The sequence below is a fragment of the Schistocerca serialis genome, chromosome 1, assembly GCF_023864345.2.
Source record: "Schistocerca serialis cubense isolate TAMUIC-IGC-003099 chromosome 1, iqSchSeri2.2, whole genome shotgun sequence".
NCBI lineage: Eukaryota > Metazoa > Arthropoda > Insecta > Orthoptera > Acrididae > Schistocerca > Schistocerca serialis.
Window position 1 is genome coordinate 1,052,725,098 of NC_064638.1, and position 121,896 is coordinate 1,052,846,993.

The window sequence follows — 121,896 nt, forward strand, 5'->3', positions numbered from 1 at the left end:
CAGGCAATGAAGCACCATCATTGGGCGTATTCTTCGTGGCGTTAAGTTTGTATCCCAGGTGATCGGCAGAGTTTTGGTGCAAGTATAACTCGGTATTTTGCGGCGCAGTTGAAAAGGACATAACAGGATCTCCACTGCAGATAGTGGGGAGCAGGCTTAGTAATTACGGTGATAAATAATCACTTGCACTCCTATCACTTACTATGAATAATTTTATTCTCGTAGCGTATACACAATGTGTGTAGCTTAGAGCGTGTACTACAGAGAACTAATCTGGCAAAGATACAGTTGTGCTTACTGTAGTAGGGCAGCGATATTATTATGGGGTAGAGCCAATGGTTCTACGTCCTCACATTTCATTTGTTAGTGATTTGGTGAATAAATTAACTCATATGTACTCTCGTATTGAGTTATACTTTGTTTAGGGATGATTGAAAAACACTGCACCCTGAAAATGCTGTGAACTTGTCCAACTGTGGGGGCAGTTCACATTAATCCGTCTCTGTTACTGATGGTTTCTGTTGGGCCCTTCCATGTCGGAACGATGTAGGTGGCACTAGTCTCGAAAGAGTTGTAACAATAGGTTTGTTTAAGCAGCTGCCTTCAACCTTTAAAAAACTGGCATTAGCCACGATAATGTAGAAACCCGCGTTTGGTCTCTGATCCGCTTGAACGTTTATCATCCAATTTCTGGATAGATTTCCACACGTAGCAGTGGATGAACATCCAATAGGCTTGCCTTAGTACTGACAATGAAGTGTACACATGAAATAGTGGAATGTGGGAACTACAATAGCTGCGAAACAATTGAAAAATGTGCCACACGTCATGTGAAGTGTAACCCTCACTCGAACTCAGTCAGCTGTGCTCATGTGCGAATCTGGCAGCACCTGAAAAATTTTCGGGGTAGAGTCTGGCTGGCTAGCGCTCACTGCTTGTACATCAAACAGCAATACTCTTAGTAGCAAGAATCGGGGGAAGGCACTGTGTATACAAGATTTCAGCTCTGCGCATGCGGTTTGCTGTCTGGCAGCATGTCCTGTTTAAAAAACTGCTGTTGAAAGAATAATTCAGAAGTGAAGAAACCCACCTTCCCTCTGAATTCGTATATTTTCAAGATTATGCTCATCTTTTTTTTACTGAAAATCAGCATGTTGAAAAATCGCTACCAAGACAACCCAAAATTGTGTTTACAATTAACACTGCCCATGTCAAATCATCCACAGGAATTATCAATCATTATTACTAACAAACCATCTAGGTTAGTACTTTTGGCAGATATTTGCAATTTTGTTTGTGCAATGTGTATCTGGAGTAAGTCCAAACAAATGCTGCTCATCATGTCTTTCGTGTGATGCCCAGTGCTGATGGAAAGCATTGGTCTACAAATAAAATTATTTTTAAAGCATAATTTTATGTACTCATTTGATAGAGTGGTTTCAGACCAATCTAGTGTGAGGTTTGTTTTACCGATATGTATTAACAGGGATCATAAAATGTGAAGAATAACCAGTATCCCAGAATGACTGTGCAGCACTGCTGTACGGCGGTAGCAGCCAGTGTGTACTAAGATGGTGCTGTCGCTGCTGGAGTACTGCTTATTCTTCAAGTTTTACCATACCTGCTTCTGGTAGCGCCATTTCAAAAGTAAGAACCAATTCGTAATGGAGTAAGAGAAACTTTATTTATGAACATAAATTGTATCACAAACAACAATATGCATATTTTTTTCACTTTTCAACATAGTCACCATGAACATTTACACATTTGTCAAGATGTGGCTCCAGCTTTTGCACACCAGAAGTCTGCCGCCTGACAGTTAAACCAGTTAGTAACAGTCGCTTTCAACAACTCATCATTTCCCAAGTGCTTTCCACCACGAAATTTCTTCAGTTTTGGAAACAGATGAAAGTCTGATGGTGCTAAGTCACAGCTGTATGGTGGATGATCCCAATGAAACTTGTCCAGTTGCATACTTGTTCTTGCTGCAATGTAAGACTGACAATTTTCGTGAAGCATAAGAGTGCCACTACAGAGAAGTCCCCTTGGGCGATTTTGCATAGCATGCTTAAGCTTTAACAATGTTTCACAGTACCTCTCAGCATTTGTTGTCATTCCTCTGGAGTATAGTGTGCAATCCACATTTCATCAGCGGTCAAAATGCGGCTCAAGAACTTGTACCCATCCTTGTGATAACAGTCCAAAATGGACCAAGAGCATGCCATTCAATTTGTTTTGTGTTCTTCTGTTAATATTTTCAGCACCCATCACACACACACACTTTTTGGAGTGAAGTTTGTCATAACAGTGTGACAAACTACTGAACTTGAAACTTGCGAAAATTTCTGATGCACCTCATCAACAGTGAAGTGCCTGTTTTGGCGAACTGCCTCATCAGCTTTTTGTGTCACATCTTCACTAATGACAATAGGCTGTCCAGATCATTCATCATCATGGACATTTGTCCTTCTTTCATTAAACAGCCAAATCCATTTACACACATTTCCATCATTCATTACACCTGCACCATAAACTTCAACAAGCTGCCGGTGAATTTCAGCAGGACAAACTTGTTTTGCATTTAAGAACCGAATAACCGAGAGCACTTCACAATCAGCAGGATTACTCATTGACATGGTGACAAATGAAGCAGTATAACCATACAACCAACACTGGCAGAGACGTGAAAGATAATGGTGGCGTACTGAGAAACTGGCCAGGAGTGGCACTGTGAACAGACGTCATGGGACAGGATGCACGGACATGATGCACTGTTGGTTCTTAGTTTAAAAATGAGCTTCATAATATCAGTTAAACAAATACCACAATAAACTAATCTGAGACCATTCTACTGAATGAGTACATAAAATTCTGCTTTGAAAATAATTTTGATTTTAACGGGAAGCAAACAGGCACTTTCCATTGACACTGCGTGTCACATGAAAGACGCGATGAGCAATATCTGTTTGGGCTGCTTCCAGCTATTCACAGCCAAAACATACAGAAAATGCATGTGATGACACATTCTTTCTGGGCAAAGCCCGACTGGAGCTTGCCCTCTTTTCGGATGTGTGTTTCCTGTCATTGCAATGTATGCAGTTAACTCACAAATACCTCTGTTCCCTGTACCACCAACAATGAAAACAAAACTGAAATAAAAATTCCAAGTTTTGGGAATTGAAGCACCAAAATTATATAAATAAGTAGTGATTTATTAATAAGCATACTATGATACTCATTATGAAAACAATTGTGACAATTGCATGAAAAATTACAACAATCACTGAGAATCACTTGATGAGCTGCTGCTCGAATCAGTAGACATCACTTCCACGTCTTCAGTCTCTTTATTATGATTTCGTGTGTCCATTGCTACACTTCCCTGACCAACAGACATATGAATTTCTCCAGATGGATGCCACGCAAACTGGCTTTGCTGTGATGCTGGAGGTTCTGGAACAGAAAATATATACTGTATTTTATATCAGAGCGGAATAAAAATGTTATGTTTTTTATTGACAGATCTTAGCAAGACAGATCATTTCATTTCATTATTACACCACTAACCCTAACGAAATGTTATGATTTCATTGCCACTACTGCCATTCATTTGAGAAATGTTTGGCTAGATATGATATTTTTATGCATTATTAAGGCCATTAGTGTTTCAATTTGTCAGATGGCATCCTCCATCCCTTTAGAACCTGTGGTAACCTCTAGAATACAGCTGCCTTTAACACCTAATTGCAAAAGTGCCATTTTTGATATTAGTGATAAGATGAGTTAGAGAACATGTCGTGCCCCGAGATATAAATTCGATATGGATGCAAGGCTTGTTATATATTAAAAGTTTGATAGTTATCTAACCAATATTTTTGGAAGGTAGGTCAATGTTATACCTTAAAGGTTAACATATTTCAATAGTATATCCAACGCTTATAATTTTATATTATCAATATGAATTTGGATAAGAATGAACCATGGACCTTGCCGTTGGTGGGGAGGCTTGTGCGCCTCAGTGATACAGGTGCAACCGCAACGGAGGGGTATCTGTTGAGAGGCCAGACAAACGTGTGGTTCCTGAAGAGGGGCAGCAGCCTTTTCAGTAGTTGCAGGGGCAACAATCTGGATGATTGACTGATCTGGCCTTGCAACACTAACCAAAACGGCCTTGCTGGGCTGGTACTGTGAACGGCTGAAAGCAAGGGGAAACTACAGCCGTAATTTTTCCTGAGGGCATGCAGCTTTACTGTATGGTTAAATAATGATGGCATCCTCTTGGGTAAAATATTCCGGAGGTAAAATAGTCCCCCATTCGGATCTCCGGGCGGGGACTACTCAAGAGGACATTGTTATCAGGAGAAAGAAAACTGGCATTCTACGGATCGAAGCATGGAATGTCAGATCCCTTAATTGGGCAGGTAGGTTAGAAAATCTAAAAAGGGAAATGGAAAGGTTGAAGTTAGATATAGTAGGAATTAGTGAAGTTCGGTGGCAGGAGGAACAAGACTTTTGGTCAGGTGAATACACGGTTATAAATACAAAATCAAATAGTGGTAATGCAGGAGTAGGTTTAATAATGAATAAAAAAATAGGAGTGTGGGTAAGCTACTACCAACAGCACAGTGAACGCATTATTGTGGCCAAGATAGACACGAAGCCCATGCCTACTACAGTAGTACAAGTTTATATGCCAACTAGCTCTGCAGATGATGAAGAAATTGATGAAATGTATGATGAGATAAAAGAAATTAGTCAGGTAGTGAAGGGAGACGAAAATTTAATAGTCATAGGTGACTGGAATTCGAGAGTAGGAAAAGGGAGAGAAGGAAACATAGTGGGTGAATATGGATTGGGGGAGAGAAATGAAAGAGGAAGCCATCTGGTAGAATTTTGCACAGAGCATAACTTAATCATAACTAACACTTGGTTCAAGAATCATAAAAGAAGGTTGTATACATGGAAGAATCCCGGAGACTAGAAGGTATCAGATAGATTATATAATGGTAAGACAGAGATTTAGGAACCAGGTTTTAAATTGTAAGACATTTCCAGGGGCAGATGTGGACTCTGACCACAATCTGTTGGTTATGAACTATAGATTAAAACTGAAGAAACTGCAAAAAAGTGGGAATTTAAGGAGATGGGACCTAGATAAACTGACTAAACCAGATGTTGTAGAGAGTTTCAGGGAGAGCATAAGGGAACAATTGACAGGAATGGGGGAAAGAAATACAACAGAAGAAGAATGGGTAGCTCTGAAGGATGAAGTAGTGAAGGCAGCAGAGGATCAAGTAGGTAAAAAGACGAGGGCTAATAGAAATCCTTGGGTAACAGAAGAAATATTGAATTTCATTGATGAAAGGACAAAATATAAAAACGCAGTAAATGAAGCAGGCAAAAGGGAATACAAACGTCTCAAAAACGATATCGACAGGAAGTGCAAAATGGCTAAGCAGGGATGGCTAGAGGACAAATGTAAGGATTTAGAGGCTTATCTCACTAGGGGTAAGATAGATACTGCCTACAGGAAAAATTAAAGAGACCTTTGGAGAAAAGAGAAGCACTTGTAAGAATATCAAGAGCTCAGATGGGAATCCAGTTCTAAGCAAAGAAGGGAAAGCAGAAAGGTAGAAGGAGTATATAGAGGGTCTATACAAGGGCGATGTACTTGTGGACAATATTATGGAAATGGAATAGGATGTAGATGAAGATGAAATGGAAGATATGATACTGCGTGAAGAGTTTGACAGAGCACTGAAACACCTAGTCGAAACAAGGCCCCGGGAGTAGACAACATTCCATTGGAACTACTGACGGCCTTGGGAGAACCAATCCTGACAAAACTCTACCATCTGGTGAGCAAGATGTAGGAGACAGGCGAAGTACCCTCAGGCTTCAAGAAGAATATAATAATTCCAATCCCAAGGAAAGCAGGTGTTGACAGATGTGGAAATTACCGAACTATCAGTTTAATAAGTCACAGCTGCAAAATACTAACACGAATTCTGTACAGACGAATGGAAAAACTGGTAGAAGCCGACCTCGGCGAAGATCAGTTTGGATTCCGCAGAAATGTTGGAACACGTGAGGCAATACTGACCCTACGACTTATCTTAGAAAATAGATTAAGGAATGGTAAACCTACATTTCTAGCATTTGTGGACGTAGAGAATGCTTTTGACAATGTTGACTGGAATACTCTCTTTCAAATTCTAAAGGTGGCAGGGGTAAAATACAGGGAGCGAAAGGCTATTTACAATTTGTACATAAACCAGATGGCAGTTATAAGAGTCGAGGGGCATGAAAGGGAAGCAGTGGTTGGGAAGGGAGTGATACAGGGTTGTAGCCTGTCCCCGATGTTATTCAATCTGTATATTGAGCAAACAGTAAAGGAAACAAAAGAAAAATTCGGAGTAGGTATTAAAGTCCATGGAGAAGAAATAAAAACATTGAGGGTCGCCGATGACATTGTAATTCTGTCAGAGACAGCAAAGGACTTGGAAGAGCAGTTGAACGGAATGGACAGTGTCTTGAAAGGAGGATATAAGATGAACATCAACAAAAGCAAAACGAGGATAATGGAATGTAGTCGAATTAAGTCGGGTGATGCTAAGGGAATTAGATTAGGAAATGAGACACTTAAAGTAGTAAAGGAGTTTTGCTATTTGGGGAGCAAAATAACTAATTATGGTCGAAGTAGAGAGGATATAAAATGTAGACTGGCAATGGCAAGGAAAGCGTTTCTGAAGAAGAGAAATTTGTTAACATCGAGTATTGATTTAAGTGTCAGGAAGCCGTTTCTGAAAGTATTTGTATGGAGTGTAGCCATGTATGGAAGTGAAACATGGACGATAAATAGTTTGGACAAGAAGAGAATAGAAGCTTTCGAAATGTGGTACTACAGAAGAATGCTGAAGATTAGATGGGTAGATCACATAACTAATGAGGAGGTGTTGAATAGAATTGTGGAGAAGAGGAGTTTGTGGCACAACTTGACAAGAAGAAGGGACCGGTTGGTAGGACATGTTCTGAGGCATCAAGGGATCACAAATTTAGCATTGGAGGGCAGCGTGGAGGGTAAAAATCGTAGAGGGAGACCAAGAGAGGAATACATTAAGCAGATTCAGAAGGATGTAGGTTGCAGTAAGTACTGGGCGATGAAGAAGCTTGCACAGTATAGAGTAGCATGGAGAGCTGCATCAAACCAGTCTCAGGACTGAAGACGACAACAACAACAACAACAACAACAACAACAGCATGAAGACAACCACCAAATTGTTCAGTACAACTGGCCCCTGAAAGCCTAGGGCTGAACCAAAATGGGTCTTGTATCTATTGTTTGGCACATTATTGTTTAGCCATGGTAGAGTACACAACTCATAACCCTTTGGCTGGATGTTGTGGCAGGTTGCATCTCATATACTTTCACAACAATAGAGTTTCAGCGGGTCCAAACACCTTTTCAGTTCTGATATTTCACAATTTATTTCATTCTTCCAGTTCAAAATTAATATTTCTTCTGCATTTTGGTCTACATCTACTGTTACTTATGGTCTGGCATGATCGTGTTCTTCATATTCTACTATAATTGCTATACTGTGTAAAACTGACTGGAAAGGGCAACAAGCCATAGCGGATCAAATGCAAACCTAATGTCGAGATTAGGGTGTGCAATGGGCAAAAGGGCAGTTCTTGGGGGAACTGGGAAAGAGAAAGAGAGAGAGAGAGAGAGAGAGAGAGAGAGAGAGAGTGCGTGTGTGTGTGGTGTGTGTGTGTGTGTGTGTGTTGGGCAGGTAGACTGCAGCATTGTTTGCACTGTGCAGGGTGTTGCAACTGTCCCTTTCTGTGGCTTGTTTGGGGTTTTAACAGGAAGCAGTGCAGTCTACATCAGGTACTCTATTTTGGCAATGTTCTGTAAAGGTTCACATCCCCCAAAGTTGCAAAACAATGGTGAAACCAGCTCCAAGGTAAGAAAGTACAATTTCTCGTGAAGAAGCCCCCTCCCTGCAGATACCTACGCACATGACTATAAAAGTTCACAAAAATATGCCTAAAATTTAATAAATTTTGTATCAAAACTACATTCCCAGAGGTTCCATTTCAATAATACTCATAAAATCAGTAGTAAAAACTCAAATTTACATTACAATAACTTAAATATATTTACTTTCACTGCCTGTGATCTCCTTGATAAGGCCACTACAAAAAAAGCCGCAAGTCAGTATCTCCCACAGTCACGTAGCATGATCTCCACGCTGACTGCTGCTTTGACTGCTACAATACATTACATTCGTAGAAGTACCAGTGAGCTTTATGTGTCTCACCTTGCAGGACATGTAAGGTTGGTAGCACATTCAAGTCTCACCTACATATGTTCCGTACACATGCTGTGGTAGGGGTGGGTTACAAAAGTGTTGTGTGTGTGCTGCAGCTGTTAGATGTGTTACTGTACTGTTATTGTGTAAGCTGATTTTTAGTGGAAGAGGTTTTCAGTGCAGGAGGAAACTTTACGGAGCATGTGAGGCGGCAATTTAGATTGCGTTTTCCTGCTTGGAGGTGTCCACATCATGACACTCTATGTGATTTAATATGCAAATTCCAGACAACATGTTCAGTTCATGATGCACCATGAAGTGGGAGGCCCACAATTTTCGCCAAAGGGTCATTCCATGTCAAAGAGTCCAATATTAAAAAGTGTCCCCACTCGACCATCTCAAAATCTAATGAAATTTGGTGTGAAGGTTCTATATTGTCTTTGATGCTTATATACCAAACTTCATTCCAGTATCGTCAGTGGTTGAATTTTTAGGGGCTTGTAAAGAGAATTTACTCCTCTTCGCCTCACATACAAAGATGCAAATGTGCCAAATTTACTAGGCTTTTTCAAAAGTTCTAGCACTCATTTGGTCATTTCCTTTAATATACATAGACAACTTTTTGTGTTGAATCACACTGTGGCAAAAATTTGGGATTTAGCCACACCTAAATATAGATACAAGCCTCTAAAGTAGCTAAAAAATTCGACGTGCTATTCTGAGAGCCAAGGTTTGACCGTCTACTGCTACTTTTCATATGAACTATCACAGCAAAACTTGAGAGAGGGTTATTCCTACCTATGATGTCTATATACAGATCAAATTTAACTAACATTGAATGCCTAGAAAAAAAGACATGCATCTGCAAAGTTGGCCAAAATTTTCTATGTGCAAATTTTAGGGTATTTTTGGGGGGCAATATCTCAAATGTGTCTTGTTTAATCCTCTTTTTCTTGCCACAGCTTGAAAGAGCATGCTTTAAGCTTTCAAAGCTATACTGTTTAATTTCTGGACCTTGCATATTGATGAGTAAGAATACCTATTCAAAAGTAGGGAAAATGGATTATTGGTTAATACAAAAAATTAATACAATTTGAAATTGTAAATCAAATATGTGTAATTATAGTGTCTTTTAATAGTTTAAGATTTGCCTGCTATTTAGGGAATGTAACTGTGCTAACCAGTATTTTTGCATTATTTTACAGTATAGAATATAAATATAATAAAACCTCTGAAAATGCTCTTAAGATCATAAAATCTAGATGATTATAATGGAATGCTATGTTGTTTAGAATGTTTTAACTTTAAAATGCATGGTGGTGCATCTATGCATCGTCACTCAGTTTCCATCGAAATTATAAAGCAGCAGTAGTATTTTAAGGCTCTAGCCTTGCAGCAGTGGGACATTGCTGAAACACCACTTTCTGCTGTTGCTTTCATTATTGCCAATTTTCACTGTGTCCATCTTCTGTGAGGTGTAATCTTTGGTGTTGACATTGTACCACCTTAGTGTTGAGTACTGAGTGTTTGAATAATCAATAATCATTGTTGTAACTGAAGGTAACCACTAAAATAATATGTTTTAATGGCCTAATACATACAAGACTGAATCTTCTATGCTTCAAACCTGGATATTCATAAGCTTTCAAAATTGATTGTTATAGATTAATAAACCATTGTATAAAATAACCAAGAGACCCCTTCACCCAGCTACTTTGGTGGATCAGATGGAGCTGATTGTCATAAGTCATCATCATCCTATTATGACAAAAGTCAACTACAATCAGTTAAGGAAATGTCACTGGTGGACAAGGAGCTTCTACAATGTAGATCTGGGCTTGATGTTACTGAAGGTGCCCAAATTTCTCCCTACCATAATGCCTTGTTGATGACAAAATTTCAGTTCCTGAAGAAGACTTGCTGCTACCCATTTGGTAAAGAAAAACATGTAATCAAGAAGGATTTAAGAGCAATGAACATTGCAATATCTGATAGGTTGAAGTTATTGACTAATGTTTTTAAATCTGGTCAGAAAATTTGTACCAAATGTAGACAAGAAGAGGCCTAAAAAGAATCATCCCACTAGATAAGCAAGAATCACCATCCACTGAAGACATGGGTGTCGTTTATGCTTGCTTTACTGCTAATACTTCATTATCATCACTTGTAATGCCACCATTACAGGTTCAGCAGATCAGCAAAAGGGATTTAATGGGATATGTAAAGCACAAAGTTCTGAAAGGCCAAGTTAGCATTACTAAGGTAATTGCCACAGATACTGGTGTGAGCCAAGTAGATATTGCTCAAATACTAATGGAAGAGTGCCAAAAGTTTAAAGATATGGATATCTTAATTGAAGAACTTAAGCTCAAGGCTTCAAGAAATTGCAGTAAAGTTCAAATTTTGGCACTGGCCCCAAATAGCTGGACTACTGAAAAAGTGGCTAAAGAATTTGCTGTTTCGAATAAAATGGAGAGAAAGTCTAGAAAATTAAAGATAGAAGATGGGATTTTGGCAACATGTGCAAACCGAAAAGGGAAAAAGCTCAACGATTAAGTAAAACAAAAGGTTCTCACTTTTCTTGGAGATGATGAGTTTTCTTGGTTATGCTCAGGCTAAAAGGATTGTGTTGCGATAAAAAGAAATGGGAAAAAGATTCACACGCAAAAACATCTGCTCCTTTGAAAAATTTGAAAGAAATGATATGGAAATCAACTGAGCTTCTCAAAATTTTGTAACTTCAGGCTGAAATGGTGTACTGAAGTTGTGCTTCTGGACCACATTCAATAAACGTCTGTACAATTCATCAAAATGTCAAATTAATGTTGGCTTCAAAACATTCATCCAAGATGACTACAAGGCTTTGATAAAAAAAAAAAAAATGTACGCAGTTTGGAATCAAAAGATTGTATGCTGCAATGTTGTGAGGAATGTCTAGGAAAAATACAACTAGTGGCTTTTCTCGAAGATGCTTTTAAAAACTATGACCCTGAAGAAACAATGTAATACCATCAATAGGTCCATACTGACACACACACACACACACACACACACACACACACACACACACACACACACACACATTGGAGACTTTGTCAGAGAACTGTTGAAGATTTCATGGAGACATTGATTTTGAAAATTACCGGTTTAAGAAGCCATCGCTTTGTGACAAAACACTAGAGTTTATACCTTAAGCAGCTACTAATAAATCTTGCAGAAAATGAATCAATTATACTGGCGTGTTTTACTCAGAATTATTCATTTGTTGTTGACGATGCTGCACAAGGATTTCATTGGAAGAACAGTCAGACCACACTACTTCCATTTGTCATCTATTTTGATGGCAAGGAATGTCACAGTATTAGCGTTTGTATGATCAGCGATTGTCTCCATGATGATACCATTGCTGTCCATGCCTTTCAAATAAAGTTAATAGCATATTTCACATGAACAAGAAGATGTCCTCATCAGCTTTATGTACCCACCTGGTTCTGCTCGTTCCTTCCACTGGCTAGCTGCTAAAGACACCTGCTGGATTCCTGAGCAACATATTTGCATAACTTTAGAAGCACCATCACCAGCATCATCAGGAAGACAATAGTTTTCCTCAATCTGTCCTTGACAAAATTGTAGAACTATTTAACCAAAAATGGAACTGACTTTTTAGAGTTTTTGTTTTGCAAGTTTGCTGTGTTGTGTGTTATACTTGTTTTATGACATATGTTAAATTAATGCTTGAAACTGATTTATATACTAAAAAAAATTAACTGTGGAGCTTAATCAGGGTGTATACGCGGACAAGGAAATAAATTTCCCGGATTTCTCGGTTAAAAATACGCTTTCTCCTGGGTGAAAACATACTTTTTCCCTGACATTATATTTTCTCTCGGAACTGTATAACTTATCAGTCCTTTGAATGACTATGGTTTTATACTCGGGTGTAGAATTTCCTGGCGCTTTAGAAAGCTAAACACAGGGAGAAAAACACGTTTTGGGAAGATCTTTGATGTGCAGCAACATGTACACTAGATATTTTCATATTACGAAAGTATAAATTCGAATTTCGCCAAACACCACATGTTACTTTCCGAAGCATTGAAATCGAGATTGCGATGCGCTTTTGCAAGCCAGTCATAGCTCATGTCATGTGATCTCATCAGCTGATGACAGCTGGTATTCAGAGCTTAGGACACGTGATGTAGTCAGCCAATAGCAACATCACTGTTAAGTAGTGCGAAGACACAAACAGAAAAAGTTAATGGTTTAAATTAATATACGTAGTATTGCTACACGAAACGCAAAGCTTTCACATATAATATTGGCCTATAAAATTAATACGCTGCAAGACAAGCTAAGCTTGTACACATAATGTTGGTCTTTTATGCGCGTATTACAATTTAAGATGTATCACACAAATGTGCCAGTAAAATTTTTAATAACGACATAAATATCTGATCTTCTGGGCTCGAAATTCATCTAAATGGCTCGTCATCAAAGATCTGATTTTTAAATGAGAGTCAAACGCTCTGTGATTTAAGAAATTCAGCGTACATTTTCGCACATAGTTCAAGATCCGTAAAAGGAAATTTACTTTGATGGTAACGCTTTTCAAACCACCATTCGGAATATTTTCCCGCGACCTGTTAGAAACAGGTTCATTTCTGCAGTTGCCAGAGAGCGTCAGATGACAGGCGCCACCGCGCTTGCACAGCTACGATGTCGCAGGGAGCCCGTATGTTCGTACGTGTAAAACATTAAAAGATCTTACATTATGTCATAAAAGAAACAAGACATCAGAGGATACTCAAGAGGATCGGAATTTCGTGACCCATACTAAAACGTGCGCATTTAAAATGCATATTTAAAGTGCACATTCATATGTCTAGATTCCCAGTGAAGTAGGCCACTACCTGATGATATACTTTTCAATGTGGTTTTTGGGATGTAAATTTTCTTGGAGTACCAGTACTGTGTTATCTCAAGTTTGGTTCTTTATTATGGCTTAATGCTATACGTGCTAGAAGTTGAAAACGAGCACTTGAAATGCAGCGAACAGTGTGTGGAATTAAACATTTCGTTTCAAATATACTGTCTGCCTCAGCGGGAAAGATTAATAAAAGGAAATTTCTTCAGCTAACCGACAAAAATAACTTCATTGTTCCGCAAGGCAATTAATGCTTGACTGTCAGAAAGGTGGAAATAAAATCTGCAACTAATAAAACATTTTAAAAAAATGGCTCTGAGGTCATCAGTCCCCTAGACTTAGAACTATTTAAACCTAACTAACCTAAGGACATCACACACATCTATGCCCGAGGCAGGATTCGAACCTGCGAGCATAGCAGCAGCGCGGTTCCGGACTGAAGCACCTAGAACGGCTCTGTCATCGCGGCCGGCAACACATTTCAGCCTTCCATAATTATGTGAATGTATTTTAATTCACTTGATAGCTCCCGACCACAGAAATCTGTTTTGTTCTTATTTGACATGAGAGCACTAAACGAAGAGGAAACAGCAAAATCACTAAATGTAAACACAGGTTACGTGGAGACTACCCACTCCCTCATTGTAACTCAGACTGCTCTGCCCATCAGCCTCCGGATCTACGTTATTTCCGAACATGGGCAATACACCGCCACTCCCTCGAGCATTTGAGATAGGACGTCAATAATTAGAAAAAAATCGAATTTCCAAAAATATGTTCATTTTGTAGCGCAGATCTTTCTGAAGAGTCTGATGCATAAAACATATGTGTTCGAGGAAATGTAAGACATGTTATTTGGCGGTAAGTGTGCCAAAGTGCAGTGCGTCGCCTCCTCTCACAGCATTCTTCTGTCGCACGTCACTGTATTTCGCTCTTTGGAATTGAAATGTGTATTTTGTAATGGATGCCATCACACCATATTCAGGACAGTGGAAATTAAAATGTCCTGTGGTGCCTCTCCTGCTTATAGTTGGCCGGTTTGACATCCTGTCCCTCTTTTTCTTTTTTTTTTTCCAAAAAAGAACGCTTCAGAAAATTTGTACTCTTTACTCCCTATCAGCTAAGTACTTGCTGCTTTGTGCGACATAATATTAAATACAGGTTACATAAACCCAATAAAGACATGAGACAAGCAAGACAATACACATTTCTTCAATCCTTAGCTGCTAGAATTTTTTCTCTCTAATCTTGCTACAGCTTTACATGGTGTGCTTTCCTTTCTACTAAAGAATCTATTACCTCATCAAAGTTCGTCAAACGTTTTGCTACATGAAAAATCGAAATATCGTTGTCTAACACTGAAAAAGCTGTTAATACAAAGACGACCCAAGACTGGTGTGGTTTCCCGATCTGATTACATCTATTTTGTCACTGTCTGTTACATAAAAAAAATAAGCCTTTCTAATACTGCAAAAATTGTAATACACACCAAATAAACAAGACTGTTTTGGCACAAACGGTCTTTTTTGTAACGACAAAATATAATTCACGAAGTACCAATATAAAATGCTTATTACGACTACTACAAGCAATAAGCTTTACCTTAGGAAATAGTTTCACACTTCATTCATACACTCCAGTTTCTCAAGCATTAGATAGAAAAGTAGTAGTACGAAATTTTTAAACTTCGAATCATCATATTGTTCCATAATTTGTGTGATCTCCCCGTTTCTTCTCCTTCCTCATTCTAACAAACAGTCTTATTATCACTAACGCTGTAACTATTCCTGCCAATGTTAAAGCTTAATCGCCGGTTAACTTCACTAACTCTGCCGCAATCACCAGTTTAGTCATCCTGCGACTATTCTCCGGTTAGGTGTTGTTACACATTCGTACAACGCGTTTTTCGCGCTTCTTCCAGAATAGAACTTAATCAGCTGCTAGCCAGGGAATGTACAACTGGCCCTTACTAGTATAGCGATCTGACCAAAAATTTTCGCTCAAAATTTCTTTTTCTTGGATACACCGAGAAGATAATACGTAATCTTTCTTACTTGTTATTCGTTGATTTCCACTCCAGTAGGCTGAATCTATGGATTTTGCTAGTAATTATAACAATGCTGATCATTTGCAAACCCTATCAACCACACAATCAGACAGTGGTTGGCATTCATCCGTTCGGCCTTACTACGCTCAGCTCGTATAGCTCCTTTTGTCTGAAGGAAAGTTTGTTTCTACATGCGACGAGGATTCCCCTGACAGAGACATCATGTAACTACGCACACATTCACAAATCAACTAACAATACATTCAGAAATCAACTTAGAATGTGTTCAAAAATGTTAAAAAACCAACAGGGATACGTTTCAAAGTCATATAAATAATCGACAGACTAACATGCGCTGGATGCTAGTGGCTTTGTGAAACAAGGTTTTTTCCCTCAAGAATACGAATACTATTAAAAAGACACTATAATTAAACATTTTTTGATTTACAATTTCAAATTGTATTAATTTTTTGTATTTACCAATAATCCATTTTCCCTACTTTTGAATAGGTATTCTTACTCATCAATATGCAAGGTCCAGAAATTAAACAGTATGGCTTTGAAAGCTTAAAGCGTGCTCTTTCATACTGTGGCAAGAAAAAGAGGATTAAACAAGACACATTTGAGATATTGCCCCCCAAAAATACCCTAAAATTTGCACATAGAAAATTTTGACCAACTTTGCAGATGCATGTCTTTTCTTCTAGGCATCCAATGTTAGTTAAATTTGATCTGTAGATAGACATCACATGTAGGAATAACCCTCTCACGTTTTGCTGTGATAGGTTCATATGAAAAGTAGCAGTGGACGGTCAAACCTTGGCTCTCAGAATAGCACGTCGAATTTTTTAGCTACTTTAGAGGCTTGTATCTATATTTAGGTGTGGCTAAATCCCAAATTTTTGCCACAGTGTGATTCAACACAAAAAGTTATCTATGTATATTAAAGGAAATGACCAAGTAAGTGCTGGAACTTTTAAAAAAGCCTAGTAAATCTGGCACATTTGCATCTTTGTATGTGATGCGAAGATGAGTAACTTCTCTTAACAAGCCCCTAAAAATTCAACCACTAACGATACTGGACTGAAATTTGGTATATAAGCATCAAAAACCGTATAGAACCTTCACACCAAATTTCATTAGATTTTGAGATGGGCGAGTGGGGACCCTTTGGTCCCCTTGACGTGGAATAACCCTGAACAGAAGCTTGACAAGACTCCAACAGAGGGCAAATTGTGGAGCCCAGCAAAATCAGTGAAGAAATAGTCACACATGGATAAAGTCTCTTGTACAACAGCAGCTAAAACAGTAACCAAAGAACTGTGGATGTTGTTGTTGTGGTCTTCAGTCCTGAGACTGGTTTGATGCAGCTCTCCATGCTACTCTATCCTGTGCAAGCTCCTTCATCTCCCAGTACCTACTGCAACCTACATCCTTCTGAATCTGCTTAGTGTATTCATCTCTTGGTCTCCCTCTACGATTTTTACCCTCCACGGCGCCCTCCAATGCTAAATTTGTGATCCCTTGATGCCTCAAAACATGTCCTGCCAACCGATCCCTTCTTCTAGTCAAGTTGTGCCACAAACTTCTCTTCTCCCCAATTCTATTCAATACCTCCTCATTAGTTACGTGATCTACCCACCTTATCTTCAGCATTCTTCTGTAGCAGCACATTTCAAAAGCTTCTATTCTCTTCTTGTCCAAACTAGTTATCGTCCATGTTTCACTTCCACACATGGCTACACTTCATACAAATACTTTCAGAAACGACTTCCCGACGCTTAAATCTATACTCGATGTTAACAAATTTCTCTTCTTCAGAAACGCTTTCCTTGCCATTGCCAGTCTACATTTTATATCCTCTCCACTTCGACCATCATCAGTTATTTTGCTCCCTAAATAGCAAAACTCCTTTACTACTTAAAGTGTCTCATTTCCTAATCTAATTCCCTCAGCATCACCTGATTTAATTTGACTACATTCCATTATCCTCGTTTTGCTTTTGTTGATGTTCATCTTATATCCTCCTTTCAAGACACTGTCCATTCCGTTCAACTGCTCTTCCAAGTCCTTTGCTGTCTCTGACAGAATTATAATGTCATCGGCGAACCTCAAAGTTTTTACTTCTTCTCCATGAATTTTAATACCTACTCCGAATTTTTCTTTTGTTTCCTTTACTGCTTGCTCAATATACAGATTGAATAACATCGGGGAGAGGCTACAACCCTGTCTCACTCCTTTCCCAACCACTGCTTCCCTTTCATGCCCCTTGACTCTTATAACTGCCATCTGGTTTCTGTACAAATTGTAAATAGCCTTTCGCTCCCTGTATTTTACCCCTGCCACCTTCAGAATTTAAAAGAGAGTATTCCAGTTAACATTGTCAAAAGCTTTCTCTAAGTCTACAAATGCTAGAAACGTCGGTTTGCCTTTTCTTAATCTTTCTTCTAAGATAAGTCTTAAGGTTAGTATTGCCTCACGTGTTCCAACATTTCTACAGAATCCAAACTGATCTTCCCCGAGGTCCGCTTCTACCAGTTTTTCCATTCGTCTGTAAAGAATTCGCGTTAGTATTTTGCAGCTGTGACTTATTAAACTGATAGTTCGGTAATTTTCACATCTGTCATCACCTGCTTTCTTTGGGACTGGAATTATTATATTCTTCTTGAAGTCTGAGGGTATTTCGCCTGTCTCATACATCTTCCTCACCAGATGGTAGAGTTTTGTCATGAATGGCTCTCCCAAGGCCATCAGTAGTTCTAATGGAATGTTGTCTACTCCCAGGGCCTTGTTTCGACTCAGGTCTTTCAGTGCTCTGTCAAACTCTTCACGCAGTATCTTATCTCCCATTTCGTCTTCATCTACATCCTCTTCCATTTCCATAATATTGTCCTCAAGTACATCGCCCTTGTATAAACCCTCTATATACTCCTTCCACCTTTCTGCCTTCCCTTCTTTGCTTAGAACTGGGTTGCCATCTGAGCTCTTCATATTCATACAAGTGGTTCTCTTCTCTCCAAAGGTCTCTTTAATTTTCCTGTAGGCAGTATCTATCTTACCCCTAGTGAGACAAGCCTCTACATCCTTACATTTGTCCTCTAGCCATCCCTGCTTAGCCATTTTGCACTTCCTGTCGATATCATTTTTGAGACGTTTGTATTCCTCTTTGCCTGCCTCATTTACTGCATTTTTATATTTCCTCTTTTCATCAATGAAATTCAATATTTCTTCTGTTACCCAAGGATTTCTATTAGCCGTCGTCTTTTTACCTACTTGATCGTCTGCTGCCTTCACTACTTCATCCCTCAGAGCTGCCCATTCTTCTTCTACTGTATTTCTTTCCCCCATTCCTGTCAATTGTTCCCTTATGCTCTCCCTGAAACCCTCTACAACCTCTGGTTCTTTCAGTTTATCCAGGTCCCATCTCCTTATATTCCCACCTTCTTGCAGTTTCTTCAGTTTCAATCTGCAGTTCATAACCAATAGATTGTGGTCAGAATCCACATCTGCCCCTGGAAATGTCTTACAGTTTAAAACCTGGTTCCTAAATCTCTGTCTTACCATTATATAATCTATCTGATACCTTTTAGTATATCCTGAATTCTTCCAGGTATACAACCTTCTTTTATGATTCTTGAACCAAGTGTTAGTTATGATTAAGTTATGCTCTGTGCAAAATTCTACAAGAGGGCTTCCTGTTTCATTTCTTCCCCCCAATCCATATTCACCTACTATGTTTCCTTCTCTCCCTTTTCCTACTGACGAATTCCAGTCACCCATGACTATTAAATTTTCGTCTCCCTTCACTACCTGAATAATTTCTTTTATCTCATCATACATTTCATCAATTTCTTCATCATCTGCAGAGCTAGTTGGCATTTAAATTTGTACTACTGTAGTAGGCATGGGCTTTGTGTCTATCTTGGCCACAATAATGCCTTCACTATGCTGTTTGTAGTAGCTAACCCGCACTCCCATTTTTTTTATTCATTATTAAACCTACTCCTGCATTACCCCTATTTGATTTTGTATTTATAACCATGTAATCACCTGACCAAAAGTCTTGTTCCTCCTGCCACCGAACTTCACTAATTCCCACTATATCTAACTTTAACCTATCCATTTCCCTTTTTAAATTTTCTAACCTACCTGCCCTATTAAGGGATCTGACATTCCACGCTCCGATCCGTAGAACGCCAGTTTTCTTTCTCCTGATAACGACGTCCTCTTGAGTAGTCCCTGCCCGGAGATCCGAATGGGGGACTATTTTACCTCCGGAATATTTTACCCAAGAGGACGCCATCATCATTTAACCATACAGTAAAGCTGCATGCTCTCGGGAAAAATTACGGCTGTAGTTTCCCCTTGCTGTCAGCCGTTCGCAGTACCAGAACAGCAAGGCCGTTTCAGTTATTGTTACAAGGCCAGATCAGTCAATCATCCAGACTGTTGCCCCTGCAACTACTGAAAAGGCTGCTGCCCCTCTTCAGGAACCACATGTTTGTCTGGCCTCTCAACAGATACCCCTCCGTTGTGGTTGCACCTACGGTACGGCCATCTGTATCGCTGAGGCACGCAAGCCTCCCCACCAACGGCAAGGTCCATGGTTCATGGGGGGAACTGTGGATATATCTGCATAATATTACTGCAGTGCAACAACTATATTGTATGGACCATGCGAAATGATTATTTCAGCAATTTGGTAACTGATGTGGAGTTGGTATTTTAGATAGGCCTTTTTCACTGATGGGACTTGGTTTCACCTACCTGGCTAGACCAACTACCAAAATTCACAAATTCGGTCATCAGAAAACCCCACTGCATGCAGAGGAAATCGTAGTGTGGGTTGCCATAACACGTGCGTGAATTATACGCTGATCTTTTTTGATACTACCATCACTTCCGATGTCTATGGTTGCCAGACAATTTATCCATTTATTGCCCTGTTGAATGAAAATGACATCAATCATTCTCTTTTCCAACAACACAACACTACTGCGCATACGGGGCACCAGTCCCTATGATTTTTAGATGAAATCTTTGGAGATAGAGTAATTACAAAAGGTCTCTGGCCCCTGCGCTCACCAGATCTGTCTTCGCCCGACTATTTCCTTTGGGGTGCATCTAAAATATTTGCATATCAAAATAACCCAACAGCAATAGATGAACTGAAGAGAGCAAAATCGATTATCTGCATATGATTATACGTGATACATTGATAAAAGGTGTTCACAAATAAATGTTAATGAGTTTGAACTATGCCTTCTAGAAAGAGGAAAACATTTCCAGCACCTTCTGTGATATTGGTAAGTACAGTGTATTTAACTATAATTAATATAATTGTTTAATTTCTCTGTTTTAATTGTACTAATGATGAATCTCATCTCCCAACATGCCTGCAACCACTACCAGTGAAGCCTATGTCCGAGCTTATACCATGACATGAATGTGTTGCCAACCTTACATAAAAGACTACAATCCATACAAATATCTTTGGTTATGCACAGTAACTGTGTACCTGACAAGTTCCCCTATGAGTATGGCTACTACGTGACTTACTAACAGCAAACATTGACTGAGGCATCTGCTTGATTAATTATCCTAATGCCAGGGAATTACCAAATGCACAGTACGCAACGCACAGTAATCTATTCCCATGTTTAAAAAACCCTGTCCGGACAGCAAAAGTAATAAGACACAAGAAAAAGGTGGCGATGGCTATGACTTGACGCACAAGATATCTTGGCAGGGTAACGAGCAAGACAAATCTTGTGGTCCACCAATTAACATGAAGAGTACGTACACAGCCGGAAAAAGAGAGAGAGAGAGAGAGAGAGAGAGAGAGAGAGAGAAAAGAAAAAAGAAAGCATCCAGAAGAAATAGTCAGGTATTTTTACCGTTGTTTCCAGGTCCTATAGGGGTTATAAGGGGTGCCAGCAGTGTAGTCACTGTGAAGGACATGGAGATGCCATGTACTCTCATGTGGGATAGTGTTATCATCTTGAAAGGAGCCTCATTGTGGGTCTCCATTTGGCTGACTGACTGAATCATGCAATATCCAGATTTATGGGGAATTTGGATGTGACAGTGACCAGACTGCATTATGGCAGGCATATTCGCTGTCAAGGTTTCTGTCAACCATGCCTGATCACAGCAAAGGTGGTTCACCCTATTGTGCACCAAGTAAATCTTAACCCCTTCACATTTGCACCTGTCATCCAAGAACAAATATTGGATTCCCTTCAACTTTCTGTCTCAACCCACACCATTAGTCGGTGTGTGGCAGCTGGATGAGGGAATTATTGTGCCATGCGTATGCTGCCATGAACAACGCAACACAAATGGCAGCGACCTGGGAGAGGTCCCATCTTTCTAATATTTTGGGGAGGCACAGCAGTGTGACTCCTGGCATCATGGTGTGGGGAACAATCGGGTATGACTTCAGGTAAAGCATGGTTGTGACTGATGGCACATCACGGACATCATCTGTTACCTCTCAAGTGGCAGTATACTGGTGCCCTTTTTCAATATGAAAATGCTCGTTCCCCATGACACGTGCCCTTATGAACTGTCTTTGTGATGTTGAGATATTCCTGTAGCCAGTAGGATCTCCAGATCTCTGCCTGATGGAGTATGTATGGGACCAACTAGGACATCAACTCCGTCCCAGTGCCAGTAGCCACGATAACAAGGATCAGTTACAACAGTTGTGAGCCAACTTCCCTCAGCTAGCATGCATCTGGACCAGAGGGGTGCAATGTCACACTAGTAAGTGGCCTCAAACTGCCAAATTCTTTGTAAATTTCACTTGATTTTTCAATCACTGAAATAATGTCATATATTCTTTCAATCCCTGAGTTTTATTTTGTTGCCTCCTGCCCCTCTGGGTGCTCACTTAAGGCAATGTTTGAAGGCACAGGTGCCTCGAAATGCTTGGCTTGTATTTTTTTTTTTAATCCCCTTCCCAACACCAGAACTTCCAAGCTCAACTGAGACCAACTATATTTCCTGTTTGGCATCTTCCCAACCCTATATACCTTAGTTGTTATTTCTTCTGATTTTACTTCAACATACATCCTTTCAATTCTTTTCAGAGTTACCTTTTCTACTTTACTCTTCTTCCTTCCTCTGTAATTCCCATTTCTCTTGTCTTGTGTTCTCTATCATTCAATTACGTCTGACCTGCAAGATTCTGCTAAGTTCAGTCCTCATTTTTGCCCTTACCAATTATGGCAGGTTAACTAGTCAACAAATTTAAACCTTATATCTGCATTTGGTTTGTAAATGGGTGGATTCAACTAATTTTGGGGTGCTGAATTCAATGGTATAATCATTTTTTCTGTATAATGTCACATTTCTCAGGTACATAGCGGAATCAAAGACAGTACTTGCGAACATTTACAGAATTAAAACAAACAAGAAACAAGTACTCAGAACTCAATGCTATTTTATCGGTATTTATGGACAGGACACCAATAGAAGATCTAAATTAATTCATAACACATTTTCAACTTTAATCTCCTTTAGTATTTAAAAAATGTGATGATGATACTTTTGTCTATCATTTCACCACTGCCCCTTACAAGACTCATCATCAGAGGGTACCACTTTTATAATGTTGTTCTATTGTACAGACATCTTGGTGAAAGTTCTCAAACCACTTTCTGCTTGCAGCTCCAAAACGTTCTGGAAAGAATTCAAGTGAGAATGTTAAAAGTGAATTTTAAGCAAAATTCTACACCCCATGTTCTTGTAGCTGCCTAACAGATAATTTACAATGGAAACATAGTGTTCACTGCTTCTGTTGTCCAAAATGACCTTCATAATTGCCCTTTGAAAAATGGCTAAACAGATAATTTGATATTTGTGAATTTGGTATCAAAAGTTGTATCTTTCATCAATTTTATTACCTGTGGTCCAACAAATATACCTTCTTTCAGCTTTGCTTCACTCAATTTTGAAAACTAGACTTTCAAATGATCGAAGACCTGGCCTCCTTTACCCACATCTTTTCCAAAGTTCTTCATAAGGTCCAACTTAAAGATGAATAAGAGGCAAAATGATGGACCGATTTTCACATTTTCCTTTCCAGATACTTAAGATGATCTTAAAGGCCGTTCCCTGACTGTAAAGCAGTCAAGTTACGGCTGTCCCCATAGGCACAAAAAGAAAAAAAGAAAACAAAAAACAACACCAGCAATATTTTTTGAATCCACTCTGTAAACCACCTGTAGCTTGAAATTTACAGATAGGAAAAGATAGCCTTTCATTTCGTACCACCAGCAAATTCACTGAGATACGTTTACATCCTTTATTTTATGTCTAATTTTGCTAGAATGCCCTGCAATATCTGTGAGGTGGAAGTAACAGCTTCAAAAATGATCTTTAGGCTCACATCACACCACTGGAAAGCTGAATGGCATGGCTTGGCGGCCCCTTGTTCCCCAATGATTTGGTTGAAGTGGTGGAACAGGTTAGGCAGGCTATATGAGGTGCAAAGTGATTATGCTGATCACCAACAGTACAGCCAAATACATCATTTATATGCCTTCTTAATAAACATTTTGTTTAGGCCCTAAACGGAAGTACAGTAAACAGCTAAATAAAGAAAATAAACAATAAAAAACAAGAACCCCTGAAAACTCAAAAATCTTACAAGCTAGAACATTTTGAAATGCAGATTCGGATACTACACACCAGAACGTATATTACTTGATTTATTTCATCTCCAGTGCAGTATGTAGTATTATTACTTATAGTCTACAGTTTTAATATCTTCTACTTTAGACTCCTTCCCTGCTACTTGTCTCTTTCTTGATTCAGTGTTTGCAAAAATGTTGTTTAACTAAATCTACATGTATACAGTATCATTTCTTTTTCCTGATTCCTCTCTTGGTTAAGGAACGACAAGTTAGAGAATCTTTAAAATCCACAAGTTACTGATATGACAACAGGAAAGTAAATCTTGCTTGCCTATATCAAGTGTAATTTAATTTTAAAATGTGAAATTTTCTGATGAAAAGAGACTCAAGTTTGCAGCTAAGCAAACAACATCGTTTCTTTTTAAATAACACAATGTCTTTCAACAACGATTTTCGACATATAAAGTAGAATACATCCAATATACAAATCATTGGATACCAATATTAAAAATGTCCTTCAGAGGTATTACGGATAAATATTTTTATTTACTTCAAAATTTTGGGCACTCTACTTTGCATGATCTCACAACTCATCTTTCTAGAACCTGTGAAGTTCCTTGTTTTCATAACAAAATTCTACAATGACATGAGGTAAGGAACATTTCCACTAGTATGTGCTACATATACATAATCATTGCTGAAGCAGGAAAATTTTTAGGAAAATGGGGAAGAGTGTGGTATAAATTACACAAATAGTATTCCAAGGATGCTGCAAGGAAGCAAGATTTTTTCACTGCCTTACCAAGGAAAAAAGAAAATAATACTAGAACCAGTCCAATGATGATAACCTCTTAAAGGAAAAAGGACAAAATTGCCTAATTCCTGACTTTCTAATACTGATTTTACTAAGTATTTAATCAGTAATTTACCATGTAGCTTTGTTTATTCTTATTTCTATTTTTATCTTGAGAGATTTAGAGGATATTTAATCAGTAGTTTATTAAGTAACTTTAATTATTCTTATTCCTATTCTTATCTTGAGAAATTTAGAGGATAAATTAAATAACAACTTTAACTACTATAATTACATACATTACTTATTGCGCTAAGCTTAGGATAAGCATGTATATTATAAAAAGCACTTACCGACACCAGCTGCATGCGTTCCCCTGTGGAGATCAGAGAGACTTCCTTGTTGTTGCATAAGATGACCATTCATGGGTAGATCACTCAGTCTTCCAAGGAAACCAAGACGCATTTCTATATCTTTTTTTTCCAATAAAAATGTAACGATATAAAATCATTAGGATTTATATTAACATTGAAAGAATTATTTTCAACCTTAACTAAGAAAAGTAATATTATGGTACAAACAAAATGGGAGTAAGAACCAAATGCTGGGAAGAATAAACTAGTAGACAATAACACTGATGCATCAACAGAAAGCAATTAATGCACAGTAATAAAATTTCGATAATACATTTGTCTAGGTAACATAATTAAGTAATTAAGATTGTAAGATCAAAGGTTAATGTGTGTGCATGATAAGCCATTGCAAAAGTGAAACACAGGTACATTAATAACTGGTGTAACTGCCAGAATGTTGAATGCAAGCATTTGTTGTGTTGTACAGGTGCTGGATGTCAGTTTGTGGGATGGAGTTCCACGCCTGTCACAGCTGATCAATACAGAGACAGTTAACGCTCTTTGTGGATGACGCTTAAGTTGTCGTCCAATGATGTTCCGTATGTGCTTGACTGGAGAAGATCTGGTGATCGAGCAGGCCAAGGCAACCTGTCAACACTGTGCAGAGCATGTTGTGTTACATCAGCAGTAGATGGGCGTGTGTTAACCTGTAGGAAAAAACCCTGGAATGCTGTTCCTGAATGACAGCACAGCAGGGTCAAATCACCAGACTTACATACAATATTGCAGTCATCGTGCGTGGGATAATGATGAGAGTGCTCCTGCTGTCATACGAAACTGTACCCTAGACCCTAACACCAAGTGTAGGTCCAGTGTGTCTAAGCACGCAGATTGGTTGGATGCAGGCTCCAAACTGGCCTCCTCCTAACCAATACATGGCCATCACAGGTAATGAGATAGTACCAACTTTCATCAGAGCACACAAGGGACCCCACCCTGCCAATGAGCTCTCACTTGACACCATTGAAGTCGCAAACAGCAGTTGTTTGGGGTCAGTAGAATGCATTCTACACGACATCTGGCTTGGAGGTGTCTTTGAAGTAACCAATTTGTAACAGTTCATTGTGTTACAGTGGTGCCAACTGCCGCTCAAACTGCTGCTGCAGATGCAATGGGAGCACCAGAGCCATCCATCAAACATGATAGTCTTCCCTTCTGGTTGTGCGCTGTGGCAATTCGGAGCCCAGCCTTTTTGTGACAGGATGTTCTCATGACCACTGTTGCCAGAAATCATGAACAGTGGCTTTATTCCTGCCAAGTATTTTTGCAGTATTGCAGAATGAACATACAGCTTTTCATAACCCTATCACATGACCTTGTTCAAACTCAGGGAGGTGTTGACAATAGCATCTTTGTCACCTTAAAAGCTTTCTTGATTAACAGCAACTCACCATGTCCAATCTCAAACGTAACTAATGCTCATGACCATTTCTGTAGCGAGTACTTAAAGCAAAACTGATTTGTTTCCTCATAGTGATGCTACTAGTGCCACTCTCATGTGACTAAGAGCGAAATTTGAATAGACATCATCTTTCAGAAGTAGAAATGCACCTACCACATTTCGTTTATGTTGTGCAACTCCTTCCTGGTGTTACTATTTCTTTTCCATCATTGTATAAATATTATGAGATCCACGAGCAATAATGGATTAAGACTTTAGTCTCCAGCTTGCATACACTACACTGACAGGTAGTATCTGGTACAAGCTTTGTTACATCACCACAAGTATTTGGTACAAACTTTGTTACATCACCAAATAATGAAAGCACTGAAAACATATTTCATAAACATAGACTGAATAGGGAGATACTAATATTTAGTAAAGACTGCAGTTAAATGTTGAATTTTTTAAATAACTTTCATTTCTAAGGGCATGGCACTGACGTAAGCATCTACTGCTAAACAGCATTTTGCTGGAAACTGGTCGATGTTATTTAGATCCTGAGTTATAAACATAGCAAATATGTTCATTAATGTAGTATTTAATGTGGCTAGTGAGTATTAAAATAATTGGCACACAACTGAAACACATTTTAAACATACTACTACTTCTTTGAGAAAGAAAGATGAACAACTGAAGACAAACAAGTCAATCATGTCTGTAACTGCAAGAGAATACAGACAAACAAGTCATCATGTCAACAGCTATGAGAGCACCTCAGCTGAAACTGCAGAATAAAACAGAGATCTCATACAATGTATACTTAATAAAGCAATAACGAAAACCTATAAAATCTGAAAATTAATCACAAACAGCTACACAGTTTTGCTTAAATTTTGTATGCAACAGTAAGGTTATTAATGCTCCTGCTAAAACAATTTGAGTTGAATATGGTCAAAATGGAGGCAAGTGAAAAATATTTAAAAATGCAAACTCAGCTAGAATCACAGTTACTCACTCTCATTTCCATTCATATCCACTGACCCATATGAATATCACACAGAATGTAAAACTATAGACAAAGTCCAAATTCTACAACCCACATAAAATATGGATAAAGCAGTGCAGCAACCTGGTCCGGCCATGGCTACAGGTCAAAGAGCCCGGGTGTCAGAGTGGTCAAATGCTACACCAGTTGCATTTGTAACACAGTGGTATCTGGAATAACATTTATTTGCCAAGATGGGTATCAGAGCATTAAAGCTGCCACAGTACATCATACTGCAGCTGAGACTCAGCACATGCTGTGAAGAGCTGCTTATATGCCTCATCAGCACGACGCGTCACTGCTGGTGCAGATCAGTTTGCCGCATTCCATTGTGTTGTCATGGGGGGGGGGGGGGCAGTGAGAGGACGGGGAAACAGTGGCCCCGATATTGGTTGTCGCGAAGGATTGGCCCTGGTCACCCACCATGGGTCTACCAAGAAGCAGATGTTCAAGAGTTAGCCAAGAGCTGGGCGATCGCACCACGCCTGAATAGCGTGTAGATAACAGCTTGCAGATCATTCATGAATGACCCCTCGGTGGGTGGGAGGCTGGCTGCACACCAGTCTTCTCCTCATCTGCGACATACCAGTAGGCAGCAATGGTAGACCACAACTATTGTAGATTGCATCAAGTTGACTGCATCTCGGCACTGAAGTCAGCAAGCAGATAGCAGGCAGCCCAGTATTTATCAGCTTGTCGTGGCTTGGTTGGTTGGTTTGGAGATTAAAGGGCTATCAAGATATCTGTCCCTTTTTCTTCAGATTATCTGTCCCTTTTTTTCAGTCACACAGGTCTCAGATTAAAACCATACCCCAAACGACTCCAGGCCCCTGAAATCCACGGAACGGACAAAATGCATAAAACTATGTATGTAACCACACTGAAGTAGAAAACAGAAGTATCAAAACAAAATTGAAAACATTATCTAAAAGGAAAAAAGCAGTAAAAGTTAGTAAAATAATACAGCAAATGCCTTGACTGGCTGATCGCAAGAATAAAAAAGGATGGGCCAGCCATTCTGCATCACACTAAAACCCCAGCGTAAAAAAACACACAGCAAGAGAAACACCGATGGTGAAAGAACGGCACCAAGGTGAACAGATAGCACCAGAGGGAGCAAGGAAGAGTTAAAATGCACAAAGGGTGAGGGCCTGGAAGATGAGGGTAAGGCACCCACCCTTCAATAGAATGATAAAGAAACCCTTCAGACGAAAAGTCCATTGCAGGGCACCTAAGTTAGGACAGTCCAACAAGATGTGGACCATTGTCAAGCGTAAACCACAGTGACACTGAAGTGGGTCCACGCAACGTCAGTGTGATTCAGGCATCAAAGAATGTGAAGGTGCTGTCAGTATTTTACTTAAGCTGACAAAGATGAGGAAGCCAAGTTAAGCGGGCATTGAAAACCAGTCCTGAAATTGAAGAGTCCACTACATTAATGAGGTGGTCATCAAGATAAAGTTGTAAGTGCAGATGGACTGTCAGCTAAGTATGGCCGATGCGGAGCTGGCAAAGGACAATAGAGTTCTTGCAAGAGGTTGGCATGGGGAACCTCCACACATTCATTGTCTCCTTTACTATACGTAAGCTATGCAGCAACACCAGGAAGCACCATTCTGTATTACAGAGGCCAAAAACCTTGCGGTGTGACACCAATCAAAGATCAGATTCCGGGATGCCAATCTCCAGACTCGGTTTACAAGTAGCCTCTTTGGCTAGCCTGTTGGCAATTTCATTTGCTGGGATTCCAATGTGTCCCAGGGTCCCTACACAGACCACTGACTATCCACATTGTTTGAGGACATGAACTGACTCTTGGATGGCCATTACCAAAGGATGGTGAGGATAGCACTGGTAAAGAGTTTGTAAGGTGCTCATGGAGTTGCTACAAAAGAGGAAGGACTCCCCGACACGGGAACGGATTTGCTCAAGAGCGTGAGGGACGGCTACAAGCTCTGCAGTGAAAACACTGCAGCCATCTGGCAAGGAGCGCTGTTTAGTATGTCCTCCATGAGCATAAGCGAATACAACGTGACCATCAACCATCGATCCATCCATGTAAATTACCTCTGAACCCCCATCAACCATCGATCCATCCATGTAAACTACCTCTGAACCCTGGAACGTGTCAAGAATAGAGAGAAACAGGCAGTAGAGGGCCGCAGGATGAACTGAGCCTTTTGGGACTTGTGATAGGTCCAGACAAAGCTGTGGTCGAGGTATACACCATGAAGGTATCCGAGTGAACCCAGAGGAGAGGCAGTAGGGGGAAAATCTTGAGTTCAGTGAGAAGGGATTGGACACAGACTGCAATAGTAATCCCCACCATTGCGGGGAATGGATTGCCATGTTAGGGAAAAGGAGACAGTAATTCGGATGTTTCGGCGAGCTATGAATGTGCACAGTATAATTGGTAAGCAGTCGCTGCCACCCAATCTGCAATGGAGGGACGCCAGCTTCCACAAGTAGGCTGTTCACAGGGCTTTGTCTGAAAGCTCCCACTGCAGGTTGAATTAAGTTGAACTCCACAGTGGTGTAAAGGTCCAGCATATGCAATGCTGTGGACAATGCTGATCCACACACTAGACTCCAATTGTCAAGAAGGGACTGTACAACGGTGTTGTACAGCTGCAGCAGTGTAGGACAATCTGCACTCCAGTCAGTGTGATTCAGGCATCGAAGACTGTTAAGGTGCTGTCAGCACTTTACTTAAGCTGACGAAGATGAGGAAGCCAAGTTAAGCGGGCATTGAAAACCAGTCCTAAAAACTGATAAGAGTCCACTACGTTAAGGAGATGGTCATCAAGATAAAGTTGTAAGTGCAGGCGAACTGTACGATGGCAACAGAAGTGTATGACACAAGAAAAGTGAAAACCATGGGTGAGGGCCCATGACTGCACCTTCAGTATGGCTCTTTGCAGTTGATGTTCAGCCACACAAATAGTAGATGAGAAAAGGAAATGCAAAAGTCATCAACAGATAAGAAGCGTTATACTGAGGACCCCACAGCTGGTGCCAGAACATTAATGGCCACTAAAAAGAAGGACGCTCAGGACCCCATTCTCCTGGATATGGGGGCAACTGTGTGAAGCACTGATTCAAACTCTGAAGGTGCGAATCGACAAAAAGTTCCACATAAAAATCAGGAGTGGGTCTCAGAGACCCCATTCATGTAATGCACTGAGGATGTGGTGTTGCCAAGTGATATCACAGACTTTTGTCAAGTCAAGAAAGATGGCAACAAGTTGATGATGGTGGGAGAAGGCCATTCGGATGGCAGACTCCAGGTATACTAAGTTGTCAACGGTGGAGAAACCTAGGCGAAAACTGCCCTGGGACGGAGCTGGAAGGCCCTGTGACTCAAGGAGTCAATATATCTAGCGAGTCCTTACCAGGTTTTAGCATTGGCATGATGATACTTTCTTGCCACTGCAACAGGAATTTGTCATCGCTCCAGATGCAGTTGAAGATGTCAAGGTGGTGGTGCTGGTAATCTGCTGATAAATGTTTAATCATTTGGCGATGAATGCCGTCTGGCCCAAGGGCTGTGTTGGGACAATGTGCAAGAGCACTGAGAAATTCCCACTCACTGAATGGAGCATTATATGGCTCAGGATGGCATGTAGTAAAAGACAGGTGTTGTCATTCCACCCACTGTTCTAGGGTATGAAAGGCAGGATGAAGAGGTTCGAAAACAATGATCTGCAAAACACTCTGTGATTGCGTCTGCATCACTATATACAGCTCCATGTGCGGAATCCCAGGTATACATGTAGAGGTCTGATGTCAAATAAAGGCGCCTGAGCTTAATCCAAATCTGGATAAGAGAGGATCGTGTTCCAATGGTGGAGACATACTGTTCCCAGCAGTCCTACTTCAATTACCTAACACACCCAGGCACAGAGCCGTTTGAAGGCAATGACATGCTCCATCGATGGGTGCTGCTTATGAGGTCGAACGACTTTCCTACGATCTCTGAAGGCCGCAGCTACTTCCAGCAACCACTGGGACACCATCTTTCCCATGGGCAACCTTAGGAACAGGGCACATTGTTGATTCAGCTGCAGAAATGATGGTTGTAGTAACAGTCTGAATCAACGCACTGAAGTTGGCATGCAATGGAGATCCAACGGTGGTGGAAAGAGGTGAAAGCGTCCCATTTAGCATTGGTAAGAGTCCAACAGGCAAGTGTACAGGTGAGAGATGCTGAAGGAGGGACAGGAAGAGAGGAAAGCGGTCATTACCACACAGGTCTTGCACACTCCAGTGTATAAATGGTAGAAGGCCAGGACTGAAAACTGAGAGATCAATAGCCAAGAATGTGCCATGTGCCACACTTTAAACAATTGGGGGCACATGTATTTAGGAGGCAAAGGTCAAGATTAGTTAGCAGATTCTCAACATCTTTACCATGGCCTGTGATCTTGGTTCCACCCCGCAAAGGGTTAAGGGCCTTGATATCACCCAAAATCAGAAAATGTGGGGAGTTCAGAAATTAGTGTAGCTTCTATGTATTTCAGCATCTGGAGGAAGGTAGCCTTTCAGATGGTAATTGCTTGCGTTGTCCTCACCCTGTCAGCCAAATCTTCTAAAGGTATATGAAGGAGCACAGGTTCACTACAGACAGAGGTAAGGACATAAATAAATACTCCACCTGAGACCCTGTTACAGTCATTACGATTTTTGTAATACACCTGATAGCCACAAAGAGCATGGTCTGCATTGCTGAAAACCAGGTTTCCTGAAGGGGAATGCAGAAAGCAGGTGCAATGCTCAAGAACTGTCGTAACTCAGTCAAGTGGGGGGAAAAAACTATCGCAATTCCACTGGAGGATGACACTTTCTGTAGTTTGGGAAGGCATGAAGGGACCAAGGAGACAGAGTTTACGCCTCATAGTCACCTACTACAACCTGTTGAGGGCTTGTAGTCTCTTTATTGATTGGTTCTGAGGTTCCGGTGAGATCTAGGTCCTCAGAGGACACTAGGATCTCCACCTCACCCTCAGAATTGGAACTTGCAGGAAGCAGTGGTATGGGGGCCCCATGATCTCTTTCTTCTTCATCCTTTTCTCATTTTCTTTTTCCTGCCCTCACGCTTCTATTTTGGTTTCTCTGGTGGGGAGGGCTGTTCTGAGTTTGTCTCAGGAACCAATGATCATTGTGAAGCCCTACATCCAGCAGCTTGTGGCTCCTTCAGCCAATGGCTGGTGTCCAGCTTCAAAGGAGCAGAATCTTTGGAAGGCAGCACCCCGAGGGACCACTTCCTTGTGAGAGGAGTTGTAGGAGAATGTTGCTTCTCCGTCTAAGGGATGGGGACCGATGTCCCCAATGGCTGGTGGGGTGTTGCTCCCAAAATAGATGTTTGACGATCAACAGGAGGAGAAGCACCCCTAACCATCAAAAGTGCAGGCGTAGACAGGCCGCCTGAGGACCCACTATATGAGGCACAGCTGGCAGGATGACCATCGCCAGAGTGGGTGACGTCCCTGTATTTTTGCCTCTGTGTAGATCAGTTTGTCCAGGGTCTTACACTCCATTCTTTTCTGCTCTTTCTGAGAAACAGTGCAGTCACAAGCAGAGGAAATGGTGCTCTCCGCAGCTGACACAAATGGAAGGAGTAAAAGGAATGTTTGTGTGTGATGGACGTCCACAGTCCCAACATGTGGGGCTGGTGTTACAAGAGGACATGTGTCCAAATTTCCAACGTGCCCCAGGGAAGTGTGTTGGGATCCTTGCTGTTCAAGTTGTATATTAATGGTGTTGCAGACAATATTAATAGTAAAACCAGTCTTTTTGCAGAAATGCAGTTGTCTATGATGAAGTACTATCTGGGAGAAGCTGCATAAATATTCAGTCAGACCCTGATGAGATTTCAACATGGCACATAGATTGGTAACTTGCTCTAAATGTTCAGAAATGTAAAATTTTGCACTTCACAAAACAAAACAAAAAGACTATGATCATAATATCAATGAGTCACTGTTGGAACTGGCGTACTCATAGAAATACCTGGGTGTAACACTTTGTAGGAATACGAAATGGAATGATCACACAGATTCAGTCATGGATAAAGCATGTGGTAGACTTCGGTTTATTGGTAGAATACTGGGGAAGTGCAATCAGTATACAAAAGAGATTGCTTACAAATGACTTGTGCGACCCATCCTAGAAATTGCTTATGTGTGTGGGACCCGTACCAGAGAGGACTGACAGAGGATACTGAACACATACAGAGAAGGGCAGCAGGAATGGTCACAGGTGTGTTTAATCCACGGGAAAGTGTAACAGAGATACTGAGGGAACTGAACTGTCATACTCTTGGAGACAGATATAACTATCCTGAAAAAGTTTATTAACAAAGTTTCAAGAACCAGCTTTAAACATTCACTCTAGTGATATACTACAACCCCAGTATATCGCTCACACAGGGATCGTGAGGATAAGATTAGAATAATTACTGTACACACACAGAGGCATTCAAACAATCATTCTTCCCATTCTCCCTACGTGAGTGGAACAGGAAGAACCCCTAATGACTTGAATAGTACACCTCTCTGCTGTATATTGGCGTACAACTCGTCACCAGGCTGCAAGAGGAGACCTCTATGGAATATAATGCCCTGGACCATGTTTAAGCTCTTATGGGGAGTGATGGAAACTGGCACATCACCCAGCTTGTCACAGGCGAGCAACGCCCGCAACTGGGTAGGGGATGCTGTTTTCATCAATAATGACCCATTCTGCATTTTGTACATCCCTGCCACTATTCCAAATTTTTCCTCTCAGTTCTCTATAAAAAAACAGAGGCTATGTTGTTAAAAAGGATTCCTCATCAGACCTGGCACAAACAAAATGAGGAGAACACACCTGTCCATGATCTTTAGCTCTCGTTCCTTCCATGGAGTAGCCAGGGAAGGGATCGGTATGCGATCTTATCTGTCATTATTGTACTGGCCTTTTTCTCACTTAGAGACTGCTGGGGCCATTCGACCACCAGCGGCAGACAACTTCATCCGCATCATAGCAGGTCATCCACCTACTCCAATCAGGGCTCTTGCCACAGGTGCCACCCAGCCACAGCAAAGGCCACCTGGCGTGATGGCTGTTGCTGAGAGTCCTGATGCCCCAAGAAGACGGGCATCTACTCCTTGGCATACGTGAGGAATTTGTAGCATAGGCATCAGCAGTGTAATCCCTGTGTTGTCAGAGGGCTACAACCAAGAGCGTGCATGACGATCCCTCCCCCAACCAACTGGCTACCACGTTAGACATAAGGTACAAAAAGATCCATTATTATCATGGGTGTAAAGTATGCACTCTCCAAGACATCCTTGCCTATAAGGCTGGATTACAGGTGCAGTTAGATTTCCATTACAATAATATGTGCAGAAGGTGTCAGCCAAGGGTGTATACACGATGCACCGCATAAGGCATCCTTCTCCAGAAGTCCCGCACTTCTTTAGAATTTGGAAAGGTGGAGGTCGAACCCTCAAAGGGGACCAGAACATTTTAGTCCAAAACGTAGGAGACTCCTTTTAGTCTCCTCTTACAACAGGCAGGAATACCTCGGGTCTATTCTAGGCCCCAAACCCGCAGGGGGAAGTTGTAGTTTCACTGATATTCAATAGATCGGTATTCTCTCTGCTTCTGGTGAGACGGACAGAATGATGGCACAACTAAATGTGTCCTTGAGCTCTGAAAGTCCCATTATTTAAAGAGCTGAGCCTGCACCTCAGGTGTGATGGCTTTAGGGTATGAGCAAATTTGCCCTTGTTTATTGGTCTCATCAGCGCTCCCTGCCTCACTGTGGTGGTTCACTAATTATACTTGGTCACCGAGCTTGGGTATTTTTGCAACTTTTGAGTACTGCAGTGGTGCTCTGATGCTTAGAGGTACAGAATGTTGCTTCATACGGCCTGTTATGGTGTACTGAGGTGTTTGCTCTTTGCTTCTCTTGCTTGGAGGTTGCATGGCAGTACTTACCTAGTGCCTTGCCTTATGCTACAATGGTGGTACGCCATGTTGACAATCCGACTGGGACCCCGGCTTCAAGCTACCCTTCTTGGCTCTGAACTTGCCAGGTAAAATTTCACAGCGTTTAGCCACGCACACCGAATTTATTCTGGGACACTCCCTTCTTCCAAAAAATTTCAAAAAATGCTTTCTGGTTTATGTAAGTCGGTCAATCAACAGGTATTTGATGTGTTGGTAGGTCCAGAAAATGGACACTTCTACACCTGAGACAGACACTTCTACACCTGAGACAAATGTAAAGTAAGAAAACTGGTATCAGAAACATGGCAAAAATGGTGGTCTTAACGCTTATGGTTACAACATTTCGATATTGGTTCTCCTCATACTGCAGAATGTCTTGAAACATTTGAACAATGGAAATTTTCCCTTGCTGAGATGCAACTAGTTTATCTGAAGAGTATGTGAGGTCAGGATTTAGGATGTTGTTAAGATAAAAGTAGATTTTGTGCTGGCAGTACTTCCACTGGTTTCTCTGGTAAATACAAGTGGATTAGTTTGTGCACTGTGATACCAATGAGTGTGGCTGGGAGATGGGAGTTCATCCATGCTATCTCAAATGTAGTACTGTTCAGCAAGATACTGTTGTCACCTAACTTGAACTTTACCATGTCCTTAGGTTTCCCATTCTCTTAGCACTTCATGAACATGGTGTCTGTTGCAAAAACTGAGTAGATCCAATGTGAACCTATCTTCTGAAAATGAGATTGCGGGGTGAATATTTCCTTCTGGCAATTCATTGCTTCTGCTTGCTCAAGGAACAGTTGTTGCATATCTGCACAACAGTCTGCACTCTTCTGGCTGGACAAACGATGATGTTTTCCCATTGACACTCTTGAAGGTCCCCTAGTGACATAAGAGCATGAGCATTTCCATGTTCAGAAATTATTAATACTTCTTGAGTCGTCACTTGTACCCAGTTACTCATCGGCCCCATCTTACAGGATAAGGGTAAACCATATGACACTGGTATCTCGTGTTCATTCCTACCACTGGTAGTTGGACCGATGTGTACAATCTCGCTCTGTCTTTACTCACTTCTATAGTTGCTATGTGGTAAAATAATACCAAGCTCTTTTCTGCCACTTGAGGAAAGAAACTTTTATCACACCCTACCTCCTTCACAAATGTGTATACAAAATAAAGCAACTGTGAGATAACCTGTACCCAAAAATGTAATGACCTATGGTAAAGTAATGTAAATATAAAATCACATACACTTGAAGAGGAACAGACAAATGCATTAAATAGCACTTAGGAATAACATAATGAAACCCAAACGTTATTATCTGTAACACAGTCTCAATGTGTATGGTACTTTATGCGCATCACCCTCCACTGGTGTGGCAGACTGTAGTCGAGCTCATGGCTGCTGATTATATGTACCATGTACACCAATGTCCAAGGGTATCTCTGTCATCATTACCGCAGTGGTTCTCCCATTGAAACCTGCAATGGTCACTCCCTGTAGCATGGGAATACAGGATACATTTACCTAGAGGCTAACATGGGTGTAGTGCCTTCATACCAGCAACATGAGAGAGGACATGTGTGCCCATTCTTCTTTCATTGTTGATCAAGGTGTCAGTACAATCTGTGAATCTCTTCCCAGCAGAAGCACAATACAAAATTGTCAATGCTTTTGTGGCCACTAGTTGACAAACTGCTTCTTGGCTTCTGTCTTGTAAATTTCAGCTGATGTTTGTTTAATGATTTTTCTGACATTTTGCCAGCATGGGTGACTGGAAGAAGAAAGTGCGATTGATCGCTGTGATGGGGTGAAGGGGCCACACTAAATTAGGCCTCAAGGTGAATGGAGCCTGGATTGCCATGCTGTGGCAAGAGACTGTTACAGGCAGCAATGGGCGAACCACAACAGTAAAGACAATGGGAAAGCCCTTGGATGTTGGTGGGCCTAGTATATAAAGTCTGCAGCCATGAGCTCATCTCCAGTCTGCCACCAGCAATGGAGGGTAAAGCTCTGACAATGCCAGCCACTCGTGCTGGTGGAATGTCAGAAAAAGAATCTGAGACAGGAGCCAACAGGCAATTTGTCATAATAACTCAACATTTTAGAGATGGTTCTATGCACTCACTCCATTCTACCACTGGTTTGTCAATGGAATAAGCTTGTTTGTAACTTCTGGATACGAAGTACACAATGTAACTGTTTCATCAAGTCAGATATAAAATTCGTACTGTGATTTGTAATTGAGGTATCAAGCACACCAAATTTAGGTATCCAGCTAACTAGAGCGTACACTACTGTACTAATCTGCTGATCAAGAATCACCACCATTGCCAGAACCTTGAAAAATGATCTATAATTGTTACACATTTTTTCGCGGCAGGCGTTCTACTGAATGGTCCCGAGATATCAAGTACAACAATCTGAAAGGGATCCAATGCCTCTAGTAGTCTTCGCAAAAGAATTGTTTGAAGACTAAGATCAGCTCTTTGGGCATAAGGTACACTGTCCTTTACATATGGCTCAACATCACATTTTCTTGTTTTCCAACAGAACCTTTCCGTGACTCATCTGTCCGTCATTCTGCATCCTTTATGATATTTTTAACATATGATCATGTGCATGTTGCAATACCTCACCGTCCACCAATGCCAGAACCAACAAGCATGGTCCACATTTCGTCGTTCTGCAGAGGAAGCCCTCATGCATCTCTTAATGTGGTTGTGACCTGAATGCCTGACAGTCTTTGTCAGACACCTGCACTTTCTGCCACTCCATTATACTTTTCCCTAGTGCATTCAATACTGCAGCCTCTCTACTCAATATATCTGTGTTTGTGTGTTTCTTACCCAGTTCATGAATCACCTCATAATAAAACTCTCAGAGTTTGAGTGCCCATGTTGTTATTTCTTTATTTACATGTCAAGTTCCGTACGACCAAACTGAGGAGCAAATCTCAAACGTCATGGAATTTGTCAGTACATGAAATTACAACATAAAAGTAATAACAGATAAAAATAAAATGTTTATGAACCCAAAAAAAGTCAATCATTAGTCTACGTAAACACAATCAACAATACAACAAGAATCAGCTTAACTTTTCAAGGAACTCTTCGACAGAATAGAAGGAGTGACCCACGTGGAAACTCTTCAGTTTCGATTTGAAAGCATGTGGATTACTGCTAAGATTTTTGAATTCGAGCAGTAGCTTATGGAAAATGGATGCAGCTGTAATACTGCACACCTTTCTGCACAAGAGTTAAGGAAGTCCGATCCAAATGCAGGTTAGATTTCTGCTGAGTATTAACTGAGTGAAAGCTGCTTAGTTTTGGGAATAAGCTAATACTGTTAACAAGAAATAACAGTAAGGAATATATATATACACTGAGAGGCTAATGTCAAAATACCCAGACTCGTGAACCGCGGTCGACAAGAGGTTCATGAACTTACGCCACTTATTGCTCGAACCACCCATTTCTGAGCCAAAAACATTCTTTTAGAATGGGAACAGTTACCCATAATATAATACCATATGACATAAGCGAATGAAAACAAGCAAAGAAGACTAATTTTCGTGTTGAATGATCACTCACTTCAGGTACCGTTCAAATAGTGAAAATGGCAGCATTAAGTCTTTGAACAAGATCCCAAACATGGACTTTCCACAAAAGTTTGCTACCTATATGAACACCTAGAAATTTAAACTGTTCAGTTTCACTAATCATATGCCCATTCTGTGAAATTAAAATGTCAGGTTTTGTTGAATTGCATGTTAGAAACTGTAAAAACTGAGTCTTACTGTGATTTAGCGTTAATTTATTTTCTACAAGCCACGAATGTAGGTCATATTTGAAACCGGCCAATGTTGCACACAACATCCTTTACTACCAAGCTAGTGTTGTCAGCAAACAGAAATATTTTAGAGTTACCCGTAATACTAGAGGGCATATCATTTATATAAATCAGGAACAGGAGTGGCCCCAACATTGATCTCTGGGGCACCCTTCACTTGACTGTACCCCACTCAGACCTCACATCACAGCCATTCTCAATATTGTGAATAATGACCTTTACTGTCTGTTGCTATAGTAAGAGGTGAACCAATTGTGAGCTACTCCCCATATTCCATAATGGTCCAACTTCTGGAGCAATATTTTGTGATCAGCACAAACAAACGCCTTAGTTAAATCAAAAAATGGGTCTAGCATTCGAAACATTTTGTTTAACCCATCCAGTACCTTGCAGAGAAAAGAGAATATAGCATTTTCAGTTGTTAAATGACTTCTAAAGCCGAACTGTAGATTTGAGAGCAAATCGTGTGATATAAAAGGATCAATTATCCTTAAGCACACACAGCATTTTCAATAACTTTAGCAAACACTGAAGGCATAGAAATAGGTCTAAAATTAACTACATTATCCTTTTCTCCCTTTTTAATGAAGCAACTTTACTGATGAGTACTTTAAATTGTTCAGGAAAGTAGACTGACCATTCCTAAAGGAAAAATTACAAATGTGGCTAAATACAGTACCTCAATATTCTGCTAGGCACTCGATCATATCCATGAGAGTCCTTAGTCTTCAGTGATTTAATTATTGACTCAATCTACTTGAATGGTCTTTCAGCACAGTCATTTTAATGATGTGTGATTGTCACAACCTTAAACTTTCAGCCATATGCTACTGGATGTTTCATTCCATCAATATTCTGGCTCACAGCCAAACCTCCAGGTGTCTGACACGCAGATTGGTACCAAATGTTGTATATCGACAGGGTATCAGCCAAAACTCCGATTTAGTTTGTACTAGGTGCTGTTGTCCTGCAGACTGTTAACAAGAAATAACAGTAAGGAATACATATATACACTGAGAGGCTAATGTCAAAATACCCAGACTCGTGAACCGCGGTCGACAAGAGGTTCATGAACTTACGCCACTTATTGCTCGAACCACCCATTTCTGAGCCAAAAACATTCTTTTAGAATGGGAACAGTTACCCCTAATATAATACCATATGACATAAGCGAATGAAAACCGCCGCCGTTGGATAAGCAGCTGCAGCAGCAAGTCGTATACTCTTAGCTCACTTATTTGTTACATAGCTTAATTCTTAATTTCTTTGCGTGTTTTTGTTATTTGCGTTGTTTAATTCATAAATTTCGGGTGTATTGTAGTATTTGAGAGTTGTAGCATCGCGTTTTAGTACCTGAATAGTGTAAAATCGTGTAGTCTCCTTCCGCCGCCGAGCAGTGTGTCAGCAGTGCGCAAGTAGCAGCGTTACTGCATTTACTAGGCAATCTTGTATTTTAATAACCGTTTAAATTTTGTGTCGAATTGTTTGTGCTCTCTGTAGATTAGTTCAGACGTTCTTTGCACAACAGTTTTTAGCATGGATAGGGACTGCAACTGCTGTGTTCGGATGCTGGCTGAGTTGGCATCCCTTCGCTCCCAGCTTCAGGCAGTGTTGGCTTCAGTCACACAGCTTGAGGCTGTTGCCAATGGGCATCACTGTGCGGGTCCGGATGGGGGTTTGTCGGGGACAGCCAGCTCGTCCCACGCATCCCCCGATCGGACTACGACTGTGGCTGCCCGGGATACTGCCCACATTGAGGCTGATCCCTCACCTGTGGTAGAGTGGGAGGTCGTCTCGAGGTGTGGCAGGGGGCGAAAGACATTCTGGAGGGCTGAATGGAAGGCCTCTCCAGTTTGTCTGACGAACCGGTTTCAGGCTCTGTCTCAGGCTGATACTGATCTTCGGCCAGACATGGCTGCTTGTCCTGTTCCAGAGGTTACCCCTCAGTCTGTAAGATCCGGGCGGTCGCAGAGGGTGGGCTTACTGGTAGTTGGGAGCTCCAACGTCAGGCGCGTAATGGGGCCCCTTAGGGATATGGCAGCAAGAGAGGGGAAGAAAACCAATGTGCACTCTGTGTGCATACTGGGGGGAGTCATTCCAGATGTGGAAAGGGTCCTTCCGGATGCCATGAAGGGTACAGGGTGCACCCATCTGCAGGTGGTCGCTCATGTCCGCACCAATGATGTGTGTCGCTATGGATCGGAGGAAATCCTCTCTGGCTTCCGGCGGCTATCTGATTTGGTGAAGACTGCCAGTCTCGCTAGCGGGATGAAAGCAGAGCTCACCATCTGCAGCATCGTCGACAGGACTGACTGCGGACCTTTGGTACAGAGCCGAGTGGAGGGTCTGAATCAGAGGCTGTGACGGTTCTGCGACCGTGTGGGCTGCAGATTCCTCGACTTGCGCCATAGGGTGGTGGGGTTTCGGGTTCCACTGTATAGGTCAGGAGTCCACTACACGCAGCAAGCGGCTACACGGGTAGCAGGGGTTGTGTGGCGTGGACTGGGCGGTTTTTTAGGTTAGATGGCCTCGGGCAAGTACAGAAAGGGCAGCAGCCTCAAAGGGTGCGGGGAAAAGTCAGGACATGCGGGGACCAAGCAGCAATCGGTATTGTAATTGTAAACTTTTGAAGCTGCATTGGTAAAGTACCGGAACTTCAAGCGCTGATAGAAAGCACCGAAGCTGAAATCGTTATCGGTACAGAAAGCTGGCTGAAGCCAGAGATAAATTCTGCCGAAATTTTTACAAAGGTACAGACGGTGTTTAGAAAGGATAGATTGCATGCAACTGGTGGTGGCGTGTTTGTCGCTGTTAGTAGTAATTTATCCTGTAGTGAAGTAGAAATGGATAGTTCCTGTGAATTATTATGGGTGGAGGTTACACTCAACAACCGAGGTAGGTTAATAGTTGGCTCCTTTTACCGACCTCACGACTCAGCAGCATTAGTGGCAGAACAACTGAGAGAAAATTTGGAATACATTTCACATAAATTTTCTCAGCATGTTATAGTCTTAGGTGGAGATTTCAATTTACCAGATATAGACTGGGAGACTCAAATGTTTAGGACAGGTGGTAGGGACAGAGCATCGAGTGACATTATACTGACAAGGGGACCTCCCCATCACACCCCCCTCAGATTTAGTTATAAGTTGCCACAGTGGATAGGCCTTGAAAAACTGAACACAGATCAATCGAGAAAACAGGAAGAAGTTGGGTGGAACTATGAAAAAATAAGCAAAATATGCAAACTGAGTAGTCCATCCGCAAGATAGGCAACATCAAGAGCAGACTGAACTCAGGAGTGCCGTGGTCCCGTGGTTAGCGTGAGCAGCTGCGGAACGAGAGGTCCTTGGTTCAAGTCTTTCTTCAAGCGCAGAGTTTAATTTTTATTTTCAGTCAATTATCAAAGTTCAGACACTCACACATAATCAACTTCGCTCTCCAAAATTCCAGGACATGTTCAGATTTGCTTGGACATATGCAGGATTTGACGATCTACACATGGAAAAATTTGAAAACGTTAGAAACATATGTATGACAGAGCACAGGGAAAAGTGTGCGACTGTGAAACTGTTGGATTCATTTGTTACAGTTTATGTGACAAACTCTTATGTTTTCATCTCTTTTTGGGAGTAATTATCACATCCACAAGAAAACCTAAATTGGGAAACGTAGAAGAATCTTTTTACCCATTCGCCAAGTGTACAAGTTAGGTGGATCGACGAGATATTCCTGTCATGTGACGCACATGCCGTCACCAGTGTCGTATAGAATATATCAGACGTGTTTTCCTGTGTAGGAATCGGTTGACCTATGACCTTGCGATCAAATGTTTTCGGTTCCCATTGGAGAGGCACGTCCTTTCGTCTACTAATCGCATGGTTTTGCGGTGCGGTCGCAAAACGCAGACACTAAACTTATTACAGTGAACAGAGACGTCAATGAATGAATGGACAGATCATAACTTTGCGAAAATAAAGAAATTAAAATTTTCACACGAGGGAGGACTTGAACCAAGGACCTCTCGCTCCGCAGTTGCTCACGCTAACCACGGGACCACGACGCTCCTGAGCTCAGAGTGTCCTTGATTTTGCCTATCTTCGCATGGACTACTCAGTTTGCATATTTTGCTTATTTTTTCATAGTTCCACTCAACTTCTTCCTGTTTTCTCGATTGATCTGTGTTCAGTTTTTCAAGGCCTATCCATTGTGCCAACTTATACCTAAATCTGAGAGGGGTGCGATGGGGAGGTTCCCTTGTGAGTGCACTATCCGAAAATTACCTCGAGCAATTAAACAGAGAACCGACTCGTGGAGATAACATCTTGGACCTACTGATAACAAACAGACCCGAACTTTTCGACTCTGTAAGTGCAGAACAGGGAATCAGTGATCACAGGGCTGTTGCAGCATACCTGAATATGGAAGTTAATAGGAATATAAAAAAGGGGAGGAAGGTTTATCTGTTTAGCAAGAGTGATAGAAGGCATATTTCAGACTACCTAACAGATCAAAACGAAAATTTCTGTTCCGACACTGACAATGTTGAGTGTTTATGGAAAAAGTTTAAGGCAATCGTAAAATGCGTTTTAGACAGGTACGTGCCGAGTAAAACTGTGAGGGATGGGAAAAACCCATCGTGGTACAACAACAAAGTTAGGAAACTACTACGAAAGGAAAGAGAGCTTCACTCCAAGTTTAAACGCAGCCAAAACCTCTCACAACAAACAGAAGCTAAACGATGTCAAAGTTAGCGTAAGGAGGGCTATGCGTGAAGCGTTCAGTGAATTCGAAAGTAAAATTCTATGTACCGACTTGACAGAAAATCCTAGTAAGTTCTGGTCTTACGTTAAATCAGTAAGTGGCTTGAAATAGCATATCCAGACACTCCGGGATGATGATGGCATTGAAACAGAGGATGACACGCGTAAAGCTGAAATACTAAACACCTTTTTCCAAAGCTGTTTCACAGAGGAAGACCGCACTGCAGTTCCTTCTCTAAATCCTCGCACAAAAGAAAAAATGGCTGACATCGAAATAAGTGTCCAAGGAATAGAAAAGCAACTGGAATCACTCAACAGAGGAAAGTCCATCGGACCTGACGGGATACCAATTCGATTCTACACAGAGTACGCGAACGAACTTGCCCCCCTTCTAACAGCCGTGTACCGCAAGTCTCTACAGGAACGGAAGGTTTCAAATGATTGGAAAAGAGCACAGGTAGTCCCAGTCTTCAAGAAGGGTCGTCGAGCAGATGCGCAAAACTATAGACCTATATCTCTGACGTCGATCTGTTGTAGAATTTTAGAACATGTTTTTTGCTCGCGTATCATGTCATTTTTGGAAACCCAGAATCTACTCTGTAGGAATCAACATGGATTCCAGAAACAGCGATCGAGTGAGACCCAACTCGCTTTATTTGTTCATGAGACCCAGAAAATATTAGATACAGGCTCCCAGGTAGATGCTATTTTCCTTGACTTCTGGAAAGCATTCGATGCAGTTCCGCACTGTCGCCTGATAAACAAAGTACGAGCCTACGGAATATCAGACCAGCTGTGTGGCTGGATTGAAGAGTTTTTAGCAAACAGAACACAGCATGTTGTTATCAATGGGGAGACGTCTACAGATGTTAAAGTAACCTCCGGCATGCCACAGGGAGTGTTATGGGACCATTGCTTTTCACAATATAGATAAATGACCTAGTAGATAGTGTCGGAAGTTCCATGCGGCTTTTCGCGGATGATGCTGTAGTATTCAGAGATGTTGCAGCATTAGAAAACTGTAGCGAAATGCAGGAAGATCTGCAGCGGGTAGGCACTTGGTGCAGGGAGTGGCAACTGACCCTTAACACAGACAAATGTAATGTATTGCGAATACATAGAAAGAAGGATCCTTTATTGTATGATTATATGATAGCGGAACAAACACTGGTAGCAGTTACTTCTGTAAAATATCTGGGAGTACGTGTACAGAACGATTGGAAGTGGAATGATAATATAAAATTAATTGTTGGTAAGGCGGGTGCCAGGTTGAGATTCATTGGGAGAGTCCTTAGAAAATGTAGTCCATCAACAAAGGAGGTGGCTTACAAAACACTCGTTCGACTTATACTTGAGTATTGCTCATCAGTGTGGGATTCGTACCAGATTGGGTTGACGGAGGAGATAGAGAAGATCCAAAGAAGATCAGCGCGTTTCGTCACAAGGTTATTTGGTAACCGTGATAGCGTTATGGAGATGTTTAGCAAACTCAAGTGGCAGACTCTGCAAGAGAGGCGCTCTGCATCGCGGTGTAGCTTGCTCGCCAGGTTTCGAGAGCGTGTGTTTCTGGATGAGGTATCGAATATATTGCTTCCCCCTACTTATACCTCCTGAGGAGATCACGAATGTAAAATTAGAGAGATTCGAGCGCGTACGGAGGCTTTCAGACAGTCGTTCTTCCCGCGAACCATACACGACTGGAACAGAAAAGGGAGGTAATGACTGTGGCACATAAAGTGGCCTCCGGCACACACCGTTGGGTGGCTTGCGGAGTATAAATGTAGATGTAGATAAATGGGTATAAGTGTTAATTAAAAGTAACACCAGAACTAACGAACACAGGAAAAGCATATCTGTGAGAAACTAATATTTATAGCTTCTGTACGGAAGTCGGTTGAGCGTCGTACCAAGGGTCCTGGGTTCAAATCCCAATGATGACAATTTGTTTTGCTGTGTTATGCATAAAGTGTTATATGGGACAACATGTTCATACCATGTAAAAGGGCTATTTGGAGCATATAGCAATGTTCTCCTGGCAGAGTGCTTTCACTTCATTTCTATGAAAGTAGAAAACCTATAGAGCACATTTGCAGTTTCACACAATACACAGTCACAACAGAAAAATAAAAAAGCAACTGCATCACATGTGCGGAAGTAGTAGTAGTAGTAGTAGTAGTAGTAGTAGTAGTAGTAATTATAATAATAAACTATTAGCAGTTATAATAAACAAAATAATACGAGCAGTAAATATGCACATAATGTTCAAAAATCAATGCAAATATGATGCCCCCCCCCCCCCCCCCCAAATCCAAACACACACACACACACAGTGTCATTCATTCATGAAAAAAGGCTTTGCAATAATGGTTGTAAATGAAGAAGTGTGTGAAGCAAATTACTTTTGAACACCAAGCACATTTGATGAATCCCACATTTGCACATTTATCCTGTAGATTGCAGAATGAAAGTTTGTGTCTGAAACAGAACTTTGTTGAAGTTTCAAGGGGTCTGGTTCATCAATGGGTTTACCCATTGTCCATTTGTGACAATGAGAATTATAGAAATGTGGAGAACACAACTGATTGTATGTGAGGGAGTGAATCTTAAGAAGATTAGTCTGTTGTTGCAGATCAATCTCTTCCAAAGAATCTCCAGCAGCATTGGAAATTTTACGAATTGTATGCCTGTACACACTGAAGAAATGAAGATCAAGCAATTGACAAATGTAGGTTGTGTTTAAAGGAATAATGGGAATTGTGATTTGGTGTTCTGGTAGGTTATTCTGAATGTGCAGGTCACGCAGAACACTAGCGTATTTGTGGGGGCTGTAAGGATCCAGTATTAGCAGGTTTCTCTCCACTGATTTGTTCCACTACCACTTCTTGTGGAAATGCCCTGAACAGTTCTTTGGTCATTTTGTCAGATGAGTGAGAGTGGACAATTAAATTTGGTGCTAGAAACACAGACTGAAGTGTGTGAGTACTCAAAGAACGAGGCTCCTGAAGGACAACAAACAGCCTTAAAGCAAGTTTGCCTGTCTGTGAAAGCAATGGAATAACTGTGTACATATGTGTTGTCGCATGAACAGACTGTACAACCCCTACAATATTTTTAGAACCTCTAGCTGCAAGAGTGTGGCCCACAATCATCTCCTTACTGAATCCCTTTCATCGATGCTGTAGATATTTGTCCTCGTGTAGGCCATCATGAGTGCGCGAGTTGCCTGTCGCCAGTCCTCTACCGTTTTCTGGATGTTGTTTCTGTTGTGGTACATTTTCACTGTAACAAAAGATTTGACTTTACAGCTTAAAAAGTTGTTTTTATGCTTCTGGCAAAAGACCCAACTGTCACTGGCATCAAATCTTTGGAAATTAAGTGTCTCGCTTTTGTTTCCACCCACAATTTGATGTCTACATCAAGAACACATCGACCTTCCTGGTGATGGTGTTTGAAGGTCTCCATCGCATGCATTGCAATCTGTTTGTACTTTTCCTTCACAGAAGTTAATTCTTCACTTTCCCACTACCTTTTCCATTCGTACAACATACACCATGCATGACATCTAGTGCGAAATCTGTTTTTCATTGCAGATATTGTATGACGTGCAAATGTTTGGGTTGGCTTTGGCTGCTTTTTGATGTTAAGCCAATATCAGAGCATTTCAATTTTCTTGTTTCTTCAATAAAACACTACCCTTTTCTCCTTCTGTGATGTTTCATCATTTCCATCGCTATAGGACCTTTCTGGCAATGATATCGAAAACGTTGACTCTAAGAAACTTCCTGGCAGATTAATCATATCAGTGCACACTCTGCTGCTCAGTGAAAATTTCATTCTGGAATCGTTTGCTCTAGCCTATTCACTTGGTCACAGATGAACGATTCCACTCCACTGGGTGTGCGCTCATTGATATCTATTGTTTCTTCTTCAGTGATAATCGACACATTCCACTGACCAATTACATTCAGAACGAATTCTGCACACTTTCTCTCGTCTTCAGTTACTTTTGTTGCTGTACGTACACAACAGTCACTGTGCAACAGTTTGACAAAGATGTCAATAATGCTTCATGGATTCATGTTGCACAACAGCAGTACCAGTAGTGTACAGACTAGATAGCAACTGCAGGCTCATTTGCCTGTATGCACAAACACAAGACTAGCCAATGACCTGCAGTCAAATATTATTATTGTTACCACCACCACCACCACCACTACTTCTGTGAAATTACAAACGCACTAGCTGCTTCATCACGAGTGATGACTGTTCTATTGCACATGTCTGACAAAACCCACACCTATCTATACAGATGTACTCTATATATTTGTTACTTTCAACTAATGAAGTGATAGCAAACTGCCAAAAGAACATTGCTACAAGCTCTGAAAAGTCCTTTTACATGTCATGCTCCCGAAGTTCTCACATATAACAGTTTCACATGCAAACACTTAAAAGAAATTGGAAATTGTCATCAGTGGGGTAGGTTTGAACGCAGGCCCTTTGGTACAACAGCCTCATACTCTACCAACTCACCCATGTGAGATATGCAAAACAATCAGTCACAGATATGCTTTTCCTGCGCTCCATAGTTCTGGTGTTACTTTTAATTATCACTTACACATGTTCTGCTGGATGACAGCATGAGTTAAATTGGTGTTTTGGTTGATGCTCTATCCACATACAGCGTTTGGTACTGATCTGAGTGCCTGACATCTGCAGGTTTGGGTGTCAGAATAAAACAAACTATCCCACTGCTGGAGTCAAATGAGAGGATCAATTCCTTTTCAAAATCAGGAAAGATCAGTACTGGATGCAATCTTCAATGTTTCAAACACCGCTTGACAATATGCTCATCATTGGAATTTTACAGCCTTCCTCAACAACTGATTCAAAGGTCCTGAGATCTGTGCAAAATTCCTTATGAATCTGCAATGATAACTGCAAAACCCAGGAACGATAGCAGATGTTTCGTGGTCTGTGGCGTTGCAAAGTTCCAGTTTACTTCTGTTAGGTGAGGATCGGTTTGAACACCTTTCTCACTAATTACATACCGAACATAGTTCATCTATGGCTGTGCAAAAACACTCTTTGCTACTAAGCATCAGATGTGCAGATTGTAGCCTGCTAAATACATCTTCCAAGCACTTCATGTGTCCTGGCATATCCTTCAAAAATACAATGATACTGTCCTTTCATCTAATAGCCTCTCGAATGTGGCTGGCATTTTTTTAAAGTCTAAACAGCATCCTTTGATGCTGTAATTTCCAGGTGGAACTGTGAAAGTGGTCTTTGACCTATCTTCTGGGACCATTTGTAGTCAATGATATCTGCTGTAAGGTACTGGCACTGTCCTAAATTGCCTAATGTTTAAATAATACTGGGAATGGGATTTGCATCAGTGACAGCTTTTGCACTCAAACAACAGTAATCTCAACAGAATCTGTACCTCTTAGTACCATCTGATGACTTTTTCAGAACAGGAAACATTGTCCCTCCCTTGTGCTCCATTATACGTAAAGCCAACTGTTGGTTTTTAAACTCCTCCATTATGGGTTGGAGATGGTTTGCTATGCAGTGGACTGGCGCAATACTACCTGTAGATATATGGTAAGGGACCATTAATATTGAACAAATCCATAAACAGTATTAGCAAAGCTTCCATTGTCTCACAGTCACTACTTGCAAGTGACCCTCTGTACACTGCTGCATCGATGCTTTGCTCGTGCTGGGTCATCAACATCCTCTTCATCTTATAGCTCTCCCTCTAGACAGGCAATCATTCAAATTCATCATTAATACTGCTTACACTTGGTATGCTTACACACACCAAACAATGCATTTTGTCTAACTCTTCATTATCCACCAGTGCCTCTACCACTCATAATGATTCATATGGTAAATCGGTATCAACAGAAATCCAACTAACTTACCATAGTATTTTCTCAAGGGAGCCAACCATTAGCACACAGTCTCGCTTGCAATTATATTCCCCAATGGACACAGAATCCTACTGAGTTCTACTGTATACAACAAAAATTGATTTTAGCACAATTCTTTGAAAAAATCCAACCCAAGAATCCATGAATATGCTTCACCTATATGCAGTAACTCTTCGATATGCTTACAAAAAATTTTAACTCAAATATTAAAATTAAGCAGCATCATACCTAGCGACACTACATTATTGTTGCCTATGGCTCTGAGCACTATGGGACTCAACTGCTGAGGTCATTAGTCCCCTTATTGTTGCCTACTCCATGTAATTAGTAACATGGAGAGACTGAAGCTTACTTCTGCATCCAATGTTCAGACTGACGACTGACACATATGCACCCATGTCTATCAGAAATTTATGTTCCTTGCTTTCTACAAAGCTTGCAAAGCTGCATTGCATTTGTGCATCTATTTGCACAGTGTTCTGTCCAACTGGAAATGCTTTCTCATGGTTGAAGCACTCCCATTTACATTTTACAGCTGCTTCTGCTGATGTCATTACCTCTGCCTTCAATTACCAAAGTCTTGGGCTCAGTGTCCAGTTTGTCCACACTTGTTGTATTCAGGTTGCCAACATTGCTTCTGTACATGACCTTTATATCCACATCTATAGCACTTCACCTCTTAAGCAGAAACATGGTGGTCTGTACATACTTTTGTGGCAATGTCAATTGCTCCAGTTGTGTAGGGGCCTTAAGAGCCTTTCCCCACGACATCTTGGCAGAGATATTGAGAAGTGGCTAGTCCCTTGGATTCGCCTCCCTTTCATCGAACTGATCACAATTATGGGCAGCATGCAGATTAGGGCACTAATGTCACATACAGGAGGCACAGTGATCAATTCAATTAATCGTATAAAGGATTGATCGTGATTAGGCACATGTTGGTGGCACTGTAATTTTTCACGCAGTATTTTGATGTGAAGGAATTGTGCTCATGCTGGAAATGTGTCTTCGTAATGGACTGCTAAGGCTGCTGCTGGGGGCAACAGCAGCCACCAGTATAGACAGCACAGCAGCCACTTTATTGCTGGCAATTTGAAGAATTAAAGAATGCAAAGCTCTGAGCCCAGGTATACTGGGGCGACGGGTGAGGAGTCTTGGTCATTGATTCTCCCTGCAGGGAGGGGGGAGGGGGGTAAGCGCGTGTTCAGCATGGATGTGCATTTAAGACAACACGGGCCTTTTCTGTGCAGAGGCCGGCGCCAGAGTTTTTATGGCTCCTTTGCCAGATCACGACGGAACAGGGAGCTAGTAAATTGATCCCTGCAGGGTAGAGAGTGCACCTCAGCTTTTCAGGCAGCCCTGACAATGTTTTTCCGTTAGCCTTCCCGAGAATGCCAGATCGACCTGTGAAATAAAACATTTCACTTCGGGCATCATAATGGGTCAGTATGGCATGATGTGCACTGCATAGGCATTCTAAGATCTGCTGAATCCTTTGAAGGACACATAGGCTCCCATGGTAGTGTTCCGATGTGAATTGTGAATCTATGTCTTGATTTGTGAGCTGACTGTGATGTCATGGCATGCACTGGAGGGCACCCATTTCGTGCCGAAATAGAGAAGACAGGTGGAAAAGGATCTCGCCATCTGTTGGAGGAAGGCAGCCTTGAGTATTAAAAAACACGCTACTTGTGAAACGTACTGCCCACACTCTGCCATTGCCGGAGTGTGCTTTTTGAAGGACCTACACATGGAGCACATAGTTTTTCGTAAAGTACTAATGAGGAGGGTGGCAGTAAGTAGCAGGAAGCCAGAGAGAGAGGACAGTCATGGTCAGACAACTGAAGTGAGACTTGTAATCAAACAGAAATGTAGCTGTTAAGCAGTAGCCACATGGCCCACCATACATTTGTTGATTTTTGGTTTTTTGCTGTGAGGCAATCTGAGTGAATTGTCTGACTGAGAGCCTTGGCTTGCATGGCATCACAATTTTGTGTCTGGTTTGGAGACACAGTTCTGTGACTTATATTGACGAATGGGCTACTTTGGTTGAGTCACAACTGTGGTGCACAGTTCACTGCACGGCAGACTCTACATGCTGCATGGTAAATGCTGGGCTGCTCCATCTTGATAGGAATTCTAGGTGAATTTCTCACTGCATACGGTGTTCGCCTCAGCAGTTGGAGTACCACATATATACAGAACATTAGCGCATAGTTTGTCGTTCACAATCTCTGTCAATCCACTGAATTTTCAGTCAGATAGTGTTATCCACATTTTAAGTGGGAACTGTGGTGTATTAACTTCACCTATTCCTGAACTTTGTCAGCTGCAATGCAGCTCAACTAATTTCATCTCTGTGTAATCACACTTGATATCCATAATTTCATTAGAAGTCAGACTATATTAACACTTTTTAAATTAATTTATGTGGGAGATACTTTCAGCACTTGAAAGTCTGTTACATTACATCCACTGCAATTTCAACATCAGGGCCAAAATATTGATTACAGTCAGATCTCCATTGTGCATAGTTTTATAGTGGTGCAGCTGAAGGTTGGTTCTGTCACATGATGTATTACTTAACAGACAGATGTAAGGAGTGGTATTCCATATTTAGTACTCACCCCTCAGACCTTTTGTAGTATCATGCAGAAAAACAACCAATGTACAATTTTCATCCTGCTGCATTAATATTCTATCAGCTTTTGCATTCTGTGTCATTTCATACGCCTGCACATTGATCATTGGCATCCTATCCGAGAAGGACATCTGCAACTGATAATTAATTTAAAGAGATCTGCTTCAGCTGCAGTATATTTATTCAAACTACGGCTGGTTTCGAGACTTTAACATCCCATCTCCAGGTGTATGAAATTATATTATTTAGTAATACAGGGCTATTCATTCAAAAAGAAGGAACAGATTTCAAACATTTATTGCTTCCAAATGACAAAAGATAGCAACACGTTCCTGGAAAGAGAAAAGTTCAAATTTTTATGCATTCAATGTGAGCACCAAAATGGTCGCTCATTTCCTGCCACACACAAAGCAACTAGTCTCTCGTTATCAAATTCACAGCTTCAACAATGTGAAGTCACAGACTTCTAAGAGCGTCAGGCATAGGGATAAAAACACGGTCTTTTACGTAACTCAACAGATAAAAGTCACAAGGCATGAGGTCTGGAGACCTGGGAGGCCAGTGGCGATGAAGTTCATCTTCTGCTCCTCCTCTTCCAATCCAATGTCCTGGAATGGTGTCATACAGGTAATGTCAGAGGTGCTTAGAGAATTTTCTAAGTATTTCCAATGTTACTGGAATGACACCATTTCAGGATGTTGGATTGGATTAGGAGGAGCATAAGACGAATTTCATCACTGGTTGCCTCTCAGGTCTCCACACCACACACCTTGTGACTTTTATCTGTGAGGTTATGTAAAAGACCGTGTTTTTATCCCCCCTGTGCCTGACACTCTTGGAAGTCTGTGACTTCACATTGTTGAAGCTGTGAATTTGATAACAAGAGACTAGTCTCTTTGTGTGTGGCAGGAAATGAGCCACCATTTTGGTGCTCACACTGAATGCATAAAATTTGAACTTTTCTCTTTCCAGGAACACTGGAATTGTGTTTCTACCTACCATAGTTTGGAAACAAAAAATATTTGAAATCAGTTCTTTCTTTTTGAATATCCCTGTACATAACTGTGGTCAGATCAATCAATGCAAAAGTTCCAACCACTGCATGTTGGCAGAAACTGTCTGCTTCTGGGCAGCCACATGGTACGAATGCCAACCGCTACTGTGTATACAGCCATGCCAGAGCTCTGGCACTGCACTTCCAGATCTTTAGAATTTAATTACTAAAACAAATTATATGATGTACTCATCGCTGAAGAGAAGATAAAAGTCACAACAACAATGAATTAGAATGAATACAAGATTTGGAAAAGAAATTTGAAAGTCGTAAGGAACTTATGAGTAAAATTTTGTATTATTGTGCAATTTTTACAATATTATGAGTCATCCAAAAGGCCTTCTTTTGAATCAGACAACACACACACACACACACACACACACACACACACACGACCACTGTCTCTGGCTGCCGAGGCCAGACTGCGAGCAACAGTGCATGGTGGGAGGAGCAATCTGGATAGTGGGGGTAAGTAGGAGACTAGGGGGGGGGGGGGGGGGGGGGGAGATAGGAGGTTAGGGGACGGTTAAGTGCTGCTTGTGGGAGCAAACAAGAATAACATGGGGAGAGGGTAGAGCAGCCAGGTGCAGTCTGGAGGTTAGACGGAGGGGTGAGATGGGTGTGGGGATGGGGTGGGTGAGCAGAAAGGGGAAGAAGTAAAAAGATTGTAAATGCGTTGATGGATTAGAAGGCTATGTAGTGCTGGAGTGGGAAAGGGAAGGCGATAGGTGGGTGAATGACAGCAACTAATGAAGGTTGAGGTCCAGAGGGTTACAGAAACATAGGATATATTGCAGGGAGAGTTCGCACCAGTGCTTTTCAGAAAAGCTGGTGTCGATAGGAAGGATCCAGATGGCACAGGCTGTGAAGCAATCATTGAAATGAATAAAGTTCTGCTGGTGCCATTTGGATCCCTCCTACCAACACTAGCTTTTCCGAATTGCACAGGTGGGAATTCTCCCTGCAATATATCCTACATTCTAGTAATCCTCCTGACCTCAACTTTCGTTAGTCACTGTCTTCACCCACCTGTCCCCTTACCTGTCCTCACTACACAGCCTTCTATTCCACGTATGCATCCATAGTTTTTTTAATTTCGCTCCTTTTCTGCTCCCCCCGTCTAACCTCCCAACTACATCCAGCTGCCCTACCCTCTCCCAACCTCATCCCTATATGCTCCCACAAGCAGCACTTCACTGTCCTCCAACCCTACCCTGCTATCGCTCCCCGTTCCTGCACCAGCCTCCTCCTTATCCCCACCACTAAGATTGCCTTTCCTAACATGCGCTGTTGCTGGCAGCCAGAGACAGTGGTCACAAGTGTGTGTTGTGTATGAGTGAACGTGTGTGTGTGTGTGTGTGTGTGTGTGTGTGTGTGTGTGTGTGTGTGCGTGTGTGGAAGGGGGCGCATGCATATGTTATCTAATTCAGAAGAAGGCCTCTTTGTCGATAGCTTTGTTGTTTATGTGTGTGCGTGTGTGGAAGGGGGCGCATGCATATGTTATCTAATTCAGAAGAAGGCCTCTTTGTCGATAGCTTTGTTGTTTATCTGTCTTTTATGTGCCTGTCTGCAACTCAACATCTCTACCATATTGTGAGTAGCAATCTATCATTTTCACAATATTGTAATTATTCTATCCTGTGTTATTTTTACTTTCTGTTTGACTGGATTCTGTTTAGTGCACAAAAAATATTTCATGACAGAGACTGTTTGAATTTCCATGGAAGCCATAATGATTCTACACTAATTTTGAGCCATGTTCATTGTCAAGAGATATGTGAATATAACTGAGTTGGCAAAAATACTTGAATTTGACACTAAAATTAAGTTGCTATAATACTCAGATCACTTCACTTACATTTGTATGTGTACTGCCTTACATGGTGGGAGCCTGGTCATGGGGTATAAGGGATGACCACCATGGCCCATCCATCCTCCGATCAGTCCACTGCTGTGCCACTCCAGTTACTGCCAGCATTGAGGTTGACCCTCACCTGTGATCATGTGGGAGGTCATCTGAATGTGCGGCAAGCACCAAAAGACTTTCTGAGGGGAAGGCACGATCGAAAAGCCTCCCCAGTTCATCTGAGAAACATGTTTCAGGCATTAGCTGGTAAAGATCCTGAACCAGATACAGGTGCTTGCCTGTTTCAGAAGAAGCCTTTCGACCTCCACGTTGTGGGCATTCACAGAAGGTGGGATTACTGGCAGCTGGAAACTTCAATGTTAGGTATATAATGGAGCTCAGCAGCGATGTGGCTGCCCTAGAGGGGACTGAGTCCATGGTGTACCCTGTGTGCATAACAGTGGGATGTCATCCCAGATGTGGAATGGGTGCTTCTGGATGCCACGAAGAGCACTGGGTCCAGTGGTAGCTCATGTCAGTGTTCATGATGCCAGTCGTTTTGGATTGTGATGATGATGATGTTTCAGATTGTGGAGCGCTCAACTGCACAGTTATCAGTGCCCGTACTAATTCCCAACTTTTACTCAGTACTCTTTGGTACAGAGACACATGGAGGGTTTGAAATGAGAGGCTCAGGCAGTTTTGAAGCCCTGTAGACTGCAGATTTCTAAGACTTGAGATGTAAGGCAGTGGGGTTTCACATTCCGCTTAATAGGAGTCCATTACACATAGGAGGCAACTATACCAGCATTGGGAGCTATGGGGAGAGGACTTGGCAGTTTTTCAGGTTAGAAAGTCTCGGGGAAACACTGCTGCTATCTAAACTTTATTTTCATAATGGAATGAGTCACAAATGATGCCTCTCTATACTTTTGAAAGAGTATGAGTCACTGATTGGTACCGCAATAAAAGGAATATTATTTTCCAGCACCCTTTAGCATGTCCGCTAACTGACAAGACTCATACTCCTTTAATGTCAGTTTGTACAGTTACAAATGTAATATCTGAAGCAATAGCACACTCAAACTCCTCAAATAATGGATTGATATCCTTTAACAATTCAACTAAGTTATTAGATGTACTAAGAGAATGTATGTTCGAGAATAGTAACTCCAGCAGTGATGCAATGTAGACACCAGTGCTGGAAAACTCACCTGTGGGATATGGTCTTCGGGGATCACCTTGCTGCCACGTTAATGGAGCGCAAACAGCATTTGAAGCACTAATTCGGTGAGCAAACTTTATTAAGTCCTCTGAAGGAACAGGCCTTTTGTTGGCTCTTGCAATTGACTGCAGTTTTTGTTTTGCTTGAAATATAGCAGTGGCCTGTTAGATAAAAAAAATAACACAATTTCAAATGAAAGGTATTATACTTACTTCTAAAAGATTGTATATCAGTAAGCTACATAAAAAGTGAAGAGATGAAACATTCTCAACTCCTGTAAAACCTAAATACATCTATACTTCAAAAGGCACCTAACAGTGCGTAATGGTAGGCACTTTTGGTAAAAAAAAAAAAAAAAGAGGCACTTAACTGGATCCAAGTTAATACACTATATCACAGCTATCAGACTGAAAACATTACATGGGAAGGGTGACTGTCAGTATGCCTGTGTATGAAATCTGACAATATTGTGAAAAATACAGATTTTTAGTCATGATTTACAGGAGATGTTGAGTCACAGACTTTCACAACGAAAAGACTGCTAAACAGGTGAGCTTTTGGAGAAATGGACTTCTTCTAAAGTAGGTAACACACACACACACACACACACACACACACACACACACACACACGACTCCTGTCTTTGGATACTGAGTTCAGAGGCAACGGCCATGTGTGTGCGAGTGTGCCTGCATGAATGTGTGTGTGTGTGTGTGTGTGTGTGTGTGTGTGTGTGTGTTTTGTCTACTTCAAAAGAAGACCTATTGGCCAAAAGCTCACGTGTTTAGCAGTCTTTCTGTCGTGCCTGTCAGTGACTCATCATCTCCTCCAACCTCAGCTGTCAGGCACAATGGTTGTGTGTGAGTTGGGCTTGCATGAATGTGTTTGTGATGTCTACTTTAGAAGGAAGCTCACACATTTAGCAGTCTTTTTGTTACGCATGCCTATGATTTAACATCTCCACATGGTGCGCAGAATCTACCCTTTTCATAATATTGTCATCATTCCATCCTGGATTTTTCATTGTTTGGTTATGTATGAGCTCTAATTACACTGATTTTCCACCATGATCATTTTGTGAGTTGTCTATGAGGGAGAAGTAATATGGTACCTGACTTCTTGGAATGCCTACGTCCGAAATTTTAGCAGTAGTTTTGAGTGATGTGGCTTTTTGGTAGTTTTCGCCACTCAGTTTGATGAGCATTTGTGTGACGCTTTTCAACATACTCAACAAAAGCAAAAATGGCAAAATGCACCACTCTTCTACATATTTTCTCTATATCCTCTATTAATATTATTTTGTAAGGGTCCCAGAATAAGAAGTGCTCAAGACTTGGTCGAATGAGTGTTTTGTGAATCACTTCTTTCTTAGCTGAATTATACTTTCTAGGCTTCTTCTCTTGAATCTGAAGTTGGTATCTGCTTTCAACTGTTTTTGTGTATCATTTCTCTGTTGGTCTCGAGACATTACTCCCAGCATTTTATGGAAGTAGTTGTTTTCACTGGTTAATAACCAATCATGCAATCAAACACTAATGAGTGTGTCTGCCTATTTATGCGCAATACATACATGAATAAATTTATGTTGATGCTTAACTGCCAATCCCCACAACAAGCATAAGGGTTCTGTTCAGTTATTGGCAATGCAATTATTTCAATATGCATCAGCACCATCTGCTAACAATTTCATCAGATTCCTGCACTGGCCTTTCAGAAGTCAAGGACTAGGCATCAACCTGGCCACAGTTATCTGGCCCTATGGATCTCACCAACCAATAAAGTGAGCAGAATTCCACATCATTGTTTGTGGAATCAATGTTGATTCCTATCAAAAAGATCATAACACATGAACATAAAATATTTTTCATGGACTATCTGATAAAAAGTATCCGGACACTAGTTCATGGACATTAATATGAGATATTTTCAGCCTTCATGATGGCTTGAACTCTACTGGAGACATTTTCAATGAGGTGGAGGAATGGCAGTCCAGTCTTCCTCAAGAGCTGAAACCAAGGAAGGCAGAGATATTGGATAATGGGATCTGAAGTGAAGTCGACGTTCTAATTCATCTCGAAGGTGTTCCATTCGGTTCAGGTCGGGGCTCTGGGCAGGCCACTCCATTTCAGAGATGTTAGTGTCTACAAACTATTCCTTTCCAAATGCTGCTTTATGACAGAATGCACAGTCATACTGATACAAACAGTCATCATCGCCAAACTGTTCCTCTACAGCACACTACACACAATCCTGTACAATGTATTCATATCATTCAACATTTACCATTTCTTAAATGCAATAAGAGGATCACAAACTAAATATGACCCCCCTCCCCCCAATACCATAACACAAGCTGCTCCATACTTAAACGTTGGTAAAACACACGATGGCAGTCAACTTTCTCCAGACATTTGTCAAACCCAAACACTTCCTTTTGATTGCCACAGGGTATATCCTGAATCATCACTCTTGCTTCCAGTCACTCATTGTCCAATGGTATCGCTCTACACACCACCTCAAGTCTTGTGTTACTCAGATGTGTGGTTTATAAGGAGCTGCTTGGCCACTACACCCCATCTGTATTATAACTCCCTATGTACAGACATTGTGCTAGCTGGACTGCTAGTAGCACTCTGGAACTTCTGGTGATTCCTTCTGCTGATTTCGAATGATTTTTTAACAACCTCCCTGACCACCAGTAAATGAGTTCTGCCTACAAATATAGGGGGTGGGGGGTGAGATGGTGGAAGGTGGTAGGAAGGAGAAAGGCAACTGGAAAGGAAAGAAAGGAGGGGTAAAGCAATGACGAGGACAGGGAGGGTGGGGTTGGAAAGAGGGGATGAGTGGATGAGAAGACAAAATATAGCGGATTATAAGAAACCATAAGCGGTATTACACAGTGAACCCATAATTAAAGTTAGTCAAAAGACCCTAAATAATCAAAATTCAATAGATGACTAGGATGTTTGGACAACATGGTTGTGGAGAAACAGCGATTGCTATAAATTAACTCAGTATTAAGGAAACAGTCTTAATCGGACTTTTTATTTATTTAGCGCCGACCAGTTTCAGCCCATCGCAGGGGCCTTCTTCAGGGCGAACATAAGGTCGACTGCTGCTGGCGTCACGTCTACCGAGGTGTGGCAGAAGACGACTAGGATGTTGAAGATATGTTTGATAATGGAGGTGTCTGCTTACTAACTCTCATAATCTGTGCATCTTTTAAGTCTTCCAGTCTTTCGAGTAACTTTAATTATAGGATTGCTGTATAATTCTGCTTATGGTTTCTTGTAACAAATTATACAGTTTCTGTTTTCTCCTCCACCAATCCCCTCCTTCCAATATAACCCTCCCCTCACCTCGTTATTTTCTTCCCCTCCTTCCCCGCTCTCTCACAAACCATCACCCCCTCTCTAGCTCCCTCACAAACCATCACCCCCATCCCGTTCCTCCCAACTCCCCCTCAAATCTTTCTCTTATGTACTATCAGTTTGCGTCCTGGTTCTTAGAGTTTGTATTTTATACATTTTGTGTATTAGTAAGTCTTTATACACAATGGCATATTAGTATCTTTTATATTTTTACCGTTATCTATGGCAACACAAATTTATAAATTTTTTTATCTACTCTGTAGTAAGTAAGTCCCTAGGTCCAATCAGCATACTACTTTCTCAGAATCCAACAGTGGTAGATTGCACTCACGCCTTGCACTCCTGTTGTTATCTGTGCACCATACTGGTTTACAGTGTTCAGTGGTCCACTGTTACCTGGACTCCACATTTCGTCACAGAGGCTACGCCGTCCTTTAACCCAGGAAGCCAATTCTGACAGCCTTACTACCATGCAGAATAAATGTTCATTCCTCACACACCAGTACCTTCTGATAAGCGTTCTCCTTAGGTCTTGTTTCCTTCATATTATTTATGATGGTGAGTCTCACAAAGACTTTCATTTTAGGAACACACCTACTATTTCTGATGACACATACATAGGTGTTGTCAAAATGGGAGCAGCAGACACTGGTGTATTCTTCGATGTCATCTCAATGTTCAGATGTTCAACATTCTAGACAGTTTCACGTAGCACACGAGTATAAGATTATTATTTTAATTATTCTTTCAGTTAGATCTACTTATAACTCCTAGTTGACCTCGCTCACCCTAACTTTTATAACATTTTTATATTAGGGGCATTGGCACTCTCTGAATGTAAATTATCACTGACAACTGGCTTTATTCAGGTGGACTTAAATTGGTGGTTGTGTCAGTACTGCTCACTGCACTTTGGAATATCCATGGAGATATTTAGATAACATGGGACATTAGATTTTATAAGTATTTTTATAGTATCTGAGTGACTACAATAAAACTGCTAATGTGGGGAAACTGGCACTCAATCAGTTTTACCAACGCAATTCAATGCCTCAGCATAATTTGATTTGTTTGAGTGTTCCTTTCAGTGTGTACAATTATTTTAGTTGTGGATGTCCTACTTATAAGACAGTCTGCATCAAATATAAAATTAAGAATAATCTTTACAGTTGACACCTTTAAAATTTAATTCCGTATATTTTAGAAATATGCTCAAGTACTAATGAAAGCCCTGTTTATTTCAAATAGTTTGGCCATCTTGTACAATGAGTGAGTGAGTAACCAGTCATGCACCTTAGCTTTGAAAATAGTATAGGGCAATGTCCAAGCAAATATTGAAAATTTACAAGAAGTTGTGGGCATGTTATTTTGTGTGAGTTTGCAGTCTTTGTGAGTTCGTGTCTCGGCATAATAAAGTTCAGTTTACCTCTGGTATTGTGAGGGTGTATAGTCTCCCTACTGTTGAACTCACTTATGAAATAAGGCAACACTGAGCAGATGTATAGACTAACAACAGTTAATGTCTTGATAAAGAGTGGACAGCACTTTTCATTAGATTTCACTTTGCTCATTACTCTGATTACTGCTACTGCTACTTCTCCTTCTCCTCTTTCTTCTTCTTTTTTTTGCTGACATGGTGATACGTTCCTCTCAGTTCAATTTCAAATCAATTTGAAAGCCTATCACCTGATTTACGTTCCACAGCTGTAGCTAAGCCCAGAATTGCTTCCTATGTTTTATTAAGATCATAGAGGAGTTCATTCGGAAAAAACACACTTCATTGCAAGTTCTAATTTTTCCTGTTTTGCCTATTGCAGTTCTGCCATGTCATAGCCTGTTTTGAGCAGTGTTGTGTCATCTGCATAACACACAATTGAAACTGCTCCCACATGGTAAGCTGGATCATTAATTGCAATGATGAACAGAAAGGGACCTAGGACAGAGTCCTGTGGCACTCCAGTCCAATCTTCCTTCATAAAGGAGCATCTATTTTTAACTGATTCAATGTGCCTCCTGTTGTTTGTATATAACTTGATTATAGTTAAAGTTGGCATGTATGCCATAAATGGTATACAGTCAAAGGCTTTGCTGAGACAACAAAGTGCAACTAATACCAGATCCTTATGTTTAAATGTAATTAACACCTGGTTAACAACTTCAATGACAGCAGCAGTGGTATTTTTTCCATGTTGGAACACAAACTGCAGGCTGGAAAGGAGATCATGCTTTCCAAAATAGTTATTTAGCCGGTTGTATATTAGATTCTCAAAAACTTTGGAGAAAACTGGGACAATAGAAATACTTTTGGGACAGGTGATTATGTCCCTTTTGAAGTATTGGTACCACTTTAGCAATTTTGAGTGCATCAGGGAAAACTCCAGATTCTAAACATACATAAAAGTGACGGAAAGAGGCTGACAGATATGATGTATTATTTTTTTAAATTACATTGTTAGAGAACCAATAACAGTCCTTACTTCTTGAGTTTGAGAACCTTGACACAGCTTTTATAATATCCAGGTGACAACATTCCAGTGGGAGGCATACATCTTACGAGGCTCGACACCCGGAAGATCTAAAGCCCAAGTGCTTTTTGCTTAATTTTGTATTTCTATTCGTCCACTGAGGTTTGAATGTAAGCATCTACTTCTTCTAGGTCCAGCAATGCATATTGTGTGTGAGTTTGGGATTTTTCTGAGCTGATGATGTTCCATGCTGGTTTCCATTTGTTGGGAGCACCTTCAATGTAACATAGACATTAAAGTTCTTTGGCCATGATCAGTTTGTCTTTACAGTTCTTTTTACACCATAAATAAACTCTATAAGAAAAGCCATACTGCTCAAGACTTTATTTACAATAATTTTCATATATTCTGTGTAAGTCTGAGCATCTCTTCCTGACAGTGAGCCAGCTCAACCGTACAACATTTTAATTGTTTCTTTTTCTATTTATTCTTAGGGCTGATTTTTATTAATGCAGAAGTAACATAATTGTGTGAGTTTCTGTGGGAAATTATCAAAAACTGCTTCTCAGACACCCTTCCCAGGTTGTGTGTTCTATACGAACTCCCAACTAACATCTGCTACTATGTCAATAAATAAATTAATATAATCAAAAAATAGAAAATTAAGGATCGAATGTACCAATATTATGAGAAGGAAAGTTGCTACTCACCATATAGTGGAGATGCTGAGTCACAGATAGGCACAACAAAAAGACTCTCACAATTATAGCTTTCGGCCATTAAGGCCTTAGTAAACAACAGACACACATACGCACACGCACAAACACTCATGAAAATGTAATTCACATACAAGAATCGTGTGTGTGAGTTGTGTTTGCATGAGTGTGTGCATGTGCACACACTCATGAAGGCTTAATGGCTGAAAGCTATAATTGTGAGTGTCTTTTTGTAGTGCCTATCTGCGACTCAGCATCTCCACTATATGGTGAGTAGTAACTTTCCTTCCCATAATATTGTTAATAAATTAATCTATTCATATTTCTGGCTTCTTATATGTGTAGCATTAGATTTGATGCTGGCTGATGTGTCTGACTTAGACAAACGATCACAGCAGAATGCTAAGAAATAGTGGGTCGTGATCTGCTAGTGCATCACTACCAAGCCTGACATCATCATGCATATCTATAGAAAAATTAACTAAAATATCATCCAAGCAGGCAATATTCCCTGCAAATCTGTAATTGTAAAATTTAAACTTTGTAACGTGGTTCCGAACTGTAAAGTCGATGTTCGCCCTGGAATCCGACCACAGCAGATTGTGAAACATTCCAACAACATTAGGAACACGGAAAAATCCAACCAAAACAACAAGGATTCCAACACAAATTTTAAAGGCGTGATAATTCACGTAGGGACAAACTCTATTAGAAGCAGCAGACAAGAAGAAATCATAAATAATATTCATAATGTAATTCGGTCAGCCAAAGGTTTGTTTACAAGCTCCAGAATTGTTATCAACGGAATTCTACAAAGAAGATCGGTGAGTAACGCGTATACAAACAAAATAAACACCGGCATTAGGGAACAGTGCGACGAACTTGGTGTTGTGTTTGTTGACCCAAATAAATTTCTCGACGACAAATGTCTGGGTAGGGATGGCCTGCACTTAAACAGACTAGGTGCAATGACTTTCAGTAAAATGCTCCTGGATTTATGTAAAATTATAAAAAATAAGGGAAACTAATACGGTCTGCAGGGGGTGACTATCCAAGAATAACATATGCAAACAAAAAACGTGAGTGTAATCGTAATAAGGAAGCAGTTGAACCAAAACAGAACGACATTAAAACGAAAAAAAGTGGGAATGCAAATAGCGGTGGAAAAAATTACTTAACAGTTGTTCACCAAAATATATGTTCCCTAGCAAATAAGACCCAACAGCTAGAAGTGGAGCTGGAGTCTACAGAGTGCTCAGTTGTTTGTCTCACTGAGCATTGGTGCAATGAGGCTGAAATTAATCAGTTAGTCTTGCAGTCTTATAATTTAGCGTGTGCATACTGTAGGACTTCTATGAAGTGTGGAGGGTGTTGTATTTATGTAAAACAAAATTATCAGTATAAGACCAGAAGCGATTTATGTGTAATCAGTGAAGAGCAACATTTTGAACTGGCAGCAGTTGAAATCAGGGACCAATACAGGTGTAGGAATTTGATTATCTTATGTATATACAGATCTCCTAGTGGAGACTTCAATATCTTTTTCTCCAAACTTAATCATGTTCTTGACAAGATATCCACTCCAAAGAACCACATTCTCATATGTGGAGACCTAAATGTGGATAAACTGAATCCTGATTCTACATGGGACTCATTACAAAGTCTTGCTCAAAGTTTCAATTTAGTTCCAATGGTTAACAGTGCAACCAGAATAACAAAATACTCAAAGACAGCTGTTGATCAGGTATTAACAGATTTAGGCAAAGAAAACTGTGAGGTGGTGGTAGCAGAGCTAGGATTATCTGATCACTCAGCTCAAATCATTAATATAAAAGTGGCTCCAGAAGAAACAAAGAAAATGCATATTTACAGACGAATTTTTTCTAAAAAAAATAGGCATGAGTTTGCCAAACAGATAGCAGGACAAACATGGGACTCAGTATATTCAGAGGTAGATGCAAATGAAAAATTCAAAAATTTCATGACATTGTTTAAATTAAATTTTGAAGAAACATTTCCTAAAGTATTATGTCCATTACCAACAGCAGGAAAAAGCAAGTGGGTCACAAAAGGAATCAAAAAATCATCTGAAACACTAAAGTACCTGAGCTCCATTAAACACAGCCAAACTAATCCTGCTTTCTCACTCTTTTATAAAAGATATAGGAAAACATATGGGAAAATATTGTTTGCAGCAAAGAGAGCTCATAACTCCAAAATAGTGCACTCTGCTGAAAACAAAAATAAGGCAGTATGGAAGATTGTGAAGCAGGAAACTGGTACCAGGAAAATGAATCTGTCAAACTTGAAAATCAAAGAGGAAGGGACTTTAATAAAAGACCCAATATATTTAGCAAACTATATAAATGATTATTTTAGTAGCATAGGAATAAAATTACAGGAAAATTTTCTAACAGCCCCTCAGGTCAAAAAGCCAAATAATGGTGTATCACACTCAATGGTGTTATTCCCTACAACACAGGAAGAAGTCTATAAAGCAGTCAGCAAACTGAAAAACAAAAACTCAGCTGGTCTGGATGAAGTCCACATTTTTATAATTAAGGACTGTATCAAGAGCCTACTTCCACTTTTAGTTGATATTATAAATCAATCTTTCAAGCAGGGCTACTTTCCCGACTATTTAAAATATGCGAAATTACTACCTCTCTTCAAAAAAGGTGATGCAGGAATAATTGAAAATTATAGGCCAATTTCTCTACTATCATGCTTTGCAAAAATATTAGAAACTATTATGAAAGATAGGCTAATCAATTATTTAAATAAATACAACTTACTGTCTGTTGACCAGTTTGGATTTCGATCAGGGAAAAGCACAGAATCAGCAACAGCACACCTCACAAAACACATTCTAGAAGCATTAGATAAAGGGAGCTACACAACAGGTATATTTCTTGATCTAACTAAAGCGTTTGATACAGTAGACCACAACATATTGTTAAATAAGTTAGATGAACTTGGAATTAGGGGACTTGTGAAAAAGTGGTTCCAGTCATATCTAAAAAATATAAGACAGATAACTGAAATCTCACATATTTCAAGTTGCTCAAACTATATTGTAAAGTATACTTCAGACCCAAATTATGTAAATATAGGTGTCCCACAGGGTAGTGTCCTTGGCCCAGTACTATTCCTCATTTACATAAACGACTTCCCACAGAGCATCAAGCATGGACAAACAATTTTGTTTGCAGATGACTCAAATGTTCTAATCAGTGACAAATCACCAGATGCACTAAAAGAAAAAGCCGAACAAACACTAAACAGTGTACGTGAGTGGGCATCCAATAATAAACTAACACTAAATCTTAAAAAAACAAATGCTGTTAACTTCTATGTCTGCAAAAAAACACACTTTAACAACTTTAAGTAAAACAATGAAACTATAGAATGTGTAGACTACACAAAATTTCTTGGTATGCATGTTGACAGTCAGTTAAAGTGGGAAGAACATATTAAAATACTTAGTAACAGAATCGCTACAGTATGCTATGCTCTGAGAATTCTGACTGCAGTTTGTGATACTACATGTGTCAGATCTGTATATTTTTCTTATATCCACTCTGTTATTACCTATGGAATAATATTTTGGGGAGTCAACAGTAAAAATATTCAAATAGTTTTCAAATTACAAAAAAGAGCAATTCGTATAATAACCAAGAGTGGCAGTAGGGCTCACTGCCTTGAACATTTCCAAAAGCTGGAAATCCTAACTGTCCCCTGTGAATACATTTTTCAAAGTGTTATGTATGTAAAAAAAAATATTGACTGCTATATGAAAAATTCATTAGTACACAGCTATGAAACTAGAAACCAATTCAATCTGCATCTAGAGAGGAAAAATAAAGTTAAAACTCAGCAGAGCTTGTTGTACAATGCTGTTAAATTATATAATAAATTACCCCAAAAAATAAGAGATATTGACACAATCGGACAGTTCAAAACAAAACTAAAATTTTTTTTATTAAATAAAAGTTATTACGCAGTAACGGACTATCTGAATTAAAACATGTAGTGTAATTAAAGTAGCCTGCATTGTAATACATGAGGAAATAATTATGATATGTAATCAAAAATTGTACAGTACTATAAGAAAATTACAAATTACACAAGGATATAAAACTAATTTAAGATACCTCAAAAATGTGTGTAAATACTAATTTTATGTGTATAAATGTAGGTATATTGTATTGTATATGATTTTGCTGACGAAATCCACACAATGTAAATTGTTACATGGATTAATAAAGAAATCAATCAATCAATCAATCAATCATCATTTCAGTGTTGAACAACCACAGATAATGACTTTTGTTTTAGATTTTAAAATTTTCCTCATAAGCAGCTCAAATCTTTCAAAAAATTTACATCTCCTACTGGAGATCTGTACAAGCTATCAACCTGCATTAAGTCGAATACAGTTAAATTCTGCATCTAGTTTATCACAGTAAGTGATAAAACCTAGTGTAAACCATTTTAGAACCTCTTAAGGCTGGAGCTTCATCTGTGGTAATGCTTACAAGCTTGTGGATATGCATTTTCACAGTTAGGATGAGTTGCTCCACGGGGAAAAAAACTTCTTCTCTTGTATGATCTTCCAAATAAATCACTTTCAAAGGTTATTCTTTGACAGTAAATGTATTAAAAATCATCCTTACAGAAAACAGCAACTGAGCAGTGCCTCTTGCATTAGTGGACCCAGCAATTGCATGAAAAACAGCAATACTCATCCAGGTCTCTTTTCACTTAGAAAAAACATCATTAGATATTGTTTAATCTCTTCTTATGACTGTTCTTAATGGAAGTTGAGGGGATTCAATGGCAGCCACTATTTCAGACTTGTTTTTGAAATTCAGAACAACTCACCAGCAGCTCAAAATGCTTCTTTTCAAGTGAATCACTTGATGTCTTTCTTCTGTTCAACTTTGCGCAACTATGTATGCACATTTGTGCATAGGCAATTTTCTCAAAATGGGAGGCTGTGTGTAAAAGCTTAGTGCTTCCTGGGTTTGGTGGGAATCTCTTGCACTATTTAGGGAGACGACGGGTGGCTGGGGACCATGTGTGTTTCATTTTGTAGTGTGTTTACGTTAAGTAGTGAGGTAATTTGTGTGCAATAATGACTGCTGACTCCAAAGGAAGCATGCTTAAATTTATAGATGACTACAGACATGGAGAAGTCATATGAAATGCCGCTTCTAAAGATTGTTTGAATAATAATTCGAGGAGTGATACCCTCAGCATCAAGTGTTAGATAAAGAGTCTCCAGTAACATATTGTAAATTTTGAAGAAGGAAAAGAGAGAAGAACAAGCCAGAAATTCATGAAAAGTGTATGTAAGAAGTGTGTGTGAATATTCATGTAATGACAACTTAATAGCACAAGAACTGGGCAACCTGACATCTGAACAAAATAAAGGCTAGGGCATGTATAACACTTCAAAAAAACTAGAAACTGAAAAGAAGGACACTGATAATGCAAAAAATACAAAATTGGAAAACACAACCTCTATTCTAAGGAATTCTGGCGTCAACGAAATTCCCAAATTTGTCGAGGCCAAGGGTGTTAATCTACACATAATCTTTCATTATTAAAGTTGTGTAAACAACTTTTTCATAGAATAAAATACACATGACACGGTGAAACTTAATTAACCATCACATAATGGATAAGAACCTCCCTCAATTATTTCTCAGTTTCAGGGATCACTGGAATGCTTTGTTTTGAAATGGATAGTAAAAAGATCAAAATAGTACATAATTCACCAGTTACTAGCTACTGAAATGTTACTGTTCAGGCTTATTGCTGCACTTTCTCAAGCAACAAATCTAAAATTTGCAAACAAAACATTGTTGTCACCTAGTATTTGTTGTACCTCTGTTATTTAGAAACTTTTTTACCCACAGTCACCTTTGAGTTTTCTTTTTCTGCTCTCTTTTCATCACAATGTGCATAACACAAACTCCCAAGCAAAAAAGGGGATCCATAGCAGACTCCCTGTGCAATAAGGCAGTATAGGACAAGAGAATGTCCTTGGGTAAATGCGTTCTTTCCACAAATTTTTATGCGTTCTCTTTTTTCTCGTGCGTCTGCGATTGAACGTGAAGAAAAAGGAATCATGTGGACATGCCTTTGCAAACGCACCATCTTCAAAGTACTTCCTCCTTTTCGCCAGTACATTCAGAATATGATTTTAGGGAACAGCTCATGGGATTAACACAGAAACACAGTAAGTCAGTAGAGGTGTTCTCTGACAAAAATCTTAAATTATACCCAGAGAGTTACGAATTGATGCACAATGCGGAGATGGACAAAGTCTTCTTGTGGGAAGCAGAGAATAGGCCTTAGATGCTTTCGCTAGGAGTACAGTGAATATGTCAAACAGGTGAAGACGGAAAATCCTAGCGATTTTTCCTCAGGTATCAGAACTGAAACACAGCTGGAGGAGATCAATATTGCAACTGAGAAATGGAGTGCCGGGGTGTCTTCTCCTCTGAGGTCAAATGCAACAGATTTGGATGAGCGGACCACATGAAGAAGCAATGCTATCAGCTACAATGCTTTGAATGTGATGAGATTGGGCATAGGGCATGTGACTGCAAATGTGGAAAGCAGGACAGCCGCAATAGAAAGAAGCACGCTTTAAAAGCAAACAGGGGTGCCCTGATCTGACCATCACAGGTCATTTAAAAAAGAGCACACAGCAAGGACTTGTGCAAAGACAGATTGTTGCTAGAGTGTTGCAGTTAATCATAAGAAACAAATTCTTGGTAAACACATATGCACATCTGTCAGTTTCAGTCTGGGCCTATTGGGTAGGAAGAGACTTCAGTCTCTACAGTACAGGTTAACACGGCGTATATGACAATGGCGTGAAATCAATCGGGACAAGATTGCTCACTTCTACCACTGGGTTTGAAACATTTAAGGAGCATACTGAGGTGTTGCCACACTTTGATGAGGTGTGCTGGACAATTCTTGGACTTGATTTTCTAAATAAGCATCATGCGTATGATTGAGCTTGGTGGAGCTTTGTTTCCACTATGGAAGAGAGCTGATAGTGACACAATGTCACAAGCTGCGCCTGTCATGAAGGTGTTACCAGCTAAACTTCATACATGTATATCAAAGGTTAATTCATTCGATATCATACCAGTAGGTACAGGGAAATTGATCTAGGTTAGTGTAGGTACCAACTCACCAAGGGAATTGTGCATGGAAGAGCCATCGGCCTGGAACGATGAGCTATATAAGTTGCACTGTGTGGTACGTAGGAGCATAGTGTGTGTTACAGATATAGATGGAGAATTTATGGTTCCTGCGAGCTTGGACAATTTTGACAAGGACAAGGTTAGTCTGCTAAAGGACCAAACGGTTGCCAGTTTGTCTTGGAATGGTTATTATATCATACAATGTATTACATACTCAAATCAAACAATGGGAAATCCAGGATGGAATGTAACAATACCAGAGAAGGAAAGTTGCCACTCACCATATAGCGGAGATGCTGAGTCGCGATAGGCACAATAAAAAGATTCACATAATTAAAACTTTCGGCCATTAAGGCCTTTGTCAGCAGTAGACACACATACACACACACTCACATAAATGCAACTTGCACACACATCTGCAGTCTCAGAGAGCTGAGACCACACTGCGAACAGCAACACCAGTGCATGATGGGAGTGGCGACCTCCTATATAAAAGATAACAACCATTTCCTCAACCGACTCTCCACAGTTCCTGTCCCTTTACCACATGGTGCCCTGCTCGTCACTATTGATGCCATCTCCCTGTACACTAACATTCCTAATGCCCATGGCCTTACTGCTGTCGAACACTACCTTTCCAGATGCCCTATGGATTCCAAACCAACAACCTCCTTCTAGTCTCCATGACCAACTATATCCTCACCCACAATTACTTCTCCTCTGAAGGCATTACCTACAAACAAATCCGCGGTACAGCTATGGGCACCCGCATGGCACCATCCTATGCTAACCTATTCATGGGCCATCTAGAGGAATCCTTCCCAAAAACCCAGAATCCTAAACCCCTCACCTAGTTCAGATTCATTGATGACATCTTTGCTATCTGGATTGAAGGTGAGGACACCTTATTCACATTTCTCCAGAACCTCAACAACTTCTCCCCCATTTGTTTCATATGGTCCGACAAGCCACTTTCCTAGATGTTGACCTTCACCCCAGAGATGGCTTCATCAGTACCTCCGTCCATATCAAACCTACTAACCACCAGCAATACCTCCACTTTGACAGCTGCCACCCATTTCATACCAAGAAGTCCCTTCCGTACAGCCTAGCTACACTTGGTCGTCGCATTTCCAGTGACGAGCAGTCCCTCAAAAAATATACTGAGGGTCTCACTGAAGCCTTCAATGGCCATAATTATCCTCCCATCCTTGTACAAACACAAGTCTCCCGTGCCTTATCTTTCCAGTCTCCCACCACCTCCCAAAGTCCCACAGTCTGGCCACAGAGGAGCATTCCCCTCATAACTCAGTACCATCTGGGACTGGAGCAACTGAATTACATTCTCTGCCAGGGTTTTGATTACCTGTCGTCATTCCCCGAAATGAGAAATGTTCTGCTCACTATCCTTCCCACCCCTCCTACCATAATAGGTGTCGTCGTAACTGCCGTCTGCTGTGCAGCGAGCTAAGTTAATTTAAGTATTAACTGTATTTTTCTTACTTGTCACTTATTCTTCCGTGTGTTTTTGCTTTTAGGAAGCTTTAATTGTCGAGTGCTAGTAATAGTGTTCCATAGAATTTGTGTTTGTTTTGAATACAGTCAGAGAGAGTCCCTTTAGTCAACCATAGTGCCAGTAGTCCTAGTGTTTGTTTTCAATACAGTCCGGAGACAGGTAGTGCTATTTTCATTGTTTTCTACAAGAAGTGTCTAGCAACCACAGTTTAGTCAACAATCAGCTGCCTTTAGTGAATTAGCAGTCTAGTTAAAAGTTGATTAACTCTCTACAGTAAATTGATTTCTTAGGATGGACAGGATATGTGACTGCTGTGTACGGACGCAGGAGGGGCTGGCCACTGTTCGCGAACAGCTGAGCGTGTTGATGGGTGCGGTCAGCCATCTTCAGGCTGCTGCCTCAGAGTGTAGCGGCAGTGAGGAGTCTGGTGCGTCGCATGGTACACCCCAGGTGCTACATGCTTCACCCACTGTCCCTACTGTCGAGACATCTTCGCGGGTACCGGGTGCGGTTGCGCCACCCTCTCCCCAAAGGGAGTGGCGGGTTCAGCGGCGTTCGCGGCGCATGAGGCGGAGGGTCAATGTGGAGGCTGGCCGTGTGGCATCGCCCGCTCTGCCTGTGAGTGGACATGTGGCCGCTCCTTCAGCAAGGTCCGAGCAGGCACACGGGGGGAGGGGTTTATTAGTTATTGGGAGCTCCAACATTAGGCGGGTGATGGAGCCCCTTAGGGAAATAGCGGAAAGGTCAGGGAAGAAGGCCAGTGTTCACTCTGTCTGCTTGCTGGGGGGTCTCATCCGAGATGTGGAGGAGGCCCTGCCGGTGGCGACAGAGAGCACTGGGTGCACCCGACTGCAAATTGTTGCTCATGTCAGCACCAATGACTCCTGCCGTCTGGGTTCAGAGATCATCCTCAGTTTGTACAGGCGGTTGGCGGAATTGGTGAAGGCAGAAAGCCTCTCTCGCGGGGTGGAATCTGAGCTAACTATTTGTAGTATCGTTCCCAGAACCGATCACGGTCCTCTGGTTTGGAGCCGAGTAGAAGGCTTAAACCAGACGCTCAGACGACTCTGCGGAGATCTGGGGTGCAAATTTCTCGACCTCCGCTATCGGGTGGAGAAATGTAGGGTCCCCCTGAATAGGTCAGCCGTGCACTAAACGCCGGAAGCGGCTACAAGGCTAGCAGAGTACGTGTGGAGTGCACATGTGGGTTTTTTAGGTTAGAGAATTCCCTCCCTAGGCCCGACAAGACGTCTCCTGAGATGCGGCAAGGTAGGAGTAGGCAAAATGCAACAGGGAATAACAACATTAATGTGCTAAAAGTAAACTGCAGGAGCGTCTATAGAAAGGTCCCAGAACTGATCTCATTAATAAACGGTCACAACGCCCATATAGTACTAGGGACAGAAAGTTGGCTGAAACCAGAAGCAAACAGTGATGAAATCCTAAACTCAGATTGGAATGTATACCGCAGAGACAGGCTGGACAGTGAAGAGGGAGGTGTGTTTATAGCGATAAGAAGTGCAATAGTATCGAAGGCAATTGACGGAGATCCGAAATGTGAAATAATTTGGGTGAAGGTCACAGTTAAAGCAGGCTCAGACATGGTAATTGGATGTCTCTATAGGCCCCCTGGCTCAGCAGCTGTTGTGGCTGAGCACCTGAAGGATAATTTGGAAAATGTTTCGAGTAGATTTCCCCACCATGTTATAGTTCTGGGTGGAGATTTTAATTTGCCGGATATAGACTGGGAGACTCAAAAGTTCATAACGGGTGGCAGGGACAAAGAATCCAGTGAAATTTTTTAAGTGCTTTATCTGAAAACTACCTTGAGCAGTTAAACAGAGAACCGACTCGTGGCGATAACATATTAGACCTTCTGGTGACAAACAGACCCAAACTATTTGAAACAGTTAACGCAGAACAGGGTATCAGCGATCATAAAGCGATTACTGCATCGATGACTTCGGCCGTAAATAGAAATATTAAAAAAGGTAGGAAGATTTTTCTGTTTAGCAAAAGCGACAAAAAGCAGATTACTGAGTACCTGACGGCTCAACACAAAAGTTTTGTCTCAAGTACAGATAGTGTTGAGGATCAGTGGACAAAGTTCAAAACCATCGTCCAACATGCGTTAGATGAGTATGTGCCAAGCAAGATCGTAAGAGATGGAAAAGAGCCACTGTGGTACAACAACTGAGTTAGAAAACTGCTGCGGAAGCAAAGGGAACTTCACAGCAAACATAAACATAGCTAAAGCCTTGCAGAGAAACAAAAATTACGCGAAGCGAAATGTAGTGTGAGGAGGGCTATGCGAGAGGCGTTCAATGAATTCGAAAGTAAAGTTCTATGTACTGACTTGCCAGAAAATCCTAAGAAATTTTGGTGTTATGTCAAAGTGGTAGGTGGATAAAAACAAAATGTCCAGACACTCTGTGACCAAAATGGTACTGAAACAGAGGATGACAGACTAAAGGCCAAAATACTAAATGTCTTTCTCCAAAGCTGTTTCACAGAGGAAGACTGCACTGTAGTTCCTTCTCTACCTGATTGTTGCACAGATGACAAAATGGTAGATATTGAAAAAGACGACAGAGGGATAGAGATACAATTAAAATCGCTCAAAAGAGGAAAGGCCGCTGGACCTGATGGGATACCAGGTCGATTTTACACAGAGTACGTGAAGGAACTTGCCCCCCCTTCTTGCAGCGGTGTACCGTAGGTCTCTAGAAGAGCGTAGCATTCCAAAGGATTGGAAAAGGGCACAGGTCATCCCCATTTTCAAGAAGGGACGTTGAACAGATGTGCAGAACTATAGATCTATATCTCTAACGTCGATCAGTTGTAGAATTTTGGAACACGTATTATGTTCGACTATAATGACTTTTCTGGAGACTAGAAATCTACTCTGTATGAATCAGCATGGGTTTCGAAAAAGACGGTCGTGTGAAACCCAGCTCACACTATTCGTCCACGAGACTCAAGAGGGCTATAGACACAGGTTCACAGGTAGATGCTGTGTTTCTTGACTTCCGTAAGGCGTTCGACACAGTTCCCCACAGTCGTTTAATGAACAAAGTAAGAGCATATGGACCATCAGACCAATTGTGTGATTGGATTGAAGAGTTCCTAGATAACAGAACGCAGCATGTCATTCTCAATGGAGAGAAGTCTTCCGAAGTAAGAGTGATTTCAGGTGTGCCGCAGGGGACTGTCATAGGACCGTTGCTATTCACAATATACATAAATGACCTTGTGGATGGCATCGGAAGTTCACTGAGGCTTTTTGGAGATAATGCTGTGGTGTATCGAGAGGTTGTAACAATGGAAAGTTGTACCGAAATGCAGGAGGATCTGCAGCGAATTGACGCATGGTGCAGGGAATGGCAATTGAATCTCAATGTAGACAAGTGTAATGTGCTGCGAATACATAGAAAGATAGATCCCTTATCATTTAGCTACAAAATAGCAGGTCAGCAACTGGAAGCAGTTAATTCCATAAATTATCTGGGAGTACGCATTAGGAGTGATTTAAAATGGAATGATCATATAAAGTTGATCGTCGGTAAAGCAGATGCCAGACTGAGATTCATTGGAAGAATCCTAAGGAAATGCAATCCGAAAACAAAGGAAGTAGGTTACAGTGCGCTTGTTCGCCACAGCTTGAATACTGCTTAGCAGTGTGGGATCCGTACCAGATGGGGTTGATAGAAGAGATAGAGAAGATCCAACGGAGAGCAGCGCGCTTCGCTACAGGATCATTTAGTAATCGCGAAAGCGTTACGGAGATGATAGATAAACTCCAGTGGAAGACTCTGCAGGAGAGACGCTCAGTAGCTTGGTACGGGCTTTTGTTAAAGTTTCGAGAACATACCTTCACCGAAGAGTCAAGCAGTATATTGCTCCCTCCTATGTATATCTCGCGAAGAGACCATGAGGATAAAATCAGAGAGATTACAGCCCACACAGAAGCATACCGGCAATCCTTCTTTCCACGAACAATACGAGACTGGAATAGAAGAGAGAACCAATAGAGGTACTCAAGGTACCCTCCGCCACACACCGTCAGGTGGCTTGCGGAGTATGGCTGTAGATGTAGATGTATTCTGCCGTCCACCAAACCTACACAATATACTCATCCATCCTTACACAACCCCTTTCCCAATCCCTTACCTCGTGGCTCATACCCCTATAATAGACCTAGATGCAAGATCTGCCCCATACATCCTCCTACCACCACCTATTCCAGTCTGTCACTGACATTACCTATGCCAACAAAGGCAGGGCTACCTGTGAAACCAGTCATGTGATTTACAAGCTAAGCTGCAACCTCTGTGCTGCATTCTATGTAGGCATGACAACCAACAAGCATGAACAGCCACCGACAAACTGTGGCCAAGAAACAAGTGGACCACCATGTTGCTTTACATGCTGCCAAACATGGTATCCCTCATCTTAATGACTGCTTCACAGCCTGTACCATATGGATCCTTCCCACCAACACTAGCTTTTCTGAATTGCGCAGGTGGGAACTTTCCCTGCAATACATCCTACATTCCCGTAACCCTCCTGGCGTCAACCTTCATTAGTCACTGTCCTCACCCATCCATCCCTCTCCCTGTTCCCATTCCAGCACTACACAGCCGTCACTCCACCGCCACACCTAGCCTTTTATTTTCTCTCCTTTCTGCTACTTACCCCCTCCACCCTCCGCACCTTCTCTCCTGCCCCTGTCTCAACTACAACACTTGACTATCCGTCACTCCCACCATATTATCCCTCCCCACCTCCTCCTTACCCCCACCCAGTCGCCACTCCCATCATGCACTGGTGCTGCTGTTCACAGAGTGGTCTCAGCTCTCTGAGACTGCAGATGTGTGTGCAAGTTGCGTTTATGTGAATGTGAATGTGTGTGTGTGTGTGTGTGTGAATCTTTTTTATTGTGCCTATTGCGACTCAGCATCTCCGCTATATGGTGAGTAGCAACTTTCCTTCTCTGGTAATTTATTACATACTACCTGACTTCAGTATAAATTCAGTGCAGTAATGCAATCACTGTAAATGGATCATTCCATGTCAATTCAACGCACCTCTCAACCTGACCCTCTCAATTTTTTTTTCAAATTTGGTGCATTCAATGACCCAGATAAGATATGGAAAAATTCCAAATTGCAAATGTGTATTACAACTGTGAAGAAAGTTACAGGTCTGGAAAGTTTGGAATTTGTGCTAAATTTACATGTGTATCTCACAACATAAATGATGTAATTCTGGTTCTAATTCAGTTACAGCAATTAAAATGGTACCACTGGAAAGCTAACGAATAGATCTTTACATTGATATGCCACATGGCAGGTTTCTAAGAATTTTCATGCTAAAGGTCATTGACCTTGAATATCTCAAACACCTCATCTTCAATTTTTTTTGAAAAAAAAAAATAATAATTGATCCAGTATGTTACTATAAATATGGTAAATATCAAGACAGCACACCAAAGGCATCAGACACAAGAAATTATTTTGTCAACTTAAGTACACCATCAACATGCAGTAAGCAGCTATGTATCCAGTTTTTTCTATAACACCAGCCAATAGCAGTTACTTTTATTCAGACAAGTTCTTTAATATTTCTCCCTGTGAACAGCCAATCAGAGAGATTTTTATTTCAGTCAATCAACATTACCAGCCTGTTTTAGTGAACAGGCAATCAGATAGACTCTTATTTCAACCAGTCATCATTAGTCCACTGATCTCTATATATTATGCAAATTTTGTTTCATATGTTTTACGGCTGTGGCTTGTTTAACAAAGTGCAGTGTAAATGTCTCATAAAGTAATATTTAGTAAAAAATGGATTTCAAGTCAAAATTGTATTGCTGCAATCCGTTTAGGAAAGAAGGCCATGCAAGAGTGCAGAAGAATTTAAGGAATGTTCAGGAGTGGATGATAAACATATATCCTAATGTATTGTACGGTGGAAAAATTTGCAGTAAATGTACAAAAAACAATACAGCAAAACCCAACAATCACTGCAGGTGTTGCCTCAGTTGTTCCAGGTACTTCCGGAGAAGATTTAAGTGAAGATGAAGTAGCATCAGATCTGGCTTCAGTATTTAGGTGAATCTCCTGTGAAGAAAACAAGCCTTCTGAGTGAGAAAAAGTATCCAAAGCAAAACTGGAAAAAGAAGAGAGTGTAAATAGAGAAAGTGAAATTATCACCCAGCTGAAAGATAAGTTTCACAATTCAGACCGTATGTGTGACAAAACACAAATTGTAACTGCACTTCCAAAGAGTTGGAGTATAAGGAAAACTATGAAAGAATTTTCTGCTTCAGATTACATGGTACAGAGAGCAAAACAGTTAGTAGCAGAACATGGTATATTAGTGACACCAAATCCAAAGCCAGGTAAGACATTATGTGAGAAAACTGTTCATGAAAAGACTTCGCGTCTGTGAAAGAAAATTGTAATTACAATACATAAACAAAAGCAGCTAGTGTTGCACAACCTTAAGGAACTGTGTGCATATTTCAAAGATAAATACCTATATATAGATATTGGGTTCTCCAAATTTTGTGAGTTGTGGCCAAAGCACAGCGTTCTTGCCAATGCCAGTGTTTGTGTGTGTGTCCTGCACCAGAATTTCAAGTTAATGATTGAAGGTTGTAAACTTAAAGCACTAACATAGAGTGAAGAATACACATTACCATCGTACAAGCACTGTGTAGCATTTGTTACATGTAATTCTGCACTACCAGCATGTTTCTTAGGTTCATGTCCCTATTGTCTAGGTGTGACAAGACTAACTGATTATCTGTATGGTTAGCTACAGGTAGAGTAGTTCTAGAGGGCTATAACGAAGTCAACAGATGATTTCATTGAGGTGTGTGCACTGAGGTTACAAAAACATTCATTTATCTCCCAGCAGCAGTCACATTTCTGTAAAATCACTAAAGAAGGTCTTGAGTCTCTTGTTCTTTGTGACTTTGCAGAAAATTACTCCTTCACCATTCAGGATGAGGTACAAGGATTCCACTGGAATAATTCACAGGCTACATTTCACCCATTTGCAGCTTACTACAGAGACTCAGGCACTAATGAAATACAACATGTATCATACGTGGAAATATCTGACTGCCTTCGGCATGATACAGTGTGTGTTTATTCTTTCCAGACAAATTTCATCAATTGCTTAAAATGTCAGTTTTCAAATACAAAGCACGAAAGAACTTTATGAATGTGTCTTACCATTGAGAAGATTTTGATGTTACAGCAGAATGGCATTTTTCTGCTACAGTGCTTGGTAAAGAAAATTGCGATGGGGTAGCAGGGACTGTAAAGACATTAGCAAGGCTTCCCAGCCTCAAGTGACCTTACAAAAATAGTATCTTGACATCATGACAATTGTCTGAGTGGTGCAAGGAAAATATTCCTTCATGTGTCTTCCATTATACATCAGTTTCCAATCATGATGAAGATATAGCCAAACTGAAAATATTTCAAAAATGCAAGGACGATTCCAGGTACCCATAAGTTTCACTGTGCAATACCTGCTAACAACGGTTTAGTAAAGACTAAGACATATTCTGCATATTCAGCCTTCTTTAGTGAGTAGAGTAGAGTCAGTGATTGCTATGGTGAATGAAATGCTGTTAACAAATATACATGGATTTGTTGCCTGTTTGAATGGCAGTCATTGGGTGGGTTGCATATGTCTTACGAACATGTGAAGAACCAGGTGAAGTAAAGGTCAACTTCTTGTATCCACATGGACCATCTCAGTCATTTGTTTCCTGCCAAACCAGACACTTGCATCATCAGAAAATGTGACATTATGACAAGAGTGGATACAGTGACACCAACTGGAAGGACATACAATCTCCCTGCATCAGATCTGGCAAACATTAACAATTTAGTTGGAGAATTGTGAGTAGTACTTATCATACAGACAGTAGGTCTCCCCTGATGAGTGGTTCTGGGTGACTTTCCCAAAATATACCTCTTTTCCTAGACCTTTCCAGTCCTTTGCCTTCACCCTTCTTCCTTCCCCTTCAACCATTCTGCCTGAAGAAGGAGCCACTGGCTCCGAAAGTTTGCCAACCACAACAATATTTTATGTATGTGTTCTGCCACCGCTTGGTGAGTAGATTGTTTATCCATCCAATTGAATAAATGCTGTAAATAAGTGTTGTAAAATAATATATGATGATTCATGGCTACAATAGCCCAAGAATCATCATATGTACATTAGTATACTGAACATTTACATGTGTCATAACAAGTTTGTTGCTACCTTTTAAATGAAGATGTACCTTTCATATATGATGTGTACCAAGAATGGAAAGATGTTTGGCAGAATTTTGCTTCAGCGTATTCTCGCCACATTACTGATCATACTAAATATGTGAATGGATTTGGTATTCACAGGAAATTGTGGATAACCGTGCATGAAGCCCATACATGGCAGGGAAAGTTTGGGAATCTGTATGAATGGGAGTTCAAGGACATTCCAATGTGTGACTGTAGGGTTGCTGTGCAAACTGCTCAAAACCTAACTATAGAGTTTTTATTATCAAAATTTCTTGGGGAACCCAGCAAACTGCCTTTGGTGACACTAACATGTGTGGGCTGGTTAAGACCTGTATCTTCAGTTATAAAATTTTTGTATGTTTGCTTATAGTGCGAATTTTTCAATACGTTTAACAATTCATTTATGATGTCCTTAAACAAGAATTTAATGTGGCCATGTAAGCCATACTACTACTACTAATAAAACATAAAATGAAAATATTATGACCTTTTAAAATATTCCACATTCATAACAAAAAATTGTCAAAACGATGGCATTAGTAAGCACAGTGAGTTAAATAAGCCAGGGCAAATAGAGAAGCAAAGTGGCGTACATTAATTAATCTGTGCCGTGTACTCTCACGACGCTCCAATGACGATCTCTTGAAAATGTTTGTGGCTGAAACCGGTCGTTGTGATTGAAAAAGTGGAACTGGTGCTGTCAGTTGGTTCCAGGCAATTAATTAATCGTAGTCAAGTTAGAAGGTCCTCAGTTGACGACCAACAAAAACAGCAATACAAAAAGCTGTCTGAAATCCGAGGAAATTTCAAGATTGTAACTCTACAACAAAGAATAAAATCTATGAAGGGCTATTCATTGTTACTCACTAAAATCTGTTCAGCTTCTTTCAGTTGTCTCTGCAAGTTCTGAATGTACTGATCTTGTCTTTCCACTTCTGCTTTCAGGGCTTCCATTCTTTGATTAATTTTTGCTTGTTCTGCTGCCAATTTGAGCGTCTCCTTGAGCTGCTTGTCCTTTGCCAACAACAATTCCGTAATTTGTGCATGTTCTGAATTTGACAGCTTCTGGTGTTTCTGGACTATTGTATTTTCGATTAGCTCCCTTGAAATGAACAAATTATGAGGTCTACTACACAAAATTATCTTGATTAAAAAATTAACAATCTGATCGTTATTAAGGGCAGTTCTCGATAATAATTTATACACTACTGTGTTACATACTTTGCTATGATTTCTACGTCATCGATTAAAGCAAGTAAACTTTCTCCTGTGCTAATATTACAGGCAGTCATGACTGCTAACGTTTTTATGCCACTCTAACATCAACACCCTCAACCTCATAACACCGCACTACCATCACAACATCAACAACACTGCAATTTGCACAATGCGTCTGTCGTCTTTCAAGATGCACTTTCTGCGCGTCCTACGCAGATGAAGATCTTTGGCGTAGCAAGCTGGTGGTGGGGAGATTGACGCCAACACCTACCAAACAACGACTCGAGTATGAGCAGTTGAGTTCGAAGTACACGTGAGAAGTTGCAATTGGAAAGTATACTGACGTGTAGTGGCAACGAAGAGCGAATATGGTGAGGTTTTTTTGTGTTGGTTGCACAACTGTGAAATGCTTTCTGAGCGGCAACAGTACTTATGCGTTTTGCTGCGGCAGTTGTTTGCGAAATTTTGTGTTTGGAACGAATATCAGATAAACTGAAAGTTGAGATACCGCTTGTATAAACGTTTCAGTAAACCTTGCCCCTCATTCATTTCTGTGTGTGGTGTTGATGGCATGATGTGGCAGAAATTCGATGTTCGCTATCCATCTGTCAACAGGAGGACTTGGACGCATCCACTTGTCCTTTGCTGAATGGGCGAACAGCAGCTGATACTACGTTTTTTCTAAAGGGGGGTGGAGTGGTATGATATGGTATGGTATGGTAATGTAATAGGAACACCGTCACGTCCAGTTTATTTTTTAAGCCACGGTTTTGGCGATGTAATATGCCATCATCAGTCCCTAAACAACCAAATTACCAGCAATATTACCAACGAGAGTTATATAAAAAAAGGCACAAACTGTATATGCAAGAGAGTATATTTGTCATTAAATAGTAGTATCTGAGTAAGTGTGAAAACAAGGGTACCACATACCGATATTCCACAAACTGTTTCTTATGTAATGTGTTGGATAACAATATGAAAGTCTCTGAATGTGGATAAGCCGATAACGGAGTAGTTAAAATGTCCGTGACCACATAACAGATTTATGCAGGCAAGTTTACCTAAAAGAGTGTGCACTAATCAAACCTAATAATTAGAACAGTGTACTGTGCACAGTGTTACACGAAGTAAGGCCTCAAAATTACGTGCATTCCCAGCCACGAAGAAACGTTTCACACAGATACCCCTGTTTTGTGGTTTAGGGCCCGATGACTGCGTATTATATCGCCGGAGTCGGTAGCCTATAAAATAAATTGGAGATGATCTTACAGAGCGCGGTGTTGTTCATATTTTTTAAGATAGGAATTTGTGCGGTTGAACGAAGCAGCCTTTGTGATAGCAAAGCACCCAACAAAACCATAAACATGACAGTAGAAAGCGGCACGTGTACAGCTCACGTAAAATTCAATTTTAAGAAGTTCGTATTACCCTTCTAAAAAACTGTTTGGGAGCAGTAGGATTGCAGATTTGTTTGCAGACCTAGCTAGCTCTCGCCACAAATTAGGTTTCACAAGAGTCCATAAACCTTTTTCCCCATTTTTTTGTCGTTTTATGCCTTGTTGCAAATAAAATGTTTCATTTGTTTGTAATGACGAAGAATTTGATAAAAATTGACCTTTTAGTGCCACCCTATAGCAATCCTTTGAGGTTAGATATGTGTGCATCAGTTTTGCGGTATGTGCATCACAGCAGTTTATTATGAACCTCCTTCAGCAGCAGTGTTCATTGATGTCATCTTACATGTTATGAACTCGGTGGAAAAGAGTGTGATCCTAGATAGTGTACCTTGATGATAAACGTTTAAAAGCAATAAAGTCTGTAGTGTGTCAACAACTCTCTTTCACTTGAAGTTCTGCATTTTCAACTGAAATAAGACATTTAGAACAAAATATTAATCGTAACTGAAATTACGTTCCTACATAGCCTTACAGTAGTTAACATTATATTCCTAGCAACAGAGGATTGACAGTTTAAAAACTTTTAGTTGGCTTGGTGAAACCGTTGAGTCCTCCGTATTATTATTGCACAGCAGAAAAATATTGTTGTGCAGGCTTAAACTTTAACCAAAGTTCTACCAGGGAGCTTTGAACAGAGTAGGTTAGCACTGGGCTAGAGTGCCAGTCGTTTGTCAACAAGGCTTACCACCAATGCAACATACCTCAGAATGGGGTAGACAGTAATACAAGCACTGCTGTGCTACTTAACAAGGTACTGTGAGAAAACACTGTAACTTCGCCTCCCAAATGCTGCTACAAAATCGATCATAGGCAAAAACAATCGAGCTCAGCAACCTGGGATCATTACTGAAATTACCACAGCACTGCAAGGAGCACTGATGGGTCTGATAATTAAAGACAACAGCACTCGTACATCCAGAGCCACTATGTCATAGGTCCACAGGTCAACCCATTAAATAGACAGACTTACAGAGCTCAAGAACGCATTCAGTTGTGCTGCCGTTCTGTCCATGTCTCTAGAACCACAGGGAGAAAGACAGTCTATTGAGTTTAAGTGAAACAACGTAATACTGATCGATGATGGCCAGCTTGCTACATGCTTGCTGACTTCAGCATCAAGAGGCAGCAACATGATAATTTCCGCAGCTGTGGTCTGCTGTTGCAGCCTTATGGGTCATCGCAGGTGAGAAGATTGGTAAGTGGCCAGCCCTCCTCCACTACTGAGTCATCATGGATGCTCTGCAAGCAGCCATATTTGTACCAGTGAAATGAGGTGCATCCGCGCAGCCTCCTGGCTGACTTGCGAGCATCTGCTGCAGTCTTGGTCAATCAGTGGTAGGTGACTGGTGCCTAACATTCACGAGAACTGGAATCCTGGATGACAGTTGGCAATATACGCCTGAGGGCACAACAGGCTGTCATTGAGAGCACCTAGGTGGTAGCTGCACTGGGTCGTCACAGCATGTCTGGGTGGGCAGCCCCTTCCTCACTCCGCTACTGTCACTAGCACAGCATGCAGCTATGGCACTAATCTGTGGCAGTGCTGGCACAACTTGCTCATAAGGCATCCTCACTCCTTCATGGCCCATGTCCTCACTGCCAACTTCGGCTCTGAAATCAGTTATAACTTTGTAAACTCAGCTCGGCCAATGAATGGTTTTACATCGCTTTATCATGGATGCCACATGGTATGCACTGGACCACTTACCCTCAATGTTCTCTCGACGTCCTGATCAGAAGACAATGGCAGCACTCAAGCTGCAACATCGGTGTCAGAATTGTCTGCACCTCAAGACTACAGTGGCAGTGAATGTAAATCTACAGCTCTGTTTAGCATACCAGCACAATTTGTTGTGGTTACTCACAGTTTGTTGTGATGAGTAACTTTCTTGTCATTGAAGGTATGTGGAGTGTTTTTGTTTTGGGCCATGTCAATTTACAGAGACAGCAGTAGCACCTTTAAGGTGTCATTTGTTAAAGCACAAGAGCCTGCGGATTTGTGACTGTTTGAAGGAAATGTTAGGGAAAATGAAGAATTGGATGGAATACATTGCTTTGTGTGTAGAACTGTAGTGTGTGCAAGTTATATTAATCTGGAATTTATGGCTCCTGTAAGCCTGGTTAAGTTCAGCATGGGCATGATTAGGCTGCCAAAGGGCCTACTGGTTGCCACATTAGAAGTATGAGATGAGGAACGTATTGGTAGATCATTTGATGGCCAGAGCAGCAAACCAACCATCAGTCCTGCAGTTTTAAAAGTAAAAGTGGGTCACTGGAAGACAGTGATTAGCAGGTAATGAAAGTTTTATTACTGCCGTTTGTGGGTTTATTTCAAATGTAGGGTCCTTTACCAGTAACATCAGTACCCAACACCACATACCTACAGGTAACAGTGTGCCATTTCGTAGGAAGCCATACCACATAGCCAGGCACCTTCAATCTGTAATAGAGGAATTTATAGGTCAGCAGCTGGCATACAAGGTATTATTGAGTGCGTTGACAGCCTATGGCGCCCAGATGTTTTCATTGTGCCAAAAGGTCAACAGATGTTATCAGAAAGTACAGATTCTGTAGCAATTACGGCTACCTAAATGCAAAGACCGTGACGGTTGCATATGTGGTTCCTAATAATACAGAAACATTAGATAACCTAGGAGGATACCTACCAGTACATTACAACAATGGATTTCAGAAGTGGTTACCACCAGCTGGAGGTAGTCTTTGAGGATAGAACCAAGATTACTGTCATGGTCCCATGAGGACATTATCAGTGTAGATACCATTTGGATGAGGTTATAAGTGAGTTGAAGCTGAAAACTGTCATAGTATATTTGCATGATATCATATTCTCAAAGGATTTACCAGAGCATGTGAATCGCACAAAAGAGTATTCAACAGGCTGTGATCTCCACAACTGATGCTTAGTATAGATGAGTCCCTTTTTGTGCAGATGCATGTAAATTATCTGAAGCATGTGATTAGCAGGAAAAATGTTGAAACCAATACTTGCCTAACAGAGGCAATCCGAAACTTTACATCACCACAAAGAACAAAACTACAGCCATTCATGGGTTAGTGCAATTATTATTGCAAATTCATAAAGGATTTTGCAGAGATTGTAGAAACCCTTGAATCTTTAACATAATGCAGCGCGTCAGCAACCTTATATGTATAGAAAATAAACAATTTTTTCAGCCTTCAGTTGCAAGGTAATTTTTACTCGTTTATCTAGGTTTCGATTCCAGTAATGGAATCTTCTTCAGAACAAAAAAATAAATTATTTTGAGAGCCAAACACTGGCCAGTCACAGTTTAAAAATTAAAACAATAAAGCCGCATAATCATAAGATTGTGTGTGTCAAGATTAAAACCATTAAGGCGAACGTAGACTGAGCTACGCCGACCGTCTACGTTCGCCTTAATGGTTTTAATCTTGACAGACATAATCTTATGATTATGCGGCTTTATTGTTTTAATTTTTAAACTGTGACTGGCCAGTGTTTGGCTCTCAAAATAATTTATTTTTTTGTTCTGAAGAAGATTCCATTACTGGAATCGAATCCTAGGTAAATGAGTAAAAATTACTTTGCAACTGAAGGCTTGAAAAATTGTTTATTTTCTAAACCCTTGAATGATTGTTGACAAAGGGCATGAAATTCCACTGGTCAGCAGAATGCCAAGCAGCGTTTCAGGCATTGAAGGCAGTATTAATTTCTGATTTGCTAATAGTCTTTCCTGATTTTTAGGAGGAATTTAACCTCTCCCGTGACACGAACAATTGGGGGGGGGGGGGGGGGGGGGGGGCTTGGTTGTATTTTGAGCTAGAACATCGATGGGTAAGGAGATCGAGTAGCATATGTGTTGAGGCAGTTGAACGAAGTGGAGCACAGCTATTCCATTCTGGAAAAGGTGGTGTTGGTGATAATACGTGGGATAGTGTACTTTCGATGCTTCTTGTATGGATGGAAGTTGTCACAAACTACGCTTCATTAAAATTGTTGTTGGAACTAAAAGACATGTCTAGTAGGTTAACAAGATGGGCGCTCAGAATGCAGCAAGTTTTATTTTGAGGTAGAATACAAACAGGACAAGAAGCACACAAATGCAGGTACGCAAAGTGGGAAAGTTGCAGTTATAAACATTTTAGGAAAATGTTCAACACACCTGCAGAGAGCACAAGTGGCCAACAAAGACTGTCAGGCATGTAGGTCAAACCACAGTTTACGATACAAGTGAGCTTGCTCTGCAGAACGATGAAATGCGAACCATGCATAGTTGTTCCAACAATGTTCGAGGAAGTTCAAAGTGCTCAGCAGGTGGATGACCATGTGTTGACAGGTTGTGGACGACGCCAAACAGACAGTCAGTGTAATGGAAAGATTCTGGCAGCAAACAAGGAAATGTGATGTCAAGCAATACATAAGACTGTATGTCTTGTGCACAAAGAGCTGATCTTAGTCTTCAAAAAACCCCATTGCAAATGCTACCAGAAGTATTTAAGCGTTTTTTGATGACTGAACTTGATGTTTAAGGACATTGTAATAAGACACCTGCTGGAAATAAATATGAAATGACATTCATAGCTAATTTTTCAAGGCTCTTAACAATGGTGGCAATTCCTGATCAGCAAGCTAGTACAATAGGGAACAGCTGGATCTAAAATTTTGACTACCTAATACCGTAGTTACAGATCAGGACACATATTTTGGGGATTAGAGAAGTGTCCCATTCCACCCGTCTTTGACCCATGACATCAGCAGTATGATGGAAATGGCCATTCTAAGCGTCTCCAATCTGGTGCCATGACGTCACTACATACACACGTCAACAAACCCAAAAATACACATAAATAAGACATTAACATCTCCCTCCAAAAACAGTCAAATTAACGGGACAACTGCGGGAAATTGGGGTTTTAGGGTGGGGACATGCTAAATATAACAGTAAAAACACACACACACACACACACACACACACACACACACACACACACACACACCAAGATCCGAAAACAAACAAAATGGGGGAAAAAATTACAACATTCTGTTACACCAACAAAATATATAGGAATCGGACACTTCCCTTGACCTATATAGCTCAACCATAACTGTTGATACCACAAAAACAACACTTACATGTATGAAAATTGTAATTGGGCATTCTCTTGGCCTCTATAGGTCAACCACAGCTGACACTACCAAAACACCAACACCTACAACTGAAACTACGAAAATGAACATTTCCCTTGACCTACATAGGGCAGCCGTAGTTGACAGTACCAAATCACCAACACCTTCAACTACAAAAAATAAAATCAAAACCGCAACACCTCAAAAACCCAAAAATCAAACATTCCAACATGAATTAAAACGCAATGAATACATCATAAATACGCAAAACAGTGAACACACACACACACACACACACACACACACACACACACACACACACACACACACACACACACACACACACACACCGTCTCCCCCCCCCCCTCCCCCCCCCCCCCACCACCACTACCAGATGGCATGATTAAACACAACAAGACAACATCTACAAACACAACCAACTCATAAACCCTGCACCATAATGAAGGCACACACCACAACACATGGGTCAAAGCAGACAGGTGGAATCCGACGCTTCTATTGACCCAAATTATTTTGTATCAGACTTGATGAAACAGGTCTGACATTACTTCATATCTGGATATTATGAACAAGCTCGTTCTATCCACAGACTAATTGAGCATGGAGCACTTACATAATATCATTTCTAAATTGTTGAGCTATTATGTGAACAACAGTCATACAGACTGGGATATACATTTGCAATACATAGTTTGCATATTTAGCTCTTTAAGTTCATATCTGTACAGGTATTTCCCCTTGCAGGGGGGGGGAGGGGGGGTGTTACAGTAGAAAAATGCTGTCACCTTTTGATGTCATGGTTCCGTAGTTAGGACTGGACAATTAACTAATTAAGAAATTTGCTAAAAGAATATGGGAAGTATGGCAGAAAGAAAAGAAAGTCTATACTAAAGCTTTGGAGTGACAGAAACAGTCAACACAGCATGCAAAATTATTGCAGTATCGAATGGATCAGTAGATATTGGTCACAAACCCCAGCATACCGAAGGGAAAGATGACAATATTTTTGATTAAGTATCAGAATCATTATCAAATCATAGAGATGACTTCTCCAGTAAACATTTATTTTATTTTTAATTTATTTATTTATTCATTCAGTGATCATCTCACAATGATGTAGGAATTATCAAGGTAATACAATGCCAGTCAATGGGCCAAAATAAGACAGTGTACGTAACATGCTTTGAGAATAGGACAGTTGGTCAGCCATGGCCTTGATTAAAGCATCCTGACATTTGCCTTAGAATCCAGGAAAACCACCGAAAACTGAAATCGGGTTGGCTGGACGGGAGAGCTCCATCCTCCCAACAGCTGCCCTACCTCATTCAGTAGTTCTCTAATGAATACATTCACACACAAATTGCTCTATGTAACTTGCCATATAAAACAGTTTCCTCCTTCACTGGCCACACACTGAGGGCACCCGGTGATGACTCCTGACTGTTTCTAGTCACTATGTAAAACATAAATGCAGTTTCCAACTAAAATGTCTATTTCCCATGTGAGTAGAGTTAAAACCTTTAGTTAAATGGTGGATTCTTTGGCACAAGTCAAGAGGACAGAGTCAGGGTGCACAAAAGTGGCTAGAGAGGTTCGGAAGCGTATACCAGTACACAAGCAGGATATGCGTAGCATACCCTATGTATTGTCATGTGACAAATTTTAGCATTTAAGTTTAGCTGTGTTATGTCTAAAAGTTGTTTTATTCTTGTCAAATGTATTCAAAGTTGTGTTGTAGGTTGTTATAGGTCTGTAATTGGCACATATTATTTCTTTTCTTTTTCATTATTATTATTATTATTATTATTACTACTATTACTATTATTACTATTGCTTAGGTGTTCTTGAAGAAGGGAGGAGATGATGGATGTTCCTTTTCGTAGGTGGTGAATCACTAGGAGCAACCTGATGGGTTGTGGTAATCCTAATGTTGCTTCACAATATGAATGCAGGAGTGATGCTTGCAGTTAACATTCTACCATTGGAGGCAGAGGTGTTATTTTCTTGACAATCATGTGTGTTGCTGTCGAGTCACTAATGGGCATTGATATGTGGGAGATAGGGAATGATGTCTATAGATCGCAGGAAGTGTTCATACAGCTGCATGAGGAAGTGCAGGATAACAAACTTCAAAAATAGAAAACATGGTCCAAGTATGCTGTAGTCTGTTTATTATTTGTGCAATTAGCCAGTTTCAAATGTTAGTCACTTTCAAGCACATGTTTTAAGCTTCATGCAAAGTGAAGGGTAAAGCTTAAAAAATGTGCTCTAAAGTGACCCTCAGCTGAAATTGGCTAATTGCACAGATAACAAAACAGGTTACAGCTTACTTGGACTATGTTTTCATTGTAAAATACAGCTAGGCTGTGGACTCCCTACAAAAACAATTTTAATAAAATCCTCACTGAGGCGCAGGGTGAATACGAGGAATTGAGGTTGTCATATTGCAAACTAAGAGTCTGACACAAATCACTCACATTGTACCACAGAAGGTAGTTCATAGGATGAGAGGGTGGTTGGACGCAGGAAAGAAAATATTAAAAACTTATTTGGAACAGCAGACAAGGAAGATATCCAGGAGCTGAATAACATGTTTGGGCGGGTTCAAACTTTGACAGGCACTACCAAAGCTATAGTAGGGTGTCATACGATTCAGTTGTTGAACTTAGAGTGAGATGTTACAAACAACACCAAGATGGTACATGGCGTTAGCCCAATACACCCAGATACAGTGAAAAACAGTAAACAGTGATTTGGGAGAAATACAAAAACAATTGAGTTCGCTGAACAGCAAATTAGCAACAGTCACTCTTACAAGCATTAGCAGATTGTCTCAATGATGCAAGAATTGAAGTGAGGTCACTACAGCAAGCAGTCTACCATGCAGTAAACAAACAGTTGAGTTTGGTATTACTGAAGCCATAACAATTCTTGACAGGGTTGCAACTAGCAGAGAAAGAATTCCTTGCAGAACTATGACAAATCGCAAAAGTATTGGAGGAAAACTCAGCAATGTTTTACCACACATCGCACGTGGATGTAAATACAGACCAAGCAAAGTTAGCTCAGCTACCAGAGATCTGAATGTACATGCAGTATTGATGTGACATGGTTCACCCATATCCAAAAAGATGGACAGTGATGGGGAAATAGGTTCTAGTAAAGATACGAGAGGTGTTCCTTATTTCTGAGCACGGAGAAGCTCGTGCTTTTATGTCACTAAGGAACCTCCGAGAACGTTTGAAGGAGGACATCACCATTTTTTGAGCCAGAGAAGTGTAGACTGATGCACAGACATGCAAGATGCAACTGTTTCTGAAGAGAACAAAGACAGTGGAATGTCAGACAGAAATATTGGCACCAAGGCCAAATTTTCAAAAGATAGGGGAACATTGGATATACTCAGTTTTTGCACTAGAAACTATAATTATGGACTACTATAAGGAAAGGAAACCTCAGGACATTGTAAAATTAGAGTTACGTGATAATAGTGTTTTGATGAAAGGCACAACTTGCAGGAAAAAGTTCTTGCTACCAGTTACGCTCCCACAGGTAAGATTGTACTCCAGTTCATTCCCTCTGCATTGTATTGGCCAGAGAAACTGTTTGAGGCTCTGCCAACACAAAATCTAACTTACCTAACGACACCCTGAATCCTGATCTCGTAAATTTCTTGGACACACTGATAGCATCTTTTGGGCAATTGTTGCAACATATTCAGCAATATCACGAGAACCAACTCTGAGATGTGGTAACCATAAGTGTTATGACCACTAGTTATGCCATGTGATTGCAGTTTACATACTCTAATTTTGTCTTGGGCATAGAAGTATAATCCTCCAGATTTACTGACCTATCAGATAACTGTCAAGTGGTTAACTATCATAAACTGAGCAACTTAGAAAAATAGAACTGTAAATTAATTTAACTTGTAAGGAATGGAAATAAGCATGATGGAACATAACTGAAAAAAGGAGACTCAAACTTTAGAATGATAATGTGTAGTAAGGAGGTGATCCATGTAAGTCAGCTTCAGAGAGCAACAAACTTTTGCATCATGTACAATTATGTAAGTAGATCTAAGAAATAGTTTAGAGGACAAACAGAGATAAAATTCAGGACGATTTTTTTGAAGTAGGGGAGTAGTGTTCCACAGCAGAATAATTGTACTGAGTAGGCTTAAAATTTAGTTTGTAAAGTTCCATCTGGTGAGCCAAGAGCAGAGTATAGTTTACTGCTGGGGTGATGTCAGTCACTATGTCAACAAGACACACCACCAATGCAGCAGACCTTGGAACAGGGAAGACAGAAATGCAAGCACTGCTGTGCTGCTGAAAAAGGCACTGTGAGGTAACAATATGTGACTGCACCACTCGAGCGCCACTACAAAATCAAACGTAGGCAGAACAAACCAAGCTCAGTGACCCAGAATTATCACAGCAAGGCTAAGGACCGTGATGGTTCTGGAAAGTGGTGACAAATGTGCTCATACAGCCAGAGCTGCTATGTTATAGGTGTACCTCTTAAATAGATGGGCTTACAGGGCTCAAGAATGCATTCTGTCGTGCTGCCATTCTGTCCGTGTCACCATAACCAGAGAGAAAGACCGTCCGTTTTAAGTGAAACCACAACACGCTGGTCAACGGTGGCTAGCTGACTTAATGAGAGGCAGCCAACCTGATGCGTGCCACAGCTGTGTTCTCCTTCTGCTTCTTTTCCTCCTGCTGCTGCTGCTGCAGCCGCCACCGCCACCTATTACAGGGTCATCGTGAATGAGGAGACTTGTGAGCGGCCAACCCTCCTCCAGTACTGGGTCATCATGGATAATCCGCAACGTGCCATCTTTGCATAGGCCAGACAAAGTGTGTCCAAGCAGCATCCTGGCTGAATTGTGAGCATCAGCTGCAGTCTTGGTTAATCCATGGTGGATGACCAGAGCTTAGCCTTCATGACAACCAGAGTAATTGGATCACAGTTGGCTGTCCCCATGTGAGTGTATGATGGGCTGTCTTCCAGAGCACGGGAGAAGTAGCCTCACTGAGTCATCACAATACATTCGGGTGGGCAGCAGCGCAGTTGCTTATGCCCACCCCGCCAACTGCATCTCTGGTGAAGTTATACCTGTATAAACTCTACTCAACCAGTAAATGTTATTACAGCTATTGCTGTATCACTAAAGTCCCCGGGCATGCACTGGACCACTTGGTCTCATTGTTTGCTTGATTTCCTGATCACATCACAACCCCAACTCTCGAACTGCAACATTGGCATCAGGGAGTGGTCTTCTGATAACTGGATGCGACAACATTTACCACTTTGTTATATATGTATTCTAGAGGCAGAAGTTACCAGGTAGCCTTTCTATTACATTCAGTACTTTGCTTAAGAAACGACATAACAGAATATCCTAATACATTATGGAGAGCTGTGTCTGTGACAGCACAATATACAATGGCTCACTTTTGTTCATTACTCACTTAGTCACAATGTAGGATACAAATTATAATTTCATAAGTGTAGAAGGCTACAAATGATGGTAGCTGTTTGGCTTTACATAATGAGAGCAATCAGACAGATCCTGAAACTGATCATTCTTGTTTCAGATTGTTTTACGTGAATTTCCAGTGAAATGATGGACTGATAAGCAAGATGTTTACAAGAATAGTACGCATAAAAAATGAAAAGAAAATTGAGGACTTGTTAGATGGAGTTAAGTTTGGCTTTTGGGAAGGTAAGATGCCGAAGAAGCAGTTCTAACTTCTTGCTAGATAATTGAATCAAGAGTTAAGGAAAACCAAGACACCATCATAAGATTTGTTGACTAAGAAAAATTGTGTGATAATGTGAAATAGTGCAAGATGTTCAAAATAACCTAAGACACAATATTGAGAATGAAAGATAAAGAACTACATGCTCATATTAAAAAGGATGTAAGAAAGGGATGTAGTCTTGGGCCCCTACTGTCAGATTTGTGTGTTGAGGAAACAGTGGTAGAAAGATTATAAAGGTTCAATACTGAGATTAAAATTCAGAGTGAAAGTGTATCAGTGATAAGATTCACTGAAATTGAAGTAGTCTTGCAGACTTTTGTTGAATGGAATGAGTAGTGTAACGAGTACAGATTGTGAATGGAGATAAAACCCAAGAAAGATAAAAGTAATGAAGAGTAGCAGAAATGAGATTAGTGAAAAACTTGACTGGTGATCAAAAAGTGGGGCAAGATAAGGAATTCTGCTACCTTGGAAGCAAAATAACTTAAGACAGAGGAACCAAGGATGGTGTATAAAACAGGTTAGCCCTGGCAAAGTGGGCATTACTGACCAAAATAATTCTGCTAGTATCATACATTTTATTTTTGAGGAAGAAATACCAGAGAATGCACACTTGGAGCACAGCTTTGTATGGAAGTGAATGATGGAATGTGGGGAAAATTGGAGAAGAAGAGAATCAAAGTGTTTGAGATGTGGTGCTACAGAAGGATGTTGAAAAATAGGACGACTGAAAAGATGAGGTGTGAGGTTGATCTCCGCAGAATCAGCTAAAATAGGAAAATGTGGAAATCGTTGACAGGAAGAAGAGAGAGGATGATGGGGTGTTTGTTAAGATATTAGGGAATGACTTCTATAATAATAGAGGGAAACATTCCACGTGGGAAAAATATATCTAAAAACAAAGATGATGTGACTTACCAAACAAAAGCGCTGGCACGTCGATAGACACACCAACAAACACAAATATACACACAAAAATCTAGCTTTCGCAACCAACGGTTGCTTCATCAGGAAAGAGGGAAGGAGAGGAAAAGACGAAAGGATGTGGGTTTTAAAGGAGAGGGTAAGGAGTCATTCCAATCCCGGGAGCGGAAAGACTTGTCTTAGGGGGCAAAAAGGACGGGTATACACTCGCGCACACACACACATATCCATCCACACACATACAGACACAAGCAGACATATTAAAAGGCAAAGAGTTTGGGCAGAGGCGGAGGCAGAAGTGCAGAGGCAAAGATGTTGTTGAAAGACAGGTGAGGTATGAGTGGCGGCAACTTGAAATTAGCGGAGATTGAGGTCTGGTGGATAACTGGAAGAGAGGATATATTGAAGAGCAAATTCCCATCTCCGGAGTTCGGATAGGTTGGTGTTGGTGGGGAGTATCCAGATAACCCGGACGGTGTAACACTGTGCCAAGATGTGCTGGCCGTGCACCAAGGCATGTTTAGCCACAGGGTGATCCTCATTACCAACAAACACTGTCTGCCTGTGTCCATTCATGCGAATGGACATTTTGTTGCTGGTCATTCCCACATAGAATGCGTCACATTGTAGGCAGGTCAGTTGGTAAAACATGTGGGTGCTTTCACACGTGGCTCTGCCTTTGATCGTGTACACCTTCCGGGTTACAGGACTGGAGTAGGTGGTGGTGGGAGGGTGCATGGTTTTACACCGGGGGCAGTTACAAGGGCAGGAGCCAGAGGGTAGGGAAGAAGGTTTGGGGATTTCATAGGGATGAACTAACAGGTTACGAAGGTTAGGTGGACGGCGGAAAGACACTCTTGGTGGAGTGGGGAGGATTTCATGAAGGATGGATCTCATTTCGGGGCAGGATTTGAGGAATTCGTATCTCTGCTGGAGAGCCACATTCAGAGTCTGGTCCAGTCCCGGAAAGTATCCTGTCACAAGTGGGGCACTTTTGCGGTTCTTCTGTGGGAGTTTCTGGGTTTGAGAGGATGAGGAAGTGGCTCTGGTTATTTGCTTCTGTACCAGGTTGGGAGGGTAGTTGCGGGATGCGAAAGCTGTTGTCAGGTTGTTGGTGTAATGGTTCAGGGATTCCGGACTGGAGCAGATTCGTTTGCCACGAAGACCTAGGCTGTAGGGAAGGGACCGTTTGATGTGGAATGGGTGGCAGCTGTCATAATGGAGGTACTGTTGCTTGTTGGTGGGTTTGATGTGGATGGACATGTGAAGCTGGCCATTGGACAGGTGGAGGTCAACGTCAAGGAAAGTGGCATGGGATTTGGAGTAGGACCAGGTGAATCTGATGGAACCAAAGGAGTTGAGATTGGAGAGGAAATTCTGGAGTTCTTCTTCACTGTGAGTCCAGATCATGAAGATGTCATCAATAAATCTGTACCAAACTTTGGGTTGGCAGGCCTGGGTAACCAAGAAGGCTTCCTCTAAGAGACCCATGAATAGGTTGGCGTACGAGGGCGCCATCCTGGTACCCATGGCTGTTCCCTTTAATTGTTGGTATGTCTGGCCTTCAAAAGTGAAGTAGTTGTGGGTCAGGATGAAGCTGGCTAAGGTGATGAGGAAAGAGGTTTTAGGTAGGGTGGCAGGTGATCGGCGTGAAAGGAAGTGCTCCATCGCAGCGAGGCCCTGGACATGCGGAATATTTGTGTATAAGGAAGTGGCATCAATGGTTACAAGGATGGTTTCCGGGGGTAACAGACTGGGTAAGGATTCCAAGCGTTCGAGAAAGTGTCTTTGATGAAGGATGGGAGACTGCATGTAATGGGTTGAAGGTGTTGATCTACGTAGGCAGAGATACGTTCTGTGGGGGCTTGGTAACCAGCTACAATGGGGCGGCCGGGATGATTGGGTTTGTGAATTTAGGAAGAAGGTAGAAGGTAGGGGTGTGGGGTGTCGGTGGGGTTAGGAGGTTGATGGAGTCAGGTGAAAGGTTTTGTAGGCGGCCTAAGGTTCTGAGGATTCCTTGAAGCTCCGCCTGGACATCAAGAATGGGATTACCTTGGTAAACTTTGTATGTGGTGTTGTCTGAAAGCTGACGCAGTCCCTCAGCCACATACTCCCGACGATCAAGTACCACGGTCGTGGAACCCTTGTCCGCCGGAAGAATGATGATGGATCGGTCAGCCTTCAGATCACGGATAGCTTGGGCTTCAGCGGTGGTGATGTTGGGAGTAGGATTAAGGTTTTTTAAGAAGGATTGAGAAGCAAGGCTGGAAGTCAGAAATTCCTAGAAGGTTTGGAGAGGGTGATTTTGAGGAAGAGGAGGTGGGTCCCGCTGTGACGGAGGACGGAACTGTTCCAGGCAGGGTTCAATATGGATAGTGTCTTGGGTAGTTGGATCATTAGGAGTAGGATTAGGATCATTTTTCTTTGTGGCAAAGTGATATTTCCAGCAGAGAGTACGAGTGTAGGGCAGTAAATCTTTGACGAGGGCTGTTTGGTTGAATCTGGGAGTGGGGCTGAAGGTGAGGCCTTTGGATAGGACAGAGGTTTCGGATTGGGAGAGAGGTTTGGAGGAAAGGTTAACTACTGAATTGGGGTGTTGTGGTTCCAGATTGTGTTGATTGGAATTTTGAGGTTTTGGAGGGAGTGGAGCTGGAAGTGGGAGATTGAGTAGATGGGAGAGACTGGGTTTGTGTGCAATGAGAGGAGGTTGAGGTTTGCTGGAAAGGTTGTGAAGGGTGAGTGAGTTGCCTTTCCGGAGGTGGGAAACCAGGAGATTGGATAATTATTTGACGTGGAGGGTGGCATGCTGTTCTAATTTGCGGTTGGCCTGTAGGAGGATGCTTTGAACAGCCGGTGTGGATATGGGAGAGGAAAGATTGAGGACTTTTATTAAGGATAGGAGTTGATGGGTGTGTTCATTGACTGAGTTGATCTGTAGGTGAAGAATTAGGTGGGTGAGGGCAATGGATTGTTCAGTTTGGAACTGGTATAGGGACTGATGGAAAGAAGGGTTGCAGCCAGAGATGGGAACTTTAAGTGTGAGGCCTTTGGGGGTAATGCCAAATGTCAGACAAGTCTGAGAAAATAGAATATGGGAGCGTAATCTGGCTAGGGCGAAGGCATGTTTGCAGAGGGAATGTAAATAAAACTTAATGGGGTCGTTGTGGGGGTGTTGTGAGGGTGACATGGTATTAGAAGGTGGAAAGTGTAACATGAGGCTTAAATGAAAATGAAAATAAAAATAATAAAAATGAAAATAAAAATAAAAATATGTGGGGAGAGATAAAGGTGAACTGGAAAGTAACTGGAGATCTGGTGTGAAAAAAGGCGATAGGTGTTGGTTACAGCTGGGCTATGTTGGACTTGGGTTGGTAGACAACGATGTGCACAAAGGTTAGGTGGTTGTGTTGCCGCCAAAACACGTTAAAGGACGGAGAGATTCGGGAAAATTTCGAAAAAACTGCTTGTAAATGTATTAAAAGGAGTGGTTTTGTGGTGGCAGATTATGAAAATGAGGCTAACAATTGTCTGACGAAGAAATAATGACGTTAAAACCTGTGGGAAGCGGCTAAAAATTATCAGTGATGTGGGAAGAACGGAAATGGAAATAAAGCAAAAGTTATTAGCACTAGCTGAAATGGTTGTTTAATAGGTGAAAGGAACTGTTTGTGAACTAGAAACGGTGGATTTTATAGCAGCGGTAGTGATGAAAACGGAAAAAAAAAATTTTTTTTTGTTATGGTTTGGAAGTGGGTTACGTATTATTGAGTATATATAGGCGGGATAAAATTGTATAGTAGATTACGTCCATCCACATCAAACGCACTAACAAGCAACAGTACCTCCATTATGACAGCTGCCACCCATTCCACATCAAACGGTCCCTACAGCCTAGGTCTTCGTGGCAAACGAATCTGCTCCAGTCCGGAATCCCTGAACCATTACACCAACAACCTGAAAACAGCTTTCACATCCCGCAACTACCGTCCCGACCTGGTACAGAAGCAAATAACCAGAGCCACTTCCTCATCCCCTCAAACCCAGAACCTCCCACAGAAGAACCACAAAAGTGCCCCACTTGTGACAGGATACTTCTCGGGACTGGATCAGACTCTGAATGTGGCTCTCCAGCAGGGATACGACTTCCTCAAATCCTGCCCTGAAATGAGATCTATCCTTCATGAAATCCTCCCCACTCCACCAAGAGTGTCTTTCCGCCGTCCACCTAACCTTCGTAACCTCTTAGTTCATCCCTATGAAATCCCCAAACCACCTTCCTTACCCTCTGGCTCCTACCCTTGTAACCGCCCCGGTGTAAAACCTGTCCAATGCACCCTCCCACCACCACCTACTCCAGTCCTGTAACCCGGAAGGTGTACACGATCAAAGGCAGAGCCACGTGTGAAAGCACCCATGTGATTTACCAACTGACCTGCCTACACTGTGAAGCTTTCTATGTGGGAATGACCAGCAACAAACTCTCCATTCGCATGAATGGACACAGGCAGACAGTGTTTGTTGGTAATGAGGATCACCCTGTGGCTAAACATGCCTTGGTGCACGGCCAGCGCATCTTGGCACAGTGTTACACCATCCGGGTTATCTGGATACTTCCCACTAACACCAACCTGTCAGAACTCCGGAGATGGGAACTTGCCCTTCAGTATATCCTCTCTTCCCGTTATCCGCGATGCCTCAACCTCCGCTAATTTCAAGTTGCCGCCGCTCATACCTCACCTGTCTTTCAACAACATCTTTGCCTCTGCACTTCCACCTCGACTGACATCTCTGCCCAAACTCATTGCCTTTACTAATGTCTGCTTGTGTCTGTATATGTGTGGATGGATATGTGTGTGTGTGTGTGCGCGCGAGTGTATACCTGTCCTCTTTTCCCCCTAAGGTAACTCTTTCCGCTCCCGGGATTGGAATGACTCCTTACCCTCTCCCTTAAAACCCACATCCTTTCGTCTTTCCCTCTCCTTCCCTCTTTCCTGATGAAGCAACCATTGGTTGCGAAAGCTAGAATTTGTGTGTATGTTTGTGTTTGTTTGTGTTTCTATCGACCTGCCAGCACTTTCGTATGGTAAGTCACATCATCTTTGTTTTTTTATATATATATATACACTCCTGGAAATTGAAATAAGAACACCGTGAATTCATTGTCCCAGGAAGGGGAAACTTTAGTGACACATTCCTGGGGTCAGATACATCACATGATCACACTGACAGAACCACAGGCACATAGACACAGGGAACAGAGCATGCACAATGTCGGCACTAGTACAGTGTATATCCACCTTTCGCAGCAATGCAGGCTGCTATTCTCCCATGGAGGCGATCGTAGAGATGCTGGATGTAGTCCTGTGGAACGGCTTGCCATGCCATTTCCACCTGGCGCCTCAGTTGGACCAGCGTTCGTGCTGGACGTGCAGACCGCGTGAGACGAAGCTTCATCCAGTCCCAAACATGCTCAATGGGGGACAGATCCGGAGATCTTGCTGGCCAGGGTAGTCGACTTACACCTTCTAGAGCACGTTGGGTGGCACGGGATACAAGCGGACGTGCATTGTCCTGTTGGAACAGCAAGTTCCCTTGCCGGTCTAGGAATGGTAGAACGATGGGTTGATGACGGTTTGGATGTACCGTGCACTATTCAGTGTCCCCTCGACGATCACCAGTGGAGTACAGCCAGTGTAGGAGATCGCTCCCCACACCATGATGACGGATGTTGGCCCTGTGTGCCTCGGTCGTATGCGTCCTGATTGTGGCGCTCACCTGCACGGCGCCAAACACGCATACGACCATCATTGGCACCAAGGCAGAAGCGACTCTCATCGCTGGAGACGACACGTCTTCATTCGTCCCTCCATTCACGCCTGTCGCGACACCACTGGAGGCGGGCTGCACGATGTTGGGGCGTGAGTGGAAGACGGCCTAACGGTGTGCGGGACCGTAGCCCAGCTTCATGGAGACGGTTGCGAATGGTCCTCGCCGATACCCCAGGAGCAACAGTGTCCCTAATTTGCTGGGAAGTGGCGGTGCGGTCCCCTACGGCACTGCGTAGGATCCTACGGTCTTGGCGTGCATCCGTGCGTCGCTGCGGTCCGGTCCCAGGTCGACGGGCACGTGCACCTTCCGCCGACCACTGGCGACAACATCGATGTACTGTGGAGACCTCACGCCCCACGTGTTGAGCAATTCGGCGGTACGTCCACTCGGCCTCCCGCATGCCCACTATATGCCCTCGCTCAAAGTCCGTCAACTGCACATACGGTTCACGTCCACGCTGTCGCGGCATGCTACCAGTGTTAAAGACTGCGATGGAGCTCCGTATGCCACGGCAAACTGGCTGACACTGACGGCGGCGGTGCACAAATGCTGCGCAGCTAGCGCCATTCGACGGTCAACACCGCAGTTCCTGGTGTGTCCGCTGTGCCATGCGTGTGATCATTGCTTGTACAGCCCTCTTGCAGTGTCCGGAGCAAGTATGGTGGGTCTGACACACCGGTGTCAATGTGTTCTTTTTTCCATTTCCAGGAGTGTGTGTGTGTCTATATATATATATATATATATATATGTATATATATATATATATATATATATATATATATATATATATATATATATATATATATATATATATATATATATATAAGGAAACATTCCACGTGGGAAAAATTATATATAAAAACAAAGATGAGGTGACTTACCGAACGAAAGCGCTGGCAGGTCGATAGACACCCAAACAAACACAAACATACACACAAAATTCAAGCTTTCGCAACAAACTGTTGCCTCATCAGGAAAGAGGGAAGGAGAGGGTAAGACGAAAGGAAGTGGGTTTTAAGGGAGAGGGTAAGGAGTCATTCCAATCCCGGGAGCGGAAAGACTTACCTTTGGGGGGAAAAAAGGACAGGTATACACTCGCACACACGCACATATCCATACACACATACAGCCACAAGCAGACATATTTAATAATTGGTCTTTAAATATGTCTGCTTGTGGCTGTATGTGTGTATGGATATGTGCGTGTGTGGTGTTCAGTTTTTATATATATATATATAAAAACTGAACACCACAGCCACAATTCCCTTATACACAAGAAATGTCTGGTATAAAGATACGACAACAATAAAAATTAAATTTGGGTAACGAAATACAGAAAAAGTGGAAACAGTGTGTCATGTTATTAACTTCAACAGGACACCTAACCCAGAAGCACTTAAAAATGAAATAAGTGGACTAATATACATAGTCAATTAAATTAGGCATTGCAAGATGACACATTCAGCTAATTCATTGTAACCATCTGTAAAGCAGAACACAGTCCGCTAAACAGGAGTGTTTCACTCAGGGAGTCTTAAGTACAGGGCATGCAGCACAAGCTACAGGCACTGTCCAAGCACGTCATCCAGAAGATTTCCACAGGTACCAGGAACAAAACTGACTGGAATCCTCCCATCGGCACTCCTTTCTCTATGTTGTCCTCCCTCTTTGACTGCCATTGGACTGCCCCATTGCTCATCTCATTCATCCTCACAATATGCCACCAGCCACCAAGTGTCTTCCCCGTGTCATTCCCTATAAAGTACAGCCCTTCTTGCTGCCTAGGTGTCAGTCATTCTGCTGCTCTCTGCAAGACTCCACTCCTGTCTTTATCTTGTGGACAGCAGTGATGCTAGCTGTGGGGCCTTTAAAGTCTCCAGTGCCTTGTCACCCACAATAAGAAAACTGCCTGCTGATTTTTGGCATCATCTGCTGAACAGGTTTGGACTTCCACTGTACCGCAATTATCACGGGCCCCAATGATACTAGTTTAGTGCCCCCTTTTCCTGTTTTTAAACAAGGGAGGGCTGTCTCACTGTAATGCTAACATATCTCAGGCTGTTTTTAGTTCAGTTACAAATTACTTATGTTGCTATAAAGGTATAAGGAACTTTTCAGAAACTGCATCCAACATATGAATACACAAAGCACCTTACAACACATTCTATCAATCAGCCAAGGTGTGTGCAAGTTTGAGCTGAGAAATATGAGCTCAAAACTTCGTTGCTAGTGCAGTTTCCTTTAGAACAGCCTGAACTGGGGCAATAAATCTGAGAATTTGGTGAGGCCCCCAAAACTATGGTAAGAACTTCTCCGACTTAACTAAGTCTGCAAAAATTTCTAGGGTAAACTTGATCCCCTATCTCATTTCTATTAGGGTATCTTCCTTTATTATAGTTCTTATATTTTTTCCATATGGGACCCTTAAATGTCTCTTCTGGCCTAATACCATTTCTCCAGACACTCTTAAGAAAATATCTTGTCATGATCTAAAATCTGAATACTGGTTTGATGCAGCTTCCTACACTAGTATATCCTGTACAGTCCTCTTTATCTCTGCATAACTATTGAAACCTACATCCTGCAAGCTACATCCATGTCAGCTGTACTGTGTTCATCCTTTGGTCTTCCTGTACAAATTTTACCCACTACACTTCCCTCCATTACCAAACTGACAATCCCTTGATCCCTTTAATATTTGTAGTATCAAATGGTCGCATCTTTTGATCAAGTTGTGCCATAAATTTTGTTTCTCTCTAGTCCCATTCAGTATGTCCTCATTAGTTATTTAATATTCCCATGACCCCATCTAATTTTCAGCATTCTCCTATGGTGCCACATTCCAAACACTTCTATTGACTTCTTGTCTGATCTGTTTACCATCCACAGTTCATTTCTGTATAAGGCTACTCTCCAGACAAATATCTTCAGAAAATACTTGCTAACACTAAGCTTTACATTAGATGTTAACAATTTACTCTTTTTCATAAATGATTTTCCTGCAATACCCAGTCTGCATTTTATATCTTATTTGACAGTAAATCTTCAGTAGACCACAAATTAGATAGGGATTAATTAATCTGAAAAGCAAACAAAGCCCAATGGAGTGCCTCATGGTTGGCAGCGTTGAAGCCATTCATCAGTCACTGGAATGTCTCATCCTAATGAGTATGACATTGGCATTGGTAAGTGATGAACAGGTGTTTCAAACTGTGGTGACCTGGATGTTTCCATACAGGCAAATGATGATTTCCAAGTAGTATAATAACAAAGCTAAAACAAAAAAGTTTGAATGACCCACACAATACAGTCTTCTCACATAAGGATAAACGAGAAAATTATGTCACTGAGATTACTAGTTTATTTTTTTGTAGTGAATAATATGTGAATTATTCTAAGTCATAAGCTGTTGTCTCTGAAGGTAATGTCTTGAAACAAACATCAAGTCCAAGTTCAACCATCCGAGGAGCTTAGTGTCTTTTGAGGCCGTGGTTGGTAGAGACGATGGCTGTGGTAGTGATTGCAGGCTGCTTGTTGCGGGGCTGCTGTGGATGTGGTGATTAGAACTATGGACATTGTGAGAAGTATGCCCCATTGTGGCACCATGAATATAACTGCCTTGCTATTTGCCCGGTGGCATCTTAAGTACACAGCCAGCGGACAGATAACCTGCTCGACACTCGATGTGGTGCACAAAGGTAAGGTAATTTTGTGAATGCAGTGCTGTGACAATGATCTGCTGTAGGCTAACTTGTAAACTTTGTGGATAGTTGGTGTGTGTACACTGATCATATTTATTTACATTTAGAACATACTGGTCATTGTTGTGATTGACAAGCTGCACTTGCCAGCCCAAGTGTATCTACAGAATGGCAACCTGCTGGTATCGGCTATGTTGTCATGTAGTTGTAATCACAGGTGTGAGCCTGGGGATAGGGCATCCATTCCATCTTAGGGGAGAGATGGTGGAACTGCCTTGATGTTGGGGGGGGGCATCCAAATGGGACCTAGTAGGTGATGTCCTTGGGTGTGAGTGCCCTCATCGGTTGTGGCAATCACTGGACTAGTGGCCCTGAGGTCTTGAAGAGCCTTCCTGCTATGGTCAGCCAAGATGTGGCCATGAAACTGAGGCTGGCTTGGAGGAAACATATCAGAGCTGAACTGGGAAATAGAAAAAGTGCAGAATCATTGTCATGGAAGACCAAACCTTCCACGAAAGATTGCAACGGAGGCACTTCCTGGCAAGGGCCAGTGTTTATGCTTATTCCATGAGGAAGCAGCTGAAGGGCTGGGGAAATCATGCTGGCAGTCATCATATGTCGTTGTGGTGAATAACAGTACCAACTCTGCATAATGTGAGAGGTGCCTGTGAACGACCCAGCCGGTGTTGCAGGGTGTGAATTGTTGGGTAGCATGCTGTGTCTTGCAGAATCTTCCCCCTGAAAATAATGCAAGTGTATGAGAGGTGTTTGTTCATCAAATACTGTGTGACCTGCAGTAATGAAGTTGAAGAGCATTCCATGAATTTCTGCTATGGAATGTCTGTAATAGGATCCTATGGTGACGAGGGCATATCCTGGAATAAGTTTGCTGAACTGTATTGATTTGATCAAAAGGTCCTTGGTCTGTTTGGTGAACATTAACTGAAGGAGTGAGTCAAGGAATGTTGGTCTGTGATAATGGAGCAGTGGGTGGGTGGGCACCACTGTTGAAAAATTGTCCTCTTCATCCCCAGTATTACGAAGCATGTGCTTTGTTTCCCAAACAATGTGATATCCTGCAGTATCAAGTCTTGAATCTGTATAGTCACCACCACTCAACGCTGGAACTGACATTGGTAATGAATAGTCCGGAGAAGTTTCAAACACTTGGGTGATATGTAGGTCTGAGAGGCTATGAGAGCATAATTGTAACACTTGGCCATTGCTTAGTCCATGTCTGAAATGGCAGTCCTGAAATAATGCCAATTCAACTCGGACATGGGCAGAACATCATCTGCAGGTGACAATAACAGTGTTATCAATGATGTCATTGGAGCCATCAAAAATTCTTGGGACCCAAGCTCATGAATCGATGAAAAGCATTCAGATGAGCCATCTGATAGTGGAGCAACATCTAATATATTATGGAACGGGAGTTTCCATGGAGCCTGTGAGTACATCCACCATCATTGCTTCAGTGTCCATTTGGACAGACCCTAACCATTGGCTATGTCACATTACACTGCAGGGAAGGCAGTAATTGGCACAGAAAATGAATCATCACAATTGATGGAAACTCCTTCCTCTGAGACTAATGTCTTGGAAGTGGTATCACAGGGGAAACATGGTTTAAGCAATAAGTGTGAGAGCCCATGCTAGTAGGAATTTGTAGATTTGTTCTGTCTGGAGGTGGATATGGTCCGTGTGGCAGCAGAAGTACCTTGGGCTTAAGAGTTTGCTGACAAGTGTGAAAGACTTCCAGGAAATCCTGGAGCATCATGGATGGCATTACGGATTGTTTACTGTGCTTATGATCACTGAGAATGTGTGAAGCATAATAGGTGTTTAGTCAGGCCTTTAACTCAACATTTGACAGGTACTAGGATCTACACCAGGATTAAGTCTCTTAAGAATTTGATACATACCAGAGTGGGACTTGAACCCATATTTCATACTTTATGCAAGCACTCGTCTTAACCACTTCAGCTGTTTGAACAAGCTTTCTGGACTGACCCACACCTCCATATGTCCACCCCCTGCACTCACAGTTGCTGTGATTCCTGCCCAAGGAAAGACTTATTTGTTATTGTCACAACCTGTCTAGGCGTGTAATATTATTTTGTGATTAAGATGACCATGCACATAAAGTGGGAAATTTGGGTTTGAGTCCCTGTCTAGCACAAATTTTCATGTGTCACCAATAAATTGTGCAGCTGAAGTCTAATTCTATTTGCAGTTACGAATGCATTTCTTCTATTTCATGCATCTGCAGATTGTAGCAATGTCTGTTCCCTCAGATATGCATGTATGTCTGAGGGGCTTTTCATAATATACCATAAAACACAGATACTGAAAAAGAATAGGCTACTTGAAATGCAGAGGCAGTGTTGTCCTTACCTGGGGTAGGGTAACCTCCAGCTGGATGAAAGTTTTCGGAAGTAGTTACTGTTCTTGATGAAGTTGCTAGAAGGTGAGCAGTAACTGCATCAACATGTCCAGTTTGTGTTGCCATACTGGAATAAGAATATTTGATTAGTATAACTGGAAATTGTGCTGACAAATTGTACTGAAGTTTTGAAAATGTCTTTGTATGAGTCATCTACTCTGGGAATGTATGTAAACATTGGAGTCCTAACAATCTCATCATCATTGAATGGTGGGCTGAAACTTCGGGTCCAGTTATCTTCATGACCATTAATTGTGGTGACCTGATTGCAGCCACACTTGCAAATGATGATTCCCAAGTAGTGTAATAACAGAACTTTATTTCTGACACAAAGAAGGAATAGAAGTAATTCACTGTAAAATGCTCACAGTGACACTAAAAAAGCTTAACTCGTCCGACAGGCCTCAGAAGGCCCAACAGTACTGACCTAGCGTCGTGTCATCCCCAACTGTTAGGCATCGTTGGATGTGAATAAGGAGGGGCTTTTGGTAAGCACACCGCTCTCCCAGCCATTTTCAGTTTTTGTGACCAACACAAAGATACTAGTCTGTATAAATGTGAAAGACACATGCAATACAGCCTTTACAAATTGGGAGTCATAAGAAAATTATAAATCACTGAGGTTATTAGTGTGTATTTGTTGTAATGAACAACGCTTGGATTATTCTAAGTCTAATAGGAAGGTATCTCTGAGGGCAGGGCTTGACACAAGAACCAAGTCTAACTTCTAAGTTCAACCAGCATACACCATCTAAGGTGCCCACTATCCATTGAGACCATGGACAGCAGAGGCGACAGCTCTAGTAGCAATTACTGATTTTCATTGCAGGGCAGCTGTGGAGCCTCTGTGGTTGGTGCTGCAGTTGGAACTCTGGGCACTGTAAGTAGTAGATATCATTGTGACTCAGTAAATATAACAACCTTACTAACAGCTGGGTGGCATCTTAAGTACATGCCCAGCAGATGGATACCTGTTCTGTGCTGTGAATGGACACATGATCCAAATAGATAATATGGTACTACAAATGCGGTATTACTGGTGCCAATCCAAGCGCCATGGATTATGATGCTGGCACCATTTGTTTCCAGGGAATCTGCTGTAGGCTGGCGTATAAACACTTTCCTGGTTGGTATGTGTGTGTGTAAATCTTTGCATCCATTTACATTTAGCGCACACTGGGCAGTATTGTGAATGACAAGCTGTACCTGCTAGCCCATGTTGAGCTGTAGATCAGCAACCCTACTGGTCTCAGCTGTGTTGCCAAGTAGTCATAGTCGATAGTTTGCAGATACAGCACAACCAACCAATGGCCACCTGCGGTGTAGCTGCATGGGTGGGAAACAGCTAAGAAAACCTTTAAAAGGCTTCCATGCAAACAAATACGTACTTGTCACAAATGTGAATGAGGAAACGGACCCACAAAATCTATATGTCTTTCCTGATTGCATCCTTGCATCCCTGTTGGCTGTGCAACATTGGGGGGGGGGGGGGGGGGAGATTACTAACGGACCAAGTTCTATAAATCTGTACCATCACCAGAATCCATACCATTCCAAATATAATTATCAAGGATTTTGACAAGAGTTTTCTATACTGCTGTCAAAATAAGTTAGGCAGGAACTTCTGGCAGAGATCATTCCTGACCATGCAATACAAAATTCCATCATTCAACAAATATGGTGTAGCCTCTTCTCCTCTGGATAACTTGTCTGTTATCTGTCTCATAGTTTCATCATTCTCTGATATCTGTTGGTTCATTCAAACAAAGCCAAAATGCCCCTAAAATTGGATTAATAATATTAGAATTCAGGAGCTGCTCCCCCTCCCATATGGCTACATCTACCTTAAAATCATCTGGTTCAGTCTTACTTTAGACTATCTGTAATTAGATTGTCAGTGACACAACATGATTGACTTGCAACTGAAATTTTGAAATATGGGTAGTCTAGCTTGCTATCCTACCAGCACATGCATGGGTAAGCTCAAACCCAACTCAAGGCCAGATTAGGAGTTTTGTGTGTCTGCAACTCATACACAATATTTTCCCTTAAGAGATGACAACCCAGAGGAGACATAGAATACAGTTCGCCCATCTTCTTGATCATCTTCAGTAGGAGAGCTGTAAAATCAGTCAGTGAAACATTAGTCTGGTCACTGAATAGGGTGTACACCAAAGCTTTGTTAAGCACTTCAGAAGCATCTTTCTGAGGCACCTTCCATTTAAACTTGTGCCCTTTTTTCCAATTCATTCAGGAGCATGGCTTTCAGATTAAAATTTGGAATAAATTTTCGAAAGAAAGAGAGAGAGAGAGAGAGACACTCATAATATTATTATTTTCTTTGGATTCATCAGCAGTGGGCTTACCCTTTATTGCCTCAGTCTGACTTAAGTCATCCTAACTCTGTCTAGGGTACCATATGACACAAAAACATCATCTATGTAAATGCAAACTCAACCTAAGCAAGTTTTATCAATAAACCTGCTCTCCCTTAATTGAGTAAACTCTTCCATCAGGTGATGTGTGTGTTCCCCCCCAATTGCAGATGAAATTGCTCTATTGTCTAGGAAGCATATCTCAACATCTAAATTTGATATCCAAAGACATAAACTCCAGCAATTGGGACATAACAGAGGCTTTGATTGTGAGACTAAAGTGTAATGGATTACATTTGAAGAGATCACAATTAGTAGTAAATGTTGTAATATATTTGGATCCCCCATCAAGCACAATCTGATAGTAAGCTTGGTTGAGAGTCAAGGCAGAAACAACTTGTACACCCACATACCAACAAAAACAGATGTGCATAACTGCAGTGGAATTGACCTAAGGACCACCTGCTTATTTAGCTCAGCCTTGATGTGCCAGGATCATTTGGCACATTGAAAATAGGTTCTGAACAGGGTGAGTTTGAGGAGTGGGTCATGCCCTATTCTAATATTTCCTCTATGACACACTTCCATTCTTTCATAATCGCAGGGGATAAATAATGAGGTCATTTTCTCAATGGAATTGTATACATAAGCTCAATCATTATAAAAAAATGAGACTCAATAACCCCAGTTTTATCAGTCAGCCCATCTGTAAATTCAATAAATACACACAGCTATTTCTTCTAATACAATAGCATATGATCCAACCTTACAGTACTATAAATACCTTCCTTTACCTAGGTAGAAACTGATGTTACCTAGGTAGAAACTGATGGATACTTCATTGGTATGCAAAATAAAAAGGTGTGATCTTTACAAAATTTAAATGTAAAGTAGTCCTCCCTCATTTGAGATTAACCTGGTATTGTGGATAACGTCTGAACCAAAGATGAACTCGGTAGACAACCCTTGAGCTGAGCTGTTTTTAATATAACAACACAGGTAAATTTTCGAATACGCAGTTTTATCTTCACCCAACCTAATGTGTGCACTGAAGTGGAATTAACTAGGACATATGAGACTGATGCTGGGTCCAACTTCGGTTAGCCACAGTCAGATTGGTGAATAAGAACAACCATATCGCAAGATGGGAACAAAACTACCAGTATCCAAAAGAGCACAATGTGGCTTGTTATTAATTTCACCATATATGAATGGGGTCCAATTTTGCTGTTGAGCCTGCATCCCTTTACCCATACCTAGAGCTGTAATTGACACCCCTCATCTTAATTTCATCCTTGATTCTCTATTATCTTGTCTCCCTTGCGGACAACACTGTCTAAAATGTCCCTGGTCTTCACACGCCAAATAACTGACATGTCTCATGTACTGTAGGCAGGACCTTTCACCTACTCTACCCACAGTAGTCCCTACTCCCTGCCTGCCAACAATGACTCATGTACCTAATTCCATTAATTTTTTAAACCAAGGCTTCCAAGTACAATAAGCTCTTGGGAGGTTGGGCAATAATTAATGGCAACCTATTCAGTGTATAATTCCCCTCTTCACTGTCTAATTTTATGTCCTGTTCCATATACGAAAGACAAGGCACTTGCTGTGTATTTTACTCTGTTCATGTACTCACCAAAGTGTCCCCATCACATATTCACAACCATAATCCATAGCAATCAACTGTCACATTGCACTTCTGGAAATTCCTCTTTGGAGATCTGTCTAGGGAACTTCCAACTGTTTCCTATGATACAGTGGTCCTAGCCATTCCCTGGACTAACCTCGCCTTTATTTGGGTACTGTATCTGCAGGATTTCAATAACCCAAAGCCTGAACACTTCTTTATGCTCACTAAGTGGGGGAAAAATCATCATAACTGAAATAGCATCAACCAAAAATGTTTCCCCTTCCTTCATTCTTCCTGAAGAGGACATGGTAACATTGAAAACTTCACCCCACTAATTAGTATCAACAGAAAGATCCCCTACTTCCCAATCGTGGCTACCTTCACCATCCTGCTCCTTGTTTACCAAGGCCCTATTATCCTGTACTGAAATGATAGTATGCCATTTAGCATTAACTCTACCTGTGCAGCTGTTGCCTTGAGACACTGGGCTACATATCTTTGATCCCCCTCCTTACATAGTAACTTCAAAGCACACAAACATTCACATAATGTGCTATCCGACCTGCAACCTCCTCAGTTGGGACCACGAAGGTACTTTCCTTTCCAGAATGAATTAATCTCGCTCATGGCTAATTGAACAGCGGCACTGTTGTTCCACAGAGTTTAACCGAATTGATTCTGGCTAAGCTTACTGGATCAACTCAGGTGCCGTAATTCTAGGAGCCTGCCCATGAATTGATTGATTGGTTGATTGATTTACCCATGGAGACAAAACAATAGTGATCCTAGACACCTGTTACCCACACAGAAATTGCGTTTGTTGTACTAAATCTTTCTCTGTCAGTGGAGAAGAGCCAACTAGTACCTTTAAGGGGTAGTGCAAGTCCCTTTCCTATATCTGTGTTAGCCACAATTTCTTCAGGAATTAATGACATAAAAATGTGGTGTCTTTTGGTCTCCAGTGCTTCACATCAGAAGATTAAATGTGGAGCAATTTCATCCCCCATACCATATAATTCACAGTTAGGTGCTACTTTTCTCTACCTATCAGGTGCAGATGTTTCCTTAAGTTCCCTTGGCCAGTCATTAGACCTCCCATGAGTTTAATCTGCCTCCTGTTCAAGACCAGGATTTCAGAACTTCTCTTAAAACGTGATTTCAGCATCATTAGCTTGCTATATTTTTGTTTTTTCTGAGTTTTTGTGAAATATTTTGCATGCTGCCTACTGATCCAGTTATGTAGCTTAGATTCTACCATCATCCTAGTGATAGTTAAGACAGGTTCTGGTTCAACAAATGGAGTTATTGCCCCTGTGCTGGCCCACCTATCAGCTTGTATGTTACCTGTAATTTCTGAGTGCCCAGGCACCTGCAGCAGGTTTACGTAATTGCTTTCCCCATCATCACAAGGATTTCATGGCATTCTACAACGATCTTTATTTAATTACACAGGCTGATGGAGATTTCAGAGCTGCTTGGCTTTCTGAATGAAAGTAGATGCTATGATCCTTGTAATTTCTATGTAGATTCTGCTCTTCACATACTGTGATAGTGAATATCTCTACCTGGAATACTGTAGCCAGCTCCCCTAGGGAGATTGCACTACATAATTTAGGTTGCACCTCATGTGCCTTTAGTCCAGCACTTTTGTCTGATTTTAACCCATCAGTAAACCAGACGAAAGCTATCATGTATGTTTCACGGCTCCCTATTTAATATGGTTACAGAGGAAGGTTTATTGAAGCAGCTGGAAGTTCTTGTATAGCCTTGACCATGACCAGTGATACCATAGGCCAAGTCATTATCCCAAAGTCACTACATCTAAGGAACATCACTAACAGCCATATCTGCAAGAGCACAGAGGCAGAAAGACACAAATTCTGCATTTAGTTTTACTCTATAGTTACACCACACACACACACACACACACACACACACACACACACACACACACACACTTTCCTTCTCTAAATATACCTGGTATTAATATGTCACAATAATGACAATAAAATTTGCTCAAAGGCAAAAATTAAAAAAAAAAAAAAGGTGGAAGCAAGTTGTCACGCCACTAACTTCAGCAGGAAATCTGAGCCACAATCACTATAAAATGAAATAAGTGAACTAAGATACATAATCATTTAACATTAAGCATGGCCGGATAGTGCGTTCATCTAACTCATTGTAATTGCAGAAAAAAAAAAGGGAATTGTCTGTTAAACAGTAGTACTTCATTTGAGTATCCTAAATACAGGGCACACAGCACAAAGGTACAGGCACTCCATTCATAAGAATCTTGCAGACACCAGGAACAAAATCAACTACATCATTGGTACTCTTCTGTGCTGTTGATATTTTCTGCTGTTGCCCCCAGCTAAACTCCTCTAACAGTGTAGGTGTCCAGTTCGTTCCATTGCTCTCTGCAAGTCTCCACTCAGTCGCTCCTGCCACTGCTTCGTGGACACCCAGGGCACTAGGTGCAACCCCTTCTATATCTTACACTTACCATCACCATGCAGGTATGGTATAGTATTTAAGTTATCTCTATATCATTGGAACTTTTGTTGGGTGACTCGAAAGTATGGGGATGATGTTTTCAGACATCACTTACACCTCACCAGTGTCTGCTGCAGGATGCGACATAATGGCAGTTCACAGAATAGCAACCCAGACTGCTGAATTCTTTGTGAATGTGGTTCTGTGCATTTAGGTCAGTGGTGTTATACATTATCAACAATGTGCCACAATGTTGGAACATATTGGGCAGAGGAACAATGGAAACTCACTGAATAGAATGCTGTTTCGTTCTCTCATAAGTTCCAACTGTATCAGGAGACGCACGCACGCGCACGCATATGACTCTAAGTACTGCATATATTACCAGTATTGGTTGAGTGAAATGTTTAACTTCTTGTCAAATAGTACATTCTTGTGAATCCAATGGTAATGATTTTCTGTCTTACAGTATTGTTTCTGTGTTACTTGTGATTTTGTAGTCTTCAAATTTATTAGCCTTTGAACATTGATAGTAGGCAAATGCAGAGGTTGAGGTGTGCAATCTTGATGGATGGTAGAACCAAACAGTCTCCATATTTTAAAATCTCCTTGTTTTTAGCTGTTTTTGTTGGGGTACTGCTTTTGAGTGTGGGCTTGCCCCAGAATATTATCACACATTACATTGATGAAATAAAGTACACAGAGTAAGCTCACCTCCTGATGCAGTCATTGTCATAGTCGGTAATTGCACATATGGTGAATTTGGTTAAACTTCAGCATTTTAGAATTTGTAACAGCCAGTTCAAATTTGTCAATATACACATCAAAGAATTTTTGGACAAATAGTTTTAGATACGTGCCGTCTGCCATGGTCTATTTTTAGCCCTGTTGTTTGTTATATCCTGCCTTGTGCAGAATTGAATGCATTGTGTTTATACTGAGTGACACACCATTTGCTGAAAACAAATGAAGGCTTTTGATGAAAATTTCATTTATCATTTTATTTTGGTGCTTCTTTACTAGGCTTGATTGTGATGCTTGTGTTATCAACAAACATAACTGTTTTAGCTATCAGAATTAGAAGGGAGGTTATTTGTGTATACTGAGGGTGGATTCGATTTAGAATCTCTAGGTGTAACTCATAATTAAGCCTATAGATCAAAATGGTATTGAATGATGAATAGTAACTGTTTTTATTACTCTTATTCAGAAGTGAAAGCTATAACTTGACAACTAATAAACTGCTCTGTCAAAAACATTAAAACAAAATGTAAATGAGTACAAGAAACTCATTATGTAAATGGGTGGTGGATGGATGAGAAAGGAAAGGGAAGGAACTATTGATGTCAGCTGCATCTGACTTTATGCGGAATCAGTGGCGACAAGTGAAAATGTTTGCTGGACCGAGATTTGAACCCAGGATCACCTGTTTACTATTCTGTGTCTGGGTGGTGTAGTGGTCAACTGCCTAGTAAGAAGAAGATCCCGGGTTCGAATCCTGGTCTGGCACACATTTTCGCTCATTGCCACTGATGCCGCATAAAGGCCTGATGCATCTGACATCAGTAGTTCCTTTCCTTTCTTTTCCTCCACCTCCAACTTACATAATATGTATAACAGCTGCAGATTCTGCGTGGTATCTGTTCTTTTGGACATGCCAAAAAGAACAGACAACACATTCATGTAACAAAAACAAAGCCATTGGGCCAAATAATAATTAATATTTCATTTGCTGTCCATAGCAGGTGTCTCCCACAAATCTATTGGAACACTAGGTGTTCCTCCTCCCCCCCCCCCCCCCCCCCACCCCTGATGATACATTATGAAAACCATCTAACGTGACCCTTCACATCCTGTCAGCTTTTAAATATCGTATGAACCAAATACTCATTATCATTATACTTTGAAAGCCATAACTTTTTAAGTTTCTCAAAAAGGATCCTGCAATTTGCTTAGTCAGATGCCTTAAGCAGATCATTTGTAGTAACCAAAATTTTGTTGTCTACCTGTTCCAGTGTCACTCAGTGATTTAGTGGGGTCAGTGTCAAATTAAAATTCCAAAGATCTCAAGTTGTCCTCAGTCAGTCCTCGATCTCCTCTGCTTCTTCCCCCCTGGAAATGATTTATTTATATGAAGGATGCCAAGTTGTGTTGTAGTTCATAGTTGATATTGAACTGTAGGTTCCCTGTAAGTGGGTGGATAAGTCACTACAAAGCCTGAGGAATCATCTACAATAGGATCATGCCTATTAAAGCACTTTAACGTTCAAGCTAACTGTTGGATTGAGGACAGCTTTTTAATTTTTGGTCTGTGAAGTGGTAGATAGCATGTCTGGTAGAATGGTCTTTTGGAATCCAAATTGTAGATGACTCAGAAAATCGTATTTGCAGATGTGTTGAATTATTGCTAAGAACAGTACTCTTTTGAAACTTTTGAGAAGGGTGTAAATACCTGTGTCAAAAAGGATATAGAACAAAAGCATACATAAGCCTGTTTTGAGAAAGACAAAAAAAAAAATTCTGGGAAAGCGATGCATTACATGTGACTAAATAGACATATATCAGGAAAACATACTTTTTGAAATATTTTGTGAAATGTAATCAACCCTTGAATACTTGGTTTCAAAAGAGTGAATGATTTTCTTGATGTCCATGGAAGATGTTGGAGTGACCTCAAATCACTGTTGTCTGTGTTACATGAATTTGGACTGTTCTTTTTGCATTGCATATTATTGATTATTCCACCAGTAATTGCTTGTTTCTTTGCTTTTCAGATCTGTACCTGCACTTTTCCCTTACGTCTCAGCAGGAAACACAATGCTATTCGTAAAATAGCATTGTGTCTGAGAAGACAGATGAGTTCTACAAGTGAAAATGATGTAATTATTGAATCTGTGAACGATAAAGGAGTCATAACACTTAATCGGCCTAAAGCATTAAATGCTCTTAATTTATCTATGATACGAAAAATATTTCCAACTATGAAAAATTGGGAGAAAGAGAAGAGCTTAGTGATAATGAAAGGAACTGGTGAAAAGGCATTTTGTGCTGGAGGTGACGTAAGAGCTGTAACTGAAGCTGGTATAAAAGGTACAAACCTGGGAAGGGACTTCTTTCGTGAAGAATATACACTTAATTCTCTTATTGGCACATATCATATACCCTATGTAGCATTTATAGATGGCATAACCATGGGTGGAGGCGTGGGACTTTCAGTCCATGGTCACTTTCGTGTAGCTACAGAGAGAACTCTTTTTGCAATGCCAGAGACCGCAATTGGATTATTTCCCGATGTGGGTGGCAGTTACTTTCTTCCTCGATTAGGTGGTAAGTTGGGTTTGTATCTTGCATTGACAGGATATAGACTGAAAGGACTAGATGTTTTGAAGGCAGGCATCGCAACTCATTTCTGTGATTCCGGTAAACTTGTTGACTTGCTGGATTCACTTTTAAAGTGTCCAGGCACTCAGAATGCAGTAGAGGAGGTATTAAATAAGTTTTCAAAATCCAGCACGTCAAAGACATCTGAATTTAGTCTTACACCATACATGTCAATAATAGATTCCTGCTTCTCAGCACCAACAGTGGAGGAGATATTAGAAAGGTTAAGAGCTGAAGGTTCAGAGTGGTCTCTGAAAACAATAGAGACCTTAAATAATATGTCTCCAACTTCATTAAAAGTTACAAAAAAACAACTAGAAGAAGGAGAAGGCAAAAGTTTATTGGACTGTCTGAAGATGGAGTACAGACTTGCTGTTCATGCATGTGAGGGTCACGACTTCTATGAAGGTTAGTACCATGCTATGTGATCAAAGCAGTTCCATTATATGAATTAAAAGACAAATGTGTAGGATATCATTATTATAATGCTTAATTCATAATAATACATCTTTTGTCCTTATTAATTTCCGCACACAATACAGCAACCTAATGGATGTATTAATCAGTTGCCTTAACAAGGGTACACTGTACCCAGTTGAATCCCACATTGTAAAACATGCACTATTTCCCATTTACACTTTTGATTCTTCTCCGTTGTGGTATTAGATCCTCTGCAGCTTCATCCCATCTTCCATAGCACTCCACACCCTTCTGAGGTATCTCTTGATAGATTTGAGCCCAAATGGAGGCTAACTGCAGTCATTCCTCCGAAAACCATTCTAGATTTAGATGTAACCTGCTCCTCCACCTCTTTGGTAAGCCACTCATCCCCTCTTTGCTGTATCAGTCCTCACCTCTGCGGTGCCAGTTCCCAGAAGCTGGTCTATCATTCCAGATGGTAGTCTAAGTGTGTAGGCTGTGTTAGCCCATACATAATTATTGCAGCTTGCTGCTATACATCATACATATATGACAATTATTAGAAATCAACATGCTGAAACTGAAGCACAACCATTGGTGACAACTAGCTACTTTAAGTCTTCAACACCAGATTCCTCTTGACCTCTCAGGTCCAGTTTCAACACCAGTTTCCTCTGTACCTCCCAGGGTCCAATTTTGTGTTGGAAAAATTGTGCAACTGTGTCACTTTATCAACATTAGAAGCTCTGAGATAGTTACGTGCAACCAGCTGCTAGTAGATATGCAAAAAGAATGCATACAGTGGTAGGAAAGATCACTATGTGAACAGCCAGCACATAATGGGTAAGCTTCAAATTTCTGCCATATGTGACAACTGCATAAAATTCAGAGTTTTATGAGAGAACAAGTCTCTCCCTGTAAGAAGTTGTGCATGGACAAAAATTTCTTACTCCCCTTAAAATTAGAGAAGACCTTGCGAGGTACAAACTTTCACAAAGATTTAAAGTCACTTATTTTGGTTCAGAAAGGTGTCCACTATTCAGCTATACATATTTTCAACAACATGCCAGCAAACATGAAAAGTTTAACTAATAATAAAGTTCAGTTTGAGAAAAGTCTAAAGGAGTTATTGGTGGTCAACTCCTCTTGCTGTATTGATGAATTTCTTAGCAGAACTGATTGATGCATGTATGGTATTAATAATACCATAAAATGTGAATATTGCATACAATCTGACTTCTGTACGAATTTTGCCCAATTCTTATAAATAAGTGCTGTAAAATGTTTATTTTATTATTATTATTATTTTTTTTTTTTTTGTTTGATGATGCATGCTTATGGTAGCCTAAGAATTATGATAGGCACCTAAATATATTGAATGTTTAATATTTGGTGAAAAGTTTTAGATACCTTTAAATAAAAAAGGCTCAAGGCCCCACCTTTTTTACCAATTCCTCAGCCACAGAGGCAATTTCATTTGGTATTTGTGGAATATACATTACTTTGTAAATACTTATTGTGTGCAAATTGGAATGAAAAGTACTTCGAATCTTGTCTCACATTCTGGTGGCTCGAGAAGAAGGTTAATATTAAAGTCGTGGATTGACAGGAAGCTTCAGTGGAGACCACTAAAATTTTATTTTAAGTATATTGTGTGTTTCTGACCAAGTTGTGTACACCTGAACGAAAAAAAAGGTCACCGACTGTACTTGACAGCACAGAAATAATTTTTGTTGAAGTTCAAGCTACCCACGATGATATGTGAAAGCCAATCATGCTACAGAATAACCAGCACTTCCTGTAAAAGGACGACACATGTAACTGTGCAAGTATTTGAATGAGATAATAGGGTTGCAGTTTTATTTTTCAAACTATGTTTTTTTACAAAGCATTCTCATCACTTTAAAAATTCCCTCCATTATACATAATACAGTTGTCCAATTGGTGAACTCAGGGTAGGAAATAATTTTTGCACTTACTGACAATGATAGCTGGCAGCTCATCCCTAACATCATCATATCGGATCCCTTCTGTGCACTTCATGTGCAGAAACAAGAAGAAATTATGCAGAATTATTCAAGTGAATAAGGTGCAAAACCAAGGGAGTTGCGCCAGATTTTAGCCACAGACTGGTGCATGGTGACAACTGTTTGAGCAGACGTATTGTCTTGCCAGAAAATTGTTGCTCTTTTTCCCCCTCTGATGCATTGTGCATGACTGTAATTGAAAAATGAAGTTATGTTTTACCCATTTGTCTTTGAATGTTTTTTGTTTATTTATTGTTTTTTATTTATGACAATTATTGGCAGCAAGTGCTTGCTTTCTATTCTTGGATTTCAGGCAAATCTCTTGATACATCGTTTTAAGTTAGAGCTTTTGTACTGGCGAGCTTTGCTAGGCTTGAGGTTCTGAATATCACTATATATCTCTTATGGAAAATTTGTTATTTTACACAGGAGTAAAAGCATTATTGATAGACAAGGGACGAAAACCTAACTGGAAACCAAGCACTTTGTCAGAAGTTACAGATGAATTTGTAGATGCACAGTTTGCTCCATTATCCTCAGGTGAAGAATTGAAACTGTAAGATGTGCAATACTTGTTTCACTGGTAAGTTTTAATTTGTGTTAAAGTATACATACTTATGTGTGTGCCACCCCAAAACTATATTTAGGCAGTCAACATTATAGATTCAGTGAAATTTGCTGTGCGGTGTCAATTTAAAATAAGCAAGAGGGGCAATTTTAAGGTGTGTAGCAGAAATAGATGTAAACGGGTCCCATGAAAAAAGTTAGCAGTGAGCAGAAATATAATAGTCACTTTTCTAATGTTCTGTCTTGGTGCTGTCAGAGATGAAAGATGAAGATTTTCATAGCAATTTTATTTCAGATTGATAGTATGCAATATATTGTTTGCTGAGGCGTCTATAGTAGAAAAAGTCTGACACTATGAGACACTTATCATGATGTACCATCAACAAATTGTAATTTACAGAGATTTTTTTATTAATTATTTGCAAAATAATGTTTGAATAAGTGGTCTCCTTTAATCTATAGGTGCTTGAAAATATTGATAAACATTTAACAGTACTGTTGCAAATCTCCCCAAACTTAAGGATAACCGTAATATGTTAATAAATAATACAGCTGTATGTAAAGACTTGACACTGATATGTATTGTTTCATTATTTCTGCAGCCAGCTCTTCCCTTGTATTTTATCCAAACTGAATTCAATGTAATCTCACTCACCCAGGTCACATTTTTATGTTATTTTTAGACTGTAAATATTAAGGAAACATTCATACAATAGTTATGAAACAAGAAAAGACAGACCACCACTCATTTAACAGTATTTTTTTCCATTATTGGAACAATGAACCTGTAAAATTTACTTCAGGCAGTAGACTTGCATTCTGATGGTGTTGCATTTGCAGTGAGAAGCTAGGTGAGTAGTTTCATTGAAAGAGTAAAGTAATGAAAGAGATATATGAAAGTTTTTGGGATGCAAATGTGCTTGTAAACTGCAGTGGGCACCTTATGTAGAAATGTTCCAGATACAAATAACACATGAAAATCCTGTAAAATTTCATTTGTATTTGTTGCACAGCATGGAAATTTGTGCCTTCCTTTAAACTGTACTCAGCTGTTGTTTCGTTGATAAGCAAAATATCATTAAAAATTCATAGAGTACAAAAGTGTGTTCTAGTGGAGGAAAAGCACTCTGTTTTCATTCATTGTATTTATGAATTTTTCTATTTGCAGGTGTGCTTATCTGAATACAAATAACTGCAAGTTACTGGGGGCAAAAATGGGAACAGAAAATAAATGGTAACTTGCCATAATGCTGTGAGTGCCTCTGAAGAAATTTGTGTTGGCTTATTGTAAGCATTTTATGTATGTCAAAATAAATATATATTTTTACTTTTTTATAGGTGAGTTGTAGACTTTTTATTGCCTTACTCTCCAGCTGTTTTGCACAAATTGGTCCACGTCTGTGTATTTCTTTATACAGGGTGTTACAAAAAGATACGGCCAAACTTTCAGGAAACATTCCTCACACACAAAGAAAGAAAATATGTTATGTGGACATGTGTCCAGAAACACTTACTTTCCATGTTAGAGCTCATTTTATTACTTCTCTTCAAATCACATTAATCATCGAATGGAAACACACAGCAAAAGAACGTACCAGTGTGACTTCAAACACTTTGTTACAGGAAATGTTCAAAATGTCCTCCGTTAGCGAGGATACATGCATCCACCCTTGGTGGCATGGAATCCCTGATGCGCTGATGCAGCCCTGGAGAATGGCGTATTGTATCACAGCCGTCCACAATACGAGCATGAAGAGTCTCTACATTTGGTACCGGGGTTGCATAGACAAGAGCTTTCAAATGCCCCCATAAATGAAAGTCAAGAGGGTTGAGGTCAGGAAAGCGTGGAGGCCATGGAATTGGTCTGCCTCTACCAATCCATCAGTCACCGAATCTGTTGTTGAGAAGCGTACGAACACTTCGACTGAAATGTACAGGAGCTCCATCGTACATGAACCACATGTTGTGTCGTACTTGTAAAGGCACATGTTCTAGCAGCACAGGTAGAGTA

At 40.9% G+C, this 121,896-nt stretch overlaps 2 protein-coding genes across 4 annotated transcripts; one reads left to right on the forward strand and one right to left on the reverse strand.

The window, feature by feature from the left end:
• Positions 1-3,191: 3,191 nt before the first annotated feature.
• On the reverse strand, positions 3,192-81,923 carry LOC126415317 (mediator of RNA polymerase II transcription subunit 4). The gene is made up of 5 exons (XM_050083422.1): positions 81,710-81,923; positions 81,356-81,590; positions 56,875-57,046; positions 25,078-25,197; positions 3,192-3,453 (listed from the first exon to the last, which is right to left on the reverse strand). Exons 1-5 carry the CDS (start codon positions 81,778-81,780, stop codon positions 3,281-3,283), a joined length of 771 nt encoding a protein of 256 aa, XP_049939379.1. The 5' UTR covers positions 81,781-81,923; the 3' UTR covers positions 3,192-3,280.
• Positions 81,924-81,939: 16 nt separating this feature from the next.
• LOC126415281 (3-hydroxyisobutyryl-CoA hydrolase, mitochondrial) lies at positions 81,940-121,220 on the forward strand. 3 transcript variants are annotated; one of them, XM_050083419.1, is made up of 5 exons: positions 81,992-82,077; positions 93,919-94,046; positions 116,265-117,279; positions 119,748-119,901; positions 121,054-121,220. In XM_050083419.1, exons 2-4 carry the CDS (start codon positions 94,020-94,022, stop codon positions 119,876-119,878), a joined length of 1,173 nt encoding a protein of 390 aa, XP_049939376.1. In that variant the 5' UTR covers positions 81,992-82,077; positions 93,919-94,019; the 3' UTR covers positions 119,879-119,901; positions 121,054-121,220. The 3 variants fall into 3 exon arrangements, with proteins under 3 accessions (XP_049939378.1, XP_049939376.1, XP_049939377.1); XM_050083421.1 differs by lacking the exon at positions 93,919-94,046 and having other exon boundaries at positions 81,940-82,077; XM_050083420.1 differs by lacking the exons at positions 81,992-82,077; positions 93,919-94,046 and adding an exon at positions 82,622-82,760.
• Positions 121,221-121,896: the final 676 nt, after the last annotated feature.

What these genes read in the sequence shown, in the direction of transcription:
- LOC126415317 (XM_050083422.1), bottom strand. Translation starts at nt 81,780, where the DNA reads ATGACTGCCTGTAATATTAGCACAGGAGAAAGTTTACTTGCTTTAATC. An exon ending in CCGAAGACCATATCCCACAG is followed by an intron (nt 25,198 to 56,874) that starts GTGAGTTTTCCA and finishes TGGAAAAAAAAG; the next exon opens with ATATAGAAATGCGTCTTGGT. An exon ending in AACGCATGCAGCTGGTGTCG is followed by an intron (nt 3,454 to 25,077) that starts GTAAGTGCTTTT and finishes TTTCTGTTCCAG; the next exon opens with AACCTCCAGCATCACAGCAA.
- LOC126415281 (XM_050083419.1), top strand. Translation starts at nt 94,020, where the DNA reads ATGGAGTTAAGTTTGGCTTTTGGGAAG. An exon ending in TAAGTTTGGCTTTTGGGAAG is followed by an intron (nt 94,047 to 116,264) that starts GTAAGATGCCGA and finishes TTTGCTTTTCAG; the next exon opens with ATCTGTACCTGCACTTTTCC. An exon ending in GGGTCACGACTTCTATGAAG is followed by an intron (nt 117,280 to 119,747) that starts GTTAGTACCATG and finishes TATTTTACACAG; the next exon opens with GAGTAAAAGCATTATTGATA.